Raw genomic sequence first — 144,179 nt, 5'->3', positions numbered from 1 at the left:
GAATTTGCATATCAAGAGGAATTTAGCATATTTATGGGAAATGCAGGAATGTGATTAGTACTACTTATGCCCGTGCATTATGCAGGATTAGCAGCATCAAAGGGAAGGGATATGGGAAATGCAGGTATGTGATTAGTACTACTTGTGCCCGTGCATTATGCAGGATTAGCAGCATTAAAGGGAGGGGATATGGGAAATGCAGGTATGTGATTAGTACTACTTATGCCCGTGCATTGTGCAGGATTAGCAGCATTAAAGGGAGGGGATATGGGAAATGCAGGTATGTGATTAGTACTACTTATGCCCGTGCATTGTGCAGGATTAGCAGCATTAAAGGGAGGGGATATGGGAAATGCAGGTATGTGATTAGTACTACTTGTGTCTTCATCATCATCCGCCATGCAAATCATGGAAGCAGCGGCAGATGTGGAGGATGCCTGCAAAAGTGGTGCAAATGTGGTCACCCAGAAGAGACAGCGTACAACGGACAACGCCGCACTGCTTCCGGTCCACAAATAGGACGGAGACATCGCGGCAATGATGCACTCCGCTTCGCTTGCCTGGCTTGCCCACCTCATTGTGAAATTGTAGTCATTGTCTCTGCATCTACATCAGCAGTTGTACAAAAGAAGACCTCCTGCGTACCAGGCGAGGTAGTCAACATCTGCTAGCCACCGTGATGATGAGAGAGAGAGACACGCAAACTCCAAATCTACAGCAGCAGGCGTCAGGGTCGGGATGGAACCCACGACCTCCTGCGTACCAGGCGAGGTAGTTAACATCTCCTAGCCACCGTGATGATGATGAGAGAGAGAGACACGCAAACTCAAAATATACAGCAGCAGGCGCTAGGGGTTACCAAAAAGATTTCCAATATATTAAACAAACACAAGATCCAGGTTCGTTTAAACACAGTACACAAAATCCGTGATTTAATCCCATCTGTAAATGATTCCTCCCATGCAGTACCCTGGTGTCTACAAACCGAGTTGTGGTTGTGGCAGCAGTAACATTTGGGAAACGAAACGGCATGTCTCGGACCGCGTTCATGAACACAAGGCGGATCTGAAACACGGTAGGACCAATACATCTGCCGTTGCTGATCATTGTTTTAACGCAGTGGGCTCACGCAAAATTGATTTTTCCAAGACGGAGGTACTCTGCAAACCTACCGGCTACGTTCAGAGATTTGTTCATGAAGCCATTCAGAAATATAAACACAGACACAACTTCAGCCGAGAATATGGGTACAAACTGAGCAATCATTGGAAGGATGTTATTAACCAGGTAAAGTCTTAACTGACTGTGATGTTTCCATCCTACCTGCCTATGTCAGCTGTTATTACCGACTCTGTGTCTCTCTCTCTCTCTATGCCTCTCTCTTAGACCTCTCACATGTCCTTTGGATTGCACTGTCAGTCTCACATGCCCTTTGGAGTGCACTCTCATGGTGCTAATCTCTCAACACAGCTGTTGTGCGCATATGAGGGCATGCTACTCTTTTGCGGCGATGGAAGCTCATTCATGCTAATCTCTCTCTCCCTAATCCCTCTTTCCCTAATCTCCCCCATTAATACAACTGACGTGCTTGCGTCCGGGGGTGGAATCCTTTCCAGCTCAGACCCCGCTTGCTTGCCCATCGCCACATATATAACCTCTTGTTGTAACAGCTCTCTCGCTGGTTCAGCAGTTCCACTGCCGGGTTATATTTTTTTCCGCTTGAGGACGACCGCTTGTGTTGCGATCGAAACATCGTGATTCATTTTATTTTATACCCACGTGACTTTACCGCAAGAACAAAAGAGTAAAAAGATATATCAACAGGCGTCGTCTGGGTCGGGATCGAACCCACAACTTCCTGTGTATCAGGCGAGGTAGTCAACATCTCACAGCCACCGTGATGATGATGAGAGAGAGACACGCAAACTACAAATATACAGCAGCAGGCGTCGTCTGGGTCGGGATCGAACCCACAACTTCCTGTGTATCAGGCGAGGTAGTCAACATCTCACAGCCACCGTGATGATGATGAGAGAGAGACACGCAAACTACAAATATACAGCAGCAGGCGTCGTCTGGGTCGGGATCGAACCCACAACTTCCTGTGTATCAGGCGAGGTAGTCAACATCTCACAGCCACCGTGATGATGATGAGAGAGAGACACGCAAACTACAAATATACAGCAGCAGGCGTCGTCTGGGTCGGGATCGAACCCACAACTTCCTGTGTATCAGGCGAGGTAGTCAACATCTCACAGCCACCGTGATGATGATGAGAGAGAGACACGCAAACTACAAATATACAGCAGCAGGCGTCGTCTGGGTCGGGATCGAACCCACAACTTCCTGTGCATCAGGCGAGGTAGTCAACATCTCACAGCCACCGTGATGATGATGAGAGAGAGACACGCAAACTACAAATATACAGCAGCAGGCGTCGTCTGGGTCGGGATCGAACCCACAACTTCCTGTGCATCAGGCGAGGTAGTCAACATCTCACAGCCACCGTGATGATGATGAGAGAGAGACACGCAAACTACAAATATATATCAGCAGGCGTCGTCTAGGTCGGGATCGAACCCACAACTTCCTGTGTATCAGGCGAGGTAGTCAACATCTCACAGCCACCGTGATGATGATGAGAGAGAGACACGCAAACTACAAATATACAGCAGCAGGCGTCGTCTGGGTCGGGATCGAACCCACAACTTCCTGTGCATCAGGCGAGGTAGTCAACATCTCACAGCCACCGTGGTACTCACAGCCGTCCATCCAGAAGACGATGGGAGGAGGAAAGCCTTGGGGAGGGCGGCAGCGCAGCACGGCCGGCAGGCCCTCGGTGGCCATGACGGGTTCCAGCTGTTCACGGGGCCACAGGGGAGCACCTGCAGGACACAGACAAAACCACCCATGTAGCCTTAGACCTCGATTGGAAGTTTCCGTGACTGCAGGGATCCATACTCTTTGGTTCTTTCGGTAGAGTCACGTCGGTATATAATTAATAAAATCACGACGTTTCGGGCGCAACACACAAACGTCCGTCACCAGGTGGGAAAACCACAGCAAGAAACAATTGCTGAAGTGGGCAAAAGGGTTGCCGTGACAAGAGGCTATATAGGTGTTGAGTAGTTCCGACGGACGTACTCGGAGACGGAGGTAAGTTAGGGGCTTCCGCCAGGGTTTATTAAAGCTGTTACAATACACACGCAGCAGGGTGCACAACTCCCAGGGTTTATTAAACTTATCTATATTACACAGCAGGGTACACAACTCCCAGGGGCTAGGGGGGTCCTACTCTGAGTCTGGGTCCCTGCCGGCGAGCTCCGGTCTCTCTCTCTCGTGTCAGATCAGGGACTCTGCCGACTCCACCGACTGGAGAGAGAAGCACCTCTACGGCTACCACCGGCTTCTCTCCAGGCTCACCATTCGATCCCTCTCTCTACCCCTGGTTCCCTCTTCACTCTGCTTACTCTACCCGTTCCCACAGTGACCCCGCTCACGTCACGGGGTATCTCTTAAGTACCCCGGGAGACGTGATGTCATCGCACTGAACGGCACACCTGACGTCACGTCCCCATTTTACTCCTCTACATAGGTAAGAGACGGGGGAGGAGCCAAGGAGGAGAGACAGGGAGGGGGTGGGGGGTAGGGTGAGTGGAGTGCCGCTAGAGGGATTAAGAAACGAACAAGGAAATGCCGGGGGGGGGGGGGGGGTTAGCGGGGCTGGGAGTGGGAAGCTGAAGAAACTGGAGATGCGGATATGAAGGCAACACCATGAAGCAGTTAAGGTTTGACCTGGTTAATAACATCCTTCCAATGATTGCTCAATTTGTATCCATCTTCCCGGTTGAAGTTATGTCTATGTTTAGATATCTGCATGGCTTCATGAACAAACCTTTGATCGTAGCCCGAAGGTTTTCAGAGTACCTTGGTCTCGGAAAAAACAATATCATGAGAGCTCACAGCGTTATAGCAATGGTCAGCCACGACGGAGGAATTAGTTCTGCCGTGTTTCAGATCTGCCTTGTGCTCGCGAACACGGTCCGACACATGCCGTTTCGTTTCCCCAATGCAACAGCCACCACAGGTGCAACTTAGTTTGTAGACTCCAGGATACTGCATGTCAGGAATGACATCCTTCACCGATGGGATTAGATCACGTATGTTGTGTACTGTACTGAATCGGACCTGGATCTTGCGTTTGTTTAAGATCTTGGAAATATTTTTGGTAACGCCTGCTATGTATGGTAACGTGATGGTTTTGATCGGCGTCTCAGGGGGTTGTTTCTCCATGGTTGGAGAAACAGCTTTGCGAATAATGCGGTCCGAGTACCCATTCATCTTGAGGGCCTGGTGTACGTGTTCCAGCAGCCCTTTTGCCCACTTCACCAATTGTTTCTTGCTGTGGTTGTCCCACCTGGTGACGGTCGCTTGTGTTGCGCCCGAAACGTCGTGATTTATTTTATTTTATACCTACCTGAATTTACCGAAAGAGCAGGGGCGGTTTCTTCATTAGGGCGATTGGGCGACGCACCACCAATGTCTTTCAACCACAGAGTTACGCTAGCCGTCACTGTGCCTCTGGATATAGTCCAATCAGCGTCATGTCACGTTCTGTGGAGTACCGCCTCTTTTTTGGCGATTTCACTCCGGCTGAGAATCGCCCAGAGTGTTCCCATAGACTTACATTCAAAGATGTTTTTTTTCGAACGGCGGGCGCTGCAATGCATTCTCTATGGCTTCCGGGAGGGCTCGCACTAACGTGCTTACGTCATCATACGTAAGCACGTTTCAGTCAACAATATTATTTGTCGCCACCTAGTGGAATCTTTAATAAAATAAACTGAGTGGATTGTAATAATAGTGAGTATAGAAACAAACAAAATGTATTGTAAGAGTCACTTTATTTTTCATTAATATTAAAGAAGTGAAGTTGCCTTTACATGTGAAGTATGGGAATTGACGGCAGGAACTTCTTGACGGGAACACACTTTTTATTAAATCTTTACGTGTCAAAATATAACGTGTAGTCTCCTTTCTTCCGACTTCACACTCCACTACTCTCGTGTAAACTCTAGGCCTCTGGCTACACACGATAACCTTCACTCGTGTAGACCCTACGCCTCTGGCTACACAATACACTCGACTCGTGTAGACCCTATGTCCCTGGCTACACAATACACTCGACTCGTGTAGACCCTATGTCCCTGGCTACACACACTGCATTCGGCTCGTGTAGACCTTATGCCTATGGCTACACACACTACACTCGCCTCTGGGTTACACAGAGTCCCGGTCCCGTTAGGACAGCGGGACTAGGTACCGCAGGGCCCTAGGTCTTCATCCCCGTCTTCATTCTTCGCTGGTTACACACTGCCCTCACGCCTGTGTGCATCCCCTTTTATAGCCCCTGCTCACGAGAGGCGGAGCTGATGCGTACTTCAACGTGAGCATCGCTCCTTAATGAACCAATCACGACGCACTCTCTCTACGATCCGTTTTCCCCAGCGCGTGTTAACACTCCTCCACCAATCACACCGCGCTGCCACCCGATCACTCCCTCTCAGCACGTCACCGGTCCACAGCCAATCAGTACCCCGTAACCCACGACCCCGCGCTGACCCCTGATCCTCCACCGTCAGCGCACGTCACCACCTACACAGCCAATCATTACGCGCTGGCATACGATCTCTAATCCCAGCGCGTATCACCTCTACACATGCTTAAGCTGTTAATTTATCCATTGCATGGGTTGACCTTATCCTTACCAATCATCCAGACATTTGCCCCCCCTGAGAGATTTTGCAGGAGCCGCCACTGCGAAAGACCGTTGGGGTAAGTGCTGTCAGTGAGTAGCAGCACCTGTGAAGACAAAGATCCCCCCTTGCATAGCCACCCCCTCCACTGCGTCGGCGGGTGATCAGCACCACGCCCGGCCGCCTCTGTCTCCCTGGTGGCAAAGTTTACCGCACATCGCACCGGGGACTCGCTTGAGGCCGATTCAACCTTGGGGAGCCCCAGGGCCGGTTCAGTAACAACAGTTGATTGCTGTACAATTACCACAGCCGGCAGAACGACCGCGCACTGTGTGTGTGGCGCAGCGCTTAGCGTTCTGTGTGTGTGTGAGTGGTGGCACAGTGGTTAGCGCTGTGTGTGTGTGAGTGGTGGCACAGTGGTTAGCACTGTGTGTGTGTGAGTGGTGGCACAGTGGTTAGCACTGTGTGTGTGTGAGTGGTGGCACAGTGGTTAGCACTGTGTGTGTGGCACAGCAGTTAGCGTTCTGTGTGTGTGTGAGTGGTGGCACAGTGGTTAGCGCTGTGTGTGTGGCACAGCAGTTAGCGTTCTGTGTGTGTGTGAGTGGTGGCACAGTGGTTAGCGTTCTGTGTGTGTGAGTGGTGACACAGCAGTTAGCGTTCTGTGTGTGTGAGTGGTGGCACAGCAGTTAGCGTTCTGTGTGTGTGAGTGGTGGCACAGCAGTTAGCGTTCTGTGTGTGTGAGTGGTGGCACAGCAGTTAGCGTTCTGTGTGTGTGAGTGGTGGCACAGTAGTTAGCGTTCTGTGTGTGTGAGTGGTGGCACAGTGGTTAGCGTTCTGTGTGTGTGAGTGGTGGCACAGCAGTTAGCGTTCTGTGTGTGTGAGTGGTGGCACAGCAGTTAGCGTTCTGTGTGTGTGAGTGGTGGCACAGTAGTTAGCGTTCTGTGTGTGTGAGTGGTGGCACAGTGGTTAGCGTTCTGTGTGTGTGAGTGGTGGCACAGTGGTTAGCGTTCTGTGTGTGTGAGTGGTGGCACAGCAGTTAGCGTTCTGTGTGTGTGAGTGGTGGCACAGCAGTTAGTGTTCTGTGTGTGTGAGTGGTGGCACAGCGGTTAGCGTTCTGTGTGTGTGAGTGGTGGCACAGCAGTTAGCGTTCTGTGTGTGTGAGTGGTGGCACAGCGGTTAGCGTTCTGTGTGTGTGAGTGGTGGCACAGTGGTTAGCGTTCTGTGTGTGTGAGTGGTGGCACAGTGGTTAGCGTTCTGTGTGGTAGTCCACGGTCCAAGAGTGGCGTCCCCCCCCCACCCACTCACGCGCCAGCCGCACGGTGATGTTTGGGGTGAGCGTTGTGCCATCCTGGTTCTCCGCTGAGCAGCGGTAGACGCCCTCGTAGGCCTCTGCGGCTTCGCTGTCGGACTCCGCGGACGCCGCCACCACCGCCGCCATATCCACGGTGAAGGTGCCTGAGCCATCTCCACGCCGCTTCACGTTAGGGTCGCCGTTCGGGTCAAAGCGCCGGCCGTCCTTACTCCACCGAAACCTCGAGCACAAACGGGAGGGGGGGAGAGAGGGAGGGGATGTGAGGGATGGAAGGAGGAGAGGGAGGGAGGGGTGGGGAGGAGAGGAGAGGGTGTTGTATATACAGTGAGGGAAAAAAGTATTTGATCCCCTGCTGATTTTGTACGTTTGCCCACTGACAAAGAAATGCTCAGTCTATAATTTTAACGGTGGGTTTATTTGAACAGTGAGAGACAGAATAACAACAACAAATCCAGAAAAACGCAAGTCAAAAATGTTATTTTAATAGTTTTTTTTCTCGTTTCTCTCAATACAACGGTTAAAAGTTCAAAACTGAGCGACGTAGATTAAGTCGACATCGTAGTCTGCCAACACACTCACCCAGATTAAAAACTACACTGCAGTCACATTGGTGGCCTTGATTGATTAATTACCTCGTTTTACTCGTATTGACCTCACATTGTTTCTTGTTGTATCTTGCTATCTACGTGACTTTACCAAAAACCAAGGAATATGAATTCTAGCAGTCAAGAAAGCTGAAGTGAAATTTTAGTTAGATCTCTCGCCTCAGGACATCAAAATATAACTCGAGTAAAACAGCACAAATCCCTGGATGCTAAATCACAAATCTTGGATAAACACAAACCAAATAATAATTATGAATCTTAACTTTGGAGCTTTCGTGTGTTGACCGACTCTCTATGTCGTTTTACATAACATTTCGATACTTTGCTAGGTTATTTAATTTTAGTGTGTCTCTTTCTCCCCCTAAGCCTGCTCACTCCTTTTGTTGCACTCATTGACATGTAAATTTTGTCTCTAACCCCCTCCCTCTCGCTGCCTCCGCCCCCCTCTGTCTATTTAAGGCCACCCCACAGAGACGATCACCTCTCTCTGTACCTGTGTTGCCCGCTCTGTGTATCTTGGTGATATCTGTCTGCTTATATGTCTGTCTATAATTTTTTCTGGTTAGATTTTATGTCGCTATTTCATTATACCTGATGATGATTGCTTGTGTTGCAATCGAAACGTCGTATGCTATTATTTAATTTATTTATTTTTCTTTATACGTCACTTTACCGAAAGAACCAAAGAATAATAATTATGAAGTATTCGACCAAGAGTCAACCACAAGGATAAACAAGGCGGAACAGGTCCATCACCCATAACCAAGATAAAATGTATCCCACAGAGAGAAAGAGAGAGAGCCTCTGTGAACACTGCTGCAGACATACCTTGAGTCACTTACAGAATCAGAACTACACGAGCGGTACGGTATCAAGCCATGAGAGGTCAAATCATCTTCTTGGTTCTTTCGGTAAAGTCACGTAGAAGGGAAATAATAAAATAATAATAAAACATAATCAAATAATAAACATAAAACATAATAAAATAATACAAATAAAACATAATAAAATAATACAAATAAAACATAATAACATTTCGATGTAAAGCTTTCGTGACTGCAGGGATTCATCTTCTTGGTTCTTTCGGTAAAGTCACGTAGAATGGAAATAATAAAATAATAAAAATAAAACATAATAAAATAATTCTCACGACGTTTCGGCCACAACGCATAATTACATAAATTTGCATACTTTCGGTTAATTCGACATTTTAACATTTTCATTTAATTTTTATTATTTATTCTTCGAGATTTGAAGCTTTCGTGACTGCAAGGATTCATACGCTTAGTTTTTTCGGTAAAGTCACGTAGGTAAAAAAAAGTGAAATTTAAATTAATAAAAATAAAAGAATAAAAATCACGGTCACAGCAAAATATCTGTATCAAGATATATCTGTATCACTTGATACACTTGATACAGATATATTTTGCTGTGACCGTTTCACCTGAAGACGGAAGCTTGTGTTGCCTCCGAAAGTTCGCGATTCTTATTCCTTTATTTTTATTAATTTTTATTTCATTTTTTACCTACGTGACTTTACCGAAAAAACTAAGAGTATTTTATTATTTTATACAAATTTCAAAACCCGACATATACAACAACAAGGGAGGTGGGGAGGTAGCGTACTTGGGCGTTGGGTTGCCATGAGCCTCACACTCCATGACGATCTCGCCCTGCGGGTCCACTACGTAATCCTCCGGCGAATACCGGGTGATGAACGGAGGGCGAGTACCTGCCAGAGATTGATGGGTTAACAAAGCTGTGCTTGCAGCAGCGGCAATAGCAGATTCACACCAACACAGCCAATTCGCGCGGCTTTACGATTTTCAATCAACATGCTAATCTCTCACTAACATGCCAATTTGCACCTGGCAGCCCTTTGATTGGTGGAATACCAACCGCTGTCGGGTTTGCTGCCCACCACTTGCATTGCCATTGGCTGCTGACATTTGGGCGACGCCCATTTGAAACCCTTACAAACAGTTTGCCTTGGAAGCTAACCCTCCTTATCCTGAAGACGACCGCTTGTGTTGCGATCGAAACGTCGTAAAATTTCGATTTAAAGCTTTCGTGACTGCAGGAATTCAGCTTCTTGGTTCTTTCGGTAAAGTCACGTAGAATGGAAATAATAAAATAATAAAAATAAACCAATTAAATAATTCTCACGACGTTTCGGCCACAACACAAGCAGCCGTCCTCAGGTGTAGAACAGGTCTGTCGAGAAGACATTCAGACTCTGTCTTCTCGACAGACCTGTTCTACACCTGAGGACGGCTGCTTGCGTTGTGGAAACGTCGTGAGAATTATTTTATTATGTTTTATTTTTATTATTTTATTATTTCCATTCTACGTGACTTTACCGAAAGAACCAAGAAGATGAAACGTCGTAGTTTAAGTTTTTTGATATTTTCTTTGAACCTATCTACGCGACTTTACCGAAAACCCCAAAGAATATGAATTCCTGCAGTCACGAAAGCTTCAAGTCAAGATTTAGTTGATAGTCTTTAGTGGACGATTTGGTGGGTGTAGCGTTGAGAGGGGGCATCGTCTCAAGGGGGGTAGTGGTGCAGTTTGCTACTCACGGTCACGGGGCAGGGCGTGGCGGTGGTCACCCAGCACAGCCAACAACAACGACGCCAGAAGAAGGGCGGTGATGAGGAAGGCCTCCATCAGGGGGGGGGGGACAGATGGTCAGACCGGGGGCTTCCTTCACTTGGCTAGGAGGAGGGCGTAGAAGGGAGGGAGCAGAGTAGGAGGGGGAGCAGGAGGAATTAGAAGCATTTAAACTGCAAGAGGATGAATCCGAAGCGCTATAAAGCTCTTTTTCACACATGTCCAGCTGGGACACTGGGTCAGAACGTGACAACAAACACAATACAACAACACGGTGTGAGTGCAGAGTACAGTAAGAGTCAACAAATCACTTTACAAATATCTACATATATATTAAAGGCAAAGTTGTGAATATTATGTGTCTGTTCAAAATGTTTAGCGTATTTCCCGACATGCAACGAACTGGAAATTTGCCATGTGGGTGCTTTACTTTCCAGACTGTACACCGTGCAGAAATTATTAAAAATACACTTTTTTGGGGGGGGGGGGAGCTCAATAATGCAGAGATTTTTTTGCACAGCAAGTGAACTGTGACGTCACATCTGTCACGTGACCCACGCATGTGTAGCGCAGTGGTCAGCGCTACGCCGCGCTACGAACCCGGCGACCCGAGTTCGATTCCCGCTCACGGCCACCAACGGTGACGATTATTTGAACCGGTCCTGGGCCTCCCCTAGGTCGACTCAGCCTCAAACGAGTAACTAGTGTGGTGTGTGAACATCGCCACTGGGGAGACAAAGGCGGCCGGGTGTGGTGAATCCAAGTCCCGGGCGAAGCCGGGGGTAGTCCAGCTAGTATACTAATAAAACTAGCCAATGTTTGATGTTGCAGTATAGACAAAACACGGCACTCTAAACGCATGTTTCTAAATGCTGAGGGAAAAACCGGAGGACCCGGAGTAAATTCCACGTGACCACGGGGAGTGAGGCACGTCAACTCCAAATATACAGCAGGTAGTGTCAGTCGGTATCAAACCCACCACCTCCAGTACACCAGGTGACAACTGTGCCAGGTTACACATTCCTGCGGAGGGAGCTGGTAGGAACGTTGGGTTGCTCGGTCAATGGCCTGCAGGGTCAACGGCGGCGTGGTGTATTCCGCAAATATGGCCGACTGTGAGGGCGGGCACAAGCCGGCGTGAGTAGGTTAAACGTTGAGTTTTATAAGGGCACCACGGGGTGACCAGCCCCTCCCCACCCAGCCCCTCCCTCCCCACCCAGCCCCACCCCTCCCACCCCCCACCCAGCCCCTCTCTACCCAGCCCCTACCCTTCCCACCCCCCACCCAGCCCCTCCCCACCCAACCCCTCCCTGCACGACGGACGGACACAATAATCCCCTGTGGGCTGGTGCAACCAGTGGGTTCCTACCAGTCAAAGACCTCCTTTGCAAGGGACACTTGGATGCACGCTCATAGTTGATGGTCACGTGCTCCTGCGTTGAGCAGCAGAATGTTTACATTTCACATCGGCTGCATTTCATCCAGTGGCACCGATTTTTGAAACCAGATCAACAATAAGTATAACCCGTAAAAACAAAGTTTTTCACTATAAATCCTTTATATGCGTGGCTGCTAGAGTCATCTCATCCTCTGGCTTGGGATGGCTGCCACCTATGGGTCAGATGATTGTCTGCCAGTATTAAACAATTGGTAATTAAATATTTAATTTGTTTTCCCTAAGAAGTGTAAAATTTTAGAAATTATTTTTTCACAAACATTACTTGTCTCGCACGAGTCTGTGTGCAAAATGTCAGCTCGATTGGATCACGGGAAGGGGGTTAAAAAACGACCAAAAGATTTGCACGGTCGTAAGCAAGCAAGCAAGCACGCAAGCACGCAAGCAAGCGAACTTAATATAAAGGATTTAAAAACCAACATTGACTATCCCCAGCAAACAGGGCAACGCTGCATCAGCCACAGCTCCAGGTTTCTCCCATCACTTAAAGAGCCCCCGAGTGAGAACACCCTGCAGGATAGAGAGAGACCAACACAGCACTTGCACGTCTGCGCGAGTGCTGTGTGGTGTGAAACAATTGCCACGGGGGGAAATATCAAGTTACATTTCGATTTAAAGCTTTCGCGACTGCAGGGATTCATCTTCTTGGTTCTTTCGGTAAAGTCACGTAGAATGGAAGTAATAAAATAATAAAAATAAAACGTAATAAAATAATTCTCACGACGTTTCGGCTACAACGCAAGCAGCCGTCTTCAGGTGAAGAATGAGACACTGCCGAGCTTGGCGCTTTAACAAAAGAATGTGCAGATTCCTCTTGATATGCACATTATTTTGTTAAGGCTCTCTTCTTCTTCCACCTCCAACCCAGCTTATATACAAGCTCCAAGCTTGGCAGTGTCTCATTCTTCACCTGAAGACGGCTGCTTGCGTTGTGGCCGAAACGTCGTGAGAATTATTTTATTATGTTTTATTTTTATTATTTATTACTTCCCTTCTACGTGACGACTTTACCGAAAAAACAAGAAGACAAATATGAAGTTGACAAGGCCTCAACACGTCACTCACCGGCGCAACGCTGCGTAGATGTCTGGGGGGGGGGGGGGTCTTGAGCTCTTTTCTGTGTCCTCATGTGGTGGGGGTGGTGGTGGAAATCCAACGTTTCGTGCCTCTACCACAGGCAGGCGAACGCGTGCGGCTGTGATCGCGTGGAGCCTTGGCAGAGCGCTTTTAGAAAACGTAGCGCGGATAGGAGAACACGTGAGCGCGAATCACAATCCGTAGAATTGATAAGCACCGCCCATTGACAGCACTGCCCATGGAGTGACGTAGGTAGACACGTGTTACAGGCAGCAGGAACAATGTCCCACACTGCTGCCCACCAGGGATCACGTGTCTGTCTGACTGTCTGTCGTGCATAAATAAATATATAATACACACAGCTCTTTGATTGGTGGAGACCTGGCCTTAAGATTTGCATTGAACTGCCCATATAGGACTCACCACTGTGATCTCTACATTGGGTCAAACTTAACATCTCTGAATGTTCGACGGCTTGTGCACCAGATCTTATTTATTCATGATGTACTTGCAAAAAAATCTGCAGATTACCTGCTGGATCTCGTCTCTGTTTCAAAGAACAAATTTGACCTAAGGTCTACACTCATTTACCAGCTTAATATTCCCTATTGCCGTACATATACTGGAGGAAGGGCCTTTGCTATTGATGCCCCCAGGGTCTGGAATGCTGTTGCAAATAAATTGAAACTTGAGTCACTACCTATGAGATCTTCACTCAAAACTGCTTTAGAGGAGTTGTACACCCCTAGCTGCCAGTGCTATTCAGTGACCTAAAATAAAATGTTTCGCTCCGGATGATCGCTACAAAGTATGACCTGTGTTTTGATTTAGTGTGCTGATCTTAAAGGTGCATTGAAAAATTACAATACTCCGATTGATGCTCCTGCTGTTGTGGAGTGACTCATGCAGCCAGCTATGGCTGCAGGGTTTTGGTAGTACATGTTGTTTACGCCATTTATTGTTAAAATTCCGTCAGTTCCTATGATTGCTTTTTCATTGCCTTCATGGCTTTATTTTGGTGATTTCGAAAAGTGTATTGGTTTAGCCATGTTTGTGTTGTTGTAGTACAGTTAGACTGATGGCCTTAATCTAAGTTGTCTTGTGGTTGTTGTTGTTGTTTGACTTGCATCCCACTGGGATTTTTGCACACAGCGTTGGTGTACGGTGTTTTTTCTGCAATATTTTTGCTGTCTTTTCTTGGATTTTCTCTTTGCACTTAGTCACATATTCACTTTAAGATGTTTTTTTTGTTCATGTTTTTGTTTTTTGTTTGTTGCGGTTGCACCCGATTCAAGAGCTGAATGGCTCACAGGGCTATACCTAATAAATGAACTTGAACTTGAACTTGACCTACTGCCGGGTACGGAGAGGGGAGGGGCCTGAGGGGGGGGGTCAGGGGAGGGGCCTGAGGGGGGGGGTCAGGGGAGGGGGGGTCAGGGGAGGGGCCTGAGGGGGGGGGTCAGGGGAGGGGGGGTCAGGGGAGGGGCCTGAGGGGGGGGGTCAGGGGAGGGGGGGTCAGGGGAGGGGCCTGAGGGGGGGGGTCAGGGGAGGGGCCTAAGGGAGGGGGGGTCAGGGGAGGGGCCTAAGTGAGGGGGGGGGGGGGGCAGGGGAGGGGCCTAAGGGAGAGGGGGTAAGGGGAGGGGCCGATAGTGAAGGGGGCTGTCTGCCTGGCTGGCTGCCTGGCTACCTCAAGTCACGTGATCTTGTACACAGGTAGAGGAACAACAGGTTCCACACTTGCCCACCAGGGATTATGTGTCTGTCTGTCGTGCACGAATGCGCTGTCCAACCAAGTTCCGACCTGCACACTGCGAAGGAACGTGTTTTTTCCGTGTGTCTGTCTGTCCCGTCCGTCTGTCTCCGTGTGGACGCTAGACTTGCGAAAGGTTTGTCTCGCGAGCCGTGGAGTTGACGTTGACGACGAGTCGCTGGTTCCACGCCGCAAGCCCCGCGGTGAGCCGGCGCTGTTCCGCTTTCCCATCCGGAAACTTGAAAGTAGTTAAATGAACAGTTTAGTGCCGTTATTTCGCATCGTTTAAAAAACACGTTCCTTCGGAGTGGGCTGAATCGAACGAAGAACGCCACTTGACCGACTCAGAACGAGACGGTTCCGGGGCCAAACCAGAGCCGGTCTCGAACGCACCGCCCAGACACGGAGGGTGACACGCCCCCTCCACCACTCTAGCCGTGACTGCCCCACGGTGGCTAGATGTTGACTACCTCGCCTGGTGCGCAGGAGGTCTGTGTCTCTCTCTCTCATCATCATCACGGTGGCTAGGAGATGTTGACTACCTCGCCTGGTGCGCAGGAGGTCGTGGGTTCGATCCAGACCATGGCTACGCCTGCTGCTGTATGTTTGGAGTTTGTGGTGTCTCTCTCATCATCAAGGTGGCTATGAGATGTTGACTACCGCGGCTGGTCTACAGGAGGTCTGTGTCTCTCTCTTTCATCATCACCACGGTGGCTAGATGTTAACTACCTCGCCTGGTGCGCAGGAGGTCGTGAGTTCCATCCCGACCCTGACGCCTGCTGCTGCTGTATATTTTGAGTTTGTGGTGTCTCTCTCATCATCATCACGGTGGCTAGGAGATGTTGACTACCTCGCCTGGTGCGCAGGAGGTCGTGGGTTCGATCCAGACCATGGCTACGCCTGCTGCTGTATATTTGGAGTTTGCGTGTCTCTCATCATCACGGTGGCTAGGAGATGTTTACTACCTCGCCTGGTATACAGGAGGTCGTGAGTTCCATCACGACCCTGACGATGCCTGCTGCTGTACACTTGGAGTTTGCGGTGTTTCTCTCATCATCACGGTGGCTAGATGTTGACTACCTCGCCTGGTGCGCAGGAGGTCGTGGGTTCGATCCAGACCATGGCGACGCCTGCTGCTGTATATTTGGAGTTTGCGGTGTCTATCTCATCATCACGGTGGCTATGAGATGTTAACTACCTCGCCGGGTGTACAGGAGGTCGTGAGTTCCATCCCGACAGGCTAAAATAACCCCTGCCCCGATTAAACCCGGGTATAGTTTGGCCCAGTCCAGAGTATACCCGGGGGGGGGGGATGAAGTCTCCAAGGCTAAACTAGACCCCCTGGGGGTTTAAACTCGACTGGGCCAGACCATACCACTCCAGGCCAGACTATGCCCCGTGTGAAAGTTCAAAGGCAATTATCCATACAGAGAAAAGGCGACAACGAACTTCTATCGATATCTAAAACGCATACGCGTGGAAGTAAGAATCTAAATTTGATCAATTGAAGCATTTTTAGGGTTCAGGGGTTATTATTAAAGTTTTTTTCTGGTTGAAGCAGTCAAAGTCGATGTGTTTACAGTTTAAAATAAAATGTTGGAAAAATTTAGTAATTCACGTGTATATCGCTCAACGCCATTACTATCACGGGGGTATGATGATTTGACCTAGAGGGGCATCATTTGGCCTAGGCCATAATATACCCGGCTATAATCTAGCCTAGGCCGTTTAGACCCCGGGTATACTACACCTGTGGGTATACTACGGCCTGTGGGTATACTACGGCATTTGGGTATACTCCGGCCTCTTACACCGGGTAAAGTCTCGTAAATGGAATGACCATTGTCAGCCGTGATTGATCTATGGCTGAATGAAAGCCTCCCCAGCTATCGTCATCTCTCAAGATCCCAACACAGGATTCTGTCACGTTGACAAAAGACAAATAGTTCACTGCAGTCACGAAAGCTTTCAATCAAAAGATGCACACATTTATTTAAAAGCAAACGGGCATGTGACCTGTATCACAAGAACAACGGGTCTCACCTGAGTGATCTGTACAGGTTACTTCCAAAAACACAAACTTTGTCCTAACATCACTTATTCAATGTTTGACCCTCATAAATAAAATGTTGCATGTACACAAAATCAGTGTTCATTCTAAATCATTGACAGACATTTTCCATTTTAACAAAATTTAATTACTGCAGTGAAATATACTGCACCAGGTTAAGCTATTTCAAATAATTATGCACCGTCTGCTTAACAGTGGATGTAAAACATACTATTGTGTCATTCAAAACCAGTAGGCCATTGCATGCTTGCGTCTTGAGTCAAAATGTAGCAAATTCTCAACATTACCGACAAATTACACAACTGACATGAAACATCGTCGCCCCCCTACTGACAGGCTCTTGTTCACATACTCTTTGGTTCTTTCAGTAAAGTCATGTTGGTAGCAAAAATAATAGTAGATCAGGAAGTTTAGATCGTAACACAGGGATCTACCCAACCCACAGGGAACACAAAGACTGGCCGCTCACTCTTACTCTGCAGGTTGAACCCAGGAACTGAGTGTTCAACTTCACATTATTTTCATTAAAGGCCCGTGACAAAGGAGCATCTATTGGAGCGACGTCTCAAGCTGACACATCTACCGGGTCTCACCTTGACTTTGTGTTTTCTAAGAAGTCCACCCACACCTCCACCTCCACAAACTGCTGGGAGTTGCCTCACTCTGCCTCACAGTCAGAATTCTCATCCTGCTTCACGTTGCCTCCATCAATGTGAAGGTCCCATTTTGCAGTATAATCTTCATCTTCACATTTTACCATCACTTCTTCACTCTTCACCATCACTTCTTTGCTCTTCACCATCACCTCTTCACATTTCACCTCGATACCTTTAAGTGTCCAAGCTGGGATTTTCCTCCAGTTATTGTTTGATGAGGGATGGGCTCATTGCAGCACTTTGACTTTCACAAGCTGATTTCAGACTCCACTCCTTGCAGATCTTCTGATGCTTGTGCGTTCTCTGGTGTCGTTGAAGATTTGATGACCGTGCAAACGCCTTCCCGCCAAGTGCACCTGAAGGGTTTCTCTCCCGTGTGCGTTCTCTCGTGTCTTTGAAGATGTTCTGACCGTGTAAACGCCTTACCGCAAAGAAAGCACCTGAAGGGTTTCTCTCCCGTGTGTGTTCTCTGGTGATTTTTAAGAGCAGGTGACTGTGAAAATGCCTTGCTACACACAGTGCACTTGAAGAGTTTCTCTCCTGTGTGTGTTCTCTGATGATTTTTAAGAGTAGATGACTGACAAAATGCCTTCCCACACACAGTGCACTTGAAGGGTTTCTCTCCTGTGTGTGTTCTCTGGTGGGCCTGAACAACGGATGCTTGTGCAAACGCCTTCCCGCAAATCGTGCACCTGAAAGGTTTCACTCCAGTGTGTGTTCTCTGGTGTATTACAAGATTATGTGACTGTGAAAATGCCTTCCCACACACACTGCACTTGAAGGGTTTCTCTCCCGTGTGTGTTCTCTGGTGTCTTTGAAGAGTTTGTGACTTTGCAAACGTTTTCCCGCACAGAAAGCACCTGAAGGGTTTCTCTCCTGTGTGTGTTCTCTGGTGATTTTCAAGATGCTATGACTGTGAAAATGCCTTCCCACACACTGCACTTGAAGGGTTTCTCTCCTGTGTGTGTTCTCTGGTGCTGTGTCAAATTTCCAGTGCGATCCGTGCTGTATGCACTCTGGTCGCATTGTTGCCTTGCCGTACCGAGCTGTGCTGACTGCCTTTGCTCCATTAGACCAATTCTGCAGAGGAAGCGTCGAAGGAAGCGTCAGCTGCAGACAGATAATAGGAATGTCCACACCATTCTAGATTTGAAGCTTTCGTGACTGCAAGGATTCATATTCTTAGGTTTTTTCGGTAAAGTCACGCAGGTAAAACATTTTAATTAAAAGTAAAATAAAACAAATAAAAAAATTCACGACGTTTCGGAAGCAACACAAGCCTCCGTCTTCAGGTGGAACCGTCATAGCCACGACAGCTGTATCAAGTAAAAAAAAAAATACAAAAAAAATACAGCTGTCGTGGCTGTGACGTTTCCACCTGAAGACGGAGGCTTGTGTTGCTTCCGAAACGTCGTCAATTTTTTAATTTGTTTTATTTACTTTTATTAATTTACATTTTTTACCTACGTGACTTTACCGAAAAAAACCTAAGAATATATCCACTCCGGTATCGAGGCACAGAAGAACGCATACGTACAGTCACACGTGACTTACACGTCTATACTTATTCATATATTCATGATGTAGTAAAAACGTTTCTCAAATTCATCACACGGGCTGTGATGGCACACAATGAGAGGGCAAGTGGTCATAAATATGCCTGGGAGCCCTCGTATCTTAAAAATGAATGTTAACCCAAAACTCCGAGCACACAATTTCGGCTGTCTGGCTACAAAAGGAATATGTATAAAAGCTAAATTCAGCTGACATTGCAAAGGGTGTTGAAAACAATTCTATTTGTGCTATGCAGAAATGCATAAATTAACGTTCAATCACAACTTAGATGTCCTTGAATGCTGGGATGAACAGATCTGAATTGAGCTGCATGTGCTTCCAGAGGGAAACAAAAATAAACTATTGTTTTGATATAACCTCCGTGTTCAACAGAGTTAATAGACTTTACTGCAAACACAAACTTGACACTGTCACACACTGGCATGGTTAACAGGTGGTGGTTTGACCAGAACCATGCCTGGCCACCTTCATCTGCTCAGAATAAATGATTCCTCACTCCAGCAAGTAATTAATTGAGGATCAATCAACATAGCCGAGGCTAACTGGAGTTTGTGTGTCTCTCTCTCCGTGGTGAGATGTTAACTACCTCACCTGGTATACAGGAAGTCGTGGGTTCGATCCGGGCCCTGACGCCTGCTGCTGTATATTTGGAGTTTGCGTGTCTCTCTCTCCGTGGTGAGATGTTAACTACCTCACCTGGTATGCAGGAAGTCGTGGGTTCGATCCCGGCCCTGGCGCCTGCTGCTGTATATTTGGAGTTTGTGTGTCTCTCTCTCCGTGGTGAGATGTTAACTACCTCACCTGGTATGCAGGAAGTCGTGGGTTCGATCCCGGCCCTGACGCCTGCCGCTGTATATTTGGAGTTTGCGTGTCTCTCTCTCCGTGGTCGCGTGGATTTTCCTCCGGATCTCCCGGGTTTCCCCTCCACATTTAGAGTCAACATCAGTACGCGTTTAGCGTCTTTGACCGATACACATTACCACACGTATTCTTGGTTCTTTCGGTAAAGTTACGTAGATAGAAAATATCAATAATAGATAATAAAATTAAATAAAATAAAGACCACTTGTGTTGCGATCGAAACATCGTGTTTTTTCTCTTTATTTACAATTTAATAATTTTTATTTCATCATCTGTTATTTTTATTTAATTTTCTGTCTAAGTGACTTTACCGAAAGAACCAAGAATATGAATTCCAGGAGTCACGAAAGTTTTAAGGCAACACATTCACACGCAAGTTCACAAAACCTCACCTTGCGTTGTGGGCAGGTAGCTTCTGAGAACAAGAGCGGTAGAGCAGCTCAAGCCGGCTTGGCCTGGTACAAAATATGAAAAATAGAAACTGCGTGAATATTTACAGTGAGGGGAAAAAGTATTTTGATCCCCTGCTGATTTTGTACGTTTGCCCACTGACAAAGAAATGCTCAGTCTATAATTTTAATGTTATGTTTATTTGAACAGTGAGAGACAAAATAACAACAAAAAAATCCAGAAAAACGCATGTCAAAAATGTTATAAATTGATTTGCATTTTAATGGCATAAATAAGTATTTGACCCCCTCTCAATCAGAAAGATTTCTGGCTCCCATGTGTCTTTTATACAGGTAACGAGTTGAGATTAGGAGCACACTCTTAAAGGGAGTGCTCCTAATCTTAGCTTGTTACCTGTATAAAAGACACCTGTTCACAGAAGCAATCAATCAGATTCCAAACTCTCCACCATGGATAAGACCAAAGAGCTCTCCAAGGATGTCAGGGACAAGATTGTAGACCTGCACAAGGCTGGAATGGGCTACAAGACCCTCACCAAGCAGCTTGGTGAGAAGGTGACAACAGTTGGTGTGATTATTCGTAAATGGAAGACACACAAGAACTGTCAATCTCCCTCGGCCTGGGGCTCCATGCAAGATCTCACCTCGTGGAGTTGCAATGATGAGAACGGTGAGGAATCAGCCCAGAACTGCACGGGAGGATCTTGTCAATAATCTCAAGGCAGCTGGGACCATAGTCACCAAGAAAACAGTTGGTAACACACTACGACGTGAAGGACTGAAATCCTGCAGCGCCCGCAAGGTCCCCCTGCTCAAGAAAGCACATATACATGCGCGTCTGAAGTTTGCCAATTAACATCTGAATGATTCAAAGGACAACTGGGTGAAAGTGTTGTGGTCAGTTTAGACCAAAATGGAGCGCTTTGGCATCAACTCAACTCGCCGTGTTTGGAGGAGGAATGCTGCCTATGACCCCAAGAACACCATCCCCACCGTCAAATATGGAGGTGGAAACATTATGTTTTGGGGGTGTTTTTCTGCTAAGGGTACAGGACAACTTCACCGCATCAAAGGGACGATGGACGGGGCCATGTACCGTCAAATCTTGGGTGAGAACCTCCTTCCCTCAGCCAGGGCATTGAAAATGAGTCGTGGATGGGTATTCCAGCATGACAATGACCCAAAACACACGGCCAAGGCAACAAAGGAGTGGCTCAAGAAGAAGCACATTAAGGTCCTGGAGTGGCCTAGCCAGTCTCCAGACCTTAATCCCAAAGAAAATCTGTGGAGGGAGCTGAAGGTTCGAGTTGCCAAACGTCAGCCTCGAAACCTTAATGACTTGGAGAAGATCTGCAAAGAGGAGTGGTGGGACAAAATTCCTCCTGAGATGTGTGCAAACCTGGTGGCCAACTACAAGAAACGTCTGACCTCTGTGATTGCCAACAAGGGTTTTGCCACCAAGTACTAAGTCATGTTTTGCAGAGGGGGTCAAATACTTATTTCCCTCATTAAAATGCCAATCAATTTATAACATTTTGACGCGTCTTTCTGGATTTTTTTTTTGTTATTCTGTCTCTCACTGTTCAAATAAACCTACCATTAAAACTACAGACTGATCATTTCATTGTCAGTGGGCAAACGTACACAATCAGCAGGGGATCAAATACTTTTTCTTGGTTCTTTCGGTAAAGTCACGTAGAAGGGCAGTAATAAAAATAAAACATAATAAAATAATATAATAGTAATATAATAATTTTCATGTTTTATTTTTTATTATTTTATTACTTTCCTTCTACGTGACGACTTTACCGAAAGAACCAAGAAGTTGAATCCCTGCAGTCACGAAAGCTTTAAATCTAAATTTAGATCAAATACTTGTCCCCTCACTGTAGAATAAAACAGAGTTACAAAGTGGCGAGCCGCGTGAAGACAAACTAAACTAACTCAGGCGAGGGCAGGAGGCAAGGCCCCGCGTGGCCAGGCCGCGCCTTGTAATGTTCCAACCTGGACATCGATTCCAATGCTGCTCAATTGACATCCCTACGAGAGGCTCTACCTTGGTAAACAACAACAACCACAAACCACCACAAGAATTTATCACCTCAGATTTCAGAAAAAGCGCGGAGCGGGCAGCTTTCTGTTACCTCGTGACGTCACGCGGCAGCAGAAAGTGACATAACGTCACTTCCGGGATACAAGACAGTCCCCTCCCACAGATTCAGCAGTGACCATCGCGGAGGTGACGTCACGCACAAGAGCGCGGTGCAGGGTGACGTCACAGAGCTGGATTGGAGTTAAAGTTTTTAGATTAAATTTCCATTGCTCCATCTCTTGAACAGAGACCCCTTGGGTGCGTGAGCTCAGAAACTACAACGTGGACATTATTGTGTGTGTACACAGTGTGTGTGTGTGTACATTGTGTGTGTGTACATTGTGTGTGTATACTGTGTGTACACAGTGAGTGTGTGTGTACACTGTGTGTGTGTGTACATTGTGTGTGTACACTATGTGTGTGTACACAGTGAGTGTGTGTGTACATTGTGTGTGTACACAGTGAGTGTGTAGACTGTGTGTGTGCACAGTGAGTGTGTAGACTGTGTGTGTACACTGTGTGTGTACACTATGTGTGTGTACACAGTGAGTGTGTGTACATTGTGTGTGTACACTGTGTGTGTGTACACAGTGTACACACACACTTGTAGAGGTAACTTCTTTATTACAACACTCCAACAGTACTCCCAACAGTCCTGATACTCTGTTAAAGCCAAGGTACACAGCCTAGCTACACAGCCTAGATACTCTACTCTGGCTACGCTCCGGAACTCGCCCTCACAAGGTCGTAGAGTCGAGAGTTCCAGAGTCCCAGCACTGGCTCTCACAGCATCCCAGGGTCTTCAGATGGCTGGTCGTGGGTCTTGGGTCTTGAGTTACAACTGGGCCCCGATCGTCCAGGGAGCTCCCCTTTTATGCCTGGTCCAACGAGGGGTGGGGCCGTGTGCGCCACCAGACATCCCACAGAGCACACACAGCCCCCCCCCCCGTTGGCGGCACCCAGAGGCTTAAGCGTCTGGACCCCCTGGGAACCCAGCGCCTGGCGCCCAGAGGCTTAAGCGTCTGGACCCGCCCGGGAACCCAGAGCCCCCAGCAGCCCCTCCCTTCTTATGTCACTACAGATGTATAAGGGCACGGGGTGACCAATAAGGTCAGAATTGGTCTGTGTGCTTTAGAGAGGGAGGCGGGGTTATTTATTAATTAAATATAGCGCCGATACGTGGAACGCTACGCGTGTTGCAATCAAGACGGGCGCTTAAACGAACACAAAAATCAATGCGCTAATTAGGTAAATGTTCTCGATTTAAAGCTTTCGTGACTGCAGGGATTCATCTTCTTGGTTCTTTCGGTAAAGTCATCACGTAGAAGGGAAGTAATACCATAATAAAAATTCAACATAATTAAATAATCCGAGCGTGCTCCCTATTTCAAAGACGATGAGTTGCTCCAGAGACAAATGCTTCCGGAAACACAAAAAATTAACCCGTAAAAACAAAGTTTTTCACTATAAATCCTTTATATGCGTGGCGGCGAGAGTCCTCTCGTCCTCTGGCTTGATATGGCTGCCACCTATGGGTCAGATGATTGTCTGCCACCATTAAGCAATTGGTAATTAAATATTTTAAAAAAATTCCCTAAACAGTGTAAAATTTTGGAAATTTTTCACGAAAATTAATTGTCACGCACAACGAGTCTGTGTGCAAAATGTCAGCTCGATTGGATCACGGGAAGTGGGTTAAAAATGACCGAAAGATTTGCACGGTCGTAAGCAAGCAAGTGAACTTAATATAAAGGATTTAAAACTACCCTTTGAGCTGTATCACAAGAACAACGGGTCTCACCTGAGTTATCTGTACAGGTTACTTCCAAAAACACACACTTTGTCCTAACATCACTTATTCAATGTTTGACCCTTGTAAATAAAATGTTGCATGTACACAAAATCAGTGTTCATTCTAAATTATTGACAGACATTTTACATTTTAACAAAATGTAATTACTGCAGTGAAATATACTGCACCAGGTTACATCGTATTAAGCTATTTTAAATAATTATGCACCGTCTGCTTAACAGTGGATGTAAAACATACTATTGTGTCATTCAAAACGAGTAGGCCATTGCATGATTGCGTCTTGAGTCAAAATGTAGATAATTCTAAACATTACCGACAATTCTAGATTTGAAGCTTTCGTGACTGCAAGGATTCATATTCTTAGGTTTTTTCGGTAAAGTCACGTCGTGAATTTTGAAGTGTTTCTCTCCCGTGTGCGTTCTCTCGTGTCTTTGAAGATGTTCTGACCGTGTAAACGCCTTCCCGCACAGAAAGCACCAGAAGGGTTTCTCTCCTGTGTGTGTTCTCTGATGTTTTTTAAGATCAGATGACTGTGAAAATGCCATGCTACACACAGTGCACTTGAAGGGTTTCTCTCCTGTGTGTGTTCTCTGGTGTTTTTTAAGAACAGATGACAGTGAAAATGCCTTCGCACACACACTGCACTTAAAGGGTTTCTCTCCCGTGTGTATTCTCTGGTGTCTTACAAGAGTAGATGAATGTGCAAACGCTTTCCCACACACACTGCACTTGAAGCGTTTCTCTCCCGTGTGCGTTCTCTCGTGTCTTTGAAGATGTTCTGACCGTGTAAACGCCTTCCCGCACAGAAAACACCTGAAGGGTTTCTCTCCTGTGTGTGTTCTCTGATGTTTTTTAAGAGCAAATGACTGTGAAAATGCCATGCTACACACAGTGCACTTGAAGGGTTTCTCTCCTGTGTGTGTTCTCTGGTGTTTTTTAAAAGAAGATGACAGTGAAAATGCCTTCCCACACACAGTGCACTTGAAGGGTTTCTCTCCTGTGTGTATTCTCTGGTGGGTCTGAACAACAGATGCTTGTGCAAACGCCTTCCCGCAAATTGTGCACCTGAAAGGTTTCACTCCCGTGTGTGTTCTCTGATGTATTACAAGATTATGTGACTTTGCAAAGGATTTCCCGCACAGAATGCACCTGAAGGGTTTCTCTCCTGTGTGTGTTCTATGGTGATTTTTAAGAGAAGATGACCGTGAAAATGCCATGCTACACACACTGCACTTGAAGGGTTTCTCTCCTGTGTGTGTTCTCTGGTGTTTTTTAAGAACAGATGAATGAGAAAATGCCTTCGCACACACACTGCACTTGAAGGGTTTCTCTCCCGTGTGTATTCTCTGGTGTCTTACAAGAGTACATGAATGTGCAAACGCTTTCCCACACACAGTGCACTTGAAGGGTTTCTCTCCCGTGTGTGTTCTCTGGTGTATTACAAGATTACGTGACTTTGCAAATGCCTTCCCACACACAGTGCACTTGAAACGTTTCTCTCCTGTGTGTGTTCTCTGGTGCTGTGTCAAATTTACAGTGCGCTCCGTGCTGTATGCACTCTGGTCGCATTGTTGCCTTGCCGTACCGAGCTGTGCTGACTGCCTTTGCTCCATCAGACCAATTCTGCAGAGGAAGCGTCGAAGGAAGCGTCAGCTGCAGACAGATAATAGGAATATCCACACCATTCTAGATTTGAAGCTTTCGTGACTGCAAGGATTCATATTCTTAGGTTTTTTCGGTAAAGTCACGTATGTAAAAAAATTAAATTAAAGTAAAAATAAACAAATTAAAAAATTGACGTTTCGGAAGCAACACAAGCCTCCGTCTTCAGGTGGAACCGTCACAGCCACGACAGCTGTATCAAGTAAAAAAAGAAAATACAAAAAAAATACAGCTGTCGTGGCTGTGACGTTTCCACCTGAAGACGGAGGCTTGTGTTGCTTCCGAAACGTCGTCAATTTTTTAATTTGTTTTATTTTACTTTTATTAATTAAAATGTTTTACCTACGTGACTTTACCGAAAAAACCTAAGAATATATCCACTCCGGTATCTATGCACAGAAGAACGCATACGTACAGTCACACGTGACTTACACGTCTATACTTATTCATATATTCATTATGTAGTAAAAACGTTTCTCAAATTCATCACACGGGCTGTAATGGCACACAATGAGAGGGCAAGTGGTCATAAATATGCCTGGGAGCCCTCATATCTTAAAAATGAATGTTAACCCAAACTCCGAGCACACAATTTCGGCTGTCTGGCTACAAAAGGAATATGTATAAAAGCTAAATTCAGCTGACATTGCAAAGGGTGTTAAAACAATTCTATTTGTGTTATGCAGAAATGCATAAATTCATGTTCAATCGCAACTCAGGTGTGAATCCAGGCTCAGATGTCCTTGAAGGCTGGGATGAACAGATCCGACTTTCAGCTGCACGTGTGTGCTGTGTTAACTTCCTGTTTCCATTCTTACAAAGAGTTCCAGAGGAAAACAAAAATAAACTATTGTTGTGATATAACCTCTGTGTTCAATAGAGTTAATAGACTTTACTGCAAACACAAACTTGACACTGTCACACACTGGCATGGTTCACAGGTGGTGGTGTGTCCAGACCCATGCCTGGCCACCTTCATCTGCTCAGAATAAATGATTCCTCACTCCACCAAGTAATTAATTGAGGATCAATCAACATAGCCGAGGCTAACTGGAGTTTGCGTGTTTCTCTCTCTACGTGGTGAGATGTTAACTACCTCACCTGGTGTACAGGAAGTCGTGGGTTCGATCCCGGCCCTGGCGCCTGCTGCTGCTGTATATTTGGAGTTTGCGTGTCTCTCTCTCCGTGGTCGCGTGGATTTTCCTCCGGATTCCCCGGGTTTGCCCTCCACATTTAGAGTCAACATCAGTACGCGTTTAGCGTCTTTGACCGATACACATTTCCACACGTATTCTTGGTTCTTTCGGTAAAGTTACGTAGGTAGAAAATATCAATAATAGATAATAAAATTAAATAAAATAAAGACCACTTGTGTTGCGATCGAAACGTTGTGTTTTTTCTCTTTATTTACAATTTTATAATTTTTATTTCATCATCTGTTATTTTTATTAAATTTTCTGTCTAAGTGACTTTACCGAAAGAACCAAGAATATGAATTCCTGCAGTCACGAAAGTTTTAAGTCCACACATTCACACACAAGTTCACAAAGCCTCACCTTGCGTTGTGGGCAGGTAGCTTCTGAGAACAAGAGTGGTAGAGCAGCTCAAGCCGGCTTGGCCTGGTACAAAAAATGAAAAATAGAAACTGCGTGAATATTTACAGTGAGGGAAAAAAGTATTTGATCCCCTGCTGATTTTGTACGTTTGCCCACTGACAAAGAAATGATCAGTCTATAATTTTAATGGTATGTTTATTTGAACAGTGAGAGACAGAATAACAACAACAAAAATCCTGAAAAACGCGTGTCAAAAATGTTATAAATTGATTTGCATTTTAATGAGGGAAATAAGTATTTGATCCCCTCTCAATCAGTAAGATTTCTGGCTCCCAGGTGTCTTTTATACAGGTAACGAGCTGAGATTAGGAGCACACTCTTAAAGGGAGTGCTCCTAATCTTAGCTTGTTACCTTTATAAAAGACACCTGTTCACAGAAGCAATCAATCAATCAGATTCCAAACTCTCCACCATGGCCAAGACCAAAGAGCTCTCCAATGATGGCAGGGACAAGATTGTAGACCTACACATGGCTGGAATGGGCTACAAGACCATCGCCAAGCAGCTTGGTGAGAAGGTGACAACAGTTGGTGCGATTATTCGCAAATAGAAGAAACACACAAGAACTGTCAATCTCCCTCGGCCTGGGGTTCCATGCAAGATCTCACCTCGTGGAGTTGCAATGATCATGAGAACGGTGAGGAATCAGCCCAGAACTACACAAGGCAGCTGGGACCATAGTCACCAAGAAAACAATTGGTAACACACTACGCCGTGAAGGACTGAAATCCTGCAGCGCCCGCAAGGTCCCGCTGCTCAAGAAAGCACATATACATGCCCGTCTGAAGTTTGCCAATGAACATCTGAATGATTTAAAGGACAACTGGGTGAAAGTGTTGTGGTCAGATGAGACCAAAATGGAGCTCTTTGGCATCAACTCAACTCGCCGTGTTTGGAGAAGGAGGAATGCTGCCTATGACCCCAAGAACACCATCCCCACCGTCAAATATGGAGGTGGAAACATTATGCTTTGGGGGTGTTTTTCTGCTAAGGGGACAGGACAACTTCACCGCATCAAAGGGACAATGGACGGGGCCATGTACCGTCAAATCTTGGGTGAGAACCTCCTTCCCTCAGCCAGGGCATTGAAAATGGGTCGTGGATGGGTATTCCAGCATGACAATGACCAAAAAAACACAGCCCAAGGCAACAAAGGAGTGGCTCAAGAAGAAGCACATTAAGGTCCTGGAGTGGCCTAGCCAGTCTCCAGACCTTAATCACATAGACAATCTGTGGAGGGATCTGAAGGTTCGAGTTGCCAAACGTCAGCCTCGAAGCCTTAACGACTTGAAGATCTGCAAAGAGGAGTGGGACAAAATCCCTCCCGAGATGTGTGCAAACCTGGTGGCCAACTACAAGAAACGTCTGACCTCTGTGATTGCCAACAAGGGTTTTGCCACCAAGTACTAAGTCATGTTTTGCAGAGGGGGTCAAATACTTATTTCCCTCATTAAAATGCAAATCAATTCATAACATTTTTGACGCGTCTTTCTGGATTTTGTTGTTATTCTGTCTCTCACTGTTCAAATAAACCTACCATTAAAACTACAGACTGATCATTTCTTTGTCAGCGGGCAAACGTACACAATCAGCAGGGGATCAAATACTTTTTCTTGGTTCTTTCGGTAAAGTCACGTAGAAGGGCAGTAATAAAATAATAAAAATAAAACATAATAAAATGGTATAATAATATAATTATTTTATTGTTTTTCGGTAAAGTCACGTAGAAGGTAAGTAATAAAACAACAAAAAATAAAACAATAAAATAATATAATAGTAATATAAGAATTTTTATGTTTTATTTTTATTATTTTATTATTTCCCTTCTACGTGACTTTACCGAAAGAACCAAGAAGTTGAATCCCTGCAGTCACGAAAGACGCTTTAAATCTAAATTTAGATCAAATACTTGTCCCCTCACTGTAACAATAAAACAGAGTTACAAAGTGGCGAGCCGCGTGAAGACAAACTAAACTAACTCAGGCGAGGGCAGGAGGCAAGGCCCCGCGTGGCCAGGCCGCGCGTTGTAATGTTCCAACGTGGACATCGATTCCAATGCTGCTCAATTGACATCCCTACGAGAGGCTCTACCTTGGTAAACAACAACAACAACCACAACAACAATCACAACAACCACAAGAATTCATCACCTCAGATTTCAGATAAAGCGCGGAGCGGGCAGCTTCCTGTTACCTCGTGACGTCCACGCGGCAGCAGAAAGTGACATGACGTCACTTCAAGGATACAAGACACTCCCCTCCCACAGATTCAGCAGTGACCATCGCGGAGGTGACGTCACGCACAAGAGCGCGGTGCAGGGTGACGTCACAGAGCTGGATTGGAGTTAAAGTTTTTAGATTAAATTTCCATTGCTCCATCTCTTGAACAGAGACCCCTTGGGTGCGTGAGCTCAGAAACTACAACGTGGACATTATTGTGTGTGTACACTGTGTGTGTGTCTACATTGTGTATACACAGTGTGTGTGTGTACACTGTGTGTGTGTGTACACAGCGTGTGTGTACACAGTGTGTGTGTGTGTACACTGTGTGTGTACACTGTGTGTACACTATGTGTGTGTACACAGTGAGTGTGTGTGTGCATTGTGTGTGTATACTGTGTGTGTACACAGTGAGTGTGTGTACACTGTGTGTGTGTACACTGTGTGTGTACATTGTGTGTGTATACTGTGTGTGTACATTGTGTGTGCACACTATGTGTGTGTGTACACAGTGAGTGTGTGTGTACATTGTGTGTGTACACTGTGTGTGTGTGTACACAGTGAGTGTGTGTGTACATTGTGTGTGTACACTGTGAGTGTGTGTGTGTACATTGTGTGTATACTGTGTGTGTACATTGTGTGTGTACACTGTGTGTGTGTGTACATTGTGTGTGTACACAGTGAGTGAGTGTACATTGTGTGTGTACACTATGTGTGTGCACACAATATGGTAGCGCATTCTCTATTCATTGCAGAGGTTCAAGGTTCAAATCGGACAGGCACAGCTGGCTACCCCAGTGACATTCACCAAATATGCGCAGTCTGCTTCACGGCGGATGTAAGACAAGCCACGTGTCACTCACAACGCACAGGTCCATTGCATGTTGGTGTCACGGTCTAAATCGTGCTAATTCCAGACATTGTCCAGACATTATCTAGGTTATTTAATTTAGTGTGTTCTTTCTCCCTCTCTCCTAATGTTCAAACTTGCTTACTTCACTACGCGTTTTCCGCACTCATTGACATGTTAATTTTGTCTCTGCCCCCTCCCTCTCTCTGCCCTCGCCCCCTCTGCCTATTTAAGGCCTCGCCACAGAGACGATCTCCCTCTCTGTGCCTGTGTCTCTCTATGTATCTTGGTGATATCTGTCTGCTCATATGTCTGTCTATAGTTTTTCTGGTTAGAATTTTTTGTTGCTATTTCATTTATACCTGATGATGATTGCTTGTGTTGCAATCGAAACGTCGTGATTTTTATTTTACTTTTATTAATTTTAATTTTTTACCTCCGTGACTTTACCGAAAAAACCTAAGAATATTATCCAGAAACCCCACAACCACCTTGTGCCACACAGGGGCAGCTGCCACTTAGGGGCGCCCTTCGATTGTTTGAGACGAGATTCCATACGAAACACCGAGTTGCTGAGGCAATTAAGCAAGCAACGTATGAATGCAAATGTGATGTTCATAACGTGGTGAATCCATAAGAGGTGTTTTGGGTTTGATCGCAAAAATATATAAATGTGTCGTTCAAATCTGCCACCACCAACTAGTAAGGGTTGTCACGTAAACAGAACGTGCCAATTCGTCACTAGCACAGCACTAGTGTGTAGTGTAGTGTATAATGTAGTGTAGTGTATAGTGTAGTGTATAGTAGTGTATAATGTAGTGTAGTGTGTAGTATAGTGTATAAATAAGTCTTCCCGTTACAGAAGATATCTTCCCGTTACAGAAGATGTCTTCCCGTTACAGAAGATGTCTTCCCGTTACAGATGTACAGAGGCACAGACACGGAGACAGTTTCAGTTTAAAGTTGAATTTATTTTGAGCTATAACCACGTGACCAATGCGGCAACAAACAAAAACACGAAAAAATAAAATTCTTAAAATGACGACGTGCAACAGAAACATCCAGGAGAAAAAAACTTCCCCAAAAAAGCAGCGCATATCAAACAATGACAACCATAATACAATATAGATTAAAATTGTCAGACACAAAGACAGACACACGCAGAGAGAGAGAGATGGCTTAGCGAAGTGGCTTATCATCACAGAGACAGACCCAGCAGGTGCCTTGGGTTAACTGCTGTGCCAGGCTAGGTGCATGAGGAGGAGGTCACAGGGACAGGCCCTGCAGGTGCCATGAGTTGACTGCTGTTCCAGGCTAGGTGCATGGGTCTGTGTGGTGAGTCTATGGATCTCTGTGTGGTGAGTCTATGGGTATCTGTGTGGTGAGTCTGAGGGTCTCTGTGTGGTGAGTCTGTGGGTCTCTACGTGGTGAGTCTATGGGTCTCTGTGTGATGAGTCTGTGGGTCTCTGTGTGGTGAGTTTATGGGTCTCTGTGTGGTTAGTCTATGGGTCTCTGTGTAGTGAGTCTATGGGTCTTTGTATGGTGAGTCTATGGGTCTTTGTGTGGTGAGTCTATGGGTCTCTGTGTAGTGAGTCTATGGATCTCTGTGTAGTGAGTCTATGGGTCTTTGTGTGGTGAGTCTGTGGGTCTCTGTGTGGTGAGTCTGTGGGTCTCTGTGTGGTGAGTCTATGTATCTCTGTGTAGTGAGTCTATGGATCTCTGTGTAGTGAGTCTGTGGGTCTTTGTGTGATGAGTCTATGGGTCTTTGTGTGGTGAGTCTGTGGGTCTCTGTGTTGTGAGTCTGTGGGTCTCTGTGTGGTGAGTTTATGGGTCTCTGTGTGGTGAGTCTATGGATCTCTGTGTGGTGAGTCTATGGATCTCTGTGTAGTGAGTCTATGGATCTCTGTGTAGTGAGTCTATGGGTCTTTGTGTGATGAGTCTATGGGTCTTTGTGTGGTGAGTCTGTGGGTCTCTGTGTGGTGAGTTTATGGGTCTCTGTGTGGTTAGTCTATGGGTCTCTGTGTAGTGAGTCTATGGGTCTCTGTGTAGTGAGTCTATGGGTTTCTGTGTAGTGAGTCTATGGGTCTCTGTGTGGTGAGTCTATGGGTCTCTGTGTAGTGAGTCTATGGATCTCTGTGTAGTGAGTCTATGGATCTCTGTGTAGTGAGTCTATGGGTCTCTGTGTAGTGAGTCTATGGATCTCTGTGTAGTGAGTTTATGGGTCTTTGTGTGGTGAGTCTATGGGTCTCTGTGTAGTGAGTCTGTGGGTCTCCACACCGAGGTCACGACAATATTTCGGGAAGCGTTCGAGTTTTCTCGTTTGGCTGTTGCTGTTGTTGTTGCTGTTGTTGTTGTTGCTGTTGTTGTTCCCAGTAAACGGATGAGGACAGAGCGCCTATCCAGAGTTTGAGATCCTGCGAATCGGAGAGAACGTCTCTGCTGAGCACAGGTACCGCACCACGGCAACTACACACACACACGTAGTAGGTGTTTACCCTTTCAACTGGTACAAAACTGACACCTTTATACAAGGCATCATGTTTGCAATAACCACAACACAAGCAGTCAAAATGCAAACAAATAGAAACAACTCTTTTGTGTTTTATCTCTCTCTCAAATTTAGCATTCTCAGGAAGAATGTAATCAACCAGGTGGGGTGTTGACTGTTATGTTATACTGGTAGGAACAAAGTGGACCAGCCTACAATAGATTATATCGTCCGTCCGTTTGTCGGTTTGTCCATCCGTCCGTCCGTGTAGCAACATCGCCCCCTACTGCAAACACTTGGCATGACCCTACAAATACCTTTACTCAGTGACGCTTTCCTGGCTAAACAAGTGTAACATTCCCTTATAATTCCCTGAGATAGCTTTTAATTAAAACTTTGAAATAAAAAAAAACTCACAGCGCCCTAAAGCCTACAGCTAGGCCTAAAGCCTAGAACTAGGCCTCAAAGTCTCCCTTCGTATCGTACCCCCGCGTGTGTGCAAGGGAGTTAATGTTTAACAATGTTACATTCCCTGATGCTTTTAAATAGAAACATTTAAATTTAAAGCTTTTACATGAATTATAAAAACATTTAAATTTAAAATTAACTCACGGCGGCCTAAAGCCTACAGCTAGGCCTAAAGCCTAGAACTAGGCCTCGAACTCTCCCTTCGTATCGTACCCCCGCGTGTGTGAAAGGGAGTTAATGTTTAACAATGTTACATTCCCTGATGTTTTTCAATAGAAACATTTACATTTAAAGCTTTTACATTAATAATTAAAACATTTTAATTTAAAATTAACTCAGCGCCCTAAAGCCTACAGCTAGGTCTAAAGCCTAGAACTAGGCCTCAAAATCTCCCTTCGGATTGTCCGATTAGATGTAGCAACATCGCCCCCTACTGCAAACACTTGGCAGGACCCTACAAAAACCTTTAGACTCAGTGGGGCTTTCCTGGCTAAACAAGTTTAATAATACATTATGTTTATATTCTTTGGTTATTCGTTCCTACCAGCCCACCCCGCAGGGTCCTGTTCCGACTCTCTGTTGTATTACATTACATTTCTAAGTATACTAGATTTGTGTTTCCATTTCATTTATACCTGATGACGATTGCTTGCGTTGCAGTCGAAACGTCGTATGCTTGTGTTTAATTTATTATTTTCTCTTTATACGTCACTTTACCGAAAGAACCTGTACTGCCACTACGCTTGATTGATTGGTCAGCCACGGTGCCACTGCCACTTACCAGGGGACTCTGCTGCCGCCGCCTTCACAGGCACGCGGCGACCACCGCAAGCGTCACCAGCGGGAGCATCGCCGCCGCCACCACCACGCCCATTGCGGAGATGACGAAGGGGCTCTGAGTCGTCGTGGCGACCGCCTCTTCTTCTGACGAGGAGCGGGCTGGGGGTGGGGGGTCGGGGGGGTCACGGAGAGCAGAGAGAAATCCAGCAACGGCGAGCGTCGTAGTCGCCCGTGCCACGAGCGATGTGACTTGTCATCGATAATAAAAACACTGGGACCGGACTCATTTCACTGCCTTGGTGACCCTCCTGGTTCGTCTTTCATAATCAGCGGCCACCATCGATCTACCTGATACACGAACCCCCCCGGAGACTAGACAAGCCATCGCCGCCATCTTGTGCACAGCGATCCAACTGGCTCCATTGAAGCTGTCCGGCAAATGAAAAACATCGTTGACTCACCACACAGAGACCCACAGACTCACCACACAGAGACCCACAGACTCATCACACAGAGACCCACATAGACTCATGAGTCTATGGGTCTCTGTGTGATGAATCTATGGGTCTCTGTGTGATGAGTCTATGGGTCTCTGTGTGATGAGTCTATGGGTCTCTGCATGATGAGTCTATGGGTCTCTGCATGATGAGTCTATGGGTCTGTGTGAGTCTATCGGTCTCAGTGTGATGAGTCTATGGGTCTCTGTGTGATGAGTCTATGGGTCTGTGTGAGTCTATGGGTCTCTGTGTGATGAGTCTATGGGTCTCTGTGTGATGAGTCTATGGGTCTGTGTGAGTCTATGGGTCTCTGTGTGATGAGTCAATGGGTCTCTGTGTGGTGAGTCTGGGTCTGTGTGAGTCTATGGGTCTCTGTGTGATGAGTCTATGGGTCCTTGTGTGGTGAGTCTGGGTCTGTGTAAGTCTATGGGTCTCTGTGTGATGAGTCTATGGGTCTGTGTGAGTCTATGGGTTTCTGTGTGATGAGTCTATGGGTCTCTGTGATGAGTCTATGGGTCTCTGTGTGATGAGTCTATGGGTCTCTGTGTGATGAGTCTATGGGTCTCTGTGTGATGAGTATGTGGGTCTCTGTGTGGTGAGTCTGTGGGTCTCTGTGTGGTGAGTCTGTGGGTCTCTGTGTGGTGAGTCTGTGGGTCTCTGTGTGATGAGTCTGTGGGTCTCTGTATGGTGAGTCTGTGGGTCTCTGTGTGATGAGTCTGTGGGTCTCTGTGTGGTGAGTCTGTGGGTCTCTGTGTGATGAGTCTGTGGGTCTCGGTGTGATGAGTCTATGGGTCTCGGTGTGGTGAGTCTATGGGTCTGTGTGAGTCTAGCGGTCTCTGTGTGATGAGTCTGTGGGTCTCGGTGTGATGAGTCTATGGGTCTGTGTGAGTCTATCGGTCTCTGTGTGATGAGTCTATGTGTCTCTGTGTGATGAGTCTATGGGTCTCTGTGTGATGAGTCTATGGGTCTCTGTGTGATGAGTCTATGGGTCTCTGCATGATGAGTCTATGGGTCTCTGTGTGGTGAGTCTATGGGTCTGTGTGAGTCTATCGGTCTCAGTGTGATGAGTCTATGGGTCTCTGTGTGATGAGTCTATGGGTCTCTGTTTGGTGAGTCTATGGGTCTGTGTGAGTCTATGGGTCTCTGTGTGATGAGTCAATGGGCAATGGGTCTGTGTGGTGAGTCTATGGGTCTGTGTGAGTCTAGCGGTCTCTGTGTGATGAGTCTATGGGTCTCTGTGTGATGAGTCTATGGGTCTGTGTGAGTCTATCGGTCTCTGTGTGATGAGTCTATGGGTCTGTCTATGGGTCTGTGTGAGTATATCGGTCTCTGTGTGATGAGTCTATGGGTCTGTGTGAGTCTATGGGTCTCTGTGTGATGAGTCTATGGGTCTGTGTGAGTCTATGGGTCTCTGTGTGGTGAGTCTATGGTTCTGTGTGAGTCTATCGGTCTCGTTGTGATGAGTCTATCGGTCTCGGTGTGCAAACCTTCGACGTAGAGGCGTGCCTGGAGCTGCTGGTGGTGCAGCTTGTTGACCGCGTGGCAGGTGTACGTGTCGGAGTCGGCAGGCGACAGGTTCGAGATGAGCAGCGTGCCGTTGGCGAAGGTTTGGTGGCGCTCGCTCGCCAGGGATGCGCTGTGCTCGCCCTGGAACCTGGCGGTGCGCGGCGTAAGCAAAGAGGGGGGGGGGGGGGAGGAGTCTTGAGTGTTGTACACACACACACACAGTTTCACTGTGTGTGACACACACAGTAAAACTGTATGTGTATGTGTGCAACACACACACACAGTGAAACTGTGTGTGTGCGTGTGTGTACAACACACACACACACAGTGAAACTGTGTGTGTGTGTGTTGCACACACACACACCCAGTTTCACTGTGTGTGTCACACACACACAGCAGTTTCACTGTGTGTGTGTGAGTGTTGCACACACACACACACACAAACAGTGAAACTGTGTGTGTGTGTGTGAGTGTTGCACACACACACACCCAGTTTCACTGTGTGTGTCACACACACACAGCAGTTTCACTGTGTGTGTGTGAGTGTTGCACACACACACACACACAAACAGTGAAACTGTGTGTGTGTGTCACACACACACACATACAGCAGTTCTTCACATGAGGACGGCTGCTTGCGTTGTGGCCGAAACGTCGTGAGAATTGTATTTTATAATGTTTTATTTTTATAATTTTATTATTTCCCTTCTACGTGACTTTACCGAAAGAACCAAGAAGATGAATCCCTGCAGTCACGAAAGCTTTAAATCAGTATTAGGGTTAGAGAATTACCAGTATGAACTACACTACGTCATCCTTGACAGTGTTTAGTTCATGGAGGCAGTAAAGTAGCCGGGCCAGCGTCGGTCTCACCACAGGATGTTGGGACGTGGCAACCCAAATACGGCACATTCCAAGTACGTGGCCTGTCCCTCTGTGGCCGTGTACAGCCTGTCCGGCTTCGACAGCATCCGTGGGGCCACGGCTGTGCGAGAGGTGGGGGTGGGATGGGGCAGGGGGGAGGGAGGGTTGCTGGGTTAGAGGAATGTTGTGGAACCGCAGCAGAGATGCCACCAGGTGAAGCAGGAGGAGATCTTGGGGGTTGGTGGCAGGAGTTGACGAGGGAAGCTTCAGGAGGGAAGTGAGAGAGAGAGACAAGAGATTGGAGAATGAGGAGCGGAGGAAGAGCGGAGGGAGACACTGAGTGGTTATCCCTCCACGGAACACAGGAGGTGGAATGTGGAGGGGGAGGGAGGAGGAGGGAGGAGGAGGAGGGTTTGAAGGGGGGAACAACACGAGGAGAAGCAAGACAGATGCTTGCCGAGAGGACTCACACAGAGACCCACAGACTCATCACACAGAGACCCATAGACTCACACAGAGACCCATAGACTCATCACACAGAGACCCACAGACTCATCACACAGAGACCCACAGACTCATCACACAGAGACCCATAGATTCATCACACAGAGACTCGCAGACTCATCACACAGAGACCCATAGACTCACACAGAGACCTACAGACTCACACAGAGACCCATAGACTACTCACACAGAGACCCATAGACTCACACAGAGACCTACAGACTCACACAGCGACCCATAGACTCACACAGAGACCCACAGACTCACACAGCGACCCACAGACTGACACAGAGACCCACAGACTTACACAGAGACCCACAGACTCACACAGAGACCCACAGACTCACACAGAGACCCACAGACTCACACAGAGACCCACAGATTCGCATAGAGACCCACAGACTCACACAGAGACCCACAGACTCACACAGAGACCCACAGATTCGCATAGAGACTCAGTCGTCCTTCCCCCGCACCTCCGACCGTCATAGTTGGCTACGTGCGGCTCTCACCCAGGACGTTGACGTAGGCGTTGGCCAGGATGGTGCCATGACGGTTGGAGGCCTGGCACTGGTACATGCCGGTGTCTTCCTCCCGCAGCCAGGGCAGCGTCAGGAAGTCGCGGTCCACCCGCCGGTCCGGCACCGCGGGGGCTTCTGCTCCATGGCACGGCGGCACGACGCCCGGCACGGTTTGGCGCGGTCTCGGCGCACGATGTGGAACGATTTTAACCACGATTTGGAATGGTCTGAGCGCGATTTGGCATTGTTTGGCAGGATGCATTTAGCGCAACGCGGCGTGATCCGGCTCACTTCGCTACGTCCTGTGGGTGAGCGTGCGACCGGCTGGGTGAGGGTGTGCACATTGCGGACGAGTGAGCGGGCGAGTGAGCGGGCGACTGGTTGACCGAGCGTGTGATTTTACCGCGATCGGTCGACCGAGCGATCGGCTGACGAGCGTGTGTACGTGCACGTCGGTGGACAAGCGGGCGAGCGAGCGTGCAATCGACCCGCGAGTGAGCGGGCAGGGCGAGTGGCCGAGCGAGACTGACCCCCCCCCCCCCCGCGTCTCACCGTCGATGGGCACGCCGTTGAGGAACCAGCGGATGGTCGGTGCGTGGATTCCGCTTGCGAAGCACGTGAGCTCGGCGCTGTCCCCCGGCGCGTAGCTGCGGCTCTCTGGCAGCGGAGCGAACCAGTGCGGCTTCGCTGCAGAGGCCGGGAGGGGGGGGGCAGGGGGGAGGAGGAGGGGGAGCGGGGTGAGGAGGAGGAAGAGGAGGAGGGGGGAGGAGGAGGAGGGGGGAGGAGGAGGAAGAGGGGGGGAGGAGGAGGAGAAGGGGGAGGAGGAGGCAGGGGGGAGGAGGATGGGGGGGGAGGAAGAGGAGGGGGGGAGGAGGAGGAGGGGGGGGGAGGAGGAGGGGGGAGGAGGAGGGAGGGGGGAGGAGGAGAGGGGGGAGGAGGAGGCAGGGGGGAGGAGGAGGGGGGGGGAGGAGGAGGGGGGAGGAGGAGGGAGGGGGGAGGAGGAGGAGGGAGGAAGAGGAGGAGGGGGGAGGGCGGAGGGGGCAGGGGGGGAGGAGGGGTTAGACAATGTCCCTTGCTTGTCAACTAGACAAGCAAGGGACATGTGTGGTTACCAGGCAGGTCCACTGAGCTACGTAGCTCACAGGTGGACCGGCTCTCGGACGAACAAACCCACGTGACTTTCACACGGCACCGGCCAGTGTCACACGGCACCAGCGAGTGTCAAAGCAGAACCAGACAGGGGGGTGGGTGGGGGGGGTCCCCACCTGCGATAGGGAAAGGCGGCTGATGGAAACTAACAAAGCGAGGTGTCAGTCACCATCGGTGTGGCCGGCTTCCTATAGACAGGGACCACCACCACCACAGCAGCAGCAGCACCGCCGCCACCGCCGCCACCACCACCACCACTACCACCACCACTGCAGCAGCAGCACCGCCACCACCACTACCACCACCACCACCGCAGCAGCAGCAGCAGCACCACCAGACAGCGGAGGGAGAATGGAGTGGCGCTAACACCTGAGCCACCACTCCGCCACGCGCACACACGCACACCCACACACGCAGGCACACGCACGCACGCACACGCACACAGGCACACGCACACACGCACACACACACAGGTGCACACACACACACACAGGTGCACACAGACACGCACGCACACACACACAGACACACACACACACAGGTGCACAAACACACACACACAGGTGCACAAACACACACACACAGGTGCACACACACAGACACACACACAGGCACACACACACATAGACACACACACACAGGTGCACACACCTTCCACGGTGACCGTGACGGTGTGCAGCGCCACACCCTCGCTGTTGAAGGCGCGGCACTGGTAGCTGCCGCCGTGTGACAGCGTCGCGTTGCGGATGGCCAGCGTCGTGCCGGGGTCGTGCTGGCCTCGTGCCGGAGCCGTGCCGGGGGGTGCGGCGAGGGGGGCGGCTTCCTCATCCGACGACAGCAACACCCCACCCCACTTGCTCCAGCTCACCTCCGGCGTGGGGCTACGCACACACACACAGGGAACGCACACGCACACGCGCACGCGCGTGTGTGTGCACGTGTGTGTGTGTCAGTTGACCCGTGGCACCTGCTGGGTCTGCCCCGTGACCTCCTGCCAGCGGGCGTTCGACACTTCACGTGGTAGCCTCAAGGCGCACATGGCCTGGCGCAAGTGACGTCAACGCCACTTAGTGGCGAATGGCGGTTGTTGTTGTGTTGCACTTGTGTGTGTGTAGATGTGTGCGTGCGTGTGTGTGGGGAGCGGTAGTGTAGTGGTTAGCGCGCTGCGCTACGAACCCGGCGACACGAGTTCGATTCCCGCTCACGGCCAACACCAACAGTGACGATTATTTGAACCGGTCCCGGGCCTCCCCTAGGTCGACTCAGCCTTAAATGAGTACCTGGTGCGGTGTGTAAACATCGCCACTGGGGAGACAAAGGCAGTCGGGCGTGGTTGCTGGCCACCCACCCCCTCGTGTGCCGTTCCGGCCTTCATAGGTGCTCGCTAACAGCACTTGCCCTTACAGTCTGTTAAGGCTACACGGGGGATCTTTGTCTTGTGCGTGTGCGTGCGTGTGTGTACGTACAGGCCTCGTGTGATGCACGTCAACAGCAGCGTCTCCCCGGTGAGCACCACCTTGCTGCTCGTCTCCCCCGCGGGCTCCACGAACACCGGCCGGCTTTTTGACGGACGCTCTGCGTGTGCATCATCCACGTGGGGTGCGCGGGGAGCGGTGGCACAGTGGTTAGCGTCTACACTGCGCTACAAAAGCTGGCCACGAGCCGAGTTTGATTCCCGCCGTAGGGCAACACCGGTGACGGTTATGTGAACACGCGCATACGTACGCACACACGTACACACACGTACACACACGCACACACACACGTACACACACACACACGTCCACGCACACACACGCACACGTACACACACACGTACACACACACACGTACACACACACACGTACACACACGCACACACGTACGCACACACACGTACACACACACACGTACACGCACACACACACACACGTACACACGCACACGTACACACACACACGTACACACACGTACACACACACACACACGTACACACACACACATACACACACGCACACACGTACACACACAGACGTACACACACACACACACGTACACACACACACGTCCACACACACACGTACACGCACACAACAACAACCGCCATTCGCCACTAAGTGGCGGTGACGTCACCACGACGCTTGTGCCAGGCCAAGTGCACCTTGAGGCCACGTGAAGTGTCGAACGCCCGCTGGCAAGGAGGTCACGGGGCAGACCCAGCAGGTGCCACGGGTCGACTGACCGAGTTGACCGAGATGACTGGCTGATGCACCACCTGTGCCCCCTACTGTGCCAACTTGCTGTGCTTTAGCCACCCGGCGCTCTGTTCGTTGTTGTGAGCGTCGCTCCTCCGCCCTCCACTGTTGTTGGAGGGCGACTGCCTCCAACTGCCCAGTAGCGTCCTTCACGAGCCTCCTCCACTGAGGCCGATCTTGACACCGCTGGTACCAGTCATCGGCAAGTCCACTCAGCTCCAAGTCCTCCCGAACCACATCACTCCATCTCTTCTCCAGCCCGTGCCGCGCCCGTTTAGCCCCCTCGATCCGGCCGAACAAAAGCTGTTTAGGCATGCGGTGGCTGGGCATGCGGGCTACATGACCCAGCCAACGCAGCCTTGCCTACCGGAGGAGCTCACCGATGGGACTTTGCCCAGATCTTTCAAGGATTTGTGAGCTCCTCACACAATCCAGCCTGGTTAAACCCAGGATGGATCGTAGGCAGGCCAGCCTAAATGTTTCCAACCGGCGAAGATGCTCCATTAGGGGGGTCCACGTTTCGCAAGCGTAGAGCAGGGAGGGAATGACCGTGGCCGAGAAGACCTGAAGCTTCGTGCGGAGCGACAGACCAGGTAGCTTCCACACATCGTTACACAACCAATGAAAAGATATTTCCGCTCGACTGATTCGGAGTGAGACCTCTGCTGTTAAACTGGAGCCGGTCATAAGCACACTGCCCAGGTATGGGAAACTCTCCACTCTCTCCACAACTTCCCCATCACCGATTGGGAGTTGTGGGGGTGGAGTGTCCGATGGTACAAAATACCCAGGCAGGTGCTTAGTTTTGGGGGGGCTGATGGTAAGGCCCCACCTCTTAGTGGCACGCTCCAGTCTCAGCAGCAGCATCTCCAACTCCTCTTCTGAATGAGCAGCTATTACCAAATCATCAGCATACATAACGTGGTTGACCAATAGGGAGCCATCCCTTGATCGCACCCGGGCGTCGAACAGCCTCCCATTATATCTGTACCAAATGGAAATTTCTCCGGTACAGCTATTGAAGGCTTCACGAACTACGTAGTCGAAATAGATGTTAAATAATGTGGGAGCCAAAGGACATCCCTGTCGCACCCCAAGGTGTACAGGTAAAGGCTCCGACTCCCGGCCACGTAGTTTTACCCGGGCCCGCTCACCATCATGAAGGTCCTTAATGATCATGAGCAGAGGGTCAGGGACTCCGAAAGCACGAAGAACACCCCAGAGCCCAGGCCTATTGATGGTATCATAAACCTTGACCAGGTCAATAAAGCAGAGATGCAGGTCTTGTTGGAATTGCCTACACCTCTGCTATAGCAGACAGACAGAAAATATGGCATCTGTGCAGGACCGCCCTTTCCTGAAACCGCATTGGGGTTCCGCAAGCCTCTCCTCAGCGTGCCTAGCAAGGCGATGTTGAATAATCCTTGCCAGGACCTTTCCCGGCACACTGAGGAGTGAGATGCCCCTGTAGTTGTTACAGTCTGTGCGGTCCCCCTTCTTAAAGAGGGGGACCACCAGGGCATCCTTCCAATCCTGCGGTACCCGTCCAGCGGTCCAGACTGTTGTTATGATGTCATATAGGGCAGTATGTGCACAAACGCCACCCTCCCTCAGCATTTCGCTCGGGAGATCATCTCTGCCCGGTGCCTTTCCTGGTCTCAGACTCCGGATCGCCTTAAGTACTTCCTCAACAGATGGCACCTCAGCCAGCCACTCACACACACACACACGCACACACGTACGCACACACACACACGTACACACACACACACGTACACACACACGTACACACACACACGTACACACACACGTACACACACACGCACACACACACACGTACACACACACACGTACACACACACACGTGCACACACACACACACACGTCCACACACGCACACACACACACGTACACACACACGTACACACACACACGTACACACACACACGTACACACACACACGTACACACACACACGTACACACACACACGTACACACATACACACACACGTACACACACACACGTACACACACACGCACACGTCCACGCACACACACACGCACGCACACGTCCACGCACACACACACGCGTACACACACACGTACACACACACACACGTCTACACACGTCCACACATGTCCACGCACACACACACACGTACACACACACACACGTCCACGCACACACACACATACACACACACGCACACACACACGTACACGCACACACACACATACACACACACGCACACACACACGTACACACACACACACACGTCCACACACACACACACGTACACACACACGCACACACACACACGTACACACACACGCACACACGTACACACACACACACGGCCACGCACACACACGTACACACACACACACGTCCACACACACACGTACACACACACGCACACACGTCCATGCACACACACGTACACACGTACACGACACCACAAACACGTCCACACACACACACGTCCACGCACACACACACGCGTAGACACACACGTACACACACACACACGTACACACACACGCACACGTCCACGCACGCACTTCCCGGCGTTTGCCACCGCTGCCGCCACTCACCGCGTGTGACGACCAGCCGTAGCGGCTGCTTGTGGCGGATGGTGCCCCCCGTGTGCGGGTAGCGAGCGTGGCACACGTAGTCACCCTCGTCGCCGGGGAGCACGTTGGCGAAATGCAGGTCACCCTCCGGACCCTGCGTTACTCGCCCATCCAGCGGCACTTTCTCCACGGCTGCGGCGGTGGTGGTGGTGGCGGTGGTGGCGGTGGTGGCGGCGGTGGTGGTGGTGGTGGTGGCGGTGGTGGTGACGGTGGTGGCGGCGGTGGCGGTGGCGGTGGTGGCGGTGGTGGTGGTGGTGGCGGTGGTGGTGGTGGCGGCGGTGGCGGTGGTGGTGGCACCACCCCGGGGTGGAGGGCGGTGGGCAGTCGGAGGGGCGGCGGGGGGAGGGATTGAGGAGATCAGAATCGTTATACAGGTAGGAACAATGTTCCACACTCTTCGTGGTTCTTTCGGTAAAGTGACTTAGAAGGGAAGTAATAAAATAATAAAAATAAAACATATGTTTTCTTTTTATTATTTTATTACTTCCCTTCTACGTGACTTTACCGAAAGAACCAAGAAGATGAATACAGTGATACCTCGGTTCACGAACGCTTCTGTTCACGAACAACTCCGTTCACGAACAGAAAAGTTAATAAAAATGTGCTCTGGTTCACGAACTCCGCTTCGGTTCACGAACAGGAGCCGCGGCCATTTTAATGCTATTTCCAGGCTGTCACGTGGTCGTGACTTCCTGTAGGAAGATCGTGGAGAGAAGAAGAGACACAGAAAGAAGTACTTTGAGTACTGCGAAGACACTTTCAGTGACTTTTTGCTTTTTGGTGTGCTTTTTAGCACATACAGTACTGTACTGTACTACTGTACTGTACAATACTGTACTTACTGTATTGTACAGTTCACCCGTTTGAGTGCTTACTGAAGTCATCTCAAGCAAGGTTAGTGTTCTCTCTTTATGCATTACTATACTGCACAGTACTAATGTGTATTGTAATTTGTTTAATATTTTTGTGCTTCAAAAACCAAAAAAAAAAGGTCAGAACGGATTAACCGGATTTACATTGAACCCTATGGGAAAATGTGCCTCGTTTCACGACCAATTCGGTTCGCGACCAGTCAGTTCACGAATTAAGTTCGTGAACCGAGGTATCACTGTACCTGCAGTCACGAAAGCTTTAAATCGAAATGTTCCACACTGCCCACCAGGGATTATATACCTGTCTGTCTGTCTGTCGTGCATAAATAAATATATAATACAAACAGCTCTTTGATTGGTGGAGACCTACTGCCGGGTACGGAGAGGGGAGGGGCCTAAGGAAGGGGGGATCAGAGGAGGGGCCTGAGGGGGGGGTCAGGGGAAGGGCCTAAGGGACATCACGGGACGATTCACCGCTCCGCTACTCAGGGTGGGGTCGTCTGGCACGACCACCCGAATGTGACATTGTGGCCGTCGCTCTGCATCCACATCAGCGGCCGCGCGGAAGCTGAAGAACGCGGATGTCCAGTGTGGGCATGGGGTCAGCGAGTTACAACAACCAACGATGCAAACAACGCGATGGGAGAGAGAGAGAGACACGCAAACTACAAATATACAGCAGCAGGCGTCAGGGTCGGGATCGAACCCACGACCTCCTGTACACCAGGCGAGGTAGTCCACATCTCATAGCCACCGTGATGATGATGAGAGAGACACGCAAACTCCAAATATACAGCAGCAGGCGTCGTCAGGGTCGGGATCGAACCCAAGACCTCCTGCGTGCCAGGCGAGGTAGTCAACATCTCATAGCCAGCGCGGTACTCACAGCTGCAACATCTCATAGCCAGCGTGGTACTCACAGCTGTAACATCTCATAGCCAGCGCGGTACTCACAGCTGTAACATCTCATAGCCAGCGTGGTACTCACAGCTGTAACATCTCATAGCCAGCGCGGTACTCACAGCTGTAACATCTCATAGCCAGCGTGGTACTCACAGCTGCCACATCTCATAGCCAGCGCGGTACTCACAGCTGCAACATCTCATAGCCAGCGTGGTACTCACAGCTGTAACATCTCACAGCCAGCGTGGTACTCACAGCTGCAACATCTCATAGCCAGCGTGGTACTCACAGCTGTGACATCTCACAGCCAGCGTGGTACTCACAGCTGTAACATCTCATAGCCAGCGTGGTACTCACAGCTGCCACGTCTCATAGCCAGCGTGGTACTCACAGCTGTGACATCTCATAGCCAGCGTGGTACTCACAGCTGCCACATCTCATAGGCAGCGTGGTACTCACAGCTGTCACGTCTCATAGCCAGCGTGGTACTCACAGCTGTAACATCTCATAGCCAGCGTGGTACTCACAGCTGCCACATCTCATAGGCAGCGTGGTACTCACAGCTGCCACATCTCATAGCCAGCGTGGTACTCACAGCTGTGACATCTCATAGCCAGCGTGGTACTCACAGCTGTCCAGCCAGAAGACGGTGGGAGGAGGGAAGCCGTGGGGAGGAGGGCGGCAGTGCAGAACGGCCGGGGAGCCCACGGCGGCCATGACGGGCGCCAGCTGCTCACGCGGCCACCGTGGGGCGCCTGCAGGGTACAGACAAAGACCTCCCGTGTAGCCTGCACAGACCGTCGGGGCAAGTGCTGCCAGCAAGTAGCATGGGTTGGTGGTCAGGCACCGCACACCGCAATGGTAACGTGTTTACACGTCGCATTAGGTACTCGTTTGAGGCTGAGTCGACCTAGGGGAGGGCCCAGGACGGGTTCAGCAACTTTGTGTGTGGGGAGCGGTGGTGCAGCGGTTAGGACACTGTGTGTGTGTGTGTGTGGGGAGCGGTGGTGCAGCGGTTAGCGCCCTGTGTGTGTGAGTGGGGAGTGGTGGTGCAGCGGTTAGCGCCCTGTGTGTGTGAGTGGGGAGTGGTGGTGCAGCGGTTAGCGCCCTCTGTGTGTTGCAGTGGGAGTGGTGTTGCAGCGGTTAGCGCCCTGTGTGTGTGTGTGGGGAGCGGTGGTGCAGCGGTTAGCACACTGTGTGTGTGTGTGGGGAGCGGTGTTGCAGCGGTTAGCACACTGTGTGTGTGTGAGTGGGGAGTGGTGGTGCAGCGGTTAGCGCCCTGTGTGTGTGAGTGGGGAGTGGTGGTGCAGCGGTTAGCGCCCTGTGTGTGTGAGTGGTGGTTGACGGTGCGAGCGTGCCCCCCCCCCCCACTCACGCGCCAGCCTCACGGTGATGTTGGCACTGAGCGCCGTGCCAGCCCGGTTACGCGCCGAGCAGCGGTAGACCCCCTGGTAGACCTCCACCGCGTCACCGTCACTGTCACCGTCACCGCCGCCCTCCGCCGCCGCCGCGGCCGCCAAGTCGACGGTGAAGGACCCCGAAGTGTCGCCTGGGCGCCGCACGTGGAGGTCACTGTCGGGGTCAAAGCTGACGCCATCTTTGCTCCACAAGAACCTGCAGCACGAGAGGGGAGGGAGGGAGGGGGGGGGAGGGGGGAGGTGGTGGGGATGGGAGGGAGGGAGGGGAAAAAAGGGAGGGGGGAGGGGGGTGGGGATGGGATGGAGGGAGGGGAGGGAAGGGAGGGGGGAGGGAAGGGAGGGGGGAGGGAGTGAGAGAGTGAATTAGGGATGGAGGGAGGGAGGTGGGGAGGGGGGTGTAAGTCGGGAGGGAGGGATGGAAGTCGGGAAGAAGGGGAGATGGAGGGAGGGAGGGATGGCGGGAGGTGTGTGCAGCGTACGTGGGCGCTGGGTTGCCGTGTGCTTCACACTGCAGCACGATGTTGTCCCGTGAGTCCACGACGTAGTCCTCCCGCGATTGCCGCGTGATGGACGGGGGCTGAGTGACTGCGAGAGATCAACGGGTTAGCTCACGGGTAGTGACTCATGTTGCAGTTTATTGGCAACAGCATTCCAGACCCTGGGGGCATCAATAGCAAAGGCCCTTCCTCCAGTATTTGTACGGCAACAGGGAATGTGAAGCTGGTAAATGAGCGAAGACCTTAGGTGTTATAATTGTTTTTTTTACCCTTCTATCTGGCAACAAAACTGACACCTTTTTACAAGGAGTCATGTTTGCATAGACCACAATACCTGCAGCCATAATGCAAACAAAAACATAACTCTGATAATGTATGCACTGTCCTTGAAGTTGATTGGTCCACACCCGAGACAGCTTTCCTTAGAGCCTAGTCTCACATGGGTTGGACCAGATGACGCCAAAAGGCGCACAACTCAAAGACAATGCACCATCAGAGTATGAGAGCTCGGGGTAAGCATTTACACCATTGGAACCTCATTTGCCAGTAAAAATATGATCATTGTTTTTTTACCCTTTTATATGGCAACAAAACTGACACCCTTTTTTTACAAGGAGTCATGTTTGCATTGACCACAATACCTGCGATCGTAATGCAAACAAAAAACATAACTGATGATGTGCACTGTCCTTGAAGTTGATTGGTCCACACCCGAGACAGCTTTCCTTAGAGCCTAGTCTCACATGGTCCTTGAAGTTGATTGGTCCACACCCGAGACAGCTTTCCTTAGAGCCTAGTCTCACATGGGTTGGACCAGATGACGCCAAAGGCGCACCTTATGTGCTGTAGAGGGGGGGGGGGGCTACTCACGGTCAAGGGGCAGGACGAGGGGGGGGTCACAAAGAGCGCCAAGCAGCAAAGACACCAGCAACGCCACGAAGCCGCCGGCGGCTGTGGTGGTGGTGGTGGTGGAGAAAGAAGCCGCCATCGGGGTGGGGGCAGGGAGGGTGGTCGGACGGGGGGGGGGGGGGCTCCCTTCACTTGGCTAGGAGGGGAGGAAGGGGGGGGAGCAAGAAGGAGGGGGGAGGGAGTAGGAGAGGGAGGGGCGGCAGGAGGGGGAAGGATGGGAGGGAGATTTGGGGGTCTTACAATGGAACATCTGTGACGTGTTGTTTGTCTACTAAAAGCCATCCAGGCAGCGAATTTCAGTCATGTAGGGGAAAATAAATAGTAATAAATAAATTATAAAATGATAGAAATTATAGAAATAAAATTATTATTATATTATTTTATATTATTTAATTTCTATAATTGTTCCCATCATTTTATTATTTAATATTTATTTTTTATTTTACCCTGACTTTACCGAAAAAACCTAAGAGTATGAATCGTTGCAGTCACGAAAGCTTCAAATCTAGAAGCATTGAGGTGTTTTAGAAATACAGATGAAGGTCTTCATTCCGATGCGCTATCAAGTTCTTTTACACAAACGCCGGTCACGGGGTCAGGACATGAGAACATTCAGTACAAAAGCACGATAAGTGAAGGAAAGGTGGACAAATCACTTGTAAAAAATTAACCCGTAAAAACAAAGTTTTTCACTATAAATCCTTATATGCGTGGCATCGGTTTTATTTTATTATTCATTTCTGTTTTTCTTGAGTAAGAGATTCATTTTTATCACTTTGCTATTTTAAATTAAATATAAGGAAAGTCGTATATAAGGATTATAAGGTTTTCAGTTTTTGTATGATTGTTTATATTGTACATTTTTGTTGTTTTCTTGAATAATTTTCTGTGTTTAGGAAAAATATATGATTGTGTTTGTGAAATTATTTTTTTCCTAAAAAGTGGAAAATTTTGGAAAACAATTTTCACGAAAATAAATTGTCACGCACAACGAGTCTGTGTGCAAAATGTCAGCTCGATTGAATCACGGGAAGTGGGTTTAAAAACGACCGAAAGATTTGCACGGTCGTAAGCGCGCAAGCAAGCAAGTGAACTTAATATAAAGGATTTAATAATAATAGAAATGGATATGTATTTTCCCCTTTTATTCTCTGCTTTATCAATGTTGATAATTGTCACCAAAGTACACTGTTTAAAACTCTCTTGATTTGAAGTTTTCGTGACTTCAGGAATCCATACTCTTTGGTTCTTTCGGTAAATTCACGTAGGTGTAAAATAAAATAAATCACGACGTTTCGGGCTCAACACAAGCATCTATTATCAACACAAGCGTCTATCATCCATCATCATCACCTGATGATGGACACTATACCGAAATAACTTTACCGAAAGCACCAAAGAGTATAAGTGAACACTGTTTTAAAACTCTCTTCTATAGGCACAGCGCCATTTTGGCTTTTCATGATCAGATTCGTTAACTTGGCATTTTGATTTTACAAAATGAACAGCTTTTTCTCAGCTACCCCAGGTGGGACTCGAACCCACAATCCCTGGCTTAGGAGGCCAGTTCCTTATCCATTAGGCCACTGGGGCTACATGTAGCATGATGAAAACCTGGCTTATGTACAGACTTCTTAAATAAACTCACAATAAAAAATATGTTTTTCCCCTTTCGTCCCCTCTGTTTAATTCATGTTGATAATTGTTTTTTTCCTAAAAAGTGGAAAATTTAGGAAACATTTTTTTACGAAAATAAATTGTCACGCACAACGAGTCTGTGTGCAAAATGTCAGCTCGTTTGGATTACGGGAAGTGGGTTAAAAAACGACCGAAAGATTTGCACGGTCGTAAGCGCGCAAGCAAGTAAGCAAGCAAGTGAACTTAATATAAAGGATTTAATAATAATAGAAATGGATATGTATTTTCCCCTTTTATTCTCTGCTTTATCAATGTTGATAATTGTCACCAAAGTACACTGTTTAAAACTCTTAATCTTAGGTTTTTTCGGTAAAGTCATGTAGGTAAAACATTAAAATTAATAAAAGTAAAAAAAAGTAAAATTTTACTTTTATTAATTTTAATGTTTTACCTACGTGAATTTACCGAAAAAACCTAAGAATATGAATCCTTGCAGTCACGAAAGCTTCAAATCTAGAATGTTTAAAGCTCTCTTGATTAGAAGCTTTCGTGACTTCAGGAATCCATACACTTTGGTTCTTTCGGTAAATTCACGTAGGTGTAAAATAAAATAAATCACGACGTTTCGGGCTCAACACAAGCGTCTATCATCAACACAAGCATCCATCATCATCACCTGATGATGGACACTATACCGACGTAACTTTACCGAAAGAACCAAAGAGTATAACTGAACACTGTTTTAAAACTCTCTTCTATAGGCACAGCGCCATTTTGGCTTTTCATTATCAGATTCGTTAACTTGACTTTTTGATTTTACAAAATAAACAGCTTTTTCTCAGCAACCCCAGGTGGGACTCGAACCCACAATCCCTGGCTTAGGAGGCCAGTGCCTTATCCATTAGGCCACTGGGGCTACATGTAGCATGATGAAAACCTGGCTTATGTACAGACTTCTTAAATAAACTCACAATTAAAAAAATATATGTTTTTCCCCTTTCGTCCCCTCTGTTTTATTCATGTTGATAATTGTTTTTTTCCTAAAAAGTGGAAAATTTTGGAATTTTTTTTCACTAAAATAAATTGTCACGCACAACGAGTCTGTTTGCAAAATGTCAGCTCGATTGAATCACGGGAAGTGGGTTAAAAACGACCGAAAGATTTGCACGGTCGTAAGCGCGCAAGCAAGCAAGTGAACTTAATATAAAGGATTTTAAAATACGTCAATTTTCTTTGAGATTTGAAGCTTTCGTAACTGCAAGGATTCATACTCTTAGGTTTTTTCGGTAAAGTCACGTGGGAAAAAAATAGGAAAATATTATAATAAATGAAAAATAACTAAATTACATCACAATTGAGTTATTTTTCGTTTATTATAATTTTATAACTTTTCTTACCTACGTAGTTTTACCGAAAAAAACCTAAGAGTATATCAATTATCTGTATACCGATTAAATCTAGTTTAGTTTTATCTGTATATGGATAACACGTAGTTAAGCTGTATCTGTATATCGATAAACAAGATCGTGTTTTCATGTTATCTGTATATAGATGACGAATTAGTTAAGTTGAATATATATTTATACAAACATTTAAATGATGGTTTTACCTTTCCTCTACTTTGCGTGGCGGTGACGCTGATGCTGCCGAGTTGTTGAACTCAGCAGCAGCAGCAGAAGGAGCAATGCAGATGGAGGGTGGCATGTGATGTCGATCTGAATGTCACTTCTATTTACGATGGAGAAGCGTTACAACGACCCTATCATCGTAAGTCGAAAATATCGTAAGTCGAAGATGGCCTCTAGCCTAGCCAGGAGTCTTACAGGACGGTGGTAATCTAGCAAAACAGAGCAAGTTACAGTAGCGTACTGCATAGACTATATCCTGTGTGTACTTATTAATTACAAGACTGTATTGCACAGTAACATTTAAAGTAAAAAAACCAAGGTAAATTCTTAGCCTACCTATATGAACTGCAAATTAATATGAAGTTTGTTCAGGAAACAATCCTATCTGCTATAAAAATTAACTTTTAGCATGCATTGAACGTATCGTATCGTGGTAAAATTGAAATGAAATCACTAAAGCTACGTATCATAGTGTAGTGTATAGTGTAGTGTATAGCGTAGTGTATAGTAATAGTGTAGTGTGTAGTTTAGTGTGTAGTGTATAGTGTAGTGTATAGTGTAGTGTATAGTAATAGTGTAGTGTGTAGTTTAGTGTGTAGTGTATAGTGTATAGTAATAGTGTAGTGTATAGTGTAGTGTATAGTGTAGTGTATAGTAATAGTGTAGTGTATAGTAATAGTGTATAGTGTAGTTTATATTAGTGTATAGTAATAGTGTAGTGTATAGTGTAGTGTATAATAATAGTGTAGTGTATAGTGTTGTGTATAGCGTAGTGTATAGTAATAGTGTAGTGTATAGTGTAGTGTATAGTAATAGTGTAGTGTATAGTAATAGTGTAGTGTATAGTGTAGTGTATAGTAATAGTGTAGTGTATAGTGTAGTGTATAGTGTAGTGTGTAGTGTAGTGTATATTAGTGTGTAGTAGTAAATAAAATCGCTCAAGCTACGTATCATAAATGCATTCACCGTGGCCAATTACGGCCAACGTTAGTTGAGCGTGGACAATTAGACCCAAGCCGAAACATAACATTTCCAAAAGAATGTTTTAAAATATAATTTTGTTTTTGTTTTAATGATAGAATATAGTGTTGTCATCAGTATGACGTAAGTATACCAAGTTTGCAGTCGATGCCACATTGGGAAGTGGGTTAAAATTGAGTTACAAGATTTGAGGATACAACAACAACGACAACAACAACAACGTGTAAAATTGGAATCATCGAAAGTATCTATATGAACAAAGCGCTCTACCTACAGCATGTACCGCTATACACCTTGTGCATGTGTAGTAGTACCCCAGTAATTACCATGTAATCGGATTATTTGTATGGGTTAAGGGTAAAAGTAGGCTCATTGTTTTTCTTACGCTTAAGTTTTTTTCGGTAAAGGCACGTTGGTTAAATAATAATAATAAAATAATAATACGTGAAAATAAGTCGATGTATTTTTATTTTATTATAATTTTTTTATTTTTTTACCGACGTGACTTTACCGAAAAAACAACCCGCTAAGAGTATGAACGCTTGCAGTCACGAAAACTTCAAATCTAGAATCGCTGCTTTTCCCTTTAACCTCCACCTTGCCGAGGCCTACACGCACACACTCACCCTCCACTCGCTCGCTCACTCACCCACACAGCAGGAGGATGAGGTGGAGGAGGTGGTGATGAGAGGCTTGCTTGTGGAGGTGTCAGTCCCAGCACCACAGCAATGGTGGAGCAGCAGTTGCCCAGCAAGAACCCAGCCAGCACCCAGCAGCTTGACTGCAGCAGCGTCTGTGTCCAGGGCTCCGTGTAGACTCAGCTCTGTTGACTCAACACGCCCCTTGCCAAGGGCTGGCTCGACTCTGGCGAATGGTCGATGGTTCCCGCTGAGCTGTGCGGATTTAAGCTTCACAATCATGGAATGCGTTGCGCAATAACCACGTCTAAAGTCAACATCGTGTAGGGTAGACTCTATCTACTGCTGGGTGAGGAGGAGGGGTAGGGGGGGGCTGCAGGGGGGGGGGCAGTGTTGAGTCTATGGTGCAGTGTTGAGTCTATGGGCGGTGTTGAGTCTATGGTGCAGTGTTGAGTCTATGGGCAGTGTTGAGTCTATGGTGCAGTGTTGAGTCTATGGGCAGTGCTGAGTCTATGGCGCAGTGTTGAGTCTATGGTGCAGTGTTGAGTCTATGGGCAGTGCTGAGTCTATGGTGCAGTGTTGAGTCTATGGTGCAGTGTTGAGTCTATGGGCAGTGTTGAGTCTATGGTGCAGTGTTGAGTTTATGGTGTAGTGTTGAGTCTATGGGCAGTGTTGAGTCTATGGTGCAGTGTTGAGTCTATGGTGCAGTGTTGAGTCTATGGGCAGTGCTGAGTCTATGGTGCAGTGCTGAGTCTATGGGGAGTGTTGAGTATATGGGGAGTGCTGAGTCTATGGGCAGTGTTGAGTCTATGGGCGGTGTTGAGTCTATGGGCAGTGTTGAGTCTATGGGCAGTGTTGAGTCTATGGGCAGTGTTGAGTCTATGGTGCAGTGTTGAGTCTATGGTGCAGTGCTGAGTCTATGGGTAGTGTTGAGTCTATGGGCAGTGTTGAGTCTATGGGCAGTGTTGAGTCTATGGGCAGTGTTGAGTCTATGGTGAGTGCTGAGTCTATGGTGCAGTGTTGAGTCTATGGGCAGTGCTGAGTCTATGGTGCAGTGTTGAGTCTATGGGCAGTGCTGAGTCTATGGGCACGTGTTGAGTCTATGGGCACGTGTTGAGTCTATGGACAGTGTTGAGTCTATGGTGCAGTGCTGAGTCTATGGGCAGTGTAGAGTCTATGGGTAACAGTGTTGAGTCTATGGGCACGTGTTGAGTCTATGGACAGTGTTGAGTCTATGGTGCAGTGCTGAGTCTATGGGCAGTGTAGAGTCTATGGGTAACAGTGTTGAGTCTATGGTGCAGTGTTGAGTCTATGGTGCAGTGTTGAGTCTATGGGTAACAGTGTTGAGTCTATGGGCACGTGTTGAGTCTATGGACAGTGTTGAGTCTATGGTGCAGTGTTGAGTCTATGGGCAGTGTTGAGTCTATGGGCAGTGTTGAGTCTATGGGCAGTGTTGAGTCTATGGGCAGTGCTGAGTCTATGGGCACTGTTGAGTCTATGGGCAGTGTTGAGTCTATGGGCAGTGTTGAGTCTATGGCAGTGTTGAGTCTATGGTGCAGTGTTGAGTCTATGGGCAGTGTTGAGTCTATGGGCAGTGTTGAGTCTATGGGCAGTGTTGAGTCTATAGTGCAGTGTTGAGTCTATGGGCAGTGTTGAGTCTATGGGCAGTGTTGAGTCTATGGTGCAGTGTTGAGTCTATGGGCAGTGTTGAGTCTATGGGCAGTGTTGAGTATATGGGCAGTGTTGAGTCTATAGTGCAGTGTTGAGTCTATGGGCAGTGTTGAGTTTATGGTGCAATCACTGCAGGCCAAGTGCCAGTATCATGACCAACTCGGGCATTGAAGTTGCCCAACAAGATGACTCTATCCCGAGGGGCCACTTTAGCTAACACCTGTGACAGGTCATAGAAGGCATCTGACTCATCGGCCTTGCCTGCATCCCTCCACGGATGTTCGTCTTCAGTGGGGGCATAAGTAACCACGACCACCATTCCTCGCCTCTGGTTGATGGGAAGGCGAGCCCACAGTAGCCTGGGGCTTACAGCTTCCCACACCTCACCACCACGCTCCCGCAACCCCTTGTTTTGTTCAGAAGAGCCACTCCCTGTTGTTTGGCAGTCTCATGCCCCGAGTAGAGGACTGTCCACCCCTCATGGTGGCAGGAGCCTGAGCCGGTCCACCGGACCTCCTGAATACCACAGAGATCCAGGCGGTACCGGTCCAGCTCCCGACAGAGGGGTGGCAGCCTCTCCTCCGCAGTGAGCGTTTGAACATTCCACGTGGCCACCCGCAGTGGTTTTTTGTTGTTTCTGGAGGAGCCCCGAGGGTAAGGATTCAGTCTCCTGGCTCCGCCAAATGGGGTTTGGCCAGTAGACGTCATAGATGCCTGTCCCCCCGGCTCCTCCGGGACAAGCTGAATTAGATATTTTGCAGGTCGCTTTGTGGTCATGAATTGAAGGTGGAGAGATTACCAGCTCCTCACACCTGTCCAGAGCCCACAAAGGCCATGAGGGGAATGGCGAATTTAAGTTGGCCCTCCCCCCACGGCACTGCCCATCACAGCGTTGCTGTCCGGTACGAACGAGGAGGTAGGGGGTTGTTTTGCCGGACAACAACAACCGCCATTCGTCACGTAGAATGGAAATAATAGTATTTCCATTCTACGTGACTTTACCGAAAGAACCAGAATGGAAATAATATTATTTTCATTCTACGTGACTTTACCGAAAGAACCAAGAAAAATTGTTCATTGTTTGCAGGAAATATTTATTACGTTGCTATTTTAACACTGGGTTCCATTCACTACCGTTTGCATGTTCGGTCGACCTTTTGAATACTTCTTCGGACGCATTCCAGAATATTTGAAACTGTAAAGTTTTCAGCAACCACCAAATAATTTCCTCTGAACCGTAACCTGAAAATCAAGTTGAGTGCTGGGGTTTTGCTCCCTAAATTTTACGTCAAACTCTATATTGGCAATTTAGTTCTATCCTCCACACATGTTGCACTGCTTTTAATCAACACACGCCCAGTGTCAATAGGCGCATTCAGCAAAGGTAACTTTAAACCCAACATCAAAATAATTACCGTCAACAAATAATAACCATCGAACGAAGAAGGGTGTCAGTTCAATCCCTGGTTGGGGGACGACTCAACTCACATCGTCATCACCATCATCAACACCTCCGGCCGTCGTAAAGTGAGCACCACAACTAGCCCCGCCATAGGAACGAGGCACGCCCGGCCGCCTTTGTGTCCCCGACAAAACACTGTGTGTGTACACACTGTGTGTGTGTAGACTGTTTGTAGACACTGTGTGTACACTGTGTGTGTGTACACACTGTGTGTGTACACTGTGTGTGTGTAGACTGTGTGTACACTGTGTGTGTACACACTGTGTGTGTACGTTCACTGTGTGTGTGTACACTGTGTGTGTGTAGACTGTAGACACTGTGTGTGTGTACACACTGTGTGTGTGTACACTGTGACGGAGAATCAAACTCAGGTGGTCGGTTTCATCGCGCACTGTTCTCAGCACGGCGACACCCGGTCCATCCCACGCGTTATTAAAAGAAGCAACCAAATAACAGGACTTAACGTCGAGATGAAATTTTTATTTCGATTTAAAGCATTGGTTCTTAACCTGGGTTCGATCGAACCTCAGAGGTTCGGTGAGTCAGTCTCAGGGGTTCGGCGGAGGTTATTTTTTCCAATTAAGAAGGGTTCAGTGAATGCGCATATGAAACTGGTGGGGTTCGGTACCTCCAAAAAGGTTAAGAACCACTGCTTTAAGATGTTTTTTGTTCATGTTTTTGTTTTTTTGTTTGTTGCGGTTGCACCCGATTCAAGAGCCGAATGGCTCACAGGGCTCTACCTAATAAATGAACTTTGGGTAGCAGCTGTTGGCTTGTCGGAGCAGCAACTGTTGTATACTAACCCTTCTTCCATAATTGAGATTAATAATATTTGATGATTTTTATATATTATCTTTTTACTTGTTTTTTTTAATGAGTGAAACACACCAAGCGCAGCAAACTGCAAAACACCAGGTGTTGTTAAGTAATGAACCGGAGGAGGGCTAGGATGGCAGAATTTACAACGTTGCTTCAAGGGAAGATAAGGCCTGATGAACGGGCACATGTCACCCGTGCAGGCGGCAGAGACAGTGGGAGTGTCAGCCAGACATAGTTAAGGCAAAAGCCCAATCATCCTGCATGGTTTTAAAGTAACGTCAAAATTCGAAATTCAACAACAGAGTAGGCTAAATTATCGATCCTCGCGCTCGCTCAAATTGGAGACCAGGCTGCGAGCTACATCAATGAACCATTGCCCATTTGCTAATCCAATACTGAATGTTAATATTACTGAAGTCAAAACGAATTCTATGACCTCAGCACATGGGCAAATAATAGGGCAGTGTCGACTCAAAGGCAATGGAAGAAAACAGAGGCGCCTTTGTCTAAATCACAACCACAGAAAGCCAGGAATCATCACTGATTGTGTGTTCAGGAATTCCGAGCTAGTTAGAACACGTGCACAGGGGGGGGAGCTGATGTAAACAACCCTGCGCGTCTGGATGTGAGGGGGCCTTGGACCTGGAATCAAGAATAAACACTCCCAGAGCAGAAGGTTGGCAGGGGGAGAGGTGATTTAAAAGAGGGTTGTATATCTCTCAAGGCACAAGACCCAGCTGAACAACACGGCTGCGGGGGTCACCAGAAGTTCGCATTCGCCTAGTTAAGACAAAAAGCTCAATTATTCTGTATTGCTATTAAAGTAACGTTAAAGTCGGAATTTAACAACAGAGTAGGCTAAAGTTATTGATATTCACACCCACTCCAATTAAACCAGGTCACAAGTTACGCCTACTGAACCATCACCATCATTAAGTCAATATGAAATGTTATTTCCATACTTCAATACTTTCTATACAATTCGACCCGAAGCATATGACAATCAGAACCTTCCTAAGTCAAAATTGAATCGCACCCAGACAGGAGCGAATAGTCAATATAAGGTTGAAGAGGGAAGGAAATCAAGAGCACGGCGAACTGCAAACGTAAGCAAAAAGCCGGGAACAACACCAGCCCAGCAACAGCGAGTGGGGCTTCGACAGGCCATAAAGTAGAATAATAACTCCCGGGGTCAGGGGACACAAGAAGAAGTAGGCAGACAAAAACCAGAACTGACTCCAAGGTTCAACCGCCCTCACCTACTCAGGGGTGACGGAAATTAATGAGGCCTTGAATTAACGGCAGGCAACAACAACGGCGAGCAGAGATAGGGTGGGGCAAAGACTGCGGGCTAGGAATGCAACTTCGTGTCAGTAAAGCCCTGACAAACAAGTTAAGTTAAAGACATCACAATACATAATATCGCACATAACATCAATGTTAACGCTATTCACCGTAAACTATATTCCGCTTATATAACCATCCAGGCACCAAGGAATACGAATTCCTAGGATCAAGAAACTTACCCCTTAACCTAAGATATCGGAAATAAATTAATAGTAATAAGTATATGCATGAAAGACAAAAGTAAAACTTATGGAAAAGCCAGGATAACGGGATGAATCACCACCAGGTCGAATATAAATACATAAAAAAAAAAACGATGTTAAACCCAGGGTCGGAGAGAAAGGGAGATCCCGGCCGTCTTTGTATCCCCGCAGCGCGGGATAGGAGTGTGTGTACGCTCGGGGAAACACCTACACTTGGGTCGGGAACCACGATGGGAAACGACAGACCTTAGGTTACATACAGAATCATAACTGTGAAATAGTAAGGGACAAATGTTAACTTAAAACTTTTAACCATTTCTTTGTGCGCCGGGTCGGAGAGAGTGTTGCCCCCCTCCAGGTTGTGCAACACGAACAAAGACGCCTATGAGACGATTTGTAACGTCTGTGTTTTGGGTTCATGAAGAAGGCCAGACAAGAGATAAATTGCACCCAGACAGAGAGACGACTTCGAGACAATTTGTAACATCTGGTTGTTTGCTCGTGGGTTTTATGGAGGGAGTTGACAACGGAATATACCGTCAGTGATGCACACAAGGACATACGGACACACACATGGACACACCTGCCTACACGGACAGATCCTGACACAGCAAAAATCGGAAGCCCCGCCTTGTGGGCGGGATCCAGGGGGATTTTTCAGCATAAAGGAACGGATCCTGAACATTGGAAACCAGTGCGACGGGAGGGTCCACTCAGAAGCTCGACCGGGAGGGTCGACTCAGGAACGAGTGCGACCAGAGCGGGTCCACTCAGGAGTGCGACCAGAGAGTCGACTCAGGAGCGAGGGCGACCAGCGGGTCGACCCAGGAGCGAGCTCGACCGGGAGGGTCGACTCAGGAGCGAGCTGCGACCAGCGGGTCGGCTCGACTCATCTTCAGCTCGTCAATCTCTGCTGCCGCCGGAGATCTCCGCTGCCGCCGGTGGTGAGCGTCGCGACTTGGCGACGATCCAGCGCTGCACGCTACGAGCGAGTTGTGGGCGCCACCTACCGACCGGGTTCCGAACTGCGACAGCGTATCAACAGCCATCCGACAGGGGAGCGATGGATACGTATGACGCGCACCGCCCCCTCACCACACGACCACCAGGCGTCTGTTTGACCTAAAGAATCGACTCCGAACACTGACTATTCAAGACAACTCTTACCACTCAAACACACTCGAACCCATAAGCCATCCGTGGCTGGAAAGCATCACAACGAGACCGAGTGGTGGCCATCCGTCGTATAAGAGTATTCTTAATTTTTATCTTTAATATTTAGTGGGCTGTACTCTTAATCGCATAAATTCCCAACAGATCCATCAATACGAACTGATTCTTGGCACCTCCTTCCGCCGAGCCACGCTCATGTGGGGAGTGGTGGCCCACCGGATCCTTATCAGGTGATCTGGTCCCCAATTAGTAAACTTGGTATAAGATAACGATCTTCGGAAAAGGAGCACCGTCGCAGGCCCTTACTCCGAGCCGTTCTGCTGTCAGATAACCTGCCGATGTATCTGTTGAGATTGGTGCCTTTAAGAATAGTAACTGTTTTGATTGTGTTTTTTTTTTTCTTTCGCCGTATAATCTTTCAAGTATCCTTCAGTCATAATCGCCGCACGTACTCGCATCCTCTACAGAATATTCAACTGTCCCGTGACCCAAGGTGTTAACAACGTGATAAGGGTTGCGTATGATCAATAAGGAGTGCGGTACTGCGTGAACAATATTGAGTATAATCATTCATTAACGTTAAGGTTTTCTTAGCATAGTATTTGCATGTTTTAACGACTCTCTCTCTCACTAACAACCATCGCGTTATGCGGGATCCATGTGCAGTTGTCAAAGTGAAATCAGACAATCGTTGATGATACTGTATTGATGCCGTATTGACGTTCCGGGATTGAGAGTTCGCATACTATATCATAGTTAAGGTTGAATTAGTAATAAATTGATCAATACAGAAGTGGTTGTGTGATTCTTTCCTGAAATCTATGCATAAGATCTGCTTCTGCGTTGAGATTTGAACTTGGTGACCTTAATAAACACACTAATACATACTCAGTAAATGTTAAAGCGATAACGGGGTGAACCGGGGTCTGGTTATCATAACGACTTGCGTTATCATAATTACACCCACTCGCATAATTAATACGATTACCTCTCGAATTGGCATAATTAAAATGTGCGTAATTACATAATTAACATATTTCCGGATAATTACACATTTGGCCAAATTTCATTAATTATTATTATTTCCACTGAATATTCATAACCCACACGTACAACATAATAATTCACCCACGCACGCATACAACATAACAAATTTTCATAACCAACATATACAACATAATGGGGGCTCGTCTTCCGGGATCTCTCGCAGACAGGTTATGCATGAATTCAGGAACGAATCACTGATGTGTTAATCAAAGTGTTGTGAACTAACGTTGCCTTGTGATTGTAAACGGGGGTATACAAACAAAACGCGCTCTGAAGGGAGGTACCAGAGTAGCAGAGTATAAAAAAGACAGCTGGGCTGAGATTATTTGCTCGAGTTAAACTGACGCATCCTGTGATACAATTGTTTATATGTGCTCTGAAAGGGAATTCTAGAGTAACTCACGACGCACATGAGATGTTAGAATTAAGATACACTCTTAAGTCTATTAACCACACTACATAATAGAGATGGCACAGGATCCACAACATTCTGAGTTTGACACACCAACGCATAACACTGATACAGAGTGGACCTCTGAGGAGGAGATGGAATCTATGGAAAAACAATATCGGGAATTTGTGTTAAAACGTACTGGACGGACTGCTAGCCAGCAGACGGAGCAGAGAGATATATGGGAGGGGAGCCATACAGAAGATGTTAAGGCCCATAGAAGGAAACTACTTAAGGATGTGATGAAATGTGGCAAAGCCAAACGTGACGTAAAAATTGCAGAAATAGCGAGGGTAGACTCGTATCTCCTCGCACAGACAGACAGAGAAAGATTATGGAATGAGGAAAAATTTGAAAGGGAGAGACAAGAGAAACTGTCCTTAATGGTGCAGGTAGAGCGTCTGCACGCCCTCGTGAGAGAGAAAGAATCCGCACTAAATGCACCAGTGAAACACCCAGACGTTGATACACAGGACACATACGGGAGTAACAATTTACCACACTCCGAGCCACGGGGACGTAGCCCAGGGCCAGATCCCACAATGAGTGTGGCTACTATGCAAAGCAATTTTGATAAAGTAACACCCTCGCAAATCGAGGAGAGAGAAGAGGAAATAATAATACAAACGGGAAAACATGAGGCCGACCACCCCAACGTTAGAGAGAGACAAATAATTAACCCTAAGTCATCAGGATACACTGTAATGATAGAGCGGGAAAGGGCGGAGCTGGTGCAAGACGGGAAACATGACATAAACAGAACACCAGGCAGACGCACGCTACGCAAGTATGACCGACATGATGCAGATGACAGAGACAGCTCACCAGAGAAACGCACCTCGCACAAACACGACCAACACGACACACGTAACAAGAGCTCACCAGAGAGACGCACATCACACAAGCAGGAGCCATGGGATAAGCAGAAATCACCGAGCCAAGTTGACCCACGTAACAGGTGCAAAAGGCACTACAAAAGTGATGTTAAGCAGAGCCATCGTGATGGTGACGGCTCATCTGACACTGACTTCTCTGACAATGACCAAAACGACACGGATAACAGGAGCTCACCAGAGAGACGCACATCACACAAGCATGAGCCATGGGATAAACAGAAATCACCGAGCCAAGTTGACCCACGTAACAGGTGCAAAAGGCACTACAAAAGTTATGTTAAGCAGAGCCACCGTGATGGTGACGGCTCATCTAACACTGACTCCTCTGACAATGACCAACACGACATGGGTACCAGAGAGAGCTCACCAGAGGGACGCATGACATGTAAAAATCACCCACGCAAAACCACCCGCACCAAAAATCCCAGAGACAGGAATCCCGATAACCATGAAGCACGAGACAAACATAAATTCAACACCTCACCTAGCAGGCACCACACACGTAGTAGGCAGCATGAAGGTCGAGGACAAAAACACTCACCACATAGACACCACTCAAGGAGATCACGCACACCAACCCACAAGCACGAATCACAAGACCCACATAAGGAAAACAAGAGACACAAGCAACGGGACAGATACGAATCCTCGGACAGAGGGAGATCACGACACAGACACGGGACACATGACAACAGTGATAGTGGAGACAAGGGTAGCTCAAGGGAGCACTCCTCAGGAACCGAGACCACTGATGACGAACAACACACTTTTAACAGTAAGACACTAAAACTAATGGACAAAGCACTCGTGAGAATTCCCTATTTCGATCCACATAACAAAAACAGGGATATCCACACTCACATAACTACAGTAGAACAGGAGGCTAAGATCCGGGGTCTGGGTAAATCAGCAGAAAAGGCATGTTTATTATCAAGGAGCCTACATGAACCCGCCAGACCATGGGTAGCCTCCCTGCCAAATAGGGTGAAGAGTGACTTTAAACAATTGAGCCGAGCAGTAGTTAAGAGATTTGGGGAATACTCCACACTATCCGAAGGATTGAACGCGGCAAAGTTGATGACCCAGCGTGTAGACGAAGACCCACGAGATTATCTCCTACGCCTTAAGAAAGCATATTACGCAGGGGACGTGGACAATGCCCAGGGAGATAAGACAGTCTTAAAAGTGATGTTCTTCCAATCATTGAGACCTGAAATAGTGAGAATAGTAGGAATGATGTTGGACCCCGAGACTGCCTCCCTACGCCAGATTGAAAGCAAGGCCCACACGGCCTGGGTGAACGGACGGAAAACCACTGGCATAGCCAAAACCCACATCGTCACCAGAGATAAAGAATGCCTCGATCTGGAGGGAAGCGAATCTCCAAGGAATAATATTAGCGCCACACGGGGTAGACATGAATTCCCCCAGGAGAGGGCGCCTAACCCAATAGAATCGACACCCGTCCACAACACGCTGAATAACGTTCCACGTGGGGGGAGGAACGAGGCCAGAGGAACTTGGCACCCACAGCCGCCACCACCATGGAATTCAGAAGAGGGCGGAGGCTGGAATTATGGACGAGGAAGAGAGAGTGACGGGCCACACCTACCCCGCGGAGGCCGACGCCCACCAAACCAGTCACCATATCGTCCCCTACTGCCGCCTCCACCAGCAATAGAGCATAGACCGCCGTTAGCTAACAGGAATCGATATGCTCACCACATTAGGATGGAAAAAGAGCTCCTAGGGAGTATGAAGACTTCCATGCAAGTAGCGAAGGGAAGAATACCAACTATACCCACACAGGAGGAGGGCACACCCAGAGCAAAGGTAGCCCAAGTGAACGTAGAGAAGACAAGAAGCCTCGAAGCAATCACCGAAGTGGTACCAGAAGGAAAAGGGTACCATCTGGGGGAATTGATTCCCGTAGGACCAGTTGGACGAGTCCACGTGGAAGTAATACTGCAAGACACCCTGACCAGCCAAGGCCTTTGTGATACTGGAGCAGAAATATCCATGATATCCAGAGAATTATTTGACGAACTCCAGACTGCCCTCCAGAGGAAGAATGAAACACTACAAGTGATGCCAAGTAAACTTACCTACTCAGGATGTGAAGGGACCCACATGCGACCATTGGGCAAAGTTATGACGAAGTTGACATTCAACAAAATCAACATGAACCATCCCCTATATGTCATACAATACCCAGGAAAAGAACTGATTATTGGGATCGAACTACTGAATCGCCTGAAACCCATTATGAACCTTGAATCCCGACAAATTTGGGCACAGTCAATGCCGGAGCAACAAAGGGACTCAGAAGATGAAGACGTTATGAGAGACTCCACGGGAATCCAAGGGATAACACAAGAACTCGACGACCTATCAACAACAATCAGGAACGAAGACGAGCTCCCAGCAGGAATTCGAATCACTCAGCTAATGACTAACAGACTGAGAGAAGACCGAAAGGAAGCCGACTTAGAGTCAGTATCACCAAATGACCGTCCCCTCATGGAGTATACACCGCCCCCTGGAGGCCAAACCGACGAACTGCAAACTGATGAAGGAGAATACAAGGGCAAGAGCGTATTACCCTCGGATGAAGCCAAGGCAACTCAACCAATAGTAACGCAAAAGGAACTTTCAACCGAGCCGCCCGAAACCACGAAGGCCCTAGATCCAAACCAAGAGAAAGGAGTCCTTACAATAGAAGAACAAATAGAACAACAAATTGAAGCAGCAGACGCCCTAGAGAGCGACACTCAACGAGACGAGCTACGACAACTGCTCCAAAAATACAACTCCCTGTTCTCCAAAGACTCCTATGATTGTGGCAAAACCGACCTACATGTGGTATCCATTCCCACACTGGAGGGAGCACCAGCGGTATACGTGAAGCAATACAAGATTCCACTGGCCGCCTATGAATCGATCCAAGAAACCCTAGAGAACCTACTCAAAAAGAACATAATCCGGGAATGCAACTCGACCTACAACTCACCCATTTGGCCAGTACTAAAACCCACGGGAAAATGGAGACTCACGATCGACTACCGACAACTCAATAAAACAGTTCCCCTATCTCGATGGCCAATGGCAGAAATCGACCACGGTCTCAACCAAATAAAAGGTGCAAAGGTACTCACCACAATGGACCTAGCAAATGGCTTCTGGACCATGCCAGTAAAAGAAACCGATCAATACAAGTTGGCCTTCACCTTCAACGGAATACAGTATACTTGGAATCGCTGCCCGTTCGGATACTCGAACTCACCTGCAGACTTCAACATATTCCTCCACAAGGCGATGGGCGACGCAAAAGAGCGAGGCACCATCGTCTACGTCGACGACATACTAGTCAAGGACTCCTCATGGGAAGAACACCTCGAGAGCCTCCAGCATACCCTCGAGCAGTTAAAGGAAGCAGGCGCAAAGATTTCAATACAAAAAGGACAGTGGGCACGCAAAAGGGTGGACTACCTCGGGCTCCAGGTCGGCACTGAGGGAATGTTACCCCAAACCAAAAGACTTGAAGCCCTCCTCACACTCAAATCGCCCACCACAGTCACGACCCTTCGGAGCTTCTTAGGGATTTGCAACTACCTTCGACAGTTCGTGGACGACTACGCAGGAATCGTTCGACCCTTAGTCAAACTACTGCAAAAAGACGAACCATGGGAGTGGGGACAGGAACAGGAAGCCGCAGAAAAAGAATTAAAACGACAGATCACAGAGGCATCCTGCCTAGCATACCCAGAGAAAGGGAAAGAATACTACCTGGAGACCGCATACTCAGATCATAGTATCAGCTCGGTACTGTACCAGAGACAGGAAGCCGAGAAACGAGTTATTGCCTATGCCAGCAAAGCCCTCCGGGGAGTGGAGATGAAGTTCTCCGAGTGTGAGAAGGCGATATTTGGAAACATCTGGGCCATACAACATTTTCGGAACTTGTTGAACGGAGAGAGGATCATCCTGGAAACAAATCATGAATCCTTGGCATACCTCAACAGTAAGAAGATTCGAGAGGGCCGCGTAACCAGCAGCCGAATAGCCAGCTGGGCACTGACACTCCAAGGCCTACCAATCACAGTGAAATACGCAAAGAACAAGAAAAGTCCAATGGCCCAAGGTCTTGCCGATTTACATGATTGTACCTTTGACAGCATGGAAGCAGAGGACGAAAAGATACCTCCGGAGGACAACAGGTACCTGCCCTTCAGGAAGGAGACATGTGCCGACCTACCAGTGGTATACATCGATGGATGCTCCAAGATGAAGGAGAACAAGCTTCACGCTGGGTCAGGAGTCATTTGGGAAACTGGCCCACTCGCAGGGATTCAAGAGGGATTTCAGCTGGGACCAAAGTCAAACCAGTATGCAGAGTTGGTCGGGGTACACATCGCTGTCCAGATGGCATCCGATAACCAAATACGGACCATGGTGGTGTGCACTGATTCCAACTACGTACAGCACAGCTTCCTGCACCACCTACCCATATGGAAAAAAAACGAGATGAAGAACCATAGGAATAAACCAATTCGCCATCGAGAACTATTCGAGGCCATAGATAAGATGGTTCAGAACAAGGATATGAAGATATTTTGGAAGAAAGTCAAAGGACACTCCAAGATACCTGGTCAAGAGAAAACTGGGAACGACCAAGCAGATGCTATAGCAAAAGTGGGAAGCCTGGAAGGCACCCCGTGGAAGCTAGAAGACCAAACCGACAGAGACGGACAACAAGAGTCGACGAACCAAGACATCGCCGTGATAGGACTGGTCACAAGAAGTGGGAAGAACCCGGCAGAAGCTGGAACCAGAGCCCAATTGAACAGTGCCCAGCCTTCCGAAGACCTGATCAGAATGCAACAAGAGGACGAAACACTAAAGACACTCGCCGATCATATCCAAGATCCAGCAGGAAAACCAATCACTACTGACAACTTGAATGACAACAAAGAGCTCGAGATCATGCATAGCCAAATCAAAAGGTTCTCAATGCGAAAAGGGCTACTGGTATACACAAACGAAAAAGACGGTCGACCTAGATGGGTAGTCCCCTCTCAATATCGAGAAATAATGTTACAACACGCCCACAATGAACCGTGTAGCGGCCACCGATGCGAGGTGAATACGGGACAGATGCTGCGACAGGTGGCCTACTGGCCAAAAATGGGGGTAGACATACACAAACATGTGTCCAACTGTCTCGTGTGTTGTAAGTACCAGCCAACGACCTCACAGCATAGGGCACCCCTACAGAGGAGGGGAGCAGATTATCCTTGGTCCAACCTACAAATCGACTGGATAGGACCTGTCAACCGATCAACCAAAGGGAACAAGTACATGCTAACTGTGACCTGTGCATTCTCTAAATGGACAGAGTGTCTACCAGCACCCAACAACACCGCGGAAACAACCGCCATACTACTGATTAACCAAATATTCAGTAGATGGGGCCTACCGTCAACGATCGATTCAGACAAAGGAAGCCACTTCACAGCCGAGGTCATCACAGAAGTGTGGAAGATGTTGGGAGTAAAAAGACAATTACATGTCGCATACCATCCACAATCCTCAGGACAGGTGGAAAGAGCCAACAGGACCATCGTGAGCCTCCTAAAGAAATATGTGTCTACCACGGGCCGCGACTGGGATACGAAACTACCCCTAGTCTTGATGGCCATGCGAGCCACACCCAACCGAGCTACAGGCAGGACACCCTTCGAGATCATGACAGGGAGGCTAATGACCCTCCCAGTACACCTGTTATATGTCCCAGCGGAGGACGAGACCCCGACGGCAATGACGCCAACTGAATACCTGACGGGACTCAATAGTCACCTACAGAGCACATTCGCTATGGTCAGGGACCAGTTGCAAGTAGAGGCTCAGGGGAGCAAAGCATACTATGACCAAAAAGCCAGCCACGCAGAATACCAGCTAGGAGACCAGGTGTGGTACCTCAATTACGAGAAAAGGAAACAGAAGTGCAGGAAATTCCTGCCCTCCTGGACAGGACCACACGAGGTGGTTGACAAAATGTCCCCAGTCGTATATCAGCTAAAAATCACAAAGACAGGAAGAGAGCAGCAATACAAGTGGGTGCACATCAACCAAATCAAACCGTACCCTGTGCTGGTGGAGCGAGATGAGGAATAAAGGTGGAAAAGGGGGGGGACTAAACTAATGGGCTTATCACACTACAATAATATGTAACATGTTTTCCAGGGAATGGCAGCCCTCCTGCTCACGCTCCTGCTAACGTACCTTGTCAAGCTAGAAGGGAGCCAAGAGCTGATCAAGCCAGGACCAGAATCCGGGGTGATGCTGAGAGACTCCTCCAGCTTCCTAGTAACCGAAACGAAAATAGTAACCCAACAAGTCTATGTCTCCTTGGAACCTGCCTTGGTGGTAAAGAAGCACTTCGGGAAGTTACCACCCCAAGCCACCCAAGCAACCCGAATATGGTATTATGACTTCCTAAGATATAGTGAACAGAATATCGGAACGATCCTGAAGCAATTACAAAGAACCATGATACTTCCCCCCACCACTGTCAACCTAACACGTTCCAAGAGGTCTATCGGCCTGGGAGGGGTCTTTGGAATACTATCCGGTTTTAGCTCCTTAATCACACTAGGAGTATCCATATCCAACGCCGTAAAGATTGGACACCTCACGCAAGGTATCGAGAATTTACAGCTCGATATGCATCAGATCCATCAGCAAATACAACACCAACAAAAGAATCTGGTCGAAATGGGATCCACCCTCCGAGACACCGTGGTTCTCGTAAACCTACATTCTATCATGATTAACTTAACATTCCAAGAATTGAGTTCTGCAATCCGAGGTCTATACGAAGAAGAGAGTATTCGAGAGCCAATTCAGTGGGTGATCCAAGACTTGTTGCGTAGCATCAGCGGCAGCGTCAGTGATCTTATACAAGGACAAATTCCGTCATATCTGGTAACTCCAACACTGATAAAAGATGTGCTACAAGCAGCATCCCCGGAAACAATCAGTCCAACTCAAGTACAAATTGCCTTCAACATGGGTACAGCCACACCCATACATGTGGACCCCCAAACTAGACAGCTGGCGTTTTTGCTAAATTTACCCCTGGTTAAACCCGGAAATGTATTCCGATTGCGGACAGTATTGAACGTGGGTACATGGAATAACGACATTTACTCCAAGATGGAAACTCCCTTAGTGGTGGCCTACCAGGAAGAAGGCCCCCTTAAGTACCTGGTGCCTGACCTAAACCTGTGTCAAATAATGAAAGAGGTTCATTGGCTCTGCCCAGGGGAACCATTTCTGACCAATACAGCAGAACTAATGTGTGGTCTGTCAAACCTAAGCTCCAAGGAAACTTGCAAGTTTAAGCTAAGTAAACCCAAAGAAAGAACCGGAACAGTGGCCATGATAGCTAATGCCCAGTGGTTGATTAGCACCCCTCTAGACACGGCAATTGTTTCCACCGATCAACACTCCATAACCATGGAAGTTCCGATTCCAAGCCACGTCGCACTGGTCACAATACCAAGAGGAACATTCGTACGCATAGGGGACAAGGTATTATATAACCTAGACAAAAGCCTACACCAAGCGGAGGTAGAAATCGTAGACACATTCCGAGGCCACAAGTTTGAGATAAGCAGCACTCTGTCCAACTTGTTGAACAGTAAAGAATTCCATATGGTGAAATTATCCCTCAGCGAATCAGAGATTAACATAACAGATCTTACTTGGGCGACCGAAGTGGCTGGATATCAGCGAAATCAACAGATGGGGATGGGTATCACAGGGGCAACAGGGATGATCATACTAGTCCTGGCTATTCTAACCTTAACATACCGTGTGGCCAAAATGAATGCCGAACTTAAAAGATTAATCGCAGGCACAAGCCACATACCATTCGAGCCCAGGAACAGGGATAGAGCCAAGGCCTGATGATGCCACCCAAGAATAACCGTAGAGACTATCTTTTTAACGATATCTCCTATAACAGGTAGTCAATAGAATAACGTTCCCTCCCTTATCGTTTTACCTTCCTTTAGAATATTTTTTTTCTCTCTTGTCACATATAACCTGTTAAGTTGTGACACGTACGCGCGCGTTGTAAGGAATAGCAGCAAAACTTGAGGACAATCGATGGTTCATGATGGAAGAAGGGTATACATATTTTTAAAAATAACCCGTGGCCATTTGACCACTGGTCATTTTTAAAAGGGCGGAATGTTGTATACTAACCCTTCTTCCATAATTGAGATTAATAATATTTGATGATTTTTATATATTATCTTTTTACTTGTTTTTTTTAATGAGTGAAACACACCAAGCGCAGCAAACTGCAAAACACCAGGTGTTGTTAAGTAATGAACCGGAGGAGGGCTAGGATGGCAGAATTTACAACGTTGCTTCAAGGGAAGATAAGGCCTGATGAACGGGCACATGTCACCCGTGCAGGCGGCAGAGACAGTGGGAGTGTCAGCCAGACATAGTTAAGGCAAAAGCCCAATCATCCTGCATGGTTTTAAAGTAACGTCAAAATTCGAAATTCAACAACAGAGTAGGCTAAATTATCGATCCTCGCGCTCGCTCAAATTGGAGACCAGGCTGCGAGCTACATCAATGAACCATTGCCCATTTGCTAATCCAATACTGAATGTTAATATTACTGAAGTCAAAACGAATTCTATGACCTCAGCACATGGGCAAATAATAGGGCAGTGTCGACTCAAAGGCAATGGAAGAAAACAGAGGCGCCTTTGTCTAAATCACAACCACAGAAAGCCAGGAATCATCACTGATTGTGTGTTCAGGAATTCCGAGCTAGTTAGAACACGTGCACAGGGGGGGGAGCTGATGTAAACAACCCTGCGCGTCTGGATGTGAGGGGGCCTTGGACCTGGAATCAAGAATAAACACTCCCAGAGCAGAAGGTTGGCAGGGGGAGAGGTGATTTAAAAGAGGGTTGTATATCTCTCAAGGCACAAGACCCAGCTGAACAACACGGCTGCGGGGGTCACCAGAAGTTCGCATTCGCCTAGTTAAGACAAAAAGCTCAATTATTCTGTATTGCTATTAAAGTAACGTTAAAGTCGGAATTTAACAACAGAGTAGGCTAAAGTTATTGATATTCACACCCACTCCAATTAAACCAGGTCACAAGTTACGCCTACTGAACCATCACCATCATTAAGTCAATATGAAATGTTATTTCCATACTTCAATACTTTCTATACAATTCGACCCGAAGCATATGACAATCAGAACCTTCCTAAGTCAAAATTGAATCGCACCCAGACAGGAGCGAATAGTCAATATAAGGTTGAAGAGGGAAGGAAATCAAGAGCACGGCGAACTGCAAACGTAAGCAAAAAGCCGGGAACAACACCAGCCCAGCAACAGCGAGTGGGGCTTCGACAGGCCATAAAGTAGAATAATAACTCCCGGGGTCAGGGGACACAAGAAGAAGTAGGCAGACAAAAACCAGAACTGACTCCAAGGTTCAACCGCCCTCACCTACTCAGGGGTGACGGAAATTAATGAGGCCTTGAATTAACGGCAGGCAACAACAACGGCGAGCAGAGATAGGGTGGGGCAAAGACTGCGGGCTAGGAATGCAACTTCGTGTCAGTAAAGCCCTGACAAACAAGTTAAGTTAAAGACATCACAATACATAATATCGCACATAACATCAATGTTAACGCTATTCACCGTAAACTATATTCCGCTTATATAACCATCCAGGCACCAAGGAATACGAATTCCTAGGATCAAGAAACTTACCCCTTAACCTAAGATATCGGAAATAAATTAATAGTAATAAGTATATGCATGAAAGACAAAAGTAAAACTTATGGAAAAGCCAGGATAACGGGATGAATCACCACCAGGTCGAATATAAATACATAAAAAAAAAAAACGATGTTAAACCCAGGGTCGGAGAGAAAGGGAGATCCCGGCCGTCTTTGTATCCCCGCAGCGCGGGATAGGAGTGTGTGTACGCTCGGGGAAACACCTACACTTGGGTCGGGAACCACGATGGGAAACGACAGACCTTAGGTTACATACAGAATCATAACTGTGAAATAGTAAGGGACAAATGTTAACTTAAAACTTTTAACCATTTCTTTGTGCGCCGGGTCGGAGAGAGTGTTGCCCCCCTCCAGGTTGTGCAACACGAACAAAGACGCCTATGAGACGATTTGTAACGTCTGTGTTTTGGGTTCATGAAGAAGGCCAGACAAGAGATAAATTGCACCCAGACAGAGAGACGACTTCGAGACAATTTGTAACATCTGGTTGTTTGCTCGTGGGTTTTATGGAGGGAGTTGACAACGGAATATACCGTCAGTGATGCACACAAGGACATACGGACACACACATGGACACACCTGCCTACACGGACAGATCCTGACACAGCAAAAATCGGAAGCCCCGCCTTGTGGGCGGGATCCAGGGGGATTTTTCAGCATAAAGGAACGGATCCTGAACATTGGAAACCAGTGCGACGGGAGGGTCCACTCAGAAGCTCGACCGGGAGGGTCGACTCAGGAACGAGTGCGACCAGAGCGGGTCCACTCAGGAGTGCGACCAGAGAGTCGACTCAGGAGCGAGGGCGACCAGCGGGTCGACCCAGGAGCGAGCTCGACCGGGAGGGTCGACTCAGGAGCGAGCTGCGACCAGCGGGTCGGCTCGACTCATCTTCAGCTCGTCAATCTCTGCTGCCGCCGGAGATCTCCGCTGCCGCCGGTGGTGAGCGTCGCGACTTGGCGACGATCCAGCGCTGCACGCTACGAGCGAGTTGTGGGCGCCACCTACCGACCGGGTTCCGAACTGCGACAGCGTATCAACAGCCATCCGACAGGGGAGCGATGGATACGTATGACGCGCACCGCCCCCTCACCACACGACCACCAGGCGTCTGTTTGACCTAAAGAATCGACTCCGAACACTGACTATTCAAGACAACTCTTACCACTCAAACACACTCGAACCCATAAGCCATCCGTGGCTGGAAAGCATCACAACGAGACCGAGTGGTGGCCATCCGTCGTATAAGAGTATTCTTAATTTTTATCTTTAATATTTAGTGGGCTGTACTCTTAATCGCATAAATTCCCAACAGATCCATCAATACGAACTGATTCTTGGCACCTCCTTCCGCCGAGCCACGCTCATGTGGGGAGTGGTGGCCCACCGGATCCTTATCAGGTGATCTGGTCCCCAATTAGTAAACTTGGTATAAGATAACGATCTTCGGAAAAGGAGCACCGTCGCAGGCCCTTACTCCGAGCCGTTCTGCTGTCAGATAACCTGCCGATGTATCTGTTGAGATTGGTGCCTTTAAGAATAGTAACTGTTTTGATTGTGTTTTTTTTTTTCTTTCGCCGTATAATCTTTCAAGTATCCTTCAGTCATAATCGCCGCACGTACTCGCATCCTCTACAGAATATTCAACTGTCCCGTGACCCAAGGTGTTAACAACGTGATAAGGGTTGCGTATGATCAATAAGGAGTGCGGTACTGCGTGAACAATATTGAGTATAATCATTCATTAACGTTAAGGTTTTCTTAGCATAGTATTTGCATGTTTTAACGACTCTCTCTCTCACTAACAACCATCGCGTTATGCGGGATCCATGTGCAGTTGTCAAAGTGAAATCAGACAATCGTTGATGATACTGTATTGATGCCGTATTGACGTTCCGGGATTGAGAGTTCGCATACTATATCATAGTTAAGGTTGAATTAGTAATAAATTGATCAATACAGAAGTGGTTGTGTGATTCTTTCCTGAAATCTATGCATAAGATCTGCTTCTGCGTTGAGATTTGAACTTGGTGACCTTAATAAACACACTAATACATACTCAGTAAATGTTAAAGCGATAACGGGGTGAACCGGGGTCTGGTTATCATAACGACTTGCGTTATCATAATTACACCCACTCGCATAATTAATACGATTACCTCTCGAATTGGCATAATTAAAATGTGCGTAATTACATAATTAACATATTTCCGGATAATTACACATTTGGCCAAATTTCATTAATTATTATTATTTCCACTGAATATTCATAACCCACACGTACAACATAATAATTCACCCACGCACGCATACAACATAACAAATTTTCATAACCAACATATACAACACAACCCCAACTTGGGGTGCTTCCTCCACTTCCTCCTCCCTTGGTGGCTGTGCCAGACGAGAGCGGCCGACTTATTTGCGAACTCGTCGTGAAGATTCCTGCTGCACAAAACACCTACAAATACAAACAGCGTCTTACAACAATGCAACTTAAGATGTGGATAGCGACCGGACGCATTTGCAGCTCAGGATGTGGTACGGGAGAGTTTGATGTGTGCATGACCGTGTCTCGCATTCATATATATAGATGACTATGGAACATCAATCTCAGTGCAGTGCTAATACAACGCACACTCAAGCATGACTTTGGTTGTTTGGAGTGTAGAGATGGCAATCAGTAGCGATTAATAATTTCAGAACGGTGTAAATTCCAGCGCAGAGCGCTCATGCCCGTGACAATGCGTGATTATAGTCACTAACTCGTCTATTCGGTCATGAATCCTCCCATAACGGAGTCTTCTGTGCTCGAGTTACGGGACCTGTAGTGTCGTCTCTGCCTTCCTCTCTACTCGGTCGGATTTCCTCTCAGCTAGAGGTCGCAAACGGGTACCCGTACCCAGCCGGGTACGGGTACCCGTTTGCGACCCTGGTGCGGCCGGGTACGCGTACGGGTAAGGAATCAAAACCCGTTTGCGACCTCTGCTCCCAGCTCACGGGGAGGGGGGGGTGGGCAACGTAGCAGCGCTCTCATCTCTGTTGGTGGCCCTGAGCTCACCATGGAAAATTCCAGTCCCACAGCGGGGGCCATGCGCTCTCCACGGAAACCCGCGCAGTTTTTTTTACTTTCCGCGATGCGAGGTTCGTGGTGCCCCACTCCGGAGAGATGAAATCGGCACAGACCCCCCCTCCCCCCACAACAAACGCACCCAGCGGAGTGAAGAGCACGGATGGCACCTAGACAGCTCGAGTCCCCACTGCCCCCAGTGAATGTTCAGACGCCCTCGTACGTTGGCTACATTCGTCTGTTCGCGTTGTCTGTGGCGGCTGGCAACGCACGGACGAGTTAAACGGAGCAACGGGCGTGGCCTCACCCTCCGTTCGTTCCAGATCTGACCACGTGTTGTCCGTCTCCACCCCTTTTAATACCTGGGTCATGTGGTACCTTTCCACCAATCCTGGTTAACCTCTATGGAATCTTCTAGACTCCATCGTACGCTCCCAGGACCACGCCCCTGACTCGTCCCCCCATTGGCTGTGGCTAAAGCCAGCAGAACCAATCCTCTACTTACAGATGTCACCTTCCCATTACGTCAGGGCCACGCCCCTAGACTTCCCCCCATTAGCTATGGGCCAGGACCGGCAGGGCCAATCATCGTACGAGGTGTAATCCAACAGCAACCCGGATATGTCCTCACATCACACAACAAAGACGGCGATCGCATCGCGCGCTTTCAGGTGACTTCCATGGCCGTCTTGATCGCTCTTCCTGCCGATGTCAGGAATCCACCGGAGCCACGCACTTTTCAACGTGCGTTGAACGCTCATGTCATTCGAACCAATAAGCACGGTTGTCATCGTGCGGCGCGAAAGAAGTTCAACACACACAAACGTTCACTGTGCAGCGCAGCTACTACTATCCCACCTCGTTTTGCGAAACTGACGTTCGGGTAACGACACGCACACACGTGCACAATTACGTGCGTACACCCGGCAGCGAGACGAATCCACAGACTTACCACCGGACCGCATGCCGGACCATGCGTCGCGTGCCCAACCAACCACCCCCAGCCCCCACACGCGCCCTCTCTCACCTTGGCACCCATCCACCGCCTGCTCGTAGCCGGGGCCGCAGACGCACCTCCCGACGGGCATGAGCCACTTGCCATCGGCGCTGCAGAACATGCGCGGCGCCTCCTCCTCGACCGAGTTCTCGACGCATGCCCCGCGCACCTCGACATGCGAGGAAGATTCGGCGCCCGTCACCGTGTCGGGGAAGACGGCCAGGCCGCGCACGGTGCGTGGGCAGCGCTTGTAGTACACGCGCACGGACACGAGCGCGATGCATGCACCCACATCCTGGAAGGCCAGGTGGAAGCCCTTCTTGGCGAGGGGGCCCACGTCACGCACCTCCGTGTTCAGCTTCATGATGCGGCCGACCAGATCGATCTCGGTGAAGGTCTCGTCGGCCACGATGGTGTCCACCTTCACGTACTGGCTCTCGTGGATGCCGGACACGCGCTCGCTGTCCGACTCGTGGTAGTAGACGTTGAAGGTCTCCTTGCACGTGCCCGAGATGCCCGGGATGCTGTTGCAGTCGCGCAGCGTGAACTTGAGCTCGAGGAAGACGCGCTGGGCACCGCCGCGCATCATCCAGTTAGTCCGCAGCCAGTTGTTCTGGTTGGGCTTCATCACGTGGCAGACTTGGTACATCTGAATGGGCGTGTGGAACTCATCGTACCCGCTTATTTCTTCCCACTGTGTTTGTAGGGGAGGGTAGACAGAGAAGGTTGGTGGGTGGAGCGGGAGGGGGGGAGTGGCGATATTTTTGTTAGTGAAATTGGAAGATCGGGAGTTTAAAGTCTCATGATCAGAATCAGAATCGTTCTTTAGCGCTGGGGGAAACTGATGAGCTACGAAGTGTCAAGTCGGAGTGGGTCAGATTATCGGGTCCATTCAGCTCCTTGTCTACCCAGGATTCACATTGCGAGCACCACTTTGTAAGTAATCAACGGCGGTTGCTCTAAGGCATCTCGGCCCCCGCCATAGGAATGTGCAATTTCCACCAATGGCTAAGAAAGGTAAATGAGATGAGCACCTCCAAATGCTCAATTGAGCATCATGGCACTCTGACTTGTAATTCAGTCTTTGGCCTCTATGTACAGTACTTTATATAAGATTCACAATTGGATACAACAGCATTATGCAATTTAGTCGCCAATATATAGATTAATAATAATAGTTCAATTTCTAACGTGCGCAAATTTGCAGACGTAGTGGCCGCAACTCAGAGGCGCGGAGCCAAGCTCAGAATCGCTCAAAAGCATGATTGTAGAGGTGAGTTTTTAAGTGTCTCTTAAAGGAGGCGATTGAGGTGATGCTGTGCAGAGGATCTTGGTATCAAGAGGAGGTCGTGAGTCGCGCTGCGCAGGCATCTGCCGTGTGCTGAGCTGCAAGTTGTCAATAATGAAGAGAGGTACGGTGGGCAGGCCGATATGAAGGCATGGTGGCAGAGGTAGGCGGTATTTTGTGTGACCCTACTGGTGATGGGTAGCCAGTTGAGAGCACGGAGACAAGCTAGTGAGTCGAGACGGGGATGAGTGTGGGCAATGACGACGCATGCCAGGTTATTTTGTAGTCTTTGAAGTTTCTTTAGGCTGCCAGCGGAGGTCCGGACTAGGACGGAGTTACAATAGTCAAGGCGAGACCCAACTATGCAACATGCCAATGTGTTGGCAATTTCAGTAGAGATGAGAGGACGTATGTGTCTAAGAGCCTTCAGGTGAAAGTTACATGAGCTGATGATATGGTTGGTTTGACCGTCGAAGGATAAAGTTTAATCTAGGATGACACCGAGGTAGCTGAAGTGGTCGGTGAACTTGATGCTGTGACCGAAGATGTGTATGTGTGTGGGGAGTGCTGCTGAATTAAGACGTTGCTTGGTACCTAACATGATGGCCACTGACTTTTTCAGATTAAGGGCTAGGTTGTGTGCAGTGAACCATTGTTGCACGGTGGTGGTACATTCCGAGAGCCTCTCGAATCCAGATGCATTTCTAGAATCGATGGCGGTGAATATAATCGTGTCATCCGCGTATGAGTGATGCTTAACACCGAAGCTTGCAATGAGCCGGCCGATCGGGGAAGTGTAGGCTGTGAAGAGCAGGGAACCTAGTACAGAGCCTTGGGGAACCCCGCTTAATGCTGTTGTTTCAGGCAATGTGAACATGCCCACCCTGACTGAAGATTGCCGGTCAGAAAGGTACGAAACTATCCACTTGAGTGCTGAGCCGCATATACCAAAGTCGGATTTCAGGAGGGATGTAAGGAGCAAATGGTTGATGGTGTCGAAGGCTGTCGAAATGTCCAGACTTATAAGTGCAACAGTTGAGCCGGAATCAATGATCGTTAAAATGTCATCGAGCACTCTAGTGAGTGCTGTTTCTGTGGAATAGTTTTGACGGTAAGCTGACTGGAAGCAGCAGTAGTTTGCGGAGGAGGTGATGTGTGGTTTTAGCTGGGCGAGGGCTAGTCGTTCAAGGAGTTTCATGGTCATCATTGCACGGATTGAATGTTGTCCTTCGTCACACCTCCGATTAGCATGGTTAGCTTCGGAGGGTACAAAATAAGCTCAACGTGAGTATGTGTAGTGAGCATAAGTAGTGCAGGAGACGTCGATGGAGGCAACACTTATTGATTAAAAAGAGCTACGATACAGCAGCACGTAGCGAACCCTAACACTAGAGCAGTGGTTCTTAACCTGGGTTCGATCGAACCCCAGGGGTTCGGTGAGTCAGTCTCAGGGGTTCGGCGGAGGTTAAGACACACACCCGACTCATATGATTGTGCACCAGTAAAAAATATACCTATGTTTTTAATTTGAAAAAATCATATTTTATTTTTACAATTAAGAAGGGTTCGGTGAATGCGCAAATGAACTGGTGGGGTTCGGTACCTCCAAAAAGGTTAAGAACCACTGTACTAGAGGATGTGTTCCTCAGCGAACGTTCCTCGTGAGCTCCTACTACACCCCTCTATCTCAGACCATCCTAGTGGAGGTTAACTGACCTGGCCCAGTTTCGGCTCAGGTCCGACCCTCAGCCACACGAGTCTGGCCCTCACAAGGACACAGACCTCGCTGCTCTGAGGTCGCCCCTGGCTTGCCCTGCTCGGCTCTTACAAGTGTAGAGCCGTTGTAGAGCCGTTGTAGCCGTTGTAGACGGCCGGATTTAGACTTGCCGCGGATGGCAAACAAACACAATGGGCGTGGCTACATCGGGACGCGAAGACGGTGTTTACTGCGACGTCCGCGTTGTTATCCTGGGGGGCTATTGCGGAGCTGGGATCCCCCACAGCCCCACCCCTCAAGGGGGGATGGCTATTTAAGGTGGCGAGCCGGACGGCTCGGGGTCTAGTGTTAAGCTGTAACCAGTGAAGAAAGAAGACTCGCTAGACAGGCCCTGGAACTCCCTGGGATCGCTGCCCTTTTCAGGGCCGACCAGGCAAGCCAGCGGCGTGGCCCTAAGAGCCCAGGACCGACGCTCTTCTAAGAGCCGGACTGGGTATTCCGGGTGCCGTAACCTAGCTGTAAGCTAGCTGTGAGTCAGGCTGTTGTGTTCCGTAATGTAGACGGGTGAAGGGGCCGATACCCCTTCAAGTACTGTAAGTTGCCTGTTACTCGCTGGTGTTAATAAACAAGCGTGTGCCTCCAACTACGTTGTCAAGTCTCCGGGAACCTTACTACATCTGGTGTCGGAAGTGGTTCTACAAGGATGGAGACACGACGGACAACTCCTACCAGAGAGACGGGGCGGAGGAAACCTCGGCTGACTTTGAGCCAGAAATGGCTGAGGGCGGACTCGAGCAGCAGGGGCCAAGTCCACCCACACCGCAACGTCAAGACGAGTGGGAACCGTCGTCTGAAGGACTGTGGCTGGCCCACTCTCGACTGGCAGAATTGCTCTATGCTGCAGCCACCACACTGGAACAGATTACCCGACTGGGGACGGGAGGAGCTGCACGGGGCGATGGCGGCCAACATACAATGCCGTTTCCCGCCATTTCCAGAGACGCTGAGTTTGGAGTTCCCGCCATAAGTACAGTGCAGGCTGACGGCGAGGCGGGGCTACGTCACGTGGCCGATACTCACCAACCACAAGCCACGTCGGCAGCGGCGGACAACAAAACGTCACCACAGCAACCGCCGTTGCCACGCGCCCAGCCCGCCAAAGCTGCACGGAGTGACGGAGAGCGTTTTTCGCCTACGGACGCTGCGCTGCAACAGCGACTGCCACCTCTCAAGGAATTCGTGGGAGGAGAAGGCGACTGGGGTGGCTTCCGGAGGCGCTTCCTCGCCCATCAAGAGATGGCGAAATGGACCGATGACGAGGCGTTGCGTGCGCTGCCGGCGATGCTTGACAGCGATGCCCTCGCCACTCTCACCTCGGCACCAAGGGCGAAGCGCGCCACGCTGCAAATGGCGCTGCAACTCCTCGCCGCGGTCTATGGACCACCCTCGGACTGTCGCCAGCTGTTTTACGATCGCCAGCGGGGCGCCAAGGAGTCGCCCCTGGCGTACCGCACGGCTCTCCTGGCCCTGGCGAAAACGGCTTTTCCACGGATGGACGAGGATGGGGTGGACGCCATGGTCACGGAAAAGCTACTGCTGCTGGCCGATGATTTGGACATCGTCGTCTTGGCTGAGGACGACGCAAAAATGTGTTCGTTGACGGCCGCCCGGCACATCCATGTCAACCTGCTGGCCCAACGTCGGAAGGCCAGCAAAGCGAAGGCCAGCCATACCGTGGCTGCATCCGCCCTCCCAGCGGAAGACATCTGCGCTGTGGATCGCCCGACGGAGTGGAGGTCCGGAGTACGGCCAGCTCGGGACGGACCGAGCCGCCGGGATCAGCCCAAGCCATCAGCAACACTCACGCGCTGCTACAACTGTGGCCTCCAGGGCCATGTGGCGTCAGGATGCCGGGCTCCTCGGCAGCGTGGTGCGACGCCTCGCCAGGACGTCGCGCCTCGACCCAAGTCTCCCCAGCAAAATCCGGCGAGTCGTGGCACCCCACATGGTTGGCCCACACGCACACCTGCCACTCACTCACACACCGCAACGAACGGGGGTCAGAAATTATCCATTGTCACGCCAAAACGTACCTCCGTCGGGTGTGCGGTCCAACCGACCCAGTGGTCCGAGTTGGCTCATCGTGTTGTTGCCGCGTCGTCGGGGTCGTCGGTTGTTGTGGGACATATTGATGGGGTCGAGGTACGGGTCTTGATTGATACGGGAGCATCGGCGACTATTGTGTCTGATTTGATTTACAACATTCTCCCCATTCAAAGTCGTCCCTTGCTCCCTGTTGATGTCCCATGTTACGCTGCTAACGGGGGTTCGTTGGGCATTATCGGACAGATCCGCGCGCAAATTTGTATTGGGGACATTAAATTATCCGGCCTGATATTGGTCTCCTCCTCGCTGGCGGTTCCGTGCCTGTTGGGGACGGATTTCTTGGCCAAAATGCCCATTCGTATACTAATCGACCAAGGATGCATTGAACTTCCGTCGGGGCGAGGTATGGCCTTTTTGTCATCCCCCGCTACCACTGTCCGTACGGCGTTTGCGACGGTACCGGCGCTGGTCGCGAGGACGGTACGTGTACCGCCGGGAGCTCAAATGCTCGTACCTCTTAGGCTGCGCCGACCGTTTGGGGAGGGCGTCGGGGATCGGGGGGTTCTGTTGGGACCATCGAGGGCCGAGGTCAACGGACCCGACTTGGTAGCGGCCCAGACCCTGGTCAAAGGGGACGAGGACCCCTTCATCGCGGTCTTCAATGTGGGGTCGCGAACGGCCGTGGTTCCTCAGGGGACCGTGCTCGCGCACGCGACGCCGGTGCCTCGGGAGGAACCGGTTGTTGCTCAGGTGAGCGCCGGTTCGCCCTCGCTACCACATTCGGATTGTGATGAGGGGTGGCTCGATGCGCTTTGCGCGGGATCGGTGGACCTGTCCGGTCCACAGCGTGAGAGGCTTCGAGTCCTCCTTCGCGAATTTTCAGACGTTTTTAGTCTAAATAAATACGATATTGGCTGTACTAAATTGCTGAAACACCATATTGACACGGGTGACAGCGCGCCAATCCGCCAAAATCCATTTCGGTTAAGTCCCGCCGAAAAGGAGCATGTTAAATCGGCTGTAGACGACATGCTAGCTGCGGATATCATATCCCCTTCCAGCAGCCCTTGGGGCGCGCCGATCGTTCTGGTTAAAAAACACGACGGATCATTGCGCTTTTGTGTGGATTTCCGTCGGCTTAACAAAATTTCTGTAGCCGACGCATACCCGCTTCCCCGGATGGACGAATCGCTTGATGCCCTGGCAGGGGCGCGATTCTTCTCCACATTGGATTTATTGTCCGGGTTCTGGCAGCTGCCTCTGGATGACGAATCCAAACCGAAAACTGCTTTCCGTACGCCACAGGGCCTTTTCCAATTTAATCGCTTGCCGATGGGATTACATTCCGCGCCGGCAACTTTTAAGCGATTAATGGAATTGGTTCTGGCTGGCTTGCAGTGGGAATCGTGTCTGATTTACCTAGACGATGTCATCGTCTTTAGTAGAACATTCGATTAACACCTCCAGAGGTTGCGTGCCGTTTTTCTCAAAATGCGGGCTGCTAATTTGAAGTTCAAGCCCCAGAAGTGTTTCTTGCTCCGCGAATCGGTGCGCTATCCGGGTCACATTGTGGGCCGTTCAGGCATTGCCACTGATCCCGCCAAAACGAAATGTGTTCGCTCCTGGTCGACTCCCACCTCGGTAGGTGAGGTCAGGAGTTTCATCGGATTCGCATCATACTACCGCCGGTTTGTCACTGATTTCGCTACCATTGCGAAACCCTTACATGCCTTGACATCTAAGGGGGTCAAATTTCATTGGGGTGAGGAGGAAGACGCCGCTTTTCACTCGCTCCGGGACGCCCTAGTCGGGGCTCCGCCATTGAGTTACCCGGATTTTACAAAACCCTTCTTGCTCGATACAGACGCAAGCAACACGGGCATCGGAGGCGTTCTCTCCCAGGTTATTGGGGGCGTGGAACATGTGGTTGCGTACGGCAGTCGGGTGTTGTCTCCGGCGGAGCAAAGATACTGCGTTACCCGTAGGGAACTATTGGCAATCGTGTACTTCATTCAACAATACCGCCCATATCTGTACGGTCGGCGGTTCACCGTCCGCATAGATCAGGGGTCCTCAAACTACGGCCCGCGGGCCACATGCGGCCCGCCGAGAACATTTATCCGGCCCGCCGGGTGTTTTTTCCGCCGCTGCCTGTCTGTTACTTTTTTTCTACATGAGAAGGACGGTCATTGGTGGAAGAGGGAGAGGGGGCGGAGTTCCCCCCAATCAGACTGCATTGATGGGCAGTGCAGTCTGTATGTCTCTGTGTGGGCAAAGTTATTGCTGGTATATTGTTTTTGTAGCGCTGTATATATATTGGTATTTTACTAATAGCAATTTTGACTCCCTAGGAAACAATGATGTCAAGAAAGAGAAAAATTGACTCGGAGTGTAGGATATTCAAAGAACAGTGGACTTATGATTACTTTTTCATGCAGTACAAGGAAAGAGCTGTGTGTCTGATATGCCAGAATATAGTGTCTGTGTTCAAAGAATACAATTTACATCGACACTATGAAACTCAACATAAAGATAAATATGATTGTTTGGTCGGAGAAGTGAGAAAAGATAAAATATTAAAACTGAGAAATACATTAGCAACTCAGCAAAATACTTTTGTAAAGCAGAAGCAGCTAAATATTTCATCACTGCAAGCAAGTTTTCAAGTTGCCAAGCTAATAGCGTGCACTGGCAGACCATTCGTGGAGGGAGAATTTGTTAAAGAATGCCTTCTTTCTGTTGCCAAAGAGATGTGTCCAGAGAAGGCCGATTTATTTAGTACAGTGAGTCTTTCAGGACCTACAATTACACGGAGGATTGAAGAAATGGGAGACAATTTGCATCAGCATTTGCAAAACTCCACAAAAAAACTTTCCTATTTTTCCTTGGCACTCGACGAAAGCAATGATGTTCGTGATTCTGCACAACTTCTAATTTTTATTCGTGGGACGAATGACTATTTCGAAGTCACAGAAGAGCTTGCTGCACTTGCAAAGCATCAAAGGAACAACTATAGGAGAGGATATCTTTCGATTTAAAGCTTTCGTGCCTGCAGGGATTCATCTTCTTGGTTCTTTCGGTAAAGTCACATAGAAGGGAAGTAATAAAATAATAAAAGTAAAAGATAATAAAATAATTCTCACGACGTTTCGGTCACAACGCAAGCAGCCGTCCTCAGGTGAAAACCAGGTCTGTTGGGGAGACAGCGTCTGAATGAAACAGCACACGAGCTTGGAGCATATATAAGCTGGGTTGGAAACGGGGGAAAGAGCGCCTTGACAAAATAATTTGCATATCAAGAGGAATTTAGCATATGTATGGGAAATGCAGGAATGTTATTAGTACTACATATGCAGCACGGGCTTATGTAGTACTAATCACATTCCTGCATTTCCCATACATATGCTAAATTCCTCTTGATATGCTAATTATTTTGTCAAGGCGCTCTTTCCCCCGTTTCCAACCCAGCTTATATATGCTCCAAGCTCGTGTGCTGTTTCATTCAGACGCTGTCTCCCCGACAGACCTGGTTTTCACCTGAGGATGGCTGCTTGCGTTGTGGCCGAAACGTCGTGAGAATTATTTTATTATGTTTTATTTTTATTATTTTATTACTTTCCTTCTACGTGACTTTACCGAAAGAACCAAGAAGAGAGGATATCTATGAAAAGGTTTGCCAAACTGTGAATGGTTTGGAGCTGAACTGGGCTAAACTAGCCAGTGTGACAACTGATGGTGCTCCTAGCATGGTGGGGTCTAAGAAAGGAGTAATTTCTCGCATTAACCAAGAGATGGACAAACATAACCATTCTCATCCAATAGCCATACACTGCCTCATCCACCAACAAGCGCTGTGTAGTAAATCACTGAAGTGGGACTCTGTTATGAAATTTGTGGTATCTTGTGTTAACTTCATTAGAGCTCATGCACTAAACCACAGACAATTTCAGGAATTTCTGTTTGAGCTAAATGTTGACTATGAAGATGTTCTGTATCACACAGAAGTCCGTTGGCTGAGTCGAGGGAGAGTTTTGAAACGTTTCTATGACTTACTTCCACAGATTACAGCTTTTCTGCTTTAAAAAAACAAAGAAGTACCAGAGCTCAATGATGCAGAATGGAAATGGCACCTTGCCTTTCTGACAGATGTAACAGAGCTACTCAACAGTTTCAATGTGCAACTTCAAGGAAAGGGGAAGCTCATCTGTGATATGCAATCACATGTCAAAGCATTTGAAGTAAAATTAGGCCTCATCAAACAAGTGAAGGAGGAAAACTTCTGCCATCTCCCCACAACTCAAAATCTGTTAGCGGAAAAACCATTGGTTGCATTCCCAAACAAAACATGTGTGGATTCACTGGAAAAATTGCAAAAGGAGTTACAATTTGGATTTAAAGAGCTTCATCTCCATGAACAGGACATACAGCTTTTCCGTAACCCATTTTCTATTGACATTGAAAATGTGGATACAATTTACCAAATGGAACTGGCTGAACTGCAGAATTGTGACTCTCTAAAAGACGCATTCAAGTCAAGCAGCCTTCATAATTTCTATGCATCTCTCCCCTCTGAGACATATCCTCATCTCAGGAACCATGCACTCAAAATGGTAACCATCTTTGGCAGCACTTATGTCTGTGAACAAATTTTTTCCAGAATGAAACATTTGAAATCTCCAACCAGATCTAGACTAACGGATGCACACTTGCATCACTTGTTACGACTAGCAGTGACAAATATGGAACCGGACATTGACCATCTCATTAGCCAAAAGCAGGCCCATAGTTCCCATTGAAATACTGGCAAGTTTGTTGATTTAACTTTACTTGTTCTTCATTTTAAATATTGTATTTGTTCCCGTTTTGTTTCTTCACTTCAAAATAAGATATATGCAGTGTGCATAGGAATTTGTTCATAGTTTTTTTTTACTATAGTCCGGCCCTCCAACGGTCTGAGGGACAGTGAACTGGCCCCCTGTTTAAAAAGTTTGAGGACCCCTGGCATAGATCATGCGGCGCTGCAGTATGCTTTGCGGGTTCAACAGCCATCGGGACAATTGTCTCGATGGTTGGAAATCCTTCAGGATTTCGATTTTGCGACTACCTATCGTAAGGGCACTCGCCACACCAATGCGGACGCTCTGTCCCGGTTACCACCCACTTCTGAGTGCGCTTGCCTGCTGGGTTCGTGGCGTTGCAGACCTCCGAATGTCAGCTCTAATTCGGTTTTAGCAGCCGCCGCCGATGCGCCTTCCGTTGCCGGTCCTATCGAGCAAGAAGGGAGGGATTCCTTGCTGGGGTTGTCGGTTGCGGAGTGGGGGCGCCTCCAAATGGAGGACACCTCCCTCCTCGCTTTGCGCCGTCGCGTCGGGGGAATCGTGTGGGGGGGTGAAAATGTCGACGCGTGGTCAGAACTAGAATGAACGGAGGGAGAGGCCACGCTGAAGCGGGGTCCAGGCTGCCACGTGGCCGCGCGTGTCTCTCTCTCTCTATCCCTCTCACGCTGCCTGTCAGCAGCGTGGAGGAGTGTTGTAATGAAAGACAAATAAAGACCGGATTCCAGAAGTCGCTTCTACGACCTTTATTACAATAGCAATGATGTAAATTATTTCCAGATAAAAAGACTCACAGGATCCTCCCCGAATATGGTTTGGCACCACAGTCCTGCCCAACTGAGTGCCCGGAGAAAATCCACCACAGTTACGAGGTGGTGCCACTCAGCACCGTCATCTCCTGACCATCTCTGGCATCCCCATGCCAACAACACCTGGTGGTGGTACCTGGTGGTCACTCATCCAACTACCGACCAGGCTCAATGCTGCTTAGCTTTTTAGGCAACGATCACAATTATTCCGACACTTATTAATTATCTACACTATGGGAACCTCATTTGCCAATAAAAATATGATAATTGTTTTTTTACCCTTCTATCTGGCAACAAAACCTGCAGTCATAATACAAACAAAAGACATAACTCTGATAATGTGCACTGTCCTTGAAGTTGATTGGTCCACACCTTTTGGCGTCATCTGGTCCAACCCATGTGAGACTAGGCTCTAAGGAAAGCTGTCTCGGGTGTGGACCAATCAACTTCAAGGACAGTGCACATTATCAGAGTTATGTCTTTTGTTTGTATTATGACTGCAGGTATTGTGGTCTATGCAAACATGACTCCTTGTAAAAAGGTGTCAGTTTTGTTGCCAGATAGAAGGGTAAATAACCAATTATCAACTTATTAATTAGTCGCAACAAATTAAACATTATTTGAATGTTTGGCTGAAAATCAGAGGATCTCCTGGTGATCACTGGCATGCTGTATGAGGGGATGGACCTTTGACTCTGTCGTGAATATGTTTTAACACGATTCCAAGGACTCTTTTAGGACAAAGTTGACCTCATGGAGGGCCAGTAAACGTTCCAAAACCGGTGTACATGGCCGGGAATAAATCCCAAGTTGTGATAAGCACTACTACTCATTCGGACGCTGTCTTTCCGACAGACCTGTTCTTCACCTGAGGACGGCTGCTTGCGTTGTGGCCGAAACGTCGTGAGAATTTAATATTTTATTTTTATTATTTTATTATTTCCCTTCTACGAGACTTTACCGAAAGAACCAATAAGATGAATCCCTGCAGTCACGAAAGCTTTAAATCGAAATCTTAAAGTGACTATGTGACTATGTGCAAACTGAAAATCCAGGGGAAAAAACAGCAAAAATTCCAGAAAAAAATGCACCGTACACACCAACACTGTGTAGAAAAATCCCAGTGGGATGCAAGTCAAACAACAACAACCAAAAGACAAATTTAGATTAAGGCCATCAGTCTAACTCCGTACTACAAGAAACAAACATGGCCAAATCAAAAAACTTTTCGAAATCATCAAAATAAAGCCATTAAAGCAATGAAACAGTGATCATAGGAACTGTGACCGAATTTTCACAATAAACGACATAAACAACACCAAACCCTGCAGCCATAACTGGCTGCATGAGCCTGCACTCATACAGTACCAATATCCGTAGGTGGTCATTTTGTTTTCTTACCCCTTCAGGTGGTGAGGCAATCCAGCCAGGCTCCCCCAGTGCGCTCTTTGAGTCGAGGATATTGACTGCAGGAGACAAGGCGCAACATTCAGCCCCGAACAGCTGGTCGTCACAACGTGGGGATGTGCAGAGCCGCGAGGCCGGGGAGACACATCAAGTCAAACACAATGAGAGTCACATGTTTTTACTGGTAGGAACCTCTTGGTTACACCAGCCCACAGGAGATTATTGTGTCCGCCGTGCAAAGAGGGGCTGGGTAGGGGCTGGGTGGGGAAGGGCTGGGTGGGTAGGGGCTGGGTGGGGAGGGGCTGGGTAGGGAGGGTGGGGCTGGGTGGGGAGGTGCTGGGTGGGTAGGGGCTGGGTGGGGAGGGGCTGGGTGGGTAGGGGCTGGGTGGGGAGGGGCTGGGTGGGGAAGGTGGGGCTGGGTGGGGCTGGGTGGGTAGGGGTTGGGAGGGTAGGGGCTGGGTGGGGAGGGGCTGGGTGGGGAAGTTGGGGCTGGGTGGGGAAGGTGGGGCTGGGTGGGGAGGGGCTGGGTGGGTAGGGGTTGGGAGGGTAGGGGCTGGGTGGGGAGGGGCTGGGTGGGGAAGGTGGGGCTGGGTGGGGAGGGTGGGGCTGGGAGGGTTGGGGCTGGGTGGGAAAAGGCTGGTCACCCCGTGGTGCCCTTATCAACGTTGAACCTACTCACACCGGCTTGTGCCCGCCCTCACAGTCGGGCATATTTGCGGAATACACCACGCCGCCGTTGACCCTGCAGGCCATTGAGCGAGCAACCCGACGTTCCTACCAGCTCCCTCCGCAGCAGCAGGACGATGTGTTTGTTGGTGAAGTGTGCGAGTGAACACTCTGCGACAGCAATGGCACAATGGCCATGCATTTTCCCCGACTCTACTCAAGGTAAACCAAGCGAGTGGGGTCATCTGTCAGAGAATACCAATGGGAAATGTCGTTGTATCGCTGACATCGTATTCTCTGGATTATAAGACCCCCCCCCTGCCCCCTGCATATTTACAATTTCTTATTTTCAGTAGCATTTTATATTCTCGAGAATACGGTGTTAATATACAAAATGAGGCTAAAATGTGAAGTATTTTATTTTCCATCATTGACATGAAACTTTTTTTATCTCACTGAACCAGTTATCTGCTTACAGGCACATTGGACTCAACACAAACTCCCTCTGCAACTACCGTGGATGGGCCCTACCAGGCTCCAGGAGACAACTTGAAATTCCAAAAAGGCCCCGTGGATGTTGTTGAAATCGTAGAGGGATTTCTCTTCGTAATGTTTTGCCTCCGAAACGTCGTGAATTATTATTTTATTTCTATTATTTTTTTATTTTTCACCTACGTGACTTTACCGAAAAAGCCTAAGAATATGAATCCTTGCAGTCACGAAAGCTTCACATCTAGAATATATCAATTCAAGTTTAAAAGTTCATGTACTAGGTGTAGCCCTGTGAACCATTCGGCTATTGAATCGGGTGCAATCGCAAAAAACAAAAAAACTAAAACATGAACAAAAAACATCTCAAAGTGAATATGTAACTGAGTGCAAACAGAAAATCCAAGAAAAGACAGCAAAATATTACAGAAAAAGCACCGTACACCAACGCTGTGTGCAAACATCCCAGTGGGATGCAAGTCAAACAACAACCACAAGACAGCTTAGATTAAGGCCATCAGTCTAACTCTGTACTACAACAAACAAACATGGCCAAACCAATACACTTTTCGAAAATCACCAAAATCAAGCCATGAAAGCAATGAAACAGTGATCACAGGAACTGTGACCGAACTTTCCACAACAAACGACGTAAACAACACGTACAGAAGTTGGCGGTGTCTCTCTCTCCTCTCTCTCTCTCCACGTGCCCCGTCACATTCACGATGAAAGACGCGGAGCCGGCAAAGAGCGATGATGCTTGAGCCCCCCACCCCACCCCGCCCCCCACTCGCCTCGTTACCTTCGTGAGCGACGCAGACGGCGAGGAGAGACCCCAGAAAACTGGCGCTTTGCAGGAGCGTGGAGGAGACGGATCCAGGCGCCATGAGGCTGATGGATCGTGGTGCTGGTGGATTGTGGAGCTGGTGGATCATGATGCTGGTGGATTGTGGAGCTGGTGGATCGTGGTGCTGATGGATCGTGGAGCTGGTGGATTGTGGAGCTGGTGGATTGTGGAGCTGGTGGATTGTGGAGCTGGTAGATTGTGGTGCTGGTAGATTGTGGTGCTGGTAGATCGCGGTGCTGGTGGATCATGATGCTGATGGATCGTGGAGCTGGTGGATCGTGGAGCTGGTGGATCGTGGTGCTGGTGGATCGTGGATCGTGATGCTGGTAGATCGTAGAGCTGGTGAATCGTGGATCGTGCTGGTGGTGAATAGTGACAACACTGTAACAAAAGCATGTTTTTTTGTCCTTGGGTAGTGAGTAATATTTTCTAATTGCTAATGCCTCAAAAGTACAGAAAGTGGGTTACTATTATTCCCCACAAACTTTGCTTTTGTGACCAGGACACACAAAGTCCTGGTCACAAAAGCAAAGTTTGTGGGGAATGATAATTGCCACTTTCTATCCATTTTAGGCATAGCCAATTAAAACATAACACTACCCGGGGACAAACATCGTGTTGCAGTTTTGATTTAAAGCTTTCGTGACTGCAGGGATTCACATTCTTTGTTCTTTCGGTAAAGTCACGTAGAAGGGAAATAATAAAATAATAAAACATGAACCAATATTTTTTATATTTTTTATATTATATTTATTATATATTTATGTTATTGTTTACGACACACTTAGGGGCCGTCCATAAATGACGTCACGCACCTGGGGGGGTCAGACATTTGTGACGATGTGTGATGAGGAGGAGGGGGGAGTGAGAAATGTGACGTCACATCAAAATGCGCAACTTTAAATGAATATGGGATTGTTATAACAACACTAATTGTCATGACAACTCTCCTACAACATCAGAGTGCAGCGCCACATTAAATATGCACAATGACAATGACAACAGTTTAAAGCCATTTGAAACATTTTTTTTCAAAATGGAGGGGGGGGGGCAGAGCTTTGTGACGTCATATTTGAGGTGGGGGGGGTCTGACTTTTTGTGACGCCGTGTGACGAGGGGGGAGGGTCAAAAATCGTCCAAAATCGCGTGACGTCATTTATGGACGGCCCCTTAGGCACCATACTGTTCTTACGTGAGCATAGAAAATCCCATGGCGTCACTTGTTGTCGACCACGTGGTGTTCCGGCCAGGCGCTAGAGGCGTCACCCCATTGGTGGATGACGACACAGACCTCGCCTCGGGTATAAAGACCCTCCCCCACTCGGCCACGTGATTCAGATGCTTGGAGCGGCAGTGGAGCTGAGCACAAACATCACCCAGCAGTGCAGAGTGGAGCTGGGGACGACTTCTGTAAGTGGTAGATGAGGCATTCACTCGAGGCTGTGTTGTCAGATACGTGTTGTTGTAGTTGAGTATAACATTTATTAAGTATTTTTTTTCATTCTTCACCTGAGGACGGCTGCTTGCGTTGTGGCCGAAACGTCGTGAGAATTATTTTATTATGTTTTATTTTTATTATTTCCCTTCTACGTGACTTTACCGAAAGAACCAAGAAGATGAATCCCTGCAGTCACGAAAGCTTTAAATCGAAATGTATTAAATAACACATCTGGGTCGTTTGTTAGCCCATTACTCTATAATAAAGGGGGGTATTTTGGTTTAGATTGCATTACCTTTTATGGATGATGTTGATATAGCGAAAACATACGTGTTAAACTCACCCACTAATAGCTCACATTTTTTGCAGAGGTTTTTTAAAAATGTATATTAAATATTAGAATACTCTTAGTTCTTTCGGTAAAGTCACGTAGGTAAAAAATTTAAATTTAAATGTAAAAAAAATAAAATAATAAAAATCACGACGTTTCGGAGGCAACACAAGTCTCCGTCATCAGGTGGGACCGTCGTGATTTTTATTTTATTTTTTATAAATTTTAATTTCATTTTTTACCAAAGTTCCTGTACCTGACACCATGGCAATCATTGAAGACTTGGTTCATCAAGGACTGAATGCTGGGGTACCCCCCCTGGTGAGACACTGCTTAACCAATACATACTTCACCTGGAATGGAACTTTCTACAAGCAAACTGAGGGCACCCCGATGGGCTCCCCCCTATCTCCGGTTGTAGCCAACATCTTCATGGAGAAATTTGAGACTGACGCCATCCAGACTGCCACTCTACGCCCGACCTTATGGAAGAGGTACGTAGATGACACTTTTGTCATCTGGCCACATGGCCGGCCTGCTCTAAACCAATTTCTCGACCACATCAATTCCATACACCCAGCCATCAGATTCACCATGGAAGTCGAAAAAGATGGCAAGCTACCCTTTTTGGATGTCCTAATTAAAAGGAGACCTGATGGTTCAATGAGCCACTCTGTCTACAGGAAAGCCACCCATACGGATGCTTACCTAAAACCGGATTCCCACCACCATCCATCCCAGAAGAATTCCCTCATCAAGACTCTATACCATAGAGCCCAATGTATTTCCGACCAGGATCACATTGCCAGTGAACTCAAACACGTACGCCAAGCTCCTAAGGCTAATGGTTACTCCGACTACACAATCCGCAAGGCAATCACTCCAACCATCAAGAAGAATCCTGTTGAGGAGCCTTTCAAGACCATCACCTTACCCTACATTGCTGGGGTCACAAAAAAGATCTCCAAAATCCTGATTAAACACAAGATCCAGGTCCGATTCAACACAGTACATAAAATCCATGATCTGGTCCCGTCTGTAAAACATGCGGTTCCAGACATACAGTACCCTGGCGTCTACAAACTAAGTTTCCTCTGTGGTAGCAGTTACATTGGAGAAACCAAACGACATGTCTCGGACCGCATCCATGAACATAAAGCAGACCTGAAACACGGTAGGACAAACACCTCAGCCGTGGCAGATCACTGTTACAATTCAGTGGGCTCACATGACATTGACTTCTCCAAGACAGAGGTTATCTGCAAGCCAACTGGCTATCATGAGAGATTCGTTCATGAGGCTATCCACATATACAAACACAGAGACAATTTCAACCGAGAAGATGGATTCTGGCTTAGCAATCATTGGAAGGACGTAATAAACCATTTCGGATCTTAACTGATTGTGTTCACATTTACAGTGACTTTCAGACCGCGTTCCACTCACTGGCATTGTATTCTCCGCAGGGATTGGATTCTTTGCTCCGCTGCAAGTTTTCCCCCCCACTATTCACCCATTGACACGACGGTCAATGGTACAGTGTATAATAACAAATAGTATAACATTTATATGCTTAATACAATGTACAAAGTAATATATAGTATCGTAATTTTATAGTAAATATATAGCATTGTGATACACTTTAAGGTGGGTAGAATAATACATAGTGTTACATTAAAACGACGTAAAATTGTAATATATTACTTACTGTTAGTAACTCAGCTTATTGTAGAGTATAGTAAGTATACTAATGATGCTATGTAGTTTATACTTTAGTTGTTCATGCAGTTTACACTTTAGTTTTTTTTACGTTGTTGTTTAACTGCAGCTACATACTATTAACATTCCTTTCCTTTGTTAATGCTACCCCCCTTCCCCCTCCCTTTGATGCTGCTAATCCTGCATAATGCACGGGCATAATATTAACTTGAAACCCCTCCATCCACCTCCTACGCATTTTTCATATGCTAAATTCCTCTTGATATGCAAATTATGTTGTTAAGGCGCTCTTCTTCCCACCTCCCCCCCTCCAACCCAGCTTATATATACGCTCCTAGCTTGGTGGTGTTTCATTCTTCACCTGAGGACGGCTGCTTGCGTTGTGGCCGAAACGTCGTGAGAATTATATTATTTTGTTATGTTTTGTTTTTATTATTTTATTACTTCCCTTCTACGTGACTTTACCGAAAGAACCGAGAAGATGAATCCCTGCAGTCACGAAAGCTTTAAATCGAAATTTAACCGCCTCTACGGGGAGGATTTCCACATAACTTTGAGATCCTTCAACAAGCTCCGGGATAAGAAGGCTCAGCTAATCGAGTCTCTCACCTTTCTGAAGAGATGCCGCGACTCTAAGGTAATACCAAACGCATTTACACTAACATCTGCTGCTGTAACTTCTTCTAATGCTAAACGAATTCTGTCTAGAACTAGCTTAGCTCTTATCTCAGAGAAAATCAGACTTACGCGCACCGATCTAGATCAGTTAGACAAGACACTCTACAAATCACACTTATCTTTGAGTGCAACAATGTCCGCATCGGATTGGGAACATGTAGAAAAAATGACTGCCTCGTCAGCTGCCGCTATGTCGACCAAATGTAAGGACAACTTGATTTCCAAATTCAACCGCCTCTCAAACAAGGAACCGGACCCACACATTAAAAAGCTAGATGTTAACAAAGTCGTAATTAATCGCAGTAACAGTTCTATTTCTGAAGGTCTGAAATCCGTTTTAGCTAAAGGACTAAACTTTGCAGTCACACCTAGACACATACCAGTTAATGATATAATTGCTAGAGTAGATGTAGCTCTCAAGGGCCTGAGTCCCATCGCTGCAGACGTAGCAAGATCTGAAATCTCTGCAACTCTCAAAAATGCAAAGATGCCAGCTAGCAACATCAGCAAAGATGAGCGTTATGAATTAGCTCAATTAAAAAAGAGGGATGACATTGTCATCCTCTCAGCCGACAAAGGCAATGCCACTGTCATCATGGACAAAACAGAATACAACAACAAAATCCAAGAACTACTCAACGATGGCAGCTATACAAAAATAAAAAGAGACCCCACCAACAGCCTCGTCTCTAAAACCAAGCAAATCATTTCTGATTCAACCGCATTAATTGATCAGACCAAACAGTTCTCGTTGAAACCTTCTGCAGCCAGGCCACCAAGATTATACGGCTTGCCAAATATACATAAAGATACACCTCTTCGTCCCATTGTCTCTACTATCAACTCCCCCACCTATAAACTGGCTCGTTTTTTGTCTGAAATCCTACGGCCTTTCACTGGAAAAACCACCTCTGCGGTACTAAACTCTACTGACCTGGTATCGACAATCAAGGGGATTGCCCTGTCCCCAGACGACCTGCTTATCAGTTTTGATGTGGTTTCCTTATTCACCAAAGTTCCTGTACCTGACACCATCGCAATCATTGAAGACTTGGTCCATCAAGGACTGAATGCTGGGGTACCCCCCTGGTGAGACACTGCTTAACCAATACATACTTCACCTGGAATGGAACTTTCTACAAGCAAACTGAGGGCACCCCAATGGGCTCCCCCCTATCTCCGGTTGTAGCCAACATCTTCATGGAGAAATTTGAGACTGACGCCATCCAGACTGCCACTCTACGCCCGACCTTATGAAAGATGTACGTAGATGACACTTTTGTCATCTGGCCACATGGCCGACCTGCTCTAAACCAATTTCTCGACCACATCAATTCCATACACCCAGCCATCAGATTTACCACGGAAGTCCAAAAAGATGGCAAGCTACCCTTTTTGGATGTCCTAATTAAAAGGAGACCTGATGGTTCAATGAGCCACTCTGTCTACAGGAAAGCCACCCATATGGATGCTTACCTAAAACCGGATTCCCACCACAATCCATCCCCAGAAGAATTCCCTCATCAAGACTCTATACCATAGAGCCCAATGCATTTCCGACCAGGATCACATTGCCAGTGAACTCAAACACGTACACCAAGCTCTTAAGGCTAATGGTTACTCCGACTACACAATCCGCAAGGCCATCACTCCAACCATCAAGAAGAATCCTGTTGAGGAGCCTTTCAAGACCATCACCTTACCCTACATTGCTGGGGTCACAAAAAAGATCTCCAAAATCCTGATTAAACACAAGATCCAGGTCCGATTCAACACAGTACATAAAATCCATGATCTGGTCCCGTCTGTAAAAGATGTGGTTCCAGACATAAAGTACCCTGGCGTCTACAAACTAAGTTGCCTCTGTGGTAGCAGTTACATTGGAGAAACCAAACGACATGTCTCGGACCGCATCCATGAACATAAAGCAGACCTGAAACACGGTAGGACAAACACCTCAGCCGTGGCAGATCACTGTTACAATTCAGTGGGCTCACATGACATTGACTTCTCCAAGACAGAGGTTGTCTGCAAGCCAACTGGCTATCATGAGACATTCGTTCATGAGGCTATCCACATATACAAACACAGAGACAATTTCAACCGAGAAGATGGATTCTGGCTTAGCAATCATTGGAAGGACGTAATAAACCATTTAGGATCTTAACTGATTGTGTTCACATTTACGGTGACTTTCAGACTGCGTTCCACTCACTGGCATTGTATTCTCCGCAGGGAATGGATTCTTTGCTCCGCTGCAAGTTTTCCCCCCCACTATTCACCCATTGACACGACGGTCAATGGTACAGTGTATAATAACAAATAGTATAACATTTATATGCTTAATAGCTCAACGAAGTGGCTCATTGTCACGTGGAGATTTATAGCAGCCAAACACTCTGAACGCGTTGATGTTGATTCTAAATGTGGAGGGAAACACCAAAGAACACGAAGAAGAATCCACACAACCAGAGAGAACACTCCAAATATACAGCAGGCATCAGGGTTGATTTCGAACCCATGCCCCAATTTAAGAGTTTTACTCTTACGAGGTCACCCTGAGTGAAGTTGCTGCACACAGAAAACAAGACGAGGCGGTGATGGGAGCGACTTGAGAGCCCTGCGTCGTTTAGACGATTAGTGCCACGAAGAAAAACTGCCCACGGCGATGGATAACAATCGTCTGTAGTTGGCCTCATGCGGCTGTGTGCCTTGTGAAGTGAAGCCACAGGCCACAGATGGGTCCTACCTCTGGTTCAAAAGGTATTCCTACCCTCTGGTCAGTTTTGAACGAGCAGCTGGATTTAATCACTCACTCTGAATGGAATTACACTGTCCTGTGCGATAGACTTGTCCCCGCCATAGGAAGGTGGAATTCCCACCGCTGGCTCAGGGTTGTAAGCGGGAGATGAGCGCACATGCCTCAACGCTCTTTCTGAGCAGGAAAATCACTTTTGAGTCGTTGTGACGAATGTGAATGCAATAGCGAGTGTCTGTTGACAACCAACTAAACTCCCTTCTCTATGCTTGCAAATTGTGCACCGCTCTAATGGAATATCTGTGCTGGTTTGAAACATGCAGGCTGGCCTGCTTACAATCGATGTTGGGTTTAACCAGGCTGGATTGTGTGAGGAGCTCACAGATCCTTGAAAGATCCGGACACAGTCCCGTCGCTGAGCTCCTCCGGCAGGCAAGGCTCCATTGGCTGGGTCATGTAGCCCGCATGCCCAGCCACCTCGTACCCAAATCCATGCGACCACAGGGAAAGCGACACCGCAAACTGCAAATATACAGGCATTGTCGGGGTCAGGATCGAACCCACGACCTCCTGTACACCAGGTGAGGTAGTTAACATCTCACCACGGAGAGAGAGAGAGAGACAAGCAAACCCCAAATATACAACAGCAGGCATCAGGGTCGGAATCGAACCAACGACCTGCTGTATACCAGGCGAGGTGGTCAACATCTCACCACGGAGAGAGACACGCAAACCCCAAATATACAGCAACAGGCGTCAGGGTCGGGATCGAACCCACGACCTCCCCCCACTCCTCCAACCCACCCCCACGCCGCCGCCTCACCCTTCCGCTCACCTGCAGTGGGATCCAGCGGGGCGAAGTGCAGCGTGTAGCGCAGCACGTGGTGGTTGTTCCACACGTAGAGGGCGCCGTCGTGCGGGTTGTACTGCACCGACGTGATGAACTGGAACGGGTTGGGGAACGGGATGGAGACGCGTGCATCCCGTCGCGAGTTGGTGTCGTACACGTAATCGATGCGGTCGCTCGTCCCCCCCCCCACCCCTCCTCCTCCTGCGGTGCCGTTCGCCGCTCCGTCGCCGTCATCCTCGTAAGTGGAGCGCAGGACGTAGAGGACGCCGCACGCCATGAAGGCGTCGGAGGCCGAGCGCTTGTCGTAGGCCGTCTCAAAGGAGGCCTCGACGCGCAGCGTGTACGGGTTGAAGCGGCTCACTACCACGCGCCCCTCGTTCTGCTCCGTGGCGTAGATGACCCACAGGCCGTTCTCGTCGGCCGCCAGGTCGATGTCGGACTTGCCGCCCCAGCGGTAGGGCGACGTGTCGTAGTAGTTGGCGTTGGGGACGACCGCCTCGCCGCTCTTGACACGCGTGCCCAGGTCGAACTTGACGATTCTGCGCGTTCGCTCCTGCGAGGGGGAGGTCAGGTGAGCGTGTGTGTGTGTGTCGGAGAGGTGGGTGAGTGTGTGAGGGAGAGGGAGGGAGAGGCGGTGGGGAGAGGAAAGGTGAGAGTGAGAGAGGAGAGTGGGAGTGTGTGCGTGTATGAGTGGGTGAAGGTGTGAGTGTGAAACATCCGGGCGTGGTGGTGTTGGCCACAGCACCCCCTCGTACGCTGCGCCGGCCATCATAGGTGCTGCTCAATGGCCCGCGATCACAAATCACTATTTAACTCGATCAAAAAGTAACCTGCAGCGCCACACCTATTACCATCGTTAGGGGAAAGAACGATGATCCAATCTCAGACCCCCAGGAACAGGTTTGCAGATTTGCTGAGCATTTCTGAGGTCATGGAGGAGGGGAAATCCCTCAGCCTGGAAAACATCATGGGACAAAGTGCGGATGACCTTGCTGAGGCTGCGGTGCCTCAAATATTGGAGGAGGAATTCACCCCCTGTGAGTGGCTGGCTGAGGTGCCATCCATTGAGGAAGTACTGAAGGCGATCCAGAGTCTGAGACCAGGAAAGGCACAGATCATCTCCCAAGCGAAATGCTTAGGGAAGGTGGCGTTTGTGCACAGACTACCCTATATGACATCATAACAACAGTCGGGACCACTGGACGGATTCCGCAGGATTGGAAGGATGCCCTGGTGGTCCCCCTCTTTAAGAAGGGGGACCGCACAGACTGTAACAACTACAGGGGCATCTCACTCCTCAGTGTGCCGGGAAAGGTCTTGGCAAGGATTATTCAACATCGCCTTGCTAGGCACGCTGAGGAGAGGCTTGCGGAGCCCCAATGTGGTTTCATGAAAGGGCGGTCCTACACAGATGCCATATTTTCTGTCCGTCTACTACAGCAGAAGTGTAGGGAATTCCAACAAGACCTACATCTCTGCTTCATTGACCTGGTCAAGGCCTATGATACCATCAGTAGGCCTGGGCTCTGGGTTGTTCTTCGTGCTTTCGGAGTGCCTGACCCTCTGCTCACGCTCATTAAGGACCTTCATGATGGTGAGCTGGCCCGGGTAAAACTACGTGGCCAGGAGTCAGAGCCATTCCCTGTACACCTTGGGGTGCGACAGGGATGTCCTCTGGCTCCAACATGATTTAACATCTATTTCGACCACGTAGTTCGTGAAGCCTTCACTAGCTGTACCGGAGGAATTTCCATCTGGTACAGATACAATGGGAGGCTGATCGATGCCCGGGTGCGGTCAAGGTATAGACCCCTATTGGTCAACCATGTTATGTATGCCGATGCTCTGGTGATTGCTGCTCACTCAGAGGTGGAGTTGGAGGCACTGCTGCTGAACCTGGAACTTGCCACTAAAAGGTGGGACCTTACCATCAGCCCCACCAAAACCAAGCACCTGCCTGGGTATTTTGTACCATCGGACAATCCACTCCCATAACTCACAATCGGTGATGCGGCAGTTGTGTAGAGAGTGGAGAGTTTCCCATACCTGGCCAGTGTGCTCATGACCGGCTCCAGCTTAACAGCAGAGGTCTCACTCCAAATCAGTCGAGCGTCATTATCTTTTCATCGGCTGCATTACGCTGTGTGGAAGCTACCTGGTCTCTCGCTCCGCATGAAGCTTCAGGTCTTCTCGGCCACGGTAATTTCCTCCCTTCTCTACGCTTGCGAAACGTGCACCCCCCTAATGGAACATCTTCGCCGGTTAAAAACATTTAGGCTCCCTATTGGTCAACCACGTTATGTATGCCGACGACCTGGCAATTGCAGCTCACCACACAAAATGAGAGCTCAACCAATTGGCTTATCACGTGGCGACGTAACAGCAGCCAATCGCTCTAAATGCGCGTGGATTCTAAATCAAGTGGCCAACATCTCTCCGCCGCGCCGGGCACCGACCTTGTTAAAGAACACGGCTCCGTCGTACACCACGAAGCCCGTGCCGTCCACTCGGTGCGGCAGCTGGTAGTTGGTGAGCGGCAGCCTGGCCGCGATGTCCTGGAGGGAGGCGTATTCCACGAGCCTCTTGGTGCGGTAGGGCATCCACGGCATGAAGTACACCTTGCCGTCGGCACGCAGCGGGTCGCGGCACCACGAGCCGGCCTTCTGCTTCGCCTGCAGGAGGTGCAAGGCCTCGCCAACAAGGCGGATGCTGCCCGGGCAGGGGAAGACTGCCACGGGGAACGGACGAACGAACGGATGGACGGACAGTCGGGTCAAGCATCATTCGCGGCTGCTCCCTAGTCGATATACTATAAAAGGCCAACTGAGCTATGTAACTCTTTTGCAGAAGCAACCTCGCCGCACACAATGGCAGCTCAATGAAAGTGACTTATCACGTGGAAATGTACAGCGGTGTCCGAGTACTCGAAACACGCGACGTCGATTCTAAACGCGGAGGGAAAAACTGGAGGACCCGGAGAGCACTCCACACGACCGCGGGGGGAGAACATGCAAGCTTCCAAGTGTAATAAAAGACTCGGACGCTTCTCTCTGTCCTGTGTCCTTTATTTGGGTTCGATCTCTTTTCCCTCACGGCACTCCCCCTTACTCTTCGCTCTGCAGCCCCAGGCTGCTACCGCTCACGTAGCCCACTTCACAGCACTCCCCTATATACTCTTCGCTCGGCAGCCCCCAGGCTGCTGTCGCTCACGTAGCCCACTCCCTCCTTGCAGACCCGCTGCTGTCTCGTCGTGCAGACCCCCCCCCGCTGCTCAACTCCACCCTTGCAGACCCGCTGCTCTCTCTGCAGCCTGCTCGCTGCTCCTCCAGCCCCGGGGTCGGTCACCGCTGGCCGACGGTGCTGATCCTCGAGGTCTGTGTGTGTGGCGATCTCGCCACACTCTCTCTTCCCCACTCCACCCTGCGTGGCCTTACACTTTCCCCAGTCTCCGATCACTCCCTACTGCTTCCGGTTTCTCCCCTTATAACCCTGAACCCTGTCCCCCACGTGACGTAACTCCTCCCCCCATGATGTCACTTCCGGAAGGTCGTTTACGCCCGCATTACACCACCCTCCCCCGTAGAGAAAATCCAGCCGACCTCGGCTGAACACAACTCCAACAATAATGCGAGCGAACACGACCGTATACAAAAAAACAAAAAGGACACAGAACACACAATATTATATCGAAGAACAAGAACACAACACAATATTTAACGAAATGTGAGGGATTTTGAGCGGGTGCGGGTCGCCGGACCGTCCCGGACGGTCGGCGGCCCTCCCGCCGAACGAGAACGTGGCAGGGTCTTAAGAGCGACAGGTTGAAGTACGTCTGTCGTTATTGGAAGCCTGGCAACGTCCCGGTCCCCCAATCTTGCCGGCGCAGCATCAGGGGCGTCCCGAAATCGCGTCCGCGGCGGGGTTGGAAGGGCTGCGGGCCTCAAAGGTTCCGCAGCCGTGTTAGGCGCACCCCGAGCTGAGTCGTCTTTCCCCTGCCACGTTACAGCCGGCTCGTCTGTAAAAGGCACAACAGGCGCTCTTGCAAGGTCAGCAGGCACAGGCAAAGGCGCGTTGGCAGCAACAGACCCCGGCAAGGCAATCTCAGGAGATGACGCATCAGGTCGAGGGGCCACGTATGGTTTCAACCGAGATGTGTGGACGAACCAACGCCGAGATCCAAACCGAACACGCGCCGACTGTGGGTTGGGAACCTCAATGAGGCGAACCGGGCCCTGCCATGGTTTGTGTAACTTAGGAGAGGTACCTGGCCGCACCTATGGACAATGAAGCCAGGCCAGGTCCCCCGGTTTCCAGGGGCATTCCCCTTTTGAACGGCGCGCACACCTCTCATTCCGAGCCTGGGCTTTGGCCGTAGCCACGCGGGCCCCTTCCCGCGCCACAGTGACTCGGCGAACGGTGTCCTGAATATAGTCAGGCAGAGGCTTGGCAGGTCCCCTCATTCCGGTTCCCAACTGTTCATTAATCGGCGGTACGTTTTCACGACCGTACATAAGAAAAAACGGCGAATATCCTGTAGCCGCGTGCGGCGTCATTCGGTACGCAGAAAGCACCCCAGGGATATGCAAATCCCAATCCGATTGTTTTTCACTAACTGTATGGCACAACATGGTGGACAGAGTCCTATTTAGCCGTTCCACCATACCATCCGTTTGCGGGTGGTAGGGAGATGTCCGAATTTTCTTTGTTCCAAGAGCCGCACACACCTCCCCCAACAATTTAGACGAAAAATTCCGGCCTTGGTCCGTAAGGAGTCTCTCCGGCGCCCCCTTGTCCATAACATACCCAAAAAGAAAGGCGTCTGTGATAGACGCCGCTGACTGGTCAGGCAAGGGCCAGGCCATCGGCCAGCGGGAGAGGTACTCCACCCCTACCAGCAAATATTTATTTCCCCTAGCGGATGGCGGAAAGGGTCCCAAAATATCTAATGCCACCAACTCATTAACTCGAGACACTTGAATAGATTGTATAGGCAGCACATATGGATGTTTAGGTGGCTTACGGCGGGCACAATCGGGACACGCACGAACGTGTCCGACGACATTTGTCGTCATGCCGTGCCAATAGTAATCTCGCTGCAGCGTCAATAGGGTCTTCTGCACTCCCAGATGTAAAAGCGTGTCACAATGCAGAGTTCTAATCAATTCGTACCGCAATGATGCCGGTACAACAAGACGCCAGCGTTCCTGTATCCCTTCCCTCCACATCAGCAAGCCATCACGGAGAGCAGTTTCCGGCACACCCCCCTCTCCCTTCACTGGCCGCTTACGTAATGTCACCAAAGAATCATCCAACATTTGTTCGCGGATCCACACGGACCTCGGAAGATGTAAAATGCCATCAGCCGGTCCCCCATCAGCCGGCCCCAGCTCAAGCGGAGCTTCAGGCACCTCGACTGCCAACGCGACAGGCTGAGGGGGGTGCTGAATCGGGCCACACCTATGCGTCCCCGACGCACACGCGCAAGGGGATCGCTGCGGCAGCCTGGAAAGTGCGTCCGCATTAGCGTGACGCACTCCCTTCCGATGGTGAATTTGGAAGGAAAATTCCTGCAGCGTGTCCAACCACCGCGCCAGCTGGCCGGATGGTTGGTCCATTTTAAGCGCATACTGCAAGGCCGCGTGATCCGTGCGAACAATAAACGAACGACCGTACAAGTACGGTCGAAATTGGCGGAGAAAAAAAACAATAGCCAAAAGTTCCCTGCGTGTGACGCAATAGCGGGTCTCAGCTGGAGACAAAACCCGGCTACCATACGCCACCACGCGTTCCACACCACCCTTGGACTGAGACAACACCGCCCCAATACCCGTGTCACTCGCGTCCGTATCCAGAATAAAGGGATGTTCAAAATCCGGATAGTCCAACGTCGGCGCCGTAGCCAATAGATCGCGTAGGCTTCGAAACGCCGCCTCCTCTGGCGGTCCCCAAGCAAATTTATGTCCTTTTCCCGTAAGGAGATGCAAGGGCCTCGCGATCGTAGAAAAGTTTGGAACAAACCTCCGATAGTATGAGGCGAACCCCAAAAACCGACGCACATCCCCCACCGTGGCAGGGGTTGGCCAGTCACGGACGCACGCAGTCTTGTCCGGATCCGTGGCCACCCCATCCACACTGACGATGTGCCCCAGGTAACGCACGGAGTGTTGCAGTAGGTGACATTTCTTAGGCTTAAATTTCAAATTAGCAGAGCGCATCCTGGTGAACACAGCCTCCAACCGCGATAAATGCTCGTCAAATGTGCGGCTGAAGACGATAACATCGTCTAGATATATAAGACACGTCTCCCACTGCAACCCCGTTAATACCAACTCCATTAACCTCTGAAAAGTGGCAGGGGCCGCATTCAGCCCCATCGGAAGGCAGTTAAATTGGAATAACCCCTGCGGCGTACGGAAAGCTGTTTTTTCTCGCGAGGACTCATCAAGGGGAAGCTGCCAGAAGCCCGAAGAGAGATCTAGCGTCGAGAAAAACTTCGCCCCCGACAAGGCATCGAGAGAGTCGTCCATATGCGGCAGGGGATATGCATCTGCTACCGACACTTTATTTAATTTACTAAAATCAACACAAAATCTCAATTTGCCATCTTTCTTTTTGACCAAAACAACAGGCGCGCCCCATGGGCTGTTAGGCGGAGATATTATGTCCGCAGCCAACATGTCATCCACTGCCCCTCGAACATGCTCGCGTTCTGACGGACTCATCCGGTGCAAGTTTAACCGAATAGGGGCAGCGTCCCCTGTGTCAATATGATGGTAAAGCAACGAGGTGCGTCCCAAGTCCAAATCGTCAGAGCTAAACACGTCAGAATAGCTGAATAATAATTTACGAATCGCACAACGTTGTTCCCCGGAAAGAACCGAATTTTCCGCACACATTTAAGCGATCCAGCGATCATCTGCAGCTCCGGCCCCCGAAACACCTCCAACAACTCCCCGGCTGGACAAATTATCATGAGCTGTAAACGCAGTAGTGGCATGTGCCACAACAGTACCCGCCGGCACACACACGCTTTCGGTACTCGCGTTAAGCACTTGCAAAAACGGCTGTTGGTCTGGCCGGACAATAGTTTGTGCCCCAACCAGTGCCGATCCACCCGTAATAGCGGCGGACGGCGACAACAAAACACCAATCGCTCCTTGACGACCAGGTACAGGCTTCCGATAACGCAAGGGAATGAGTATCTGTGAGCCAGGTGGAATATCAACAGACACCTCGGACAACGCCTGCACCTGGGCGACAGGATCAGGTCGCCCCCGGGCTGACGGCAAAAACGCAATTTTTCGGCCTTCCGGTAGCTCAATGCAGCTCTCATTAATTCTAATCAGAATGGGCATTCTGGCCAGAAAATCGGTCCCTAACAAACAAGGAACCGCAAGAGACCTCGAAATTAACACAATTCCCGAGGCAGACACTCCCCCGATAGCGATGTTAGCGTTCACCTGGCCCACAATGCCCATGCTACCCCCCTTCGCGGCGATGCAGGAAGCGTAAGCTGGACTCACGGCCTCTGGTGGGATGTTCAAGAGATGAAATATTACATCAGAAATAATGGTCGCGGACGCTCCAGAATCTACCAAAATCCGCACGTCCACCCCTTGTATCGACCCAGGTACGGTGGACGAACCGGTAGCGGCCGCGACAACCCGCCGAGCCAGCTTACGCCACTGCGTTACCGAGCGACAAGGCGCAGTCGATGGCCTCCCGTTATTAACAATACCCGGATCGCACGACAACGGTGATGAATGAGGTGTCAAGCCTTGCCGGGTGTCTGGTGCGCACCGACTTGCCTGTGCTGGCGAATCCTTTCCTGGAGCGGCCGCAGTCGAGGCCTCCTGCTGGGGCGGACCCGGAACGCGGGCCCAGCAGTCCCGAGCGTAATGGCCTTTACGGCCGCAGCGGAAACAGTCGATGTCGTTACGGCGCGCTGCAGACGCCCCGTCCCGACGCGGCCGTGTCGGCGGCGCAGCCCGTGGCCCCGGCCCCCCTCGGCCCGTCCACGGAGTCGCGGCAGCCGACAGCTCCTGCGGGCCCCTGTCGTCTGGCACAAAAACTGCCTTTTTGGGGTCCCAACCCAAGGCTCCACCTTCGACGATAGGCCCCCCCGTCCACGCCGTAACCTGCTTCCACCGGCGCAGGTTGAACTGGGCATCTAGACATCTGGCCGCAGCCCGGGAGGTGAGCTTCTCATGATCACACACCGGCATAGGAATGCCGAGATCCCGGGACAGCTCCAGCATCTTTCCCAGGATGAGAGGTTCCAGCAGGTCAGGCTCCGTCTCCGGGTATGCAGCCATAGCCAGTTCTAGCACCGCGCCCCTATACGCCACCGGAGACTCCTCGGGTGCGCGCTGTCGTTGCACAAACCGGCGATGAGCATCGTCCGGTGGTTCGTAAGCGTCAGCCATTTCGGTGAATACTCCTCGCAACGTTTTCTTCTTTGCGGCTTTTATGGAGCGGAAGAATCTAACAGACTCATCATCGAGAAGAGTCGGAAGAACTTCTAATGCCTCCGCGTCAGTCCACCTCGCCGTGCGTACCGCTGCCAAAAATCTGCAGGCGAACGCGCTCCAATCTCCCCCGATGGAGAATTCTTTTACAGTCGGCAAGTGACGCCGCTGACTCATCGGGTGGCAGATTCAACATGGCGTCCCAACGTGGTGTCGACAAGATGGCGGCCTTACGCCGAGAAGAGCCCAAAATGGCGGCTTCCCGCCTTTCCTCGTGCGCCACGCCCAAGATGGCGTCCTCACGCCGCGTGGCTGATGGCGGCGACAGCGAAGACAACCCGGGCTCCTGCGGACCACCAACATCTCCTCCAGACGCCATTCCCGGCGTGACGAGCTCACACAACTGTGCAAGTACGTTCTTGAGAGTTTCAAGTTGCTCCGCCATCTGACTCCATCTTAAATCCACGTTCTTTAGTGAAGACGGGTCCGCCGACGCGACGACCTCTTGGACCCCCGGACCCGCACTCGTCCCAGCACGGATCTCCTCGTCTGTCGGAGTCAGGTCCACCGTAGGAGGAAGGTCTTCGTCGTCGGAAGAAGAAGCCGATGCCGGAGACGGAATAATCTTTTTTCTCAGTTGTTTTGCCATGCCGTTACACTTCCAACACCAGTGTAATAAAAGACTCGGACGCTTCTCTCTGTCCTGTGTCCTTTATTTGGGTTCGATCTCTTTTCCCTCACGGCACTCCCCCTTACTCTTCGCTCTGCAGCCCCAGGCTGCTATCGCTCACGTAGCCCACTTCACAGCACTCCCCTATATACTCTTCGCTCTGCAGCCCCCAGGCTGCTGTCGCTCACGTAGCCCACTCCCTCCTTGCAGACCCGCTGCTGTCTCGTCGTGCAGACCCCCCCCCCCCCCGCTGCTCAACTCCACCCTTGCAGACCCGCTGCTCTCTCTGCAGCCTCCTCGCTGCTCCTCCAGCCCCGGGGTCGGTCACCGCTGGCCGACGGTGCCGATCCTCGAGGTCTGTGTGTGTGGCGATCTCGCCACACTCTCTTCCCCACTCCGCCCTGCATGGCCTTACACTTTCCCCAGTCTCCGATCACTCCCTACTGCTTCCGGTTTCTCCCCTTATAACCCTGAACCCTGTCCCCCACGTGACGTAACTCCTCCCCCCATGACGTCACTTCCGGAAGGTCGTTTACGCCCGCATTACACAAGTATACAGGCCTCAGGGTTGGGATCGAACCCACGACCTCCTGTATAGCAGGCGAGGTAGTTAACATCTCCTAGCCACCGTGATGATGATGATGAGACACGCAGACTCCAAATATAGAGCAGGTGTCAAGGTTGGTGATCGAACCCACGACCTCCTGTGTACCAGGCGAGGTAGTTAACATCTCCTAGCCACCGTGATGATGATGAGAGACACACAATCTCCAAATATACAGCAGGCGTCAGGGTCGGGATCGAACCCACGACCTCCTGTATAGCAGGCGAGGTAGTTAACATCTCGCCACCGTTTGCATGCGTGTGTAATAAAGGTCGTTGAAGCGACTTCTGGAATCCGGTCTTTATTCACTTTTCATTACAGCACTTCCTTCACGCTGCTGACAGGCAGCGTGAGAGGGATAGAGAGAGAGAGACGCACTGCCACGTGGCAGCCTGGACCACGTGGCAGCCTGGACCACGTGGCAGCCTAGACCACGTGGCAGCCTGGACCCCCGTTTTCGCGTGGCCTCCTCCTCCGTTCGTTCCAGTTCTGACCACGTGTCGTTCGTCTCCACCCCTATTTAATACCCGGGTCACGTGGTACCTTTCCACCAATCCTGGTTAGCCTCCATGGAATCTTCCAGACTCCATCGTAGGCTCCCGGGACCACGCCCCTGACTCGTCCCCCCATTGGCTGTGGCCAAAGCCAGCAGAACCAATCCTCTACAAACAGCTGTCACCATCCCATCACGTCAGGGCCACGCCCCTAGGCTTCCCCCCATTGGCTATGGACCAGGACCGGTAGAGCCAATCATCGTGACGAGTTGTAATCCGTCAACGACCCGGATATAACCTCACGTGACACGTGTACTGATGGGTGTGTGTCAACATAGGTGCCGTCTGTGTCGCAGCAGAGCCTGACGAAGCCGAATGTCCACAGGGAACGATCGCGATTCTTAAACACACACGTGGCATGTGCATCGGGGGCTTATTGTGTGTGGCATAAATCGACAGATTCATCGTCGCACGTCGGTTAAACACTTGGCTGAAATGAAAGCGTCGTGAACACAGGCCATTCAGCTTTTGCACAGAAACAACGGGCATGCAGAGGATTGTGGGGTTTCCCAGGATGCGCTGAGGCCTAGCCTAAACGAATTTCAACCGAAGGTGTTGTTACTGGGATTGCCGCAAAATATTTTTTCACGATACGACATCAAATTTCACAATAGGACGATTTTCCAATAACGTTGTAGTACTCGTATTTAGCGTGTTAGTTCTATTGTAATCAATGCAGTCTATAAGGCTCATGAACGCACAGCGCTGACAGTTACGCCAGAAATGCGGTCAACAATTACACGAAACAAGACAATGACGATGTCACATAATCGCCATGCTGTCAATTAACGCCGAAAACTGTTAGGAAAGCGTTGATTCGATTTCATAATAAATATTTATTTACAACCTGCATAACTTTTGGTGAGCGCACACAATTGAATTCTTTGGTTTTATCAGCTGTGTCTCAAGCTAAGCGTGGTACATATGTTTGTGTGTTTCGTAATCACACCGAATATCTTCCAGTCCGCAGGTGCAAACAAAAAAATGTACGGGTCAGTGGTGGACTGCGATTAGCACGCTGAGCTTTGAACCCGGTAACCCGAGTTAAATTCGTGCTCACGCCCAACATCAGTGACGATTGTTTAAACCCGTCATGGGCCTCCCCTCGGTTGCCTGGTGCAGTGCGTAAACATCGCTAGCACTGGGGAGACAAAGACGGCCGGGCGTGGTGCTGGCCACTCACACCCCCTCATGTGCCGTACCAGCCTTCATCGGTGCTTGCCCCGACAGCCTGTCAAAGGGCGTTACGGGGGGGGCGATCTTTGCCCGCGTGTGCATCCGTGCGTGTGTGTGCGTGTGTGCGTGCGTGTGTGTGCGTGTGCGTGCATGTGCGTGCGTGTGTGTGCATGTGCGTGTGCGCGCTCCGCAAGTACTCACTGTAGGGGACGCACTTGTACCAAACCTCCAGGTACTTGTACGTCCCGGGACAGGGGTCCGCAAACAGCTCGTTGCCAGCGACGACGTGGCACCACGTCCTGTTGTTGCACCTGCGGGGGGGGGGGCAGGGGGAGCGGAGCGGCGTAGAGAGGAAGAGGAGGGGGGGTAACGAGCACGCGCGTTAACCCCCCCCGCCCACACAAAACAAAAGACAAAGATCCCCCGTGTAGCCTGTAACAGACTGTTGGGGCAAGTGCTGTTAGCCAGCACCTATGAAGGCCAGCACGGCACACGAGGGGGTGGGTGGCCAACACCACGCCCTTTGTCTCCCTAGTGGCGATGTTTACACATTGCACCAAGGCTGAGTCGACCTAGGAGAGGCCCGGGACCATTTCAGATAATCGTCACTGGTGCTGGCCGTGAGCGGGAATTGAACCCAGTTCGCCAGGTTCATAGCGCAGCGCGCTAACCGCTACACTGCCGCTCCCTCCACACACACAGACACACACACACAGACACACACACACAGACACACACACACAGACACACACAGACAGACACACACAGACACACACACAGACAGACCCACACACAGACACACACACAGACGCACACACAGACACACACACAGACACAAACAAAGATCCCCCGTATAGCCTTAACAGACTGTAGGGGCAAGTGCTGTTAGCGAGCACCTATGAAGGCCAGAACGGCACACGAGGGGGTGGGTGGCCAGCACCACGCCCGACCGCCTTTGTCTCCCTAGTGGCGATGTTTACACACCGCACCAGGTACTCATTTCAGGCTGAGTCGACCTAGGGGAGGCCCAGGACCGGTTCAGATAATCGTCACTGCTGTTGGCCGTGAGCGGGAATCGAACCCGGGTCGCCAGGTTCATAGCGCAGCGCGCTAACCGCTATGTTACCGCGGGCAGGGATAGACGGTGGCTGAGTGGGTTAGCGCACTGTGACACGTAGCCGGTGCCCCGAGTTTGTACGTGTGCATGCTGTGTTGGAGGTATGTACGTGTATGTATGCGAGTCTATGGGTCTCTGAGGCTGTGGGTGTCTGTGTGAGTCTATGGGTCTCTATCCGAGTCTGTGGGTCTCTATGGATGTGTAGAGGTGATACGCGCTGGGATTAGGGATCGTATGCACAGTGCGTGATGATTGGCTGTGTAGGTGGTGACGCGCGCTGACGGTGGAGGATCAGGGGTCAGCGCGGGGTCGTGGGTTACGGGGTACCGATTGGCTGTGGGCCGGTGATGCGCTGAGAGGGAGTGATCAGGTGGCAGCGCAGTGTGATTGGTGGAGTAATGTTAACACGCGCTGGGGAAAGCGGATCGTAGAGAGAGTGCGTCGTGATTGGTTCATTAAGGAACGACGCTCACGTCGACGCCGCATCAGCTCCGTCTCTCGTGAGCAGGGGCTATAAAAGGGGATGCACACAGGCGTAAGGGCAGTGTGTGTAACCAGCGAAGAATGAAGACGGGGATGAAGACCTAGAGCCCTGCGGTACCTAGCCCCGCTGTCCTAAGGGGACCGGGACTCTGTGTAACCCAGAGGCGAGTGTAGTGTGTGTAGCCATAGGTCTACACGAGCCGAATGTATTGTGTGTAGCCAGGGCATAGGGTCTACACGAGTCGAGTGTATTGTGTAGCCAGAGGCATAGGGCTTACACGAGTCGAGTGTAGTGTGTGTAGCCAGAGGCATAGGGTCTACACGAGTCAAGTGTATCGGGTGTAGCCAGAGGCCTAGAGTTTACATGAGATTAGTGGAGTGTGTCGTCGGAAGAAGGAAGACCACACGTTGTATTGTGACACGTAAAGATTTAATAAAAGTGTGTTACCCGTCAAGAAGTTCCTGCCGTCAATTCCCATACTTCAACTGGCGTCAGAAGTGAAACGGTCTTCCAAGCATGGATACAAGGAGGAGCCGTCGGACCCACGGGATTGACCACGGGGACAACCTCGACGACGCGGGCCAGCTGGCATCGGGGGGTGAGGAAGAGGAGTTGCCCACGGGGCAGGATCCGCCGACGGCGCCGGACGAGCGACGGGGGACTGACGCCGTGCTTCGCGAAGCGCTCTCCCGTCTGGCGGAGCTGCTGCTCGCCGCCGCGTCCATCCTGGCGGAGATCAGCTCGTCGGGAGGAGCGGGGACGGCGGCCGACGTTCTACAGGGTCGCCCTGCAGATTCCCGCCAAAACGATTTGGCGATTCCCGCCATTTCATCTGCACCGACTTTTGGCGGGAACGGCCATCACCACGTGGCAGCGGTTCTCCATGCGCGCCCGCTGACGTCACCAACGCGCGCGGCGGACCGCCATCACACACCCGCCGCTGGGGCCGCCATCTTACACACCGACGGGGCGGCAGAGAGGAAGCACGAGGAGGAGGACGACTTCATCTTTCAGCAGCGCCTTCCCACGTTGTCAGCATTCAAGGCGGAAGGCGGAGATTGGAGCCAATTTCAGCGCAGATTTTTGGCGCATCAAGAGATGTCCGCCTGGTCCGACGCTACGGCACTGCGGGCACTGCCTGCCATGCTGGACGACAACGCGCTCGCGGCCTTCACGTCCGCACGCAGGTCGGACCGCTCCACGCTCAAGGATGCGCTGGCTCTCATGGCAAAAGTCTACGGTCCTCCCTCGGCGTGCCGCCATCATTTCTACGCAAGACGGAAGGCGGACACGGAGACCGTGCTCGCCTACCGCACGGCGTTGCTCGCTCTCGCTGACGCCGCGTTCCCTCGTATGGACGAGGAGGGCCAAGATGCGATGGTTTTGGAGCAGCTGCTCAAGTTGGCGCAGGACCTGGGGGTCCCCATCAACACGGCCGACGAGACCGATATTTCTTCATTACGGGTCGCCACGAGCATGCAAGCGCACGAGGTCCTTCAACGAAAGCAGGGGGTCGTCTGCAACGCTGCCGTGGCCTCAACTCCGGGTCCGGTTGACACCGTGCCCCAAGTCGTCAGCCCACGAGAGGACGCGTTCATCGCGGGACGAGCGGGGGACTGGAGGTCGGGGGGTCGTTCGCCTCTGCGAGCGGCCCGCAAGCTGGAGCAACCGAGATCTCCGACTACTGTCATCACCTGCTATAACTGCGGCCTTCGTGGCCACGTGGCCTCCGGTTGCCGCGCCCCACATCAGCGCGCCATGGGACCTCGGCTGGACGACGACCAAGGCCCCAAGTCGTCCCTGCAAACCCCGGCAAGTCGCGGCACCTCACATGCTTGGCCCGCATACTCGACACATATGGGTCGTCGCGTCGCGGCGGGGGAGAGCCGAGTAGAGTTCGGGGATTCGGTTCGGCGAGGGGGGTTCGGCCGGGTCCGGGGAGACGTTAAATGGTCGGAGTTGGGGCACAGAATAGTGGCTGCCAGAGCGGGTTCATCCGTCGTTACGGGATCTATTGATGGGGTCGAGGTCAGGGTGTTAGTGGACACGGGGGCATCGGCGACTATTATATCGGATCTCATTTACAACATTCTCCCTGTACAATGTCGTCCGCTGCTTCCAGTGGATGTGCCATTTTACGCCGCTAATGGGGGATCGTTGGGCATTATCGGTCAGATTAGGGCGTCTATTTGCATTGGGGATATCAAATTGTCGGGACCCGTTTTCGTTTCGTCCTCCCTGGCGGTTCCTTGTCTATTGGGCACAGATTTTTTGGCAAAAATGCCCATCAAAATTCTCATTGATCAGCGTTGCATTGAACTACCATCGGGTCGCCGTATTTCATTTTTGACGAACCCTACTGAAATTCGGACGGCGTGCGCTACGATACAAGCGTTAGCAACACAGACCGTGCACGTGCCCCCGGGTTCACAAATGTTAATTCCCCTCCGGTTGCGGAAACCAGGGGAGAGGGAGACCTCGGATCAAGGCACGCTTTTGGGTCCTTCTAATAGGGCTGTTGGAGGTCTCGATTTGTCGGTGGCTCACACTTTGGTTGGGGCTGACAGGGATCCGGTTGTCAGGGGTTTAAACGCTGGGTCGCGGCCGGCCGTCATTCAGCAGGGCACCGTGCTAGCTCACGCGGCGCAGGTCCCTGCGGAAGAGCGGCTGGTTGCGCAGGCTGGTCCGAGCCCCACGCAAAACGTTAATCCGAAGGAGGACCTCGAATGGGTCGATTCGCTGTGCGCGCGACACACAAATGCTGATGCTCTGTCGCGATTGTTGCCTTGTCACAAATGTGCGTGCTTATCGGGATCGGCGCGCTGTAGACCGCCAGTTACGGAAGGCGAGGGGGCATTGGTTGCGACCGCGGGCACACCAATTGGGGATGGTCCCGCTACCCCAGGGGGTCACGACTCGCTGCTCTCACTGTCGCTGATTGAGTGGGGCCGTCTCCAAATGGCGGACAGCTCTCTGCTAGCATTGCGCCGAAGGACGGGGGGTTCCGAAGGCGACCATGAACGAACTGGCTCCTACGTACTTAAGCAAGGCCTGTTAATGAGATGGGACAGTTTGTCCCGGCGGCACGCGATTGTGGTGCCTTCTGCTGTGAAGGGGAAAATTGTCTTGGCCGCACACGAACGCCTCTTGCATTTGGGAGTTAGCAAAACGCTTGCCCTGCTTCAGCGTGACTATTATTGGCCGGGAATGGGGGGTGACGTGGTGATTATTCTGAAGGGTTGTGTTGAGTGCGCCAGACGGAAACCACCGCCCGTGGCAGCTAATCCACCGCTGCAATCCATCCAGGTCTCGCGCACTAACGAGCTCGTTGCACTCGATATTCTGGGGCCTTTTCCGGTCACGCCTAGGGGTAATAAGTACCTGTTGGTGGGGGTCGAATATTTTACCCGGTGGCCTATGGCGTGGCCACTCGCCAACCAGTCGGCGGCGGCTGTGACGGACGCCTTTGTCCAGGGCTACGTCCTGGACAAGGGGGCTCCCGAACGCTTGCTGACTGACCAAGGGAAAAATTTTTCGAGTAAATTACTGCAAGAGGTGTGCGACCTGTTGGGTACCAAGAAGGTGCGTACCTCCCCGTACCACCCGCAGACGGACGGGATGGTGGAGAGGCTTAACAGGACATTGACTTCTATGTTGTGCCAGCAGGTGTGTGGGGCACATGTTGATTGGGACCTGCAGGTCCCTGGGGTCCTCGCCGCGTATAGAGTGGCCCCCCATGCAGCTACGGGATTTTCCCCGTTTTATCTGATGTACGGTCGGGAAGCCGACCCGCCCATGGAAACGCAGCTGGGTCTGCCCGCACCACGAACTAATTCGAAATTGGCAGAGCATATTAAATTCAATATTCATAAGCTGACAGAGGCAAGGGAGGCCGCACGGCTTAATTCACGGGCACGGAAGGTGTCCGTGCACAATTGGGAACCAGGTGACAGGGCCTGGCTGCATTGCCCTCAGGCACCTTTGGCTACGTCACCTAAATTGTTGAAGCCGTGGCGGGGACCCGTGGAGGTCGTGCGGGTTGCACGCCCCCAGTGCGTTCAGATAAAATGGGGAAAACGCCGTTGGTACGTCCACCCCTCCCGACTGAAACCGTTCTCGCCTCCATATGGCCTCCCCTTGTGTCGTGAGGGCCGAGCATGTGACGTGACCGACGACCCTAAGGGGGAAAGGTCTTTGCTTGATCCTCACATGTCTCCGCCTGATCCGCTCCCAGGTGTCTCGGAACTGACAGCTGCCGACCACCGGCGGCCGGATCTTCGCGGCAGGGCCGGTCCTTCCAGGCCCGATCCGTGCCGTCTAGAGCTGCCGGAGACACCGGACGGTCGCCAGCGTCCCGTCCCATATGACGGACCGGCCAGACGGACTCGCGCTAGGTCGCGCTACTTTTTATGACCTACCACGTGAGGAGTCGAGGCAGCCGGAGCGCCTCGTCACTGCGTTTAGTCACAGAGACACTTGGCGCGTTCGTTTTCTCGTGTTCGCTTTTATTGTGTTGTTCGTCGGGCTGTATATTGCTTCATATTTAAGTGTTGTGTTGTGTTGTTGTTGTTGCGTTACGGGGCACACTGGGAGGTGGAGTTTCTTTATTACTGCGTTGCGTTATGTTGTGTTGTAGGTTAACAGCCGGGCCGGCTGCAAGCTATGTGGGAGGGGGTGATGTAGAGGTGATACGCGCTGGGATTAGGGATCGTATGCACAGTGCGTGATGATTGGCTGTGTAGGTGGTGACGTGCGCTGACGGTGGAGGATCAGGGGTCAGCGCGGGGTCGTGGGTTACGGGGTACCGATTGGCTGTGGGCCGGTGACGCGCTGAGAGGGAGTGATCAGGTGGCAGCGCAGTGTGATTGGTGGAGTAATGTTAACACGCGCTGGGGAAAGCGGATCGTAGAGAGAGTGCGTCGTGATTGGTTCATTAAGGAACGACGCTCACGTCGACGCCGCATCAGCTCCGTCTCTCGTGAGCAGGGGCTATAAAAGGGGATGCACACAGGCGTAAGGGCAGTGTGTGTAACCAGCGAAGAATGAAGACGGGGATGAAGACCTAGAGCCCTGCGGTACCTAGCCCCGCTGTCCTAAGGGGACCGGGACTCTGTGTAACCCAGAGGCGAGTGTAGTGTGTGTAGCCATAGGTCTACACGAGCCGAATGTATTGTGTGTAGCCAGGGCATAGGGTCTACACGAGTCGAGTGTATTGTGTAGCCAGAGGCATAGGGCTTACACGAGTCGAGTGTAGTGTGTGTAGCCAGAGGCATAGGGTCTACACGAGTTAAGTGTATCGGGTGTAGCCAGAGGCCTAGAGTTTACACGAGATTAGTGGAGTGTGTCGTCGGAAGAAGGAAGACCACACGTTGTATTGTGACACGTAAAGATTTAATAAAAGTGTGTTACCCGTCAAGAAGTTCCTGCCGTCAATTCCCATACTTCAGATGTATGGAGACTTTCTTTTGCACCGTTTGTAGCCAGAGAAAAATCCATGCGACCACAGGGAGAGGCTGTGCCTCCCCTTACTGTGCCAACTACACGACCACTCCCACACACACACACGCTCACGCGCGTGCACACACACACACACACGCACACGCTCGCGCGCGTGCGCACACACACACGCACACACGCGCTCACGACATTCGTGCGTGCGCACACACACACACGCATACACACGCTCGCGCGCGTGCGTGCACACACGCACACACACACACGCTCGCGCGCGTGCACACACACACGCTCACGCGCGCGCGTGCACACACACACACACACGCTCGCGCGCGTGCACACACACACGCACACGACACTCGCGCATGCACACACACACACACGCTCACACGTGCACACACACACACGCTCGCGCGTGCACACACACACACACGCTCACACGCGTGCGTGCACACACACACACACACGCACACGACACTCGCGCATGCACACACACACACGCTCACGACACTGGCGCCCACCTCCGAGCCACGATGTGGAAGCTCTCGACCTGCAAGCAGGCCGTGTTCTGCATCTTGGCCGCCTCGGACTCGCAGATCTGTCCGTCGGTGCGGCCGTAGAAGGCCGAGCTGACGGCGATGACGTAGCTGCCCAGGCAGCGCAGGTCGACGGGGCGACCCTCGCACGACAGCTCCCGCCGCACCGGGAACTCGGAGCCTGCGACGGACAGGACGGACGGGCGGAGGTGGACAAGGTCAAGAGGTCGTTATCGTGTGTGTATAGGTCAGTCTGTGTGTGTGTAGGTCTGTTTAGGTGTGTGTAGGTGTGTGTAGGTCTGTGTCAGAGGACGCAAACGGGTTTTGATTCCTTACCCGTACCCGGCCACACCAGGGTCGCAATCGGGTACCCGATACCCGTACCCGGCTGTACCCGTACCCGGCCGCACCAGGGTCGCAAACGGGTACCCGTTCCCTACCCGTACCCGGCCGGGTACGAGTAGGGTACGGGTACGGGTACCCAATTGCGACCTCTGGGATGAAGCCATGTTGCAGGCGCGGGTGGGTTGATTCTAGGAACTTGAATTGTGAGAAGAGACAAGACGTTGGGAAATGAGTGACAAACGGTGACTCACCAGTGACTCACGGCCTACCCGTACCCGGCCGCACCAGGGTCGCAAACGGGTACCCGTACCCGACCGGGTACGGGTAGCCGGGTATCGGGTAGGGTACGGGTATCGGGTACCCGGTTGCGACCTCTGGGACAAGGTCAAGAGGTCGTTATCGTCATCATCATCATTGTTATTATGATTGGCCGCTTACCCAAGCAAACGCCTCAGAGTCTCAAGGGTTATTGTCCAGGAGGGTCCTGCCAGGGTTTCACCGTAGTGGCCGATGTTGCTACCGCTGCTGCTGCTGCTGTGTGGTGGAATCCAATTTTTCAGTTTGTGTTTCGTTTGTTGTCCTTCCCCCACAACTCCGATGAGCACGGTGGGCTACGTACGGTGCCAAAGACGTTCAAAGTACGCACGTGCTTTGGAAACAACAACAACAACACACTCCATGCAGAAAGGTGCCCAAGTCTGGATTTGAACCCAGGCGCTGCTTGCTGTGATGCACAAGTGTCACCGCCAATGTGGGATTTCCAGGATGTCCAATTGGGATGAGCACCCAAACACCCCCATTGCAATCCAACAGTAGCAACGATTTCAACTTGTAGCGCTCTGCACGGCTATCGCTCGCCCTGCCAGAGAGAGAACGAGCTATACAGCTCTACGATGTGGCTTATCGTGTGGACATTTATAGCAGCCAAATACTCTAAAACGCACGTTGATTCAAAATGTCCAGCGAACACCCGGAGGACCTGGAGAAAAATCCACATGACCATGGGGGGAACAGGCAAACTCCAAATATACGGCAGGCATCAGGAGTCGGGATCGAACCCACGGCCTCCTGTAGACCAGGCGAGGTTGTTAACATCTCACCACGGAGAGAGAGAGAGACACGCAAACCCCAAATATACAGCAGCAGGTGTCCGGGTCGGGATCGAACCCACGACCTCCTGTGTACCAGGCGAGGTGGTCAACATCTCACCGCCACGGCGCCCCTCTCTTATGCACATCACTTCTCAATTCACTACATTGTTGTCTCGTCTCTATCAGTTTTTTTTTCTCATCTCACTCCGTCGCTATCTTTGCAGGAGGTTCATGGGTTCAATCCTGACCGTGATGCCTGCTGTAGACATGAAGTTTGCATGTCTCCCTCCCCGTGGTCGCGTTCGTTTTTCTCCGGGTCCTCCGGTTTATGTCTCGCGACGATGACGACGATGATGATGAAAGTATTTGGCCACTACTATAAATGTGCACGTGCCAATAAGCCACTTTGTGGAGCTATAACCTGTGATCACCAGGTCGCTTCTGACAAAGAGCTATAATATATAATAAAAATCTCAGTGGGCGCCTTAACTGGTTCAATAAACTATGGGAAACTCATTTGCCAGTAAAAATATGATAATTGGTTTTTTACCCTTCTATCTGGCAACAAAACTGACACCTTTTTACAAGGAGTCATGTTTGCATAGACCACAATACCTGCAGTCATAATGCAAACAAAAAACATAACTCTGATAATGTGCACTGTCCTTGAGGTTGATTGGTCCACACCCGAGACAGCTTTCCTTAGAGCCTAGTCTCACATGGGTTGGACCAGATGACGCCAAAAGTTTTTAAAACAAGACAGAGCCTCGTACTGGTTGCGCGAGGCCAACCGCTTGCGCCCAGCAGCAGCAGCAGCAGCTGCGCTTGAAGCAGTCTCCAGCTGGCCATCGTGAACCCACGCGCGATGTCGGCAGCAGGAGACGGAGGAGTCGGGCAGAGTGACCTCTGAACCGCTGACCTCTGACCCCTCCGGCGAGGACTTTCTCCAAGGCGTTGCTGGAGACGGTGAAGTCGTTTTAGTCTCAGTACTTGGTCAGGTGAATGCTGTGGTGGAGACGGAGAGAGTGTGGTCGTCATTAGTGTTACAGTGGACGTCACTGTTGCATCATCATCATCATCCATTACACCTGTCACGATGGTCCTGACTCCGATGAGCACTCCTTGGCTACATACGGTGCAAAATAAGTTCAGCAAACATGAGCACATGCATACCTACTCCGGTCTACTACCAGCGACAAAATAATTCCTTGAAAAATCAAGTCAGCCACGGGGGAGAAAGTCCAGGCATAAGTGGGTTATCGCGCCTTCAGGCGATGTAGAGACGGGCAAGAAACCAACTTGCTGTGAGGTCACTTGTGAAAAAGAGCCACAGACACTCAGTGGGCCCTGAGCTTGGTAATATAAAAGTGTAGTTGAGTTATATTCTTGGTTCTTTCGGTAAAGTCACGTCCATAGAAATGTTTAATTAAAAAGATAACAAATTGAAAATGATAAAAGCAAAAAACCCACAATGATGACCACGTGGAAACGTCGAGCATCCAAATAGTCTCCAAACGCGCGACGTTGATTCTATAAATGTGGAGAAAATTTCACGCGACCACGGAGAGAGACACCGCAAAACTCCAAACAGACAGTAGAAGCGTCAGGGTTGGGATAGAACCCACGACCTCCTGCGTACCAGGCGAGGTAGTTAACATCTCCTAGCCACCGTGATGATGATGATGATGAGAGAGACACGCAGACTCCAAATATACAGGTGTCAGGGTCGGGATCGAACCCACGACCTCCTGCGTACCAGGCGAAGTAGCTAACATCTCCTAGCCATCGTGGTGATGATGATGAGAGAGACACGCAAACTCCAAATATACAGCAGCAGGCGTCAGGGTCGGGATGGAACCCACGACCTCCTGCGTACCAGGCGAGGTAGTTAACATCTCCTAGCCACCGTGATGATGAGAGACACGCAAACTCCAAATATACAGCAGGCGTCAGGGTCGGGATCGCACCCACGACCTCCTGCGTACCAGGCGAGGTAGTTAACATCTCCTAGCCACCGTGATGATGATGATGAGAGACACGCAGACTCACGGCTGTCAATGTACTCAACAGGCTGCAGAGAGAGCACTGCTGTTGTGCACAGGAGCACTTCTCTGGCTCCGAAGTCTAAAGTTGCCTGCCTTTCTCCGGGCCGCATTGGCCAGCGACGTGGAGCGGGGGTCAAGCAAATCTCCCCTGGATTTGAAGTTTTCGTGACTGCAAGGATTCATACTCTTGGTTCTTTCGGTAAAGTCACGTAGGTAAAAAATGAAATTAAAATTAATTAGAATCCCTGCCTCACTTGATGCAGCAAATCTGGCTGTGACGGTCCCACCTGATGACGGAGACTTGTGTTGCGTCCGAAACGTCGTGATTTTATTATTTATTAATTTTAATTTAATTTTTTACCTACATGGTGACTTTACCGAAATAACTAAAAGTACAAATCTCCCCTCTCGAGGTCAGCCTCATCCAGCAGCGGGTCGGCGAAAGGCTTCGATGAAAACCCCTACGCGTCAATTAACTCGCGTCTATTCATAGTGGCGAGGTGGGGGGGGGGAAGATGCCCCGTGTAGCCTTGACAGACTGTAGGGGCAAGTGCTGTTAGCGAGTAGCAGCAGCAGCAGCTATGAAGGCCGTCACTGTAGCTTACAAAGACAAAGATGCCCCATGTAGCCTTGACAGACTGTAGGGGCAAGTGCTGTTAGCGAGTAGCAGCAGCAGCTATGAAGGCCGTCACTGTAGCTTACAAAGACAAAGACGCCCCGTGTAGCCTTGACACTGTAGGGGCAAGTGCTGTTAGCGAGTAGCAGCAGCAGCAGCTATGAAGGCCGCCTTTGTCTCCCCAGTAACCAGCCCGTGCTGTCAAGATACACACGAATATCCACATTCACCATACATCACTCACTCGCATTCATTATATTAACAAAACTAAAATAGTATTTTTTTTACCTACGTGACTTTGCCGCATTGATGAGCAATTAGATTTTGTTCGCTTGCAAAAATTAATCGTTAAAGAATTAATAAAAATCAATAATTAATTCTTTAACGATCAATGTTGGGAGCTTGGTGAGGAGGTTGTTTAGGCCTCAGCCTCGGCGCTCGCCTGGATCTCAGGCCCGGCTCGTTGGGCCGGAGTCGCTAGGCGAGGCCGTGGTCCCCCGACGTGAGGCGAGGCCTGGTGACTACCCATCATGTCTCGCCCTCTCACGTTCACATCGGTGCACTTGCAACGATTTGTTTATGTTACTCGTGGGCCTATAAGCTTTCATTGTGACGTTGCCGTGCTTTAAACATTGTTATTTACGTTTTAATAGCGGTTCACAGACGCGAATCATTGTACCGTACACACACGGACCACGCAGCTCCTCGCGCAGGCTGTAGTAGCAGCAGCAGCTATGAAGGCAAAGACAAAGACGCCCCGTGTAGCCTGTAGTAGCAGGCTGTAGGGGCAAGTGCTGCTAGCAGAGGGGTGGGTGACCAGCACCACGCCCGGCCGCCTTTGTCTCTCTTCAAATGGAAATGTTCATACAGTTTTCGATTTAAAGCTTTCGTGACTGCAGGGATTCATCTTCTTGGTTCTTTCGGTAAAGTCACGTAGAAGGGAAATAATAAAATAATAAAAATAAAACATAATAAATTCCAATTCTCACTAAAATACAATTCTCACTAAAAACAAAACATAAAATAAAATTTGTGAGAATTGTATTTTATTATGTTTTATTTTTATTATTTTATTATTTCCCTTCTACGTGACTTTACCGAAAGAACCGAGACGATGAATTTTCATACAGTCTGCTGCGTGTCTCTCTCTCTCATCATCATCACGGTGGCTAGGAGACGTTAACTACCTCGCCTGGTACGCAGGTCGTGGGTTCAATCCCAACCCTGAGTTTTGCGGTGTCTATATGCTCTTAGGTTTTTGTCGGTAAAGTCACGTAGGTAAAAATAAAAAAATATATATTTTTTTTATTATAAATAATACAAATAAATTATAATAAAAAATATTTATTATATAAAAAAGTAGTTTTGTTATATATTTTTATTATTTGTTTCTTTTTTATAATAAAAACTATTTTTATTATTTATTTTTATTATTTATTTTTCCTACGTGACTTTTACCGAAAAAACTGAAGAGTATGAATCATTGCAGTCACGAAAGCTTCAAATCTAGACTTTGCGGTGTCTCTCCGTGGTCGCGTGAAATTTCCTCCACATTTATAGAATCAACGTCGCGCGTTTGGAGACTATTTGGCTGGTCGACGTTTTTCAAAGTGGTCATAGTTGTGGGTTTTTTGCTTTTATTATAATTATATTTTATTATTTAAATTTTCTATGGACGTGCCTTTACCGAAAGAAATAAAATTAAATTAAAAAATCTAATTAAAATACAAAAATATTCATATCTATGTGACTTTACCGAAAGAAATAAAATTAAAATCTAATTAAAATTAAAAAATTAAATTAAAATACGAAAATATTCATATCTACGTGACTTTACCGAAATAAATAAAATTTAATAAAACATTTTAAATACAAAAATATTCATATCTACGTGACTTTACCGAAAGAACCAAGAATATAACTCAACCACACTTTTACATTACCAAGGTCAGGGCCCACTGAGTGTCTGTGGCTTTGTTTCAGAAGCGACCTCGCCACAAATGACGGCTCAACGAAGTGGCTTGTAACGTGGGAATGTGCAGCTGCAAAATACCATGAAACTGCACGTTGATTCCTAAATGTGACAACGCTGGAAACTCCACGTTCCCATGACGGGGTGGGCGAGGTAGGCGAGCAGACCGAGTCTCTCCACGGCAAGAAACATGTCGACTTTCCCACCAAGTTGTCCTCATTGTATTGACCCCCACCTCACCCCATCCACCCATCCACGATTGTCTTGGGTCATCGTGAACATCGCTACCTTACGGCAGTCGTGGGTGCCACGTGGGTCAATGGCTAATCCGGGCTCATCGTGTGTTCGGGTGCGGTGCCACATGTGCGGGGAGGTTTTGTCTGGGTGATGGGCCGGCCTTGTAAATAGTTGTACAGTGATCCCTCGTTGATCGCGGTTAATGGGGACCGGAACCCCTCGCGATAGGTGACAATCCGCGAAGTAGGATTGGCCCCCTAGGAATTTCCGTATATGTGTGTGGGTACCAGAATGTTTAAAATATGTATATTTATACTTTATATATATATTTTACTTAAATCTATTTAATTATAAAATCTTAATATTATACATTCACTCTCTCTCATACGATACGTATTATGGTGTTCTACACTCACCAATGACAGTAGTATCTTGAGACTTGACTCCAGTAATGACGATGACGACGATGACAATGACGATGACGACGATGACAGACCTGTGCAGTTCGATGAATGTGGTGATGATGATGGTGTTACTGCACAGGTATAATGAGGCCTTTAATTGACCCCGCTATGCTCTCTTGTTCGCCGTGTTCTGTATATTGTGTAAATACGTATTTCGCTTAGTTCGAGTTGTTATTGTTGCTGCGTTGATGTTGGAGGTCCACGTGTAGCGTCGTCGTATATACAGGTTGGTCTGCCGAGACGGCCGAGTTTCACAAAGGGAGGGTGGGGGTGATGTAGGGACGTAAATGGCGTCCCTGGGGTGTGACTATTGTGTGGTGACGCGCTCCCTCACCAGTGTAGAGGTGGTACGTACCGCGGTGTAGCGAGCCGTCACGTTGCGGTGTCTACATCACTGTCCGTGCGTGGGGTGTCTACATCGACGTCCGCATACAGCCCCGCCCCTCGGGGGCAGGGGGGTATATAGGGCGGTGCGCGAGAGAGCTCGGGGAGTCGTTGAAGCCAGTGAAGAATGAAGACGGAGCAAGCTGGATAGGACCCTAGACCCCTTGCCCCGACGCCCTTATCAGGGCCGGGACTCTGTGTGGCTCAGTGGTGAGACCCTGGGTACTCACGGCCTGACGTCCTTATCAGGGCCGGGTTTGATGGTCCGGTGGTTGGGACCCGTACCCTGGCTAGGTCGGGTCAGATAGCCTCCCCTAGGAAGTACTCAGCCGGAGGAGCTGAGAGCGTAGCCGGTGTCAGGCACGCGTAGCCGTAGGCTGTGTTCCTAGGCTGTATAGGGTGTTATAAATAAATACGTGTTGCCTCCGTCAACTCGTCTCCTGCATAATTTACACCTGCACTCGCCTGCCGATGGGACTCTAGGGGCCTGTCACGTTGGCTCGGGTGCCATCGGGAGAGTCAGGGGAAGTGACGTGGCAAGAGGCGGGGGGGGCCATGCTCGGGGAAGGGAACAAGGATGCGGGGCCTTGGGACAGTGTGGGACGGTGAGTGTGGGGCTCGCATGGTGCACGGCAGAGGTCGCAAACGGGTTTTGATTCCTTACCCGTACCCGGCCGCACCAGGGTCGCAAATGGGTACCCGTACCCGTACCCGGCCGGGTACGGGTACGGGTAGCCGTTCCCCAGCCGTACCCGTACCCTACCGGAAATGAGTGACAAACGGTGACTCACCAGTGACTCACGGCCTACCCGTACCCTACCCGAAATGAGTGACAAACGGTGACTCACCAGTGACTCACGGCCTACCCGTACCCTACGCGAAATGAGTGACAAACGGTGACTCACCAGTGACTCACGGCCTACCCGTACCCGTACCCTACCGGAAATGAGTGACAAACGGTGACTCACCAGTGACTCACGGCCTACCCGTACCCTACCCGAAATGAGTGACAAACGGTGACTCACCAGTGACTCACGGCCTACCCGTACCCTACGCGAAATGAGTGACAAACGGTGACTCACCAGTGACTCACGGCCTACCCGTACCCTACCCGAAATGAGTGACAAACGGTGACTCACCAGTGACTCACGGCCTACCCGTACCCGTACCCTACGCGAAATGAGTGACAAACGGTGACTCACCAGTGACTCACGGCCTACCCGTACCCGGCCGCACCAGGGTCGCAAACGGGTACCCGGCTACCCGTACCCGGCCTGGTACGGGTAGCTGGGTATTGGGTAGGGTACGGGTATCGGGTACCCGGTTGCGACCTCTGGTGCACGGTCACGCCGGTGGGAGCCGAGAGTGTTGAGGCTCCGGGCGTGAAGAATCGTCCCTCCCTCTCGTTGGGGTGTAGAATAGCCTTGCCGTAGCTGTTACTGTCAAGTAAATAAAGTGTGGTGCCTCCCATCCCAGCGTGTGCCTCGTCAGACACGCGTTACACAAGGGATCGGCTGACCGGGTGGTCAACGCCAACCACTCGCATCGGCACACTCGCAGGCCAATGGCAATTTCTGGATCGGACTGCAGAAGGTCGGAATCGCACCACTAGGAGCTGGCAACAAGCAACAGCGGTCGTGGTGGGTGGATGATTTTTATTATGAACGGGTGTTGATTTACCTTGCGTCAACTCCATCATCAACATCATTAACATCGTCGCTCTTTAACTCTGTGTCTCTATGTGGATATCTCCCTGTCTCTTTCCCCATGCCTCTCTCTATCTATCTTTCTGTGTGGCCATGTATCTCTCTGTCTCTCTCCCCATGTCTCTCTCTATCTTTCTGTGTGGCCATGTATCTCTCTGTCTCTCGGTGTCTCTGTGTCTCTCTGTGTCTCTCTCTGTCTCTCTCTGTCTCTCTGTGTGCATGTCTCTCTCTGTCTCTCTGTGTCTCTCTCTCTGTGTCTCTCTGTGTCTGTCTCTCTCTCTGTGTCTGTCTCTCTGTGTCTCTCTGTCTGTCTCTCTGTAGTTCTCCCCATCTCTTTCCCCATGTCTCTCCGTCTCCAACTCTCTCTGTGTTTCTCCGTGTCTCTCTCTGTCTCCTTGTCTGTGTCTATCTCGCTTTTGGGTTTGAGCAATCGATGTCCCGCAGAGGGCGGTGGAAATGATAAAACAATATTTTTTTACAATGAACATGAAGTAACTACATTTGAACATCCCGACATCGAGTTACAGTTTGTAAATTAATTCTCAAATGACGATTCTCGCGACGCGTCAGCACATGGCGCATACACGCACAATCGTCGTGTACGGCAAACGAATGACCAATCCTCTTCAAGTCAAAATATTTAAATATGATCGCCCGTGAAGAACCAACGGTGAACGAGCAGTTAGCGATGAACCCCCCGGCAACGTGGCTCAGTGGGAAAGGGGGCCAGGTTCAATCCCTGATTGGGGTCGTGACTCAGCCCATCATCATCATCATCACAACTAAAGTGAGGGAAGTGAACCTGCAGTGCACCACAGCCACCTCGCTCCGTTCCTCTCACACATCCCACCCTCTCTCCTTCATTTCTACCCCCCGCCTCCCCCGCTCACCCTTTCCTTTCATCACCCGATGTCCATCTCATTCTCTACCTCCATCCCTCTCCTGCCCTCCCTCTCCCTCACGGTTCCTAAACGGAACGATTCTCCCCCAAAATCTCAACAGACCCCTCTCCCTCCCCCTCTCCACCCCCTCTCCCTGTCCACCCCCTCTCCCTCCCTCCCCCTATCCACCCCCTCTCCCTCCCTCCCCCTCTCCCACTCTCCCTCCCTCCCTCCCCCTCTCCACCCCCTCTCCCTCACGGTTCCTAAACGGAATGATTCTCCCCCAAAATCTCAACAGACCCCTCTCCCTCCCTCCCTCTCCACCCCCTCTGCCTCCCTCTCCCTGTCCACCCCCTCTCCCACTCTCCCCCTCTCCACCCCCTCCCTCCCCCTCCCCTCCCTCCCCCCCTCTCCCACCCCCCTCCTCCCCCTCTCCACCCTCCCCCTCCCCGGCTGGCAATATCCTCCCCACAAGTCCGAGTGCCCCTCTCTCTCCCCGCCGGTCCCTTATGGGCACAACCCTTCCCGGCAGCCCCACGGCGCCCACGGCTTCGGCGATCCGCCGCAACCATCGTCTCTGCTCCGCCACCTCGGGCCGCCCCCCCTCCACGTCCCGCCGGCCGCCCTCTCTCGCCCTCCCCGCCGCTCGCCTCGTCGCCTCCATCGCCCTCCGCACCTCCCTGTCGAGCGACCTCTCGTTGTCCCTCGCGATCGCATCGTTTCTTGTCCGCCAGTCGCCGACCCTCCGATCGGCCCGCCTCGTTGTGCCCGCCTCTCTGGCCCACGCAGGCCTCCTGCCCGCCGCGAGCCTCTCTCTCCCCACCGCCACTCGTCCCGCCGTGGCATTCAGCGGCCTGCCGGGTCTCTCCGCGTCGGGCACCGCCATCTCCACGTCACTCCCGCTGGGCACCGTCCGGCTCACCGACCTCTGCACGGGAACCTCTCTCCGCCACTGGAGCCCGTCTGCGGTCAGCATCTCTCGGGCCTCCTCCCTGCCGCGTCCTCTCCTCGCTGCTCCTCCTGCTCCTCCCCTCACTCCCCTCTCCATGGCTCTTCTCTGGATGTCACAACCATCGCCATCATCATCAGAACACACAGATACACGCACACAGATACATACACACGCACACACACAGATACACGCACAGATACACGCACACACACAGATACACACACACAGATACACGCACACACACAGATACACACACACAGATACACGCACACACACAGATACACACACACAGATACACACACACAGATACACACACACAGATACACCCACACACACAGATACACACACACAGATACACGCACACACACAGATACACACACACAGATACACACACACAGATACACACACACAGATACACACAGCTGTATGTTAATTAAAAAGTCACTTTAATAAACACCCCACCCCACATCTCTCCCCCACATCTCTCACCTCTCCCCCATCTCCCCCCCATCTCCCCTCCATCTCTCACCTCTCTCCCCCATCTCCCCCTCATCCCTCCCCCCATCTCCCTCCCCATCTCCCCCCCCCCATCTCACTCACCCACCCACTTACTCACCCACACGCTCACTCACCCACTCACCCGCCCACTCACTCACTCATCCGCTCACCCACCCAATCACTCACCCACCCACTCACCCACCCACTCACTCACCCACCCACTCACTCACCCACTCACTCACTCACCCACTCACTCACCCACTCACTCACTCACTCACCCGCTCACTCACTCACCCACTCACTCCCCCACTCACTCACCCGGCCACTCACTCACTCACCCACTCACTCACCCACTCACTCACTCACCCACTCACTCCCCCACTCACTCACCCGGCCACTCACTCACTCACCCGCTCACCCACCCACTCACTCACCCACCCACTCACCCACACGCTCACTCACCCACTCACCCGCCCACTCGCCCACTCGCCCACTCACTCGCCCACTCGCCCACCCACACACTCACTCACCCACCCACTCACTCACCCACCCACTCACTCACCCACTCACTCACCCACCCACTCACTCACCCGCCCACTTACCCACACGCTCACTCCCCCGCTCACTCGCCCGCTCACTCGCCCGCCCACTCGCCCGCCCACTCGCCCACCCGCCCGCTCACCCGCCCACCCGCCCACTCACCCGCCCACCCGCCCGCTCACCCGCCCACCCGCCCACTCACCCGCCCACCCGCCCACTCACCCGCCCACCCACCCACCCACCCACTCACTCACCCGCTCACCCACCCACTCACCCACTCACTCACCCACTCACCCACTCACTCACCCACTCACTCACTCACTCACCCACCCACCCACCCACTCACCCACCCACTCACCCACCCACTCGCCCACCCACCCACTCACCCGCCCACCCACCCGCCCACCCGCCCACTCACCCGCCCACCCGCCCACTCACCCGCCCACCCACCCACCCACTCACCCGCTCACCCACCCACCCACTCACCCACTCACCCACCCACCCACTCACCCGCTCACTCACCAACCACCCCACTCACTCACCCACTCACCCACTCACCCACTCACTCACCCGCTCACCCACCCACCCACTCACCCACCCACCCACTCACCCCGCTCACCCACCCACCCGCTCACCCACCCACCCACCCACTCACCCACTCACCCGCCCACCCACCCACCCACTCACCCGCTCACCCACCCACCCACCCACTCACCCACCCACTCACCCGCTCACTCACCCACCCACCCACTCACTCACCCACTCACCCACTCACTCACCCACTCACCCGCTCACCCACCCACCCACCCACTCACCCACCCCACCACTCACCCGCTCACCCACCCACTCACCCACCTCACTCACCCACCCCACCCACTCACTCACCCACTCACCCACTCACTCACCCACTCACCCGCTCACTCACCCACCCACCCACCCACTCACCCACCCACCCACTCACCCGCTCACCCACCCACTCACCCACTCACTCACCCCACCCACTCACCCACTCACCACTCACCCACTCACTCACCCACTCACCCGCTCACCCACCCACCCACCCACTCACCCACCCACCCACTCACCCGCTCACCCACCCACTCACCCGCTCACCCACCCACTCACCCGCTCACTCACCCACCCACCCACTCACTCACCCACCCACCCACTCACTCACCCACCCACCCACCCACTCACTCACCCACCCACCCACCCACTCACTCACCCACCCACCCACCCACTCACCCACTCACCCGCTCACTCACCCACTCACTCGCTCACCCACCCACCCACCCACTCACTCACCCACCCACCCACCCACTCACCCACTCACCCGCTCATTCATCCACTCACCCACCCACCCACTCACCCACTCACCCACTCACCCGCTCACTCATCCACTCAGAAGACCAGAATCCACCGCGTCTTCCGGAAGACGCCTCCTGCCACTGAAACAACAACGGGCGGCAGAGACTTCGGGGAATTCCCAGCGACTCGTGAAGGAAATCGTGAGACGAGAAGAGAGAGACGATAGACCTCGCTGGGAGGTGTAACAACAGCAGCAGCAGAAACAACAACCACAACAACAACAGTCCCACGTGTGCACACACACGGACATCGACGCTTCGCTCAGCGTGAGTTTGGGCCTAGTGGGTCGCACACGTGGCTGTGTGTCTGTGTGTGTGGTGTGTGACTGTGTGTGTGGTGTGTGACTGTGTGTCTGTGTGTGTGGTGTGTGACTGTGTGTGTGGTGTGTGACTGTGTGTGGTGTGTGTGACTGTGTGTGTGACTGTGTGTGTGTCTGTGTGTGTGGTGTGTGACTGTGTGGTGTGGTGTGTGACTGTGTGTCTGTGTGTGGTGTGTGTCTGTGTGTGTGAGACAACATATCACTTGTCAACACACTTGTTGTTCTGGCATGAGGTATTCCAACGGCTGTAATGTAATTTTGGGGCGCTGCTGATTCCAAATCTGGCATCAGTTTTTGTCTATCACAGCAGGTTTTTGAGATATCAAATATTGCATTTTCGATAAAAACTGCGGAAGAGAAATATTACATATAAAATTATATTATCAACACACCATCCTAAAAATACAGCACCGTATTTTAACACTAAAGCAGTCACTGACTCGCAACAACTTGCAATCATAAGTGACAGAGTTAATTTCGGGTAAAATCAATGAAAACGGGGTATGCCGATAGCATAAAAATGAGATGTGATGGAGCAAATCTGAGATCAGATTTGGAATCGGCACCCTGAAATTAGTCTAGAACAGCTGCAAAAGTCCAGGCCAGAAAAAAATGTTTTTTTGTTGTTGACCAGTGTAATTAATGAATGTTCAAATATTACTCCTGTAATCTTAAAAAGAATCCTAAATTATTTTCGAAACAGAATTCATGCGTGCATTAACGTTAATGGAATTCAGTTTGAACATTTGTTAAAGTATATTAAATTACCCTTTGTGATTTATTAAATAAATATCACCCCGTATATTTCATTTTTAGGTGGTGATATTGACTGTTTATTTTTTGTAAACGTTTAGCAGGTTGAGTTATAAAGGGTAGCACTCAAAGCCTTACAGAAACCACGGAAACAATTATGGGAAAACAGAATATTTAAAGTGACTGAAACATATCTGTTTTACACCATTGGAACCGCATTTGCCAGTAAAAAATATGATAATTGTTTTTTTACCCTTCTATCTGGCAACAAACCTGCAACTTGTTTTACAAGGAGTCATGTTTGCATAGACCACAATACCTGCAGCCATAATGCAAACAAAAAACATAACTCTGATAATATAAAGGCGTCATCTGGTTGGACCAGATGACGCCTTTTGGCATTGGAACCTCATTTGCCAGTAAAAAAAAACAATTATATTTTTTACTGGCAAATGAGGTTCCAATGGTGTAAATACTTACCCCGAGCTCTCATACTCTGATGGTGCATTGTCTTTGAGTTGTACGCCTTTTGGTGTCGTTTGGTCCAACCCATGTGAGACTAGGCTCTAAGGAAAGCTGTCTCGGGTGTGGGCCAATCAACTTCAAGGACAGTGCATACATTATCAGAGTTGTGTTTTTTTGTTTGCATTATGACTGCAGGTATTGTGGTCTATGCAAACATGACTCCTTGTAAAAAAGGTGTCAGTTTTGTTGCCAGATAGAAGGGTAAAAAAACAATGATCATATCTGTTTTAATTACTTGTTTTCCATGTTTAGGAGTTCTCAAAGTGAAGAAAGGAGGCATGGCATTTTCCATCGACGACCTTTCAAAACGCATGTATCGCCTTGGCCGGTTTGTCAATTGCCCATCAAACTTAGAGCCACTGATACAGGACCTGGTCAAAGCTGGATTTTTCTACACTGGAAAGGAAGACAAGGTGGAATGCTTCTCGTGCAAAGGAGTGATCGGTAATTGGAAGTCAGGTGACTCGGCCATTGCAAAGCATTTCCAGAGTTTTCCAAATTGTACATTTGCTCGGTCGTTGGCACAAGCTACAGATGCTCAGACCTCCGCTGGAGCATCTGTACCAAGACATGTGGTGGCGGCTACCAACAACGCATCCGAAATCACCCATCATCACTCTCTGAACGAACCACCTCTGCAAAACTCTCCAACTTCCTTGCCACACGTGGAGGCAGGGGCACCATCGAATTCAGAGATGCGCGTCGAAGCAAACAGGCTGCTGTCATTCTCCACGTGGCCAGAGTCATCTCCTGTCCGGCCGGCGGACTTGGCACGGGCCGGACTGTACTACTTGGGTCCCAGCGACCGGGTGAGGTGCTTCTATTGCTGCGGCGTCATGTCTCACTGGGAGGAGGGAGATGTCCCTGTCAAGGAGCACCAGCGACATTTCTCCACCTGTGCTTTCGTGATGGGCTGCAGCGACACCGGTAACATCCCACTCGCTCAGGCCCAGGTGGGTGTTGCTAAATGGTCTTGTGGATGTCTTCTTCTTCTTGGTTCTTTCGGTAAAGTCACCACGTGGAAGGAAAATAATAAAAATTAAACATAATGAAATAATTCTCACGACGTTTCGGCCACAACGCAAGCAGCCGTCCTCAGGTGAAGAGCAGGTCTGTCGGGAAGACAGCGTCTGAATGAAACACCACCAGGCTTGGCAGCGTATATTTAAGCTGGGTTGGAGGGGGAAGAGCGCCTTGACAAAGGAATTTGCATATCAAGAGGAATTTAGCATATTTATGTGGATGCTTCTCAATTAATTAAAGATGTTTGCCTATAACCATATTCTCTGCGTTATAAGATGCACTATCTTTCCTGTACTTAAAAGCAATACGTTGAGGGTGCATTTTGTAATTAGGTATGTGGCCTTTATTTCTGCCATGGCCACTTGAATCATGTGTAACCAGATCTCAATACTTTTATTGGCACCGGGCACGGTCAATACCTTACTTTGCATTACCCAGCATGTCTTTTACATTTATCCTTCAAAATGACCACGACATTTGGGGCATGTCTTGCTTTGTGTTTATAGGCACCCTACTGATTTTTTATAACTCTTTTCCCAACACGTCAGTGAATATTGTGATAGCCATGCCTCCGTACCTTACAGAGGAGAGTGATAAAGGAATTTTTCCATACTATTTAGTGGGGTTTTTATAAGGGGATCACCCTGTACTTTGTTGAATCTAGATGACATTTCTAGATTTGAAGCTTTCGTGACTGCAAGGATTCATATTCTTGGGTTTTTTCGGTAAAGTCACGTAGGTAAAAAATAAAATAAAAATCACGACGTTTCGGAGGCAACACAAGCCTCCGTCTTCAGGTGGAACCGTCACAGCACGCTTGCTGTATCAAGTGAAAAAAAATAAAATTAAAACAGCTATCGTGCTGTGACGGTTCCACCTGAAGACGGAGGCTTGTGTTGCCTCCGAAACGTCGTGATTTTTATTTTAATTAAAAAATTTTACCTACGTGACTTTACCGAAAAAACCCAAGAATATAGATGACATTTCTTGACAAAAAGTACTGAACGTCAAGAAGAACGTTACATTTGATGAGTAATTCTGTTCTTTTTCGGGTGCTTTTCTAGCAGGCCTCATTTTTGCCGGACACTCAAAGCCGTGCGCGTTCTGCATCTCCTATGGCGAGGACGCGGGCCAGAAATCCAAAAATGCATTTGATGGTGGCCCGGCTTGCAACCTACCAGGCCTGGCCATCCACTGCCAATGTAGCTGCCCATTCACTCGCAATTGCTGGCTTCTATTACACCGGTATGGCAAGAGCATTCTCTGTGAGGTGTAAATGTGTGGTCCTAACCTTTTTTTTTAAACCAAAGGTCAAGACCCCCTTCCCTGCCAGCAAACAGCGCTACCCGCCGTAGCGACCCATTCCATGTTATTACATCACCCCCCCCCCCCCCTGTGAAAAAAACAGCCGTCCCGGCTGACCTCCACACCTCGCGTAGCAGGACAATGAACACAACAACAGCAGCAGCAACCATCGTCCCACTCGCGAGCTAATTAACAATAACAATTAATAACCGGAACGATAAAAAAATAATCGCGTACGCACGCCAATAACCCGGCCACCAAGAATATACAAAACGACCGTCAGCATGCCGCAGCCTGTGAACACGGGAAGGACCTCGGTTCAAGCGACAGCCACGGCCCGGCTCGCGTCTGCAACTACCCGCCAGACGGTGTTGGAGTAAACAGGACGACGGGAAGGGGTGGGTTATTTGAACCGAACAGTTTTGGAACGGGTCCTGGTCGCCGAGCCCCCAGGCGGGGCAAGAATGGGCTTCCTGGCAGAGGTCGCAACCGGGTACCCGATACCTGTACCCTACCCGATACCCGTACCCTACCCGATACCCGGCTACCCGTACCCGGCCAGGTACGGGTAGCCGTTTGCGACCCTGGTGCGGCCTGGTATGGGTACGGGTAGGCCGCGAGTCACTGGTGAGTCACCGTTTGTTACTCATTTCCCAACGTCTTGTCTCTTCTCACAATTAAAGTTCCTAGAATCAACCCACCCGTGCCTGCAACATGGCTTCATCCCAGAGGTCGCAATCGGGTACCCATCCTCGTATCCTCCCCGATACCCGGCCCGGGTACGGGTAGCCAGGTATCGGGTAGGGTAAGGGTACCCATTTGCGACCCTGGTGCGGCCGGGTACGGGTAAGGAATCAAAAGCAGTTTGCGACCTCTGCTTCCTGGGGATGACTATCAAATGGCCCAACGGGTGCTGCCCCTCCCGGGAAGAAGATGGAACGGGGAGGAGAAGAAGCGGGTGGCGGTCGTTCTGTCCTCTCTGGCTCGCCTGTGGACGGCGCCGCTGGCGGTCCCACGGCAGAGGTCGCAAACGGGTTTTGATTCCTTACCCATACCCGTACCCGGCCGCACCAGGGTCGCAAACGGGTACCCGTACCCGGCCGGGTACGGGTAGCCGGGTATCGGGTAGGGTACGGGTATCGGGTACCCGGTTGCGACCTCTGGTACAGCAATAACGTGTGCGTGTTCGTTAGGTGATGGAGACAATGTGAAGTGCTTCCACTGTGACGGTGGCTTACGCAGCTGGGAACGAGGAGACAACCCTTGGTATGAACATGGCAAGTGGTTTCCCAGGTAACGCACTCAGCACCTGCTGATGTCACCTGCTGTGCGGTGACGTCAGTACCAGATGGACACCATTGGAACCTCATTTGCCAGTAAAAAATATGATAATTGTTTTTTTTACCCTTCTATCTGACAACAAAACTGACATCTTTAAAAAAAAACAATTATATTTTGCTACTGGCAAATGAGGTTCCAAAGGTGTAAATGCTTACCCCGAGCTCTCATACTCTGTCTTTGAGTTGTGCGCCTTTTGGTGTCATCTGGTCCAACCCATGTGAGACTAGGCTCTAAGGAAAGCTGTCTCGGGTGTGGACCAATCAACTTCAAGGACAGTGCGTACATTATCAGAGTTGTGTTTTTTTTTGCATTATGACTGCAGGTATTGTGGTCTATGCAAACATGACTCCTTGTAGAAAAGGTGTCAGTTTTGTTGCCAGATAGAAGGGTAAAAAAACATACTCGAGCAACACGATGGCTGTCAGAGCTGACAAGGGGCTTGAAGTGAACACACTTTGATGTTGAATCGCAAATGACGACTGCTTTGCTGACATCTCTGCTATGTTCTCTACAGATGTGCATTTCTTTTACAACAGAAGGGTGAAGCTTTCGTTAATGAAATAATGATGCAGCATCCACGGTTGTCAGAACTTATGGTAATGTACACTTGTTTTGTTGAGTATTATATAATGTACTTACATTAAAAACACAGTTCCCGTTGGCCTTAAATGTAGTAAAAATGCATTTGTCTGAGCCAACTTTCGTTTCTTGTAGTTGATGTAGATTTATGTTTATACGGTATTTAAAAAAAATTTTTAGGTGATTGGGTTTGCTCTGAATTCTGTTTGTTATTTTGAAGCTTTTGGTGTGTCATTGTTTTGCGCTGATTTCAATGTATTCATTCTGTTCTGATTTCTATTGGCTTCGATGTATGTCATTTACGCGATTGCTTTTGTCATTTTGGTGACCTAGGCCAATGAGTTCTCAGCTGTTAAACAAAATAGACTAAAGTTAAACTAAGCAGTACCTTTAGTAAAACTTCCCTCCCTTTATTACTGCTAATCCTTCATAATACACTACGAGCATAATATGACTTTGAGACCCCCTACCGCCTACACATTCCACAAGGAGTGACTCACCCCATATCTGCATTTGTCATCAACATGCTAAATTCGCCTGTTGATATGTAAACTCCTTTGTCAAGGCGCTCTCCTCCTCCCACCCAGCTTAAATACGCTGCCAAGCTTAGCAGTGTTCATTAGGACGCTGTCTTTCCGACAGCTGTTCTTCACCTGAGGACGGCTGCTTGCATTGTGGCCGAAACGCCGTGATAATGTTATTGTTTTATTTTTATTATTTTATTATTTCCCTTGTACGTGACTTTACCGAAAGAACCAAGAATATTAAACTAAGCATGTGTAACGGGTTCCGGAGACACTTGTAGAGGTAACTTCTTTATTACAATACAACACTCCAACCTTTCAACTCTCCAACAGTCCTGATACTCTGTTACAGCCTAGGTACACAGCCTAGCTACACAGCCTAGATACTCTACTCTGGCTACGCTCTGGAAGGTCGTAGAACCAGGAGTTCCAGAGTCCCACCACTGGCTCTCACAGCATCCCAGGGTCTTCCGATGGCTGGTCGTGGGTCTTGGGTCTTGAGTTACAACTGGGCCCCGATCGTCCAGGGAGCTCTCCTTTTATGCCTAGTCCAACGAGGGGTGGGGCCGTGTGCGCCACCAGACATCCCACAGAGCACACACAGCCCCCCCCCCCGTTGGCGGCGCCCAGGGGATTAAGCGCCTGGGAACTCAACGCCTGGCGCCCAGAGGCTTAAGCGTCTGGACCCCCTGGGAACCCAGCGCCTGGCGCCCAGAGGCTTAAGCGTCTGGACTCGCCTGGGATCCCAGAGCCCCCAGCAGCCCCTCCCTTCTTATGTCACTACACATGCAACAGAAATGCTGTAAATCACTCAGTGTAAGAATATACAATATTTGGTTGGTTACCAATATGCTTCATTGTAAATAGAGCCGAGAATAACGGGCAAAGTTGTGATTTTTACTTTTAGAAAGCATGGCTTGTACCATTTATATATATTTTTATTTGTGTAACACCAGTGATCCAAATGCTTTTAATTGACAAGATCCTGCTTTTTTAGGATGAGGTATTCAGACAGAGATCACAGAATGCAGCAGCACAATATGTGAATGGTAAGGTGATATATTTTTGTACACAACAGGATTGTCATGTTTTTATATTCATTTGTGCCAAAATGTGTACATCTGTGCATCTCACAAGGCTATCCTTACAACACATTTGAACTCTTTATCCAAAGTGCACGTTTAATGTTTGGTCGTTTTTTTTAAATCCGCTAATTGCATGTTTTTGCAAGCGTCGTCTTTGCGTGCAGGCATCGGCTGCGCTGATGAGACCTTGATGAAGAGCGATGTGGTCAAGGGTGTGCTTGAGATGGGCTTCCTTGCACCGGTGGTGGAATCTCTGGTGCGCACTCGCTACCTCACTAAGGGGGAGACGTACAGCTCTGTCGTTGAGCTCGTCAAAGACCTGCTTAATGCAGAAGAAGAATCCCCGAAGAAATCCGCAAATTACGTTCAGGGTACATACTCAGCAACAGAAACTGAACTTGCAATTTCCATTTGCCTGTAATTTTGTTGCTGATTAAATTGAGGAAAATACGGATAGTCATTGTGTGGTACACATCATAGCAGGCGAACGGGTGTCGTGTTTTTGATTGATCAGATAGGTATGTCAAGGCATAATTGTATTATAGATAACACTGGTCAACAACAACAAAAAAAAATTCTGGCCTGGACTTTTGCAGCTGTTCTAGACTAATTCCAGGGTGCTGATTCCAAATCTGATCTCAAATTTGCTCCATCACATCTCATTTTTATGTTATCGGCATACCCCATTTTCATTGATTATACCCGAAATTAACTCTGTCACTTATGATTGCAAGTTGTTGCGAGTCAGTGACTGTTTTAGTGTTAAAATATGGTGCTGTATTTTTAGGATAGTGTGTTGATAATATCATTTTATGTAGATATCCACATCTATTTAATATTTTTCTTCTGCAGTTTTCATTGAAAATGCAATATTTTATATCTCAAAAACCTGACGTGATAGACACAAACTGATGCCAGATTTGGAATCAGCAGCGCCCCAAAATTACATTACAGCCGTTGGAATACCTTATGCCAGAAAAAGTGTGTTGACCAGTGTAATATACCATACTGAAAACCAGTACTCGGCTCAGCTTTATGCGAACATGGTTGTGATTGCCTATGTTGAACGTGCCGTGTGGATGTATCTTCAACAGAACAACAGAAGCCTGCTGCTGCTGAGAAAAAGGAACTAAAAAATGAAGAATGTAAATATTCCATTCCAGAAATTATACAAATACATTCTTTGGTTCTTTCGGTAAAGTCACGTTTAAAGATAAAATAATAAATTGAATAATAGCATAATGCGACGTTTCGATTGCAACACAAGCAATCATCATTAGGTATAAAAGAAATAGCAACACAAATCTCAAGAATTGTTCTCTCTCTGTGTATCTTTGTGATATCTGGCTGCTTATATGTCTGTCTATAGTTTTCTGGTTAGATTTTATGTCGCTATTTCTTTTATACCTGATGATGATTGCTTGTGTTGCAATCGAAACGTCGTAGTATGCTATTATTTAATTTATTATTTTATCCTTATACGTGACTTTACCGAAAGAACCAAAGAATAATTCCTGCAGTCACGAAAGCTCCAAAATTAAGATTATACAAATACATTTATGATGGTTATGTAATTAATCTCGAGAATTGATTTACCAACAATGTAGCCCTGTCATTGGATCGTCGGTATTATTCCAAGTTACTTTACAGTTGCTATTAGTCGTCGTCATTAATATGCACGTAGGCTCTTAATGATCAACCATCGTTTGTGAAAAGCTGAAAGTGTGCGTACTTGTGTGCTCTCCGTGGTAGCGCTGCTGCTGGAACAGGAGCTCAAGCGGCTACAGGAACAGCACACGTGCAAGGTGTGCATGGACAAGGACGTGTCCGTTGTGTTCGTGCCGTGCGGGCATCTCGTCGTGTGTCAGGACTGCGCCGTCTCTCTGGGCAAGTGCCCCATCTGCCGCGCGGTTGTCAGAGGGACAATTCGTACGTTTATGTCGTAGGCAGATGGGCAAGTAAAACAATATATACATGGAGACTGTCTCTATGCAATTTATGAATGAAGTGTATTTACATACCTTATCATTTATTACATAATAAAAAAATAAGAAAAATTATAACAATTAAATAGTACAATTCTCACGACGTTTCGGCCACAACGCAAGCAGCCGTCCTCAGGTGAAGAACAGGTCTGTCGGAAAGACAGCGTCTGAATGAACACCACCAAGCTTGGCAGCAATATATACGCTGCCAAGCTTGGTGGTGTTCATTCAGACGCTGCAGCGTTGTGGCCGAAACGTCGTGAGAATTGTATTATTTTTTTAAATGTAATAAATGATAAGGTATGTTAATACACTTTATTCATAAAAGCATATATATAACGTCGTGAGCATTGTATTTTATTATGTTTTATTTTATTTTTATTATTTCCCTTCTACGTGACTTTACCGAAAGAACCAAGAAGATGAATCCCTGCAGTCACGAAAGCTTTAAATCGAAAAGGTTTCTAAGGTAATTTTGGGGTGCTGATTCCAAATCTGGCATCAGTTTTTGTCTATCACGTGAGGTTTTTGAGATATCAAATATTGCATTTTCAATAAAAACTGCGGAAGAAAAATATTAAATAAATGTGGATATCTACATAAAATGATATTATCAACACACTCTGCTAAAAATACAGCACCATATTTTAACACTAAAGCAGTCACTGACTCGCAACAACTTGCAATCATAAGTGACAGAGTTAACTTCGGGTAAAATCAATGAAAATGGGGTATGCCGATAGCATAAAATGAGATGTGATGGAGCAAATCTGAGATCAGATTTGGAATCGGCAAATTAGTCTAGAACAGCTGCAAAAGTCCAGGCCAGAAAACAAAGTTTGTTTTGTTGTTGACCAGTGTTACTTAACCAAGCCATGGCTGCTTGAGATATATTGCTGCAAATACGTAAATACGGACGATCAAATTGGCCACCCCCAAAGAACAAATTAGAATGTACACCGTAACCCAAGCTATCAAACCATGGGTTGCTGTATCATTTGATATTTCTAGAATTTAGGAGACGCAGATTCCGAATCTCAGGAAGAGTTTATGGTGCATATGCCATTGCTTTGAGGTGCAATTGATATTGTTGGTTTGTTTAAAAATTGTCCATTGACTTTTCCCCCCTTTCATGACAAATTCTGCACCACGTAATCAGACGGTCAACCCACGCGAAGACAAAATAATGTTGCAGCTGTAAGTAGCAAATACGAACGGTTACGAGCGACGAAAACCACTTCGGTTAACCGTCATAATTCTAAACAGTCGTAATGTTTATTTGTAAAAAATATATAAAAATACAACGAAACTTTTTTTCCCCTAAAATAAAACTCTAAACTAGTGGGTCACTAGTGTAACAAGCAGGCCACGTGACCTCGTGCAAATTGCATTTGTGTTTGCACTGTGGGACAAACCAAATACTCACAAGAAATTTCACGTAAATAAAATATTTTACAAAAACAACTATTTGAACAAACCCCCGTGGCCAAAACTTTGACATTATTTCACGTCTCCCAACCAGCACAGACTTGTTTGCACTGTAGCACCCATCCAAATAAACCCTGAAATGCAAAAACATTTGTACAAATTACTTTTTTTTTCAAACTTTAACGATCACAGCAGAGATTTTCAAAAATGTTCAAGCCATTTTCTCCAATGTTAATAATAGCCAACGTATTCATGCTAAATGCTAAACATTATTACTCTTTTGCAAGCAGAACGATACACAACCCGATACAGCATGTTGTCAACCTACAATTGCATTGGCGATTATTGCTCACGAAGCGCTGTTGAGGACACACGTGTAAATGCGTCGGTTACGTAACATCAGCAGTGACGAATGGAAACGCGATGACGGTGACGACGATGGGAATCTACCGATCGTATCAACGATTACAATCCTGACGGCGAGGATGATGATGATGATGATCATGGATCAATGATCCTCACCGTCCCCGGGGCAAAACCTGGGCTGGACACGGCAGCTGCCGGAGTGTCGGGCAGTCCTGCCCATGGGGGTCAGTGGGGGGGCAACTCTTGTTCACACCGAGGCAAAAGTCAATTACACATCAGAGCCCATCCATCAGCTCATTCCAGGCAGGCAGTGACGTCGCATTCCTAGCGAAGGGTCCCCTCGTTGAAGCTCGCTCCGTCGCTCCTTGAATTGAGGCTTGGGGGGGAGCTTGGACGAGTGGCGAGATGAGCGACAAGAGGCCTTAGGGAGTGGTCCACACCATTGTGGCTCCTCCAATAGAAAAACAATGTCCGCTGGTTCAACCGTGACGTATCAAAGTTCACAACGGTTGACACTTGTACATGTGCCAGAGGTCGCAAGCGGGTTTTGATTCCTTAACAGAAATCAAAGTGTCACCATTGTCAAATACACACTTGACGGTTCTCATCGCAATCGAAGGACCTCGAGGGCGGAAATTACACATTTATTGGCAGGCACCGGTCTCTGCATAGGATGCCTATTCTATTTAGGATGTATAGCAAGGTTGGCTACGTACTGTGCGAAAGAAGTTCAATATACACACATGAGGATTATAATAATCATACGAGAATAACGTGAATAATTTTGTCCGGAATAGCCTCCTTGAGTCTCAAGATATTTGTGTTGAGAATACTGCATTGGGATGCTGCGATGACATTAACAAGTGCCTGGAGAAGCTTCCTGACCCTCACGTTTCACGGTCGTCCCTTCTTCACGCTTCACCGTCACTCCCGGCCACGTGGCGAAGTCGTCGTAGTCTTCCTGTTCTTGTTTTATGAGAGATGATGGGCTCATGGCAGCTGAACTTTGACCTTCACGAGTCGATTTCACACTCTCCTTGTGGATCTTCTCATGCATCGTTCGGCTTCCTGACCAAATAAAACCCTTCCCACACTCTGTGCACGTGAATGGCTTCTCGCCTGTGTGTGTTCTCTTGTGAATTTGAAGGTAGTTTGAAGAGGCAAATGCCTTCCCACACACAGTGCACTTGAAGGGCTTCTCACCTGTGTGTGTTCTCTGATGAATTTTAAGATTTTGTGAGGAAGAAAATGCCTTCACACACACGGTGCACTTGAATGGCTTTTCGCCCGTGTGAGTTCTCAGGTGCTGATTCATGTTTCCAGTGTGATCCGTGGTGTACGGACACCGGTCACATTTGTGCCTTTTAGCGCCGGGCTCTGTCCAGGGTTTCTTCTCCATGCGACTGATTCTGCAGACATATTACATGTGACACGCAACGCACACACACACGACAGAGACAAGGATCCCCCGTGTAGCCTTAATAGACTGTTGGGGCAAGTGCTGTTCGCGAGTAGCAGCGCCTATGAAGGCACGAGAGGGTGGGTGGCCAGCACCACACCTTTGTCTCTTTAGTGGCGATGCTTACAGATCACACCAGCTACTAATTTTAGTCTAAGTCGACCTAGGGGAGGCCCAGGAACGGTTCACATCGTCACCAGTGTTGGCCATGTGGTGCGGGAATCAAACGGTCCACGGAGTTGGTGGCAGAGTGCGTCAACCGCTGTGCCACCGATCCCCCACGTGACACTCGCACGCAAGCGGAGACGCAGTGATGCACTCACGCTCTACAGAGGGTACAGCAGACAATCAACAGCAGAGGTCGCAACCGGGTACCCGATACCCATACCTTACCCGATACCCGGCTACCCGTACCCGGCCGGATACGGGTAGACCGTGAGTCACTGGTGAGTCACCGTTTGTCACTCATTTCCCAACGTCTTGTCTCTTCTCACAATTCAAGTTCCTAGAATCAACCCACCCGCGCCTGCAACATGGCTTCATCCCAGAGGTCGCAATCAGGTACCCGTACCCGATACCCGGCCGGATACGGGTAGCCGGGTATCGGGTAGGGTACGGGTACCCGTTTGCGACCCTGGTGCGGCCGGGTTACGGGTAGGCCGTGAGTCACTGGTGAGTAGCCGTTTGTCACTCATTTCGGGTAGGGTACGGGTAGGGAACGGGTACCCATTTGCGACCCTGGTGCGGCCGGGTACGGGTATGGGTAGACCGTGAGTCACTGGTGAGTAACCGTTTGTCACTCATTTCGGGTACGGTATGGGTACGGGTAGGGAACGGCTACCCATTTGCGACCCTGGTGCGGCCGGGTATGGGTACGGGTAGACCGTG

At 49.5% G+C, this 144,179-nt stretch overlaps 3 protein-coding genes, 1 long non-coding RNA gene and 2 other non-coding genes across 6 annotated transcripts; 1 reads left to right on the top strand and 5 right to left on the bottom strand.

Annotated features, from left to right (window-relative positions):
• Positions 1-16,571: 16,571 nt before the first annotated feature.
• On the bottom strand, positions 16,572-29,552 carry LOC133362110 (zinc finger protein 501-like). The gene is made up of 3 exons (XM_061581071.1): positions 29,519-29,552; positions 24,665-25,212; positions 16,572-18,203 (listed from the first exon to the last, which is right to left on the bottom strand). Exons 1-3 carry the CDS (start codon positions 29,550-29,552, stop codon positions 17,544-17,546), a joined length of 1,242 nt encoding a protein of 413 aa, XP_061437055.1. The 3' UTR covers positions 16,572-17,543.
• On the bottom strand, positions 19,730-20,941 carry LOC133362104 (uncharacterized). Its single transcript, XR_009757450.1, has 3 exons — positions 20,787-20,941; positions 20,125-20,187; positions 19,730-19,793 (listed from the first exon to the last, which is right to left on the bottom strand). It is a non-coding gene; the product is annotated as an uncharacterized LOC133362104 (long non-coding RNA).
• A 4,603-nt stretch (positions 29,553-34,155) lies between the features above and the next one.
• Positions 34,156-119,785, bottom strand: LOC133362109 (hemicentin-1-like). The gene is made up of 20 exons (XM_061581070.1): positions 119,728-119,785; positions 117,486-117,681; positions 110,111-110,220; positions 100,894-101,165; positions 98,423-98,990; positions 88,656-88,720; positions 76,530-77,193; positions 74,777-74,893; positions 47,712-47,817; positions 47,190-47,428; positions 46,444-46,569; positions 44,001-44,171; positions 40,638-40,746; positions 39,989-40,052; positions 39,823-39,943; positions 38,575-38,709; positions 38,014-38,157; positions 37,007-37,118; positions 36,115-36,281; positions 34,156-34,289 (listed from the first exon to the last, which is right to left on the bottom strand). Exons 1-20 carry the CDS (start codon positions 119,783-119,785, stop codon positions 34,156-34,158), a joined length of 3,678 nt encoding a protein of 1,225 aa, XP_061437054.1.
• Positions 50,159-50,231, bottom strand: TRNAR-CCU (transfer RNA arginine (anticodon CCU)). The gene has a single exon. It is a non-coding gene; the product is annotated as a tRNA-Arg (tRNA).
• Positions 51,120-51,192, bottom strand: TRNAR-CCU (transfer RNA arginine (anticodon CCU)). Its single transcript has one exon. It is a non-coding gene; the product is annotated as a tRNA-Arg (tRNA).
• Positions 119,786-125,209: 5,424 nt separating the features above from the next.
• LOC133362108 (baculoviral IAP repeat-containing protein 7-like) lies at positions 125,210-139,999 on the top strand. Its single transcript, XM_061581068.1, has 10 exons — positions 125,210-125,259; positions 127,774-128,240; positions 132,449-133,149; positions 134,284-134,464; positions 135,718-135,817; positions 136,380-136,461; positions 137,966-138,017; positions 138,218-138,424; positions 139,148-139,198; positions 139,806-139,999. The coding sequence occupies exons 1-10, from the start codon at positions 125,210-125,212 to the stop codon at positions 139,997-139,999; spliced, it is 2,085 nt and encodes a 694-aa protein (XP_061437052.1).
• Positions 140,000-144,179: the final 4,180 nt, after the last annotated feature.

The sequence above is a fragment of the Lethenteron reissneri genome, unplaced genomic scaffold, assembly GCF_015708825.2.
Source record: "Lethenteron reissneri isolate LAM-NWPU_2019-01 unplaced genomic scaffold, ASM1570882v1 scaffold_1373, whole genome shotgun sequence".
Taxonomy (NCBI): domain Eukaryota; kingdom Metazoa; phylum Chordata; class Hyperoartia; order Petromyzontiformes; family Petromyzontidae; genus Lethenteron; species Lethenteron reissneri.
The sequence above is the reverse complement of the archived record's forward strand: the minus strand, read 5'-3'. Positions and strand labels throughout refer to the sequence as shown.

Bases quoted from the DNA above. Each gene is read 5' to 3' on its own strand.
- LOC133362110 (XM_061581071.1), bottom strand. From the start codon at position 29,552: ATGTCACTTTCTGCTGCCGCGTGGACGTCACGAG. The intron at 25,213-29,518 runs GTAACAGGAAGC...GAACACACACAG, and splicing joins TGCCGCGTGGACGTCACGAG to GAGAGAAACCCTTCAGGTGC. The intron at 18,204-24,664 runs CTGTCATCTGTT...TCACAGTCATAG, and splicing joins TGTGTGCGAAGGCATTTTCA to CATCTTGAAAATCACCAGAG.
- LOC133362109 (XM_061581070.1), bottom strand. From the start codon at position 119,785: ATGGCCAGCTGGAGACTGCTTCAAGCGCAGCTGCTGCTGCTGCTGCTG. The intron at 98,991-100,893 runs GTCGGTGCCCGG...TCCCCCTCGCAG, and splicing joins GAGCCGTGTTCTTTAACAAG to GAGCGAACGCGCAGAATCGT. The intron at 77,194-88,655 runs GTAAGAAAACAA...CTACAAACACAG, and splicing joins TTGCCTCACCACCTGAAGGG to TGGGAAGAAATAAGCGGGTA.
- LOC133362108 (XM_061581068.1), top strand. From the start codon at position 125,210: ATGCTCGGGGAAGGGAACAAGGATGCGGGGCCTTGGGACAGTGTGGGA. The intron at 128,241-132,448 runs GTCCTCTCCTCG...TTCCATGTTTAG, and splicing joins TCGGGCCTCCTCCCTGCCGC to GAGTTCTCAAAGTGAAGAAA. The intron at 134,465-135,717 runs GTATGGCAAGAG...CGTGTTCGTTAG, and splicing joins TGCTGGCTTCTATTACACCG to GTGATGGAGACAATGTGAAG.